The 133186-nt window shown below is 40.6% G+C and overlaps 1 protein-coding gene and 1 long non-coding RNA gene across 4 annotated transcripts; one reads left to right on the top strand and one right to left on the bottom strand.

Annotated features, from left to right (window-relative positions):
* Positions 1-56127: 56127 nt before the first annotated feature.
* Positions 56128-58773, top strand: LOC122994358. The gene is made up of 3 exons (XR_006406578.1): positions 56128-56505; positions 57228-57283; positions 58542-58773. It is a non-coding gene; the product is annotated as an uncharacterized LOC122994358 (long non-coding RNA).
* A 1408-nt stretch (positions 58774-60181) lies between these two features.
* LOC122994397 (zinc finger E-box-binding homeobox 1-like) lies at positions 60182-132239 on the bottom strand. 3 transcript variants are annotated; one of them, XM_044369077.1, is made up of 8 exons: positions 132102-132239; positions 86100-86279; positions 74502-74690; positions 73732-73934; positions 73011-73113; positions 66970-68786; positions 64335-64512; positions 60182-62864 (listed from the first exon to the last, which is right to left on the bottom strand). In XM_044369077.1, exons 1-8 carry the CDS (start codon positions 132157-132159, stop codon positions 62143-62145), a joined length of 3450 nt encoding a protein of 1149 aa, XP_044225012.1. In that variant the 5' UTR covers positions 132160-132239; the 3' UTR covers positions 60182-62142. The 3 variants fall into 3 exon arrangements, with proteins under 3 accessions (XP_044225012.1, XP_044225013.1, XP_044225014.1); XM_044369078.1 differs by lacking the exon at positions 132102-132239 and adding an exon at positions 130511-130635; XM_044369079.1 differs by lacking the exons at positions 73011-73113; positions 73732-73934; positions 74502-74690; positions 86100-86279; positions 132102-132239 and adding an exon at positions 71037-71269.
* Positions 132240-133186: the final 947 nt, after the last annotated feature.

Raw genomic sequence — 133186 nt, 5'->3', positions numbered from 1 at the left:
TTCTCTGCCTGTTTAAACATTCACACGCTGGAGGTTACAAGCTGATTCAACTGCCTAAGATCAGTGAACCCTGCTCAATTCATTTAAATCTCCTCTTATTGGTTGTGATCAGAAACAAGATGCGAAGCTGATGACTGACATCCTTGGTATCATTAATGATATCAAAGACTCCTTGAAGAAACCTCAAACATTATAAGGATCATCTAATCTCTCCTGCCAACTATGATAAATGTGATAAATGCTCTCTCATCTTTAGGCAGTGCAGTATACAATTAAAATGTTTGATTAGGATGAGAAATACCACAGGGATACAGCACAGTCTCTTGCACTCTGCTGCCAGCTGATTTAAAGCGTTGAGTTGTGGAAACAGAATTCACACTGTTGTTTTACTTGGTTTCACCATTTGTACTCTTAAGGTGGCTTGAAAAGTTTGTAGTTTCAATATTCATCACAAAAAGCCACTGGCTGGCATTTACTGAAGTCGGTTGGACTCCAATTGTGACATGTCCTCACAGAGGACAATTCTTCATATTTATCTAATAAGATGCAATGCGTTAAAGTTTGTGAAGCACTGTCCAGTAATATTACGTGTACAATGGGTGTTCCACAAGGGTCAGAGTTAGGTCCCTTGTTATTTAGCCTATATATTAATGATCTCCCTAAACAGTGTTATGATGTAGAACTGCAAAATATATTAAAATGACACTATTGTATACACACAAAAAACAGCTGAGCTAGCAGCTGCTAAGCTAACAACTGGACTGGAAAGGGATCACACATTGGCTTGATCAATCACATCCGTGTCTAAATTTAAACAAGACAAAAAGTAGATTTTTTTCTAAAACCATGGTAAACCTTAACACTGATACTCTCATCAAAGGTGAAAGGATTGATATAGTTACTGATTTTAAATATCTTGGTGTGGTACAACATCCACATTTAAACTTTAAGAAACATGTTTAAAAAAATGGTTAAAACCAGTGAATTTCAGACATATTAAAAACTGTCTATCTCTGGATGCAGCCAAGATATTTATGCATGCTATAATTCTTTCCCATATGTTTTATTGCATTACATGTTGGGGGCACTAATAGCCGTAAGATCGATTGAGTCGTTATACAAACAAACTTTAAACAAAAAGCCAATGCATTTCCATCACTGTAGGATACTGGAGAAATACAGTTTACTAAGCTTTGAGAATTTTGGATTATTTTTTAAATTTGTGCCTGGTTTATAAAATTTTAAATGGCTTTGCCCCTCCTCCACTACGTTAATTTGTGTATATTCGCCCAGTAAATTCTATCAGATCCTCCAGAATATCCTCTATATGAGATTTTTCAATATCATTTTGCCACACTGCATTTGGGCAATCAGTTTTCTCTTTAACAGTCACAAATCAGTGGAACACCCTGCCTGATGATGTGAGGAGCTGCAGCTCTATCAGCACTTTCAAAATTTAAAAAAAGTCTGTTAAAATCTGCTCTGCTCTGTACTCACCGACCTTTGATAAGCATACATTTGTGATGTGCAACTGTGTGTAGTTTTGTATTTCTTGTGTGTTCTTTTTTGTATAACTTTGTATGTTGTTTTTGCTCTGTACAGTTTGTTATTGTGCTGTTGATTTTTTTTTTTTTTTGCTTTGACCTGCCAAGGGACTAAAGACGTGACTTAGCTTGCAGCTATTACCCAGTATGGTGTATCAAATGGTGACATTTATGTTTGAAAAAAAGGACCTTAAAGTGCCACCAATGGCTGCTAGATGCTGGCTCCAACTATTCAAAAAGTCTCAATTACTCTCTAGAAATACTAAGTCAATCATTTTTTTTCAACAACTCTCAACCGCTAAATTCAGGCCCACTAATAAGGGTGCTGGTGGTCATTTTGGAAATTATTGCTCTATTAAAGGATTTGAAGATTTCTTCACAGATGTGTTTTACAATTGGTTCACCTGCTGCTCTCCCCAGCTCCGGGACTCACACTGAGTTGGACTATTGTTGCAATATTTCAGTAAGTTTAATGTGACTTTGTTACAATAGGCTACCTGCCAAGTTAGCACATTTAGCTGAAGTACCTAACGTTAAATCAAAGTAAGATGTTCCTCGTAAGCTAACATTAGCTTCAGTCTGAGGTAGCAGGGCGTGTTTCCAGAGCTTGAAAGGCAACACCCTGCACTTCTTATCTGGAAAGTCCTGGCTCCAAACGGAAAAGATGCGCCGACCGTAAGCTGCAACTCTGGGTTTCAAACCAGCTCCAATGCAAAACAATGGGTGCTACGTCCACTTCTATGTTCTATGCTCTGGACTGACCTTGGAGCTTTGAGGGCAGTTTATTTTGCTGGGTTTTTGTTGTTTGTTTGGTTTTTTTTACACTAAATATTCCTAACTGGAGGTTCCACTCACTTTCTTCCAGAGATTTCAGCCACAACATCGTTATCATCAAGTGAGCTACTTATGGAACTTTTTAATTTTCACTAAGCACAATTAATGGACAAGTGGATGATGAAGGATTTCAGAAGTTTCTACAGACATTTAGATTTTCTGAGGTGAAAATTTGTCACCTTTGGGATTCATTGTACCACCAAATAATTTGAGTGCACTTATGGCACACACATAAGTGCAGCAATAAGTGTGGTGAAAAAAACAAGATTTGCCCCAACTGAGATTTACTCAATCCATGACAGCATTTCTTCTTTGAGAGCAGCTCCAACTCCAATCTACCAATTATGTAATGCAACATAAACAGCTGTGTTGATGCTAAATGGTAACGAATCAGAGTAAAAGGAATCTGAGCATTGGAGATGCTGGGGTCACTCTCTCCTCCCTCTGTCTTTTTGTTCCTTTGTCTCTATCTAATCCGGATCAGCTGCTCTTCTGTGCACCATCGGATGATGCAGATGTTGTTGTTTACCCAGCAGGAGGAAGTCAAGCCTCTCATCAGCAGCTCTTCATGGAGTAAACAGGAGGAGACCAGAGTTCTCCTGCTGACGGGCACCTGCTCTGCCACCTGCTTTATGAGGCTTAAAAATGAAAAAAATGAAGGTAATTTAGAGATTAGGATACTCTGTTATTTTATTCATTGAGTTGGGGGAAGGAAACAGTAAATAATTTGAATTAAACTGAATAACTCAGTGCTGTGACACTGGAATGATTCTGAAGAGCCAAGGGTTATTGCTAGTTAATGTAATAATTCTGATGCATGATGTGCTGTATCACATATTTCCCTTAAAAGTAATTTAAAGATTAAGATCTGCTGTTTTAATGTGTTTGAAGGGAAATGAACAGAACAAAAGATTATTTTCAACACTGGGATAGAGTCAGTGCTTCTGCTAGAATATGGTTTATCATGTGGAATAGGTTACATTTACTTTAAATTAAAGTGCTAATATAATTTTATTTAACAGTCTTACAGCAATTTTTTCAAGTGGCAGAATAAAGGACACCTACAGTGAGCATTACACACATGCATATATATATATATATATATATATATATATATATATATATAAATAAAATTTCAAAGACTTCAGACTTCAGTGAAATCACATTTTGATTTGAGTCCTTTCGAGCCTCAAATATTTATCAATGCCCTAATTTTCATTCTCCTACAGTTATCACCAGCTATTACCATTTCATTATAATTGCTGTGATTAAACAGTTCCACAGTGTCATGATAGGTTGTGATTATTTCTGATGCACATGTGGGGACACAGTGTGTATCTAAAAAGGTCCACTGTAGAATAATCATTAAATTTAATCTGCTGCTCAGTTCAGACTTTTGAGCTTTATAAATAAACAAACTCTCAAAATTTTAAATTATTAATAAACAGAAGGCTGGAGTAGAACAGATGACTTATCTGAATGATTAAAAGATTAGGTTGCCAATTTTCTATATTTTTCTTACTGCCAACAAATCTCATGTGCACAACCAAACCAACAATGAACTGATCCTACTGACAGGTGTGTATCCAAAGCCATAGTCTTCCATCGTTGTCTAAAAATGATTAAAAACACACATCAAGGTTGCACTGAGTGACATGTTGCTTCGCCACTAAGGCTACATTCACACTGCAAGCCTTAGTGTTCAATTTGGATTTATTGCTCAGGTCCCATTTTTTGTTTGGTTTTTCACATTACTTTTCAAATTTGGCCAATATCAAATTCTAGCATGAACTGGTCAAGGTCCTGAACTGACCCGCATGCAAGAACAATAACAAAGACATCACATGCAGCACGCTGTCTTACAGAAGTAAACATGGAGGCCACTGAAGTCAGAGTTTACGGTTTCATTCATAAATTGATGTGCAGTGGAAGCCAGCGAATTCGTGAGCAGATGATAATGAGGACGAGGATGAGGAAAAAGAAAGCAAAATTTTTAATTATGTGTTTTTTTGGAGCAATGGCTACTACTTCTGTACAGAGGTGTGTGTGGATGCGAGAGTTGGAGCCAGGAGTGGTGAGATCACGACATGAATGGCTTCACAGAAACAGATTTAATCCAAAGTTTCAGGATGTCAAGGGCTACTTTTAACTACATCTGTCAGGGCCTCTCCACAAGACTCTCAAGGCAAGACACTCAGTTCAGGTGACCCATCTCCCTGAGAAAGAACGTAGGTGTTGGGTTGTATTGGCTGGAGTGACATTAAGTCGCATGAATTCCAATATGACTGTTTAGACTGAGGTCGCATTGCAAAAAATCAGATCTGTATTTGATTTAGGACCACATATGAAAACACATATGACCAGGACCACATATGGCCCAAATCAGAAATGAAAAGATCAGATTCCACGTGATTTGTGCTGTTCACACTATCATGAAAAACAAACAGATCTAAGTCACATCAGAGCAAAAAAAAAAAAGAGATTTGGGCCACTTTTGCCTGCAGTCTGAACGTAGCCCAAGAGTTTGGGCACGTTAGTTTGTTTAATGCAAGTAGGTTGTAATAGGTTGTTTAATGCAAGTAGGTTGTATCATTACATCCTGCCTACAATGCTAATAGTAATTTTTGGCAAAACTGTGTAAAAAAAAGTAATTGACTCTGCACTGGATCTATTATAGTCATCCAGAAGGTCAAGGTGACATTTAACAAAGCTTAGACTTCTTTAGAGAGACTGTTCAAAAGGCATCGAACACCCTACCACCACTACCCAACAGCCATCCAGCGTTGTTAGAGATGAGCCACTGTAGGAGGTTGTACACCGCATGTCCAAAATGCCAGGGACACTTGCTCTTTTCATGACATGGACTGATAAGGTTAATCTAGGTAAAAGCCGTTTCCCCTTATTGATTTCTCTTATCAAGTCCATACCTATCACAAAGGGGAAGAAGTAAACAGAAGCAGATGGGTTAGCAAGGGTTTTTTACAGGTTTTGAGATAATTGATAGGTGGATTACACATATAGTCTGCAGTGTAATATCAGAAAAGTTTGAGTTGTAAAAGTTTTCTTGTGTGGATACCGTCTCTGTTCTGCCCTCACCATGCATGTGGGTGGACAGTTCTGCGTCGAGCTAAACACACTTCCAAAAAAGGTTGATGACAAAAGTTGGCCTTTGAAATAGGGGGGTGCCCATACACAAATATGTTATTTGGTAAAGCACAAATAGTGGGTTTTTTATGAATATTTGTTTCATACAAATATTTTAAAAATTATTTGTTTTCAGGAAAAAAAAAAAAACATGTCAAATAGAGCGCAAGTCGGTTACATTGCTATTTCAGTCTTTGTCCTCTGCTCCGCTGTTACTTCTATCAGCAGGTCTCAACGAAGGGAGTCACATCCACGTGCTACATGATGCACATTTCCTAATTTTGACATCACTCCCAGAGTTGGGGGTGTTCCCCAGAGAGAAAGCTGAGCTACTGACACACACAAAGTGCTCCCAAGGGACTCTCTATAACCTGTTATTCCTCTTTCCACAAAGTTAGGTTGTAAAAAAATAAGCAATAAATGAAAAGTGCAAAGCAATAAACGCCCTACACATTACTACACGCTGTGCTGTCTCTGTGTTATGAGTGTATAAATAGGTAGTCTATGATCTGGGAGAGTGTGGGGACCTCCTTCGTAAGGTAGTTTATGCATGAACACTTATTGTAACACTTTAATTTTCTAAAATTAAAAGCGTAATAAAAACAAAAACATTTTTAAGCCTCTTTTAACTTTTATTTGAATACAAATAATTTTGCTGCCTCAACAAATACAGATACAAATACACATACCAGGCCCTCTGCATACTCCTACTTTGAAATCTTAACTGGAAGCAACTGTGGGACTGAAAACAGTAGTGAAATCCAATCATAGTGATAACAAGCCCAAAGATGACATACCATAAACAAGAGTTTAAACAAAGATATTGTAAAAAAAAAAATAGTACTGGAAGGAAACTGGTTTCACAAAAATATAGACTTGTGATTTTTCTAGATTTTAGACAAAGCTAGACAAAAGACACCTTGTAATTTCGAGCCAGTGTACTTCTACAACTGTCAACGTTGTAAAAATCATCCAAGTTGAGTGTGAACATTCATTCTTGACCTTGTAATTAGTAGTTTGACAAAATTATTATCACTTAAAAGGTCCAGTATGTAGAATTTAGTGGCATCTAGCGGAACGCACTTGGCAGAAATGGATTATAATATTCATAAGTTTATTTTAATCAGTGTGTAATCATCTGTAAATAAGAATTGTTGTGTTTTCATTACCTTAGAGCCCTTTATATCTACATAGAGAGTGGGTCCCCTTCCACGGAGGCCGCCATGTTGCACCTCCATGTTTCTACAGTAGCCCAGAACAGACAAACTAAACACCAGCTCTAGAGAGGGCCTTTCACGTTTCTCGCAAGTTTTGTAGCCATCGTAGATTCTCCTACACGCTTGGAAAGGGAGGGGGAGAGGGAGGGGTATTCAGTTGGTTGCAATCTGCACCCTCAACACTAGATCCACTAAATCCTTCACACCAACTTACAAGCTTTTTAGGAAGCTTGCTCAAACCCCAAAGTAAACCCCCAAAGTATATGCAAAAACAAAAGGCAGTGCCCGGTCAACCCAGCACAATCGTGTTGAACATACTCAACGTGCACTCTTGTGGTGGAGGTGATCGATGTCAATCCTCAACAAGGTGATGAAGACTAGTTACAGCTAATCTGAATGTTTCCATGACCACAGTGGTAAACAAATATTGTGTCTGTGGAGGAATCAGACGTAGAAGTAGCAAGGTGTGACATCACCCCTTGGTTTGCATTGGATCCAGTTTGAAGCTCAGAGTTGCAGTTTAGGCGCTTTAAACAAGGACGAAGGATTCCTGTTTGAAGAATTCACAAACTTCAGTTAGAGCTTCATCAAACTGGCCACAATGATTGTTTTAAGCGGAAGTGTGAACCCAAACGAGAAGGGTCAACTTTCTCTTGTTTCATTGTAGTAACCCTAGCTGCAAATCTCAGACTGGGACTCATGCTTGCATTGCATTAAGATGGGATTTAATTTCCTGTTTTGCTGTGGTTGTCGGGGGAGATGGGGACACCGGTGGGGTGACTGAAGATCTTGTCTCATTAAACAGCAGTCAGATGAACAGTGGAGTTTCTCTCTGCTTCAGCTTAAAGCCCTCAATGTTTAGTTATGATGCTTTGCTGGAGAGAAAAGATCTCTTCTCTCATAGCAGGCTGCTGGTAATTATCCAGCCCACCTACAGTTCATAATCTGAGAGGCTGGAGATGTTTCTCACTGTGGAGTTTGGATTCAATCAGATGAGTAATTAGATGGCAGAGTTTGTCCAGCTAATTACCAGCCCACCTACAGCATGTGGGAGAGAGTAGAGCCAGTCCACTATCATTCCTCATTTCTCTTATATAACAAATGATCTAATAAACTCTTCATTTCATTCATGTGTGGGTGTGTTAAAGCAGAACATCTGTTGAATTTGGTACCCAACTCGACTGAACAGCTCATTAAAATCTATTAACATTTAAGAATTTGATGTCTGTGACCCTGAAAATATTGAGTACTAATCCTAAAGTATGAAAGCAAAAAATCAGATTGCAGTGCACTTTGTAAGTTGATACAGTTGAGGAAGAGCAACCATTCAGATACTCAACTCTACTCAGTTGGTTGTGTTTCTCCAGAGAGTAAACACTGCTAATTGACTGTGTTTCTTGTTTGAGGGTGTATCTGTGTGTTAAAAGTATTATTTTCTTGTGTGGAAGGTTTCCATATCCCCCCTTTTCAGTAACTCCCAACTTTGTTTCCTCTTGTTTTGGGCCCACTTCTTTTATCATTTTTGATAGAATTAGTGGGTGACCGTGTGGAGTTATTTTTCTTCAGCCACCTTTCCAGATCCCAAGGGATCCATTTTTGCAGTGTTTTCTATTAATTTCCTAACCAGCAACCCCTACCGGGTTTTGCATTCAGGGAAACGTAACAAATGAAGTTAAAGATGCTTTAAAACAGGCTATAGTCACTGTTTTATTGGAGAAACATATCTTCACTGAGGATTCTGAGGCTAAATTAGAGTGTGGGTGAAGAGGGTGACAGGAAACATGATACCGAAGTGAGGCTAAAAAAACTGGATGTGAAGCTCAGGCTAGACCAAATAAAGTTTAAGCAGATGAGAATGTAGTTGGCTCACCAGGAAAGTGAAAAGGAGCGGGCCATTCATTTGAAAGAGCTTGAAGAGCTCCGTATGAAGTCAACAGTCTATGACTAAAGAGTTCAATTTAGCTCAGAACAGCTGACTGGTGCCACCATTTAATGTAAAGGAGGTGGATCAGTATTTCATACTTTGAGCAAGTTGCTGATGCTTTGAAATGGCCAGAGGAGTTCAGGCCACTGTTACTTCAAAGTGTGTTGGTAGGAAGAGCTCAGTGTTTATGCATCCTTATCCATTGCTCTGATTACAAGACTGTAATCATCCTTTCCTATGAGTTGGTGCCAGAAGCACATCGGCAGCAGTTCCGCAAACTGAAAGAACAATTGTCAGACTTATGGAGTTTGCAAGAGAGCACCAGGGTTTGTTTTAGCGTTTGGTGTAAGACGCATGAAGCTAAAGCTACATAATGGAATGAGCGCAGAACTAATTCTGGAAAAAGCTGTTCTGGCTGACAGGTTTTCACTCACATGTCAAGCTTTTCAAAGTCAAACATCTCATCAAAACCCTTAATTGCCTTCAAACTAGGGTTTTCACCATCTTTCCCCAAAACCAATCATTAGCTAATGTAGTTAGCCAGCCCCCAGTAGCTGGTGCAGGCCAACCTATCGTAGCTCTTTCTCTGCTGGTAGTTCCCAAGCAGCTTTGAAGCCAGGGTGGCTGGGTGACAGTCCAAAGGAAGCATAGCCCTAAGCAGAAGCCCAAGGTACACCACCAACTAGTTCACATTTCTAACTGGTTCTCCCCACTCAGTCACACTCCGGCTGAGAAACCAACTCTGATTATTGGCAGCTCCATAGTGAGAAACGTGAAGTTAGCGACACCGGCGACCATAGTCAAATGCATTCCTGGGGCCAGAGCAGGCGACGCTGAATGAAATTTTTAAAACTGCTGGTTAAGAATCAGTATTGAATTCCCCAACATGTTGAGTGCTATTTCACACAGTGCGTTAAAGTCTGAGCTTGCATTGGCCACAATAACCCTTCGCGCTCCTTGTAGATTTATGTAACAACTCCAGAGCCAGATTCCTCTGCATGCACGACGACATTGTCACCCTCTCTGCTATTTCGGAATATATTCACATGGAAGATCTGATAGCAAGTTTGTTCTGAGTCTTAAATTAGGTGTCTAGCTTTATAATCAATGAGGAGATAACCGTAAATGGGGTAGGTGGCATCATTAAACACCTAAAATATATTGTTACCAGGAAACTATCTATCCAATAACCTGATACTTATCTCTGGGGTTTTTAAACAAAACCAGGTAGTTGGTAATTAAACTAATAGTTCGACTGGCTTTACCTTGAATAAACTTTGTAATAGATATATACAGCTAAGATTACAATGGTGTATGCATTTAGTATGAACATTCTGTACTGTTACTTGCGCCATTCATTAAATCATCTGAGAGTAGATTGTTGTCTGGAGGAAGTAGTACATCGTAACACATTCAGGTGAGCTGTTCACAAAATCTCTTATCTTAAGGAGTTGATCATATAAAGGCTGCCAACGTGAGTAAATGTATACATTATCAACCCCATATGAAATAGCCATCGACATATTTTTAATAACTCTTGACAAAGTCAATTTGAAGGACTGCTCAGGAATCTATAAGGCAGGGTGGTATAATCAGACAACATGCGCTGCTTGTTGTACACAACTCGAACTCTTTTCAAAACTGTCTCATTTTTGAGGTGGAACTACTTTTTAATCACTATTTACTTTTTATTGACTGACTACTGCAGCATTTTTAACATTTAATGTTACCCCTTTGCATTTGACCTGTGTTTTTACCTAGTTGCGTGTCAGGCATAGCACTTAGGATCCCCCCCGATACAAACTCTGTGATGTCTTCCTCGGAAGCTGCACACATCTCCGTCATTTTTCATGCATTAAATCACCCAAGTATGAACCCAGGGGTGGGACCCAATCACTGGCTTTCGATGTAAAAACCACACTGTCACAATACAACACCCACTCCTGCAATTTATCCAGCAAGTCAAAGCATGAGCATGCATGGGCAGTTGTCATGGCCCCTGTGAAGACATTCACATCTCTAATTCTTGAGCCCTTACTTGTCTGTATGACTCCATTGCACCATCACCACATTCAGATGAAACAGAACTGCCGCACATCATAATGATGACTAAACATCAGCTGTGTGAACCAGTCCGGCTCTGATCAACTCGTACAATGGCATATTACTCTTCATGCTGAATCTCCCCCACAAGGGGTTTAGGAGTAGTTTTGTCGCAACTCTTGACCGCCTTGTTGACACATCTTAGCAGGATCTAGCTTAATACCCTCCTTCTCAAAATAATCAATGTACTTCTGATCAGCTGGTGTTTTGACATGCCCAGATTGCCAGACACCTCTTGCTTACACTTCAGAAATGTTTTAACATAATCCTTGAACAATGTATCTGTCTTGTTGGGGAAAATGCTACACTTCAATGATCACAATCTGGTATCCCTTTAACAGCTTTTTGTAGCTCAAACGACACCCACACACCTGACAGTAGTTTGTCACTGTCACCATGCATACATTCACCCTTTTGGTTCATGTCTTCAGCACACTTCCTGCACAACGGGAACATGAGCTTGTTGTGACATTTGTAGGGAAGGACAGAATGGAACAAGCGTTTTGGTGGGAACACAGTACATTTCACAAACCCAAAATCCCTATGAACAATCTGAAGATGGCCAACTAGGTACTGTTTCTTCACTGGAACAATAGAATACAGACTGAAGTCAGTGTGTTTTTTTTGTTTTTTTTTCCATCATTTTCAGCCTTGATACAGCTTCATGGTATTTGTATGACCACCAAAGAGCCTGTCGAGGGTCAAGGTGCTCCGGTTTTTTGTAACCGGCCAGAAATGCTTCAACTAGGTCTGAGTTTGCTAGCGACGCCCATTCACACTCCCTCATCACCACAACCCAAACACCATAGTGTTTCTAAGGCAGCTTTTTTTTTTCCCCTGAACATGTGATACATCTCACCATAGGAGACACCTGTGACAGGATTTACAGTCGCCTGAACATGACACAGCCATGACAAAAGCAACCCGCAGATTCAAACACCTGTATGAATTGTACCTGTCCACAAAGAATGGCCTGAATTGCTGTTCACCATGATTGAGTGCATGTTTGTCAATGCCCTTTGTGTGAGCCTAGCATTCGAGCCATTGCATAGACACTTTAGAAGACATCTTCTCTAATCTCTGCTTGAAAAATCAGACATATTCACGCACTGTTATACCACCTCAAAAAGACCACTCTCTCACTCGTTGTCAAATCCATAGGAGAGATCGGGGTATTTACCAATGTAATGTTCATTCTCTAGTATTGAACAAAGCCTAAGGCAGCAGGTGTTTTTGCCAGACGCATGGGAAGAAAGCTGAACACCCATCGCTGGCGGTATACACTGTCATACATCAAAATGACCCTGCTACCCCTCATCATCACCACAGGGGTGATACCCTGCTCAACAAAGTATTCTAGCAGAATGTAGTTGTCAAATCCGGATGCATTATGGACTATGAATGTGTACCCACGGTATTTTGGCTGCCTGTAACGCTTCACAAAAGCACCCACACATTGCTGTGTTGAAACAAAACTTGTTTCCATGAATGTCATGCCTCACAGTATTTTACCCCGGAGTATGGTATGATAGTGTTTAGCATCTAGCAACTTGTGTTGCTCAAAACAGTGTCTAGACTTGCAGATGCGTTTACAATCAGGGCATTTTAGACTATTGCCAGGCTGACTATGACACGGCGTAAAACAGACGTTGCAACACTGCTTACAATTGTGATACAGAGGTGTTTCATACGTATTATAGCAATACGTACAGGTGTTTGAGCCACCTAGAAAACCAGTCTGATTTTCAATCAGGTAGTTGTGCTCTACATGCAAATACAGCTAAACTTTTTAGTGCTTTGTAGGTGTGGTGTATCATGGGTCTGGAAACACTGCAGGCATTTGCATCCAACGCTGTGGTGGAAGACTATAATTTTTACATCTAAGTGTTGTTCGAATCTACCCACATCAGAGAACGAGACTTTGTGCATGTAATCAAAACCAACGGCACTGTGCAACTGCTTCCAATTTTTCAGCCTCGGATATGCATGCATTAGTAAAATGTGCAAGGCAGAGAAACACAGATTGTTGTCTCCCCTATTGCCAGGACTATGCAGAAACTAGCCTTTTTTGGATGAAATCTCATCATAAGGGACAGACCCCGGCCTTAATCACACACCTACATTTATCAAAGCTATGTTCTGAGTACTGGACGATGCCACTTCACCACCACTTACACACGCCCTTGAGCCATTAGCATCAGCAGCAGCAGTAGCAATACACTTAGCCCATTTTTCTCACCTTTTTTGTAAGCCCACGTATTTTTGTTTTTTAACCAGCCGTCTCAATGCAACAATCATATTCCATGTTAGACCCACATGGTGTATCAACATCATTATTTTGATTGTTGCACGCATCACATCATACCTCAGGGTCATATCTGAATTTTTTGGCAGGAGGGGGGGACATGTTACAGGCCTGATAGATGACCACTATTATACAACTATTATGACAAACTGTACATAGGTCAAAGCAGCGTCACTCTTGAATGGAAAAAAACGAAACACTATTTTGACTCTGATATCGTTTTCACAAGGCGGGTAAGACGCCTGGCTATATTACAATGCCACTCGTGGAAAGCTGCTATATTTTTCTGCAGTTTCCGAGTGTCAGCAGTGTGGATTTGTCTATACAGGGCAGCAGATTTCCTTTGGGCTTTAACTGTGTTTAATAATATATTGTTGCTTCGCTGTAATTCGTCAATTTTTCTACTTGTAGAACTCTCAAATTCCTTAATATAATCCTGTAATTCAGAGATCTTGCTATCCACAGCGCATCCCAATTGATCAAAGCGTGTATTAACACTGTTACACAGAGCCTCTACCCCATCAAATTTGTTATTTACCACACCATTACCAACAACGACATCACAGGCTATTTGTTGACTGCACTGCCGGCACTATATCACTTCTGTTACAAAGATCATAAAGTTCGCTCAAATTCCAACTGTTCTGCTATAAGCCCTTGTAAGCTATTCCCCTGCCACACACAATCAGGTAATGCCTCGAAAATGTCTACGGGTGTGTCGGTGAAGTCTATGTTATCAACTAAACAGAACCAATCACCAAGCTGCAAAATAGGCAATGTATCGGGTGTACATGCCCTGGCGTCCACACACGCACTTTGCAAAGACTCTGCTTGTTGGATATCGAGCTGCGGGCTTGCCTCTCACTCGTCTCTGAGGAGCACTTCGACGGCACGGCTTGCCTCATCCTCCTCCGCCACTGGTTACACAAAGAAAGTCTCCTTGTAAGGGATGGTTATCTGCAACCTGCAATCTGCGGTCCTGTTGCATTAAAAAAAAAAAAAAAGAAATATATCAATACCAGCAGTATATAAAAAGGACAGAACTCCACATGCACAGCCAGTATTTTCAGACAGGTGCTGGTCGGTCGCAGGAACATATAAGGTGAAAATCAGAATATACCACTGCACACTGTAATGACTTTACTGTGACTCACAGTAAAGTCATTACAGTGTGCGGTGGTATATTCTGATTTTCATATCAATACCAGCTTTTAAAACAAAATCTTACATTCAGATAACGATGCAAGTTGTATGAGAAATATCTTGTATGGCCTCCTCACACTTTTCGCTTGGCTGCTTCGCGAGCACCTTGGCCGCTTTTGACCTTATATATTTAAATCCACGTACACATTTGTTTTTAAAAAGGTATGATAAATAGACATTAAGTATCAAATCACTATTTCACACAGATTACTGGCATGTACATGCTGCTCACCATTTGTATGCGGATTTAGAGACTGCAAAATCTCCCTATTCTGCAAAAGTGTTTCCACACCAGGGGGAGACGGTACTACTAGTTAAAAAACAAAAAACAAACAAAAAAAAAAAACAATATCAGTCAAGAAAATACCTTTTTTATTGAAGATAAAAATAGGAAATATATATATGCACATTTTCACATGCACGCACAAAAGTGGGGGTCTTATACTACTTTCATCCCAGCTTTGCCGTAGTTAATGTTACTTCAAAAGTCCTCTTTTCCTCCTTCCAAAACTAGGTTGATTTGGATCTTGCAAATATCAAAGGTTTTAAATTAAATATAGCTATTTATCCAAGTCCAAAGTCATTAGTCAACCTACATTTTAATACTGGCAACACATTAACTTGATAATTTGGAATTAGAAATGCCTTGTTATACTGTGTTGAACAAAATAGGTTCCGTCTGTTTCCAACAATATGCAGATGCTTCAGTCTGAAATGTGTTGAAAATCATAACCTGAATCTCTTTTTCATCCTCTTGTTCTTAGTGAATTGTTTTACACCTTCATGGATGACGGCTGTCACCTGTTGCCTGAATTTTTAAGTAAAGAGAGCACACAAGAAGAGAAGACAAGACAAGCAAATGAGAATTAAGAGATTTATCGTGCAACAGATCAAGCTGATGTTGAGTACGTCTGCAGTAAACAGTTATCCGATTGCTCCACAGTCTAACAGCCGTAGTTTAAGAGCACCTTGACTCTTTCCCACCTTTCCTTCTTAATAGAAGATAACAGAGGTCTAATCTCTAATGGAAAAATAAATGTCCCTGGAGAAACAGAGCTAATCTGTGACAGAGAATTAACATCAGTGGAGGACAACTTTTTAAACATGGCTGCCTGCAGACGATGGGTACTTTTAAAAGGATTATCCTCACACTAATCGCCTTCCCTCTTCAAAAAATTTCCAGCTTCTCCTCTCTGTCTGCCTCCACACAGAAGTCAGTGTTCATCCTGATACGTATCAGTTATCACAGCCGAGCCACCTTACAGCCTCGCTACCCAATTATAAATTGATTTTCTACAAACATTTTTCAGGTTCACCTCAGTCTGCTCTTATCAGGCAGTTGGAGAGCTGTGAGGAAGAGGTGCAGGCCTTCAACACAGTAGAATCCAGACAGCCACAACTATTCAGATCTTCTTCCATCTGATAGAGAGTAGGGACATAAACCATTTGGATTTGATCTGTTTATTAAATCTTCAGCATTATGCAGATGAGGCTCCATAAATACATAAAGTCTGAACACACTTGATTTATTTTAAATGTACAAACAGTTGAGGGATTTTTGTTTCCTTTTGTATGGTCATTCTTTAGCCCTATTTTAGCTTTTAATGTAATGGGTCAGTGTGACTATGGGCTTTAGATCAACACGTTACCCTGCAGAATGGGTTGGTGAAAAAAATCACTTTCTTCTTTAAAACAGAAGTTCTGAAAGTCCAACACAGCGTGAGTCCCAGAGCCTGAGAGAACAGCAGGTGAGCGAACTCATATCAATCAACACCCACACAGCAGACATTAAAGTCTACTGTAAGTCTGTAAGCCATAATTTCCAAAATGACCACCAACACACTTAACCATGACTTGTTGGAAAAAAAACATAGTATTTCTAGAGAGAAACTGACACTTTGAATGGGAGTCAACTGGAGTCAGGGAGTTTTTGAAGCCAGCATCTAATGGCTGCCGGTGGCATAACAAAAAGCTTTTTGTAATTCTCCATTTTTATACTGTTATGATGTCTAACTTTAAACATGGTTAAAGTTCCAAAACTTGAGTTGAACGTGTGTAAAAGGCTTCAACTGCTCTAAATGCTCCATTTGCAAAGTTATCTCTATTTTCTTATTGAATTATCAGATTGTTCATGTATGCCCATAAACAGCCGTCCATTCCATAGCCTTTGTTGCTAAAGTTGTTCGCGTTGTCAGCATTTCAGATTGGTTGATATTGAGTAAAAAAGATGATTATTATGTAGCCTCAGGAGCTGGCAGAAGTCTGCCTGAGGGGTGTAATTTAAAAAAAAAAAAAGATGCTGCGCAGTAGCATTATGGGAAATGTAGGATGCCCACTAGTTACTAAAAGTCTGGATATCTTGGCCTCTTTTGCGAGTCACCTTATTGCATGGATGTGCCATACTTAATAGGTGGTGTGTTGTCTTAATATTCAATTAGTCAAGCAACAGATTTGAAAACATTTGTTAGTCATTCATCAACTCAGTCAATCAACTTTTCTAAGTTCTCCATATCTATGGGTTTTGGACTATTAGACAAAACAAGCAGTTTAAAGACCTTGGGATATATACACCAAACAGTCAGGACTGATAATAAGAATAAAGTTAGATGATCTACCTCTTATTTAACTGAACATGAAGCAGAAAGAAATGTATAAATATCTCCACCGTGCAGCTTGACTTCTGGCCATATCAGCTAGTTGTCACCAGTAGGTTTCTTCACCTACAAGACATCATTACAAAACATACTGTACAAGTGAAAACCATTTTGTTTTATTCTGAAAGAAATCCAAGACATTTTTAATTTGCGGAGGGTAGCTGTGTGTTGGGCAGACGTCACTGAGCATGCTCGGGGACATGATTGAGTTTCTGTGTACAGTGCTGAGGGGAATAAATTATAGTTGTCAAGTTTCCTAATGAAGGAATATATCAGCCAAATGCAGCAGTATGACTCTTTTGTGTTTAATAGTTTTTGGACAACAGTGGAAATCTGCGGCACAAAGCCATAAGTTGTGTCAGACTTTGACTACATAGACAATACTTGTTAGATAATTATTTGTTGGTTTTAGTCTTCATGTCATTTGTTGATGAAGCTATAAAGATAACAGCTTGGGCTCCCTGTGCCGACGCTTGCTGCTAGAACGTACATTAATAAGAACAATCTGTGATTTTAGAAAGATGAAATTCATCTAAGACTTCTGTTTTCAGTTATACACATTAAGCTTCTCCATCAGTATCTTGAGACATTCACTTGCTAAAGTCTCATTTACCCCACTGCTTGTCTCCCATTACATACACCTACATCCTGACATTTACACTGGAGTCCTATTTTACCTTGCACATAGATACAATAGAGTTATTTTCAGCTCAGCAGGCGCCTCCTTTCCATGTGCAGTTTACTCTTAATTTTTATCCTCTTAGGTTAGCTGGCATTGTTTTTTCCAACTTGTTTATTTCTTATTGTCTGCTTTTCCTCCTGTTTCTGCCTCTAATCTGCAATAGTTTTTTTTCCCCCCATAATTTCCAACAAACTGAATACTGATCAATTTTCCTTGCCTGTTTAGTTAAGATAAAATGCTTGGAGACTCTGCATTCTGAATTGAGATGTAGTAAACACATACTTTTCTAGTCGCTGCTGGTGTCTGATATTCTTAACTAGATGAATACACACCACTACACTAACATATGTCCCATGTTGTGTTTTTGGTGGCAGCTACGATATTAAGAAAACAGTTTGAAGCGGTTCTGTAAATTTGAACAGATTTAGTCCACAGCAGCAAACAGTTTTCTGTTGTGATGTGGATAACCTATAGTGCATTTCTGTCTCATTTCTAATGTTGGTGTGAACCATTAAGGATCACACAACATCCAATTTAGTAGATACGGTGTGTGCAATCTACTGATATCTAACAACAAGTCTAATGCCTTGCATTGAACTTTTATAGCCGATATCCTGGTCTGCAAATGTGAAACACATTTAAGCAAAGTATCAACGGTATAGACATCTTTTCTTCCCAGTGAATCCTGTAAAAACGAGCTGTTGCAACAATTTGCAATGAGTTAGTGTCAGCATTGGGGGGGGGGGGGGTTAGGCAAAGTTGTATCCTGCACACAATTGAGAAACTTGGACAAATAGCTGCTGTAAAGGGTGCCAGGGTGATGTCAGTCGTTCATTAGTGCTGATGCCATATTTAACAGTCAACTATCAGGAAAAAAACAACAGTTTTGCCACAGACTGACACTTGTAGTGCCTACTATTCATCCTAATTTGGTAACCTCTAGTAAGATGGTGCTGGAGGAATCATAGTGCCATTCAGGGCAAGCAGTGTGAGTGGACACAACGTCTAAAAAAACACACACAACATATCTCACAATTTATTCTCTCAGCTTTGAGGCAAGAGAAATGTCTCCAAGTAATGAATTAAACATAGCAGCAGGTAAAAATATATTAGTGCTTTCCGAGGGAACATGAATAATGTATTTGCAAATGGATCTATTTAAACCAAGATAGGTTTTCTCTGCTTGTTTGTGTGTTCACACAGGGAGCGGCACAGTTGAGGTGGAGCTGGCAGCTACAGTTTAATTTCCCCACCGGGCAGATTTGGCCCCATTGGAATGAGGGTTTTAGAAAGTATTCCCATCTCTGCAGGATATATATATATAGCATGTGTAAAGAAAATGTTGAGCTGAAAGAACGACACATTAGCACAGGTGTCTGTTAGTGACAATAGTCAATTTAATAACATACTGTAAATCTTTCCAAAAAAAAAAAAAAAAAACCTGCCATGTCAATATTTTCTAATGCATAAAGGTGCCAAACACTATGAGTATCAGCAGCAGGGAGCAGCTGAATGGTTGTGAAAGTGATGGATGCAATTTAATTTAAACATCAGGTAGATTTGGTCCCCTCAACATGACGCTGTTGGAGCGCATTTCTAATCCTGTTATATATATAGCAGACATTCCTAACCCACAGGCCTTGGAACGTATTCCACAATGAAATGACAGGAGTTGGCAAAACAAGCTTTAAAAAAGATTTACGGCTATAATTATTACAGTGTCCTGCGTTTTTTTGTCAGCACTCCTTGTCACAACTCTGACCACAGGAATGTTTGTTTGGGTTGGTCATCTGTATACGTGGTAACCAGTCTATCATCACCACCTTTCAGCATTCACCAGTTCATGAAATCTTATGGAGGACACTACTTTTATTTGGTAGGAAACCACATTAAAATTCACAGCAAACACTGTTTTTGTTTTTGGTTTGTCTACTTTACCTTCAGGTGTGCGTACTGATATGGAGGTTCGGCCGGTTCACAATATCAATATAAACACTGTCTGCAGTGCAAAAATGTTGGGAATCGATGATATATAACAGCCCCTCTGGCAGCCATCTTGGGAGGTCCTCAGCTGTTGGACAAAAAACAGGAATTGATTTTAATTTCAGGATCATACAATAAGATATTAACCCGATAATGGCTCAAATTCGACAGATGTGGTGCACAAAGGAGAACAAAGAGCATCAAGCTGCATAGTTTAAAAAAAAGTACTTTTGTCCCAAAATGTGGACGACAACAAATTCTGTATCTTAAATGTCTCATGGTGTCTGTATGCTTGAAATAAAGTTGTGGGATTGTCGAACAGCATCTGAAACCTTCTGCCCTCACCTTTTTCCACATTGGAATTTTGGGTGGTGGCCGACGTCTGACAATTTCTCTAACCTCTAACCTCTCTAACCTTCTCTAACCTTTACAAAACCGACAATCAGGCTTACGTTATGCAGCAATTGGTTAGGTGAGGTGGAGGTGACTGGAACGATTGAGTGCTACACACCATAAATGCCTTCAAGGAGAGACTGTCAGTTAATAAGTACTGTTATCCCCATTTTACACCTAGTCTCTAGTCAAGGTCAGACAACATGTTTAACTAGGTCCTTTGAAGCATACCAAGTACTTCACAAGGCCTCCTGACAGACTTTTTTTGCCCCTTCCTTCCTGGATTGACAACATCTATAAACATGCTTGAAGTTGGTGTTCAGCTTATATTCTAGACCATGAACACCTAATCTGATATTGTGACCATCTAGAAAGACGATGTTGTGTAGTCTGATCCTTGCATTAGTTTCTCTGAACCCGGCATAAGGCAGCTCTAGAAGGTAAGGAAGCACAAGTGTTAACTGCTGCCGCCTGATTTGAGAGTTGTTCAGCTTTTCTAACTGGCTACTCTGTGTGGCCATGGCAACCACAAGAACATTTTGGAGGAAACAATTAGGAGCTTTTTTTAACTGGTATCTAAGAGCAACTGCTAACATGACATCTCCTCTGCATAGAGCAACATCTAAAGTTGGATCATTTATTACTTAAGGTCCAACAGTGTTTAATATTTGTTAGCTAATATTGGTGTATATGAAATATCATTATGCATCAGTTTCAAGCTTCTACAGGGTTTTCCGGATTTTTAAAGCCAACATCGTGAGAGTGAAAAGTCATGAGGCAGCATGATTTTTAGTGTGTCAAGAAGCTTTAAGGCCATAAAGGTTTTTTAGGTTGTGAGTTCAAGTCTGAGAAAAACTGTTGGCGAAGCCAGAAGGCTGAAAAGTTTAAGGAATAATACACTGATGCAGCACAATTTAAGGGCTGAGTACTTTATGGGCGGAGGAATCCACCTTCTAGGAACAAACCTGAATCAGTTTAAGACCCTTTAAGACAAAAATATACATATTTTTTAAAAACCTGTTGAAATAGAATTGACCTCAAAGTGCTTGAGGCCTTCATGTTACAGCCTTTTTGTTTTTTTATAGGTTCAAGCTTGAGTAAATCAGAACACTTTAAGCCTTTCTTACAGATAGTAGAGATATAACAACAGGAAATGAGAGAAATGAAGTCCCCATGCTCACTCAAACCAGGGCTGTTCATGGTCGGCACACCCCAGATGAGATTATATTCATTGTTTATCATCACTCATTATAAAATTATAGAAATGCAAGATTACATCAAACACATTTAAAGAATTAGAGAATGCAGCATGGGTTTATTTTTAACAGTATATTTTAATACTGTGTGTATTTCACCAAGTATTTGTTCTCTTCCTGTCTTCAAAAGTCTTAGGAAAAAGAGGATATATTATACGCTCTCTTCGAAAAATCAGTTAACCAAAACTGACCCAAGGGAAGCCAGACAGTTCTGGGGAACAGACCACAAGAGCACATTTACCTACAGTTTGAATTAAAACAATTTTGCAGAGATGCAGCAGAAATTTAAGAATTTGTCATATTTGTCTGTTACAAATTATACATAGAGGAGGCAGGTTACAGCATTCTGGTATGGCTCAAACAACAAATTGTAAAAGGAAATGTGGGAAAGGGAAAAAAAAGTTTTCTACTTTCAACAAAAGTCGGATTATCTTGCCAATGTCAGGCAGGATGGCATTTGAAGGTACATCAGATTCCCACACTGTGGGTGACAAAAATCCGACGTCAAAACACAATTTGCAGCAATTTCCGGTTTTCCAGTCAAGTCAGAGAAATTGACTGCACACATTAAAAAAAAAGGCATCTCATGGTGATGAATTTGTATATGTAAGCATTTTCATTTTGCCATTATGAAAATCCTTTGTGATGCACAAGCGTTGTGATAAAAGTAGTGGCTAAATGGCCATAACTCATTTCTACTTTCTCAAAAGCGGCAAAGGCAGAAAACTACAAGCTGATGGATGGCTTCTTGTTAAGTTAAATTAGCATGTAACACATGACAAATGTGTGATCATAAATAACTACAAACATTTTATGAGTGATCATTGTACCTCAGAAGCATCTATTCTCATGTTGTGTCCTGGTTTCATTATTGTTTTATCAATTGATCAGTATGTAAACCATCTGTTTCACTGTGTTTCAGCTTCACTGTCACCACCCACACTGCTCTTACATATAAAAATCAGATTTGTCATCATAATTATATTCGCCACATACAGAATACACCGTCTTCCAACACATTAAACCCTCTCCTTTCACTGGGTTTTATAATCAGAGTTGTAATCGCATCCATATTCCTACTCGTCTATATTGACCAGGAGACCAGGTGTTAAAAAGGTCATCCACTGCTCTGTGCCATTACTCACTGTATCCCTGTAACACAGTGTTGTGGTTTATGCCCCAAAGTCAGAGTGCAGTGATGGATTATTCGTTTTACAAGACAGATTTCAGTAAACCAGGGAATGGCTGATTTCTTTGGGGATCTTTCACACTAAAAACTCAAGAGTGGTTGAATGAAAAATATCCTCTGTGTTTTCATGAGTGGGATGATGAAGCACAATCAGAATCACTTTGTGTTATTATGTTATTATGGATCAAATTAAAGTCAGGAAGAGTCTGTCTGTCAGCAAGAAGCAGTTTAATGGAGGAAATAACATCATAAAAAAAAAATCTTTCTAATAAATGAAGAAAGTTGTTTATGGTTCTTTTGTTGATCAGACCGACAATTAACAGATTTTTAACTATATGATGAATCATAAAACATAAAACTTGGGAATGATACACTTAAATTTAATCTGTAATCTGTCTCCACTTCGGTGTGAAACTGCAGTGATGTATCAGATCAGTCTGATCAGCTGCAGCGTCCAATCAATAACTGATATCCAATAAAGGGGCGTGTCGGCTGGTGAAAGACTTCCGTGAAGGCTGCCCTCGTGTTTCCTCGCTCCTCGCTCCTCAGAAATCCCTCCTCGCTCCTCGGAGCAGAATAAGAGACTTGGGCCGCCTGTCAAAATAGTGCATCAGGAACAACTTCCGGTTCAGGTGAGGAGCGAGGAGACATAAATTAAGAGATGTACCCTTTGTCTTGGCTTGCTTTGTTGAATCTTGTATTTTTCAGGGAACTTTCCATTCCTGCCATTCACCTCCTGACCACCAGGTGACCTCACCTGATTCCCACACTAACCTGCTCACCTGTGTCTCATTTCCCAATAACCCACTACCTGCCTCTGTCGCCACCTGATCGTCACCTGCCAGCACACCTACCACTCATTCCCCCCAATCACTCAGTCGTGTGCCCACTTACCACTGTCCTCTGCCAGACCAATGTTACTGTGTCACATGTTCTGTTTGCACGGAGGAAGGTCCATGGGATCGATACATTGGTCCCCTTAACAAATGTTTATTTTTTACATTTTGCAATAACAATTGATGTTGTTGATTTATGAATTGATAGAAGCCATAGTTCACAACTACATGACTGTTTACCACTGCAACAAAGCGATAAATAACATGTAGGCTATGAAGAGTAAATCTAATTTCATTCATGTTTCATAGCAATTCGTTTGCTTTGTTCTAGAAACTCTAGAGCAGCGATGCATCTCCACACTGATTCAACTTTGTTTTACCTTTTGTCACCACTTAATTTTAAATCATTATCTAACAATCAATTTTGAGTCTTTGTTTATGCCGCTCTTTGCTCTTGACTACACAATCATCTGCTCAGTGTTGTTTCGCTTGAAAAGTGGGAAAGGAGATCTCTGGGGATTCACCTGGGGAAGGAAAACAACAACCCAGGTTTTGCTGTGGGCTTTTCATGTTCAGTCACGGTTCAGCTGACTACACACCTACACAGTAAAGCAGCTTGTTACATCAACCTCCACCACTGTGTCTCCTTGATTAACGGCCCTGCTGAGGTTTCATTGTTTTCAGCTCCAGTCTCTGAGGTTTTGATAACAGTTGGCACAGCTCAATGCTCCTCAGGGGCTTTAACATCTCTAAAAAACTATTGTATATGAACAAATGACTGTAAGATCAGAAAGATTTAGTTTCTAGAAAGTTCTGTGTATGAAAACCATGAGGTATTTTAACTTGTCTCAAAGGAAAATTCTTTACAGGATAGAGAAACTCAATTCTTAAGTCATCCAATATGAAAATCCAGACTCTCTTCTTTCTATGTCTTTCTACCACACACATATTTTTTAATAGAGAGCATCCTCTCTGAGCAATTGGTTTTCTGTTTTAAAAGATAGGTTCACAGTTTTTCAAGTCTTAAAATAAGTCAGGTGCCCATATGAACACTGAAACAGGTTTTTCTCTCTGTTATCATTCCTACTGTTCATACTGAACATTAGAATAAATGTGCTAACAATGTAACTGTGTTCAGACAGAACATGAAGCAAATTTCAGATGCAATGAGGTCGATAGAAAGACGCAAGTAGACACAAATTCGCCCTGGACAGCACAAACTGATGTGAAGACGCATCTACATAACTTAAATGTTTCAACTTAAGTCCATGCATATCTCAGGGCCAACATCCTCATAATTTAACGACCACATAGGTCGATAGCACAGTGCCAGCACTCACGAACAACCCACGGGAGCATTTTCTAATATGCCACCTCTATCAGTGCTTTCCATAACTGTATAATTATTTTATGGTGAAACAACGCTGTGGTTAAGGTCTGGTTAGGTTTAGGCACAAACCCACTTGGTTAGGGTTAGGGAAAGATCATGGTTTGGGTTAAAATGATCACTTGAAACATGGTGTGGGTTAAAGTTACTACTTCCTTAGAATTAGGCAACCTTCATCATCATGGCAACAGTAAACACCACGAAAATTGTAGCTGTCCCAACTCGCAGTTGGAAACATGACACTCGCGGTTGGAAACTGGAAGCCAACAGTGGTCTCGTGCAGCTAAGTCCACTTTTTGCCATCTACCCAATCCACCTCCCCCTAATTTAGACATTTGTCACATTATATATACGTCATCTGAACTGTGTCGCTTCTCCGGGTCATAATTACAATGGACGCTAGATGGCGTCTGTCACTCAAACGTAACTAAAGATTGTTTTTGATGGCTGAATTTTCAACCTATACAGTCATTTTACTTGTGAGGACAGGCTGCCTACAGCTTTAAGAATCTGCTTCATAAATGTACAGAGACAAGAGGAAAAAGGAGAGTGACTGGAGGAATAACAGAAAGAACCAGAGTTTCTGGTGAACTGTGGTGAGTTCAGTCAAAGGCTGAACTGAACATAAACACACCAGCACACTCCCACAGTACATTGCTAGCAAGCTTACAGTTAACTTATAGTCAGTATTTTGGCTGTTTGGGGCAAATAAACACACAACCGTCCAGGGGTCAAACTCATGTAAATGATGCCTGGCAAAAGTTCCCTTTGCTTTCTTTCTGAACACACAGTAAGTGATGAGGGACAAAATCCATAGTCCTTTTGAGTTCTGAGCAAAAATGTATTTTTATTTCAGTTTATCTGAAGATAATATGAGGCTTCAGCCTTCTGAGTTAGATAAATAAAGTGGATATCTTCCAAAAACTTTCCCTCTTTGTGTCTTGTATAGTAGGCCCTCCGCCCACAAACTCAGTTTCCCACATTCTCAGGTTTTCACACCTCCACGTGAACTCAACCCACACCACTGGATTCGCTCAACACAGTTCAGTGGAAAAAGACGAATAAAACACACATCTTACCACTTACTAGAGAAATAATCAAGTAAGGCTGATATCTGAGCAGAGTTAGTGATGAAATTGTGTCTTATTAGATGCTTAACGCTTATGTTTTGACTGTATGCTTTGTCTGACTTATATTTGTGAAGCATTTGTGTTTTCTTTTGATCCAACCTTTGAATGAATTTTCTACTCACTGTAGTGTTTTTCACTCAGATTCGACCTTCCCTCTCTCTCCCTTTCTTCTCTATCGTACACACACATCCCCGCATTGGTATTCTGACCCTAGCATTAAGCGGGAGTGAAAAAGACAAAAGTTCCTTTTTAGATTCAGGTCGATTTCAAATTCTTCCTCCTAGTCACCATTTCCTTTTGTCTCCTCACTTCCACACATACACAGTCTCATCCCTGCTTTCTTGGGTCCAAGCCGCCATTTTGGATCCAAGTTCGCCATTTCCCTTATTCTACATCCTTTCACACACACATAATGTCTCATCCTTGCCATTTTGCGTCCAAGCCCACCATTTTCCTTATTGCCTCCCCCTTTTTACATGCACATACACACACCCATCACTTACATTGAAAGAGCATTATGAAGGGATCCTCTAATGGCCAATATGAACAGGAGGAATGATCACAGCAAGAAAAGCATGTTTCAGTGTTCATTTGGGCACATGAACATTGTTTTAAGACAGACTTGAGAAACTCTGAACCTAGCCTTTAGGTTGCAATAAAGTTTGCTCCAAAATGAGAATTAACTGACAGTCTAGAGAGGAATTCATTATTTCCTCAAATGACAAATGGAAACACACATGCACACGCAGACTTATCAACAGTATTTTTCAGCCATTGGTTCATTTCTGCCTCCTCTGATCCATTAAAACCAGTGAAGCCACCAGAGCAGATGGCAGAGATCTGGACGAACATCATTTCGTAATCACATTCAGCAGGAATACCAGCTGATGGATACCAAACCACTTTCTCTGCCCAGATGAAAAGTGTCATGTATTTAACACCTCGTTGGATTCTCCTCTCATCACACACATGGCTGTGGGCATCATGGTTGCTCAGTGATTAGCACTGCTGCCTCACAGTCCTGGGGTTGAACACCGGCCTTCACAAGATCTTTCTGTATGGAGTTTGCATGTTTTCCAGTTTCCGCCGGTTGCTCCGGTTTCCTCCCACCATCAAAAGACATTTATATTAGGGTTAATACTCCTATCAGTGCCTCTGACCATTGGCACTGGCAACTGGAGTTGGTCCCCAGGTCCCACTGCAGCTGCCCACTGCTCCTAGTGTATAGGGTGGGTCAAATGCAGAGGGTCAGTTTCATTTCAATATATGTGAATGCTGAGAAATGACTAAAAAGAAATCTTAATCTCTTAATTTAATTAGAGGAAATAAATTCATGCACAGTGGAAAGAAAACACCTGTAGTCATAATGAGATCCAATTCATATTCATTTCAACATCATTTGGATGTTTATTCCCACTCGCTGCAGTCAGAGACTGGCTGTTTGTGTGAAGAGTCATTCCATTACGTTTATATTAGATCTGAGCCGGCCTGCTGTCTATAGAAGCCACTTAACTCTGACACAGTCTCAGGCACAAACCTCCGTGTTCTGACACTTGATTTACTCATTTTAATATCTTGTCCAGCAGGTTGCATGATGGTCATTCAGCTCATGTGCTGCTGGCAATCCTCACTGTGTTAGGATGGTTATTTCATTATATTTATAGATCCAGAGCATCACATCGCTCCAGTATGACCTCTGCTGGGACATTTTACTTCTTTTTTTAGCCATGACTGTGACATTGCTCTATGGGATGGCAATTAACAACTATTGTATGTTTTGTCATGAAATTGTTGACATTCATGTTCCCCAGAGGATTAATCCTACTGACTTGGTGATCCTTTGACTCTTACTCCAGCACCACCATCAAGTTGACATTTGTGGCAGAGAGTGAAATAGCTTGACATTTGCTACAGATATGAAAGGTCCCTTGAAGAAAACGTCTAGTGACTTTAGGGATTGTCTGACTATTCTTGCAGTTCTACCACTCAAACTTTTCATATATTCAGTGAAATATCTCAAAATCTACTTGATGGATTGTAAAGATATTCATGGTTCCCAGACAACGTATTCCTTTGATTTCAGTGATCCTCTGACATTTCCACTAGCACCACCATGAGGTTGACATTTCTGTTTTTTATTGAAATATAGCCTATTGGATAAATTTGGTGTGCAATCTGGTACAGATACTCATGGTTCCCAGATCATGACTTGTAAAAATGTTGAATACATAACTTTTCATCTAGTCATAGTCTTGTTCAGTTTATATCCATCACTCTGCTCTTTAACACCCAACATATGGCTGAGCAAATGGTTCCCTCTGTGTCTCAGTCTATTCAGCTCTCTAAGGCAACAGAGCAGTTATAGTCCGACACACACTGTATAACACCGCTGGTAGATCTTTACAACTCACTTAAATCCTCCTCACTCAGATGCATCTGTGTTTGTCCACGCTGTCACTGGCTCATTTTTCCATCTGATCCAGACAGCCAGATGAAAGGCAATTGCTCTGCGGGCCGGCAGTCTGTGTTTTGAGGTGAGAAGGTTTCATTATGATGATTTCCCAGGAGCCTCACATCTCTTCACTTCACTCCTTGTTGGGTCATTTCTGTTCAGCTTCTCAGACCTTCTCATTACTCTGCAGCTCAACACCAAAACATATGGATCAACAAATGATTGTGCAGCACCATTTATTTCTCTAACAACACTCCTATAATACCTGTTATTTTTCTGCTCTAACACTTTTCTGCTTTGCTGTAAAACCTCATCTATGGTATCATTTGCTTTTATATTCCTCCACTGCTGTAAAACCACCAGCAGCCATTAATCATGAGTCTGAACGTTCAGAGTGTTTGTTTCTCATTCAGCCTGCAGTCTGTCATGGCCTCTTTTTCCCAGAAGGCCGCTGGCTCACAGCTTGTTACCGTGTCATCTTGCTGACCACCCACAACTCCGTCTGTATATCTCAGCCTGGCCCCTGAAGGCTCATGGGTAATCTTTCATCCACTGAGTAAACAGTAAAAATTGTCATCCATCGTTTGATATGCCGGCCTTTCTGGCCAAGACCCCAAATCCTCTCCCACTCAGTCTTAATTAACTGCAAACACTTACTCCTGATATAATTAGTTCTCTATTTGGATAAATGGTTTTTAACAAGCTATTTCCAGGCCTGAAAGCTAGTAAGTGATTAAAGTGTGTGCAGCTTGGGCACTGTGTGCAACAAATCCATTGATACTGATCTAAAAATACATGGATTATAGTTTTACCTATCCACTTATGCATCACTAGAGAGTGGTTTCTCCACCTTGTCCTCTCTTTTCCCTCAGTCGTCTCTTTGCTGGACCATCGGCCATTTCCAGAGGTTTTGGATCTGGATGTTCATCTTCCAGGAAAGGAGCTTCACCTCTTGTCTCTCTCCCTCCCCTGTGTGAATGATATCCTTGTCTCTCTCTCTCTCTCATGTGTGTGGTTTCTCTCCTTCCTCTGTGTGTGTGTGTGTGTGTGTATAGTGTGATGTGAGTTTTCCCCAGTGTGTATGTATAATCTGTCCTCTTTCCAGGTCTCCATGATGATGGAGGTCACGTGGTTCAGGTCCCATCTCTGTTTGGCAGCAACTGAAAGTTGCTCAACATCCTCCTGATCAGATTCTTCATATATGATATCAATTTATCTATAATTTTGTCATCCTGTTTTTCCATGCTGTACTTCTGTAATGTTGTTATCTTGGTCTATTCTGTACACACAACATCTATTGCACATCTGTCCGCCCTGGTAGATCCTTCCTCTGTTGCTCTTCCTGAGGTTTTATTCCATTTATTTTCCCTGTTAAAGGGTTGAATTGCTGTACAGACCGGAAAGTCCCCTGTGGCAATTTTTTTGATTTGTGATGTTGGGCCACATAAATAAAATTGACTTGACTTGAAGGACGAAAGGAGGAAAAACACCTGGTCAAGATCAAGAGTGATTGAACCCTGCATGACACTCTGATGCTGCTGTGGTTCAACAGGAGAAAGATTACAATATACACCAGTTGGACAAAAGTCTTGGGACTTATTTACCAAACCAAGCGCTCAATCCCACACATAGAATTAGGGAAATCCGCTTCTTGTGTGTGTATATTTAGAACCGCTCCTGACCATGCACATGAACAAACCCAAGTGGTAGGGAAATGTAAAACCAGTTCTCAAATTACAGACACATGATATACACCATGAGTGACCAAAAATTAAACAACAAAATGTTTGCAATTGCCTCCAGAACATCACAAGTGTTTTCTGACACAAGTACTAAAATAACAATTATGGTCATAGTTAAAAGACAACAGAGTGAATCTTTTCATTGTGCTGCTACACCAGGTTTAAATGATCAACAACACATACGTAGATAAAGCACATTGTGTTGAGATCTGCTTCATTTTGAGGCAAAACCCTGGAAAACACATCTTAAAATGATCTGATCTTAAAATTCCAAAATGCACATTAAATTTCAAGAGAATCTAATGACCACTCTCCAATCTCCTGAGCTTGATGTTTATGTTGGCTGCAGAAAACAGGAAGATTGGGTCTTTGTACTGCTATGAGTGCAAATGAATCTGAGCAGCCTGAAGTGATCCTAATCAATTCAGCCAAGTGTTTTCCTGCAAAACACACTCTGTCATCAGTGCAGAATATGGATCAACTAGTACAGATAACATGATAACATTGGTTTTCCTGTGACAACAATAAAATCTATGATTCCTGGAAGAAATATAACATGTCAGCACCGATAATAAATCAACAAATTAAAAATCAAAATTAAAATCAGAGAGACTAAACTGACCTTCTACTGTCAGCTGAAATGACAGAAACAAATCAACGTGTCGTCAACATAAATGGTGAAGGCATCTTACAGTAAGTTGCAAACTGTTCTTCCAGAAGCAGAGAAATCGAATCTGCGTTATCAACTGTGAAATCATGTTTGACAAAAGCACAAATGGGTAAACACAATTCATCCCTTTCTTGTTTTAGTTCAAGGGTGACAAAAACAAAAGCTAGTTAGAAGTTTGAAACTAGTTTCACAACAGCATGAGCTCAAATAACTATTAAAGACACATCAGAACAGCTCTGTGTAAAAGGCAATGTGTTTGTAGCCACAAAGGCTCAAAAAGTCAAGAAATATTGGATCAGTTCGGTCAAAGGCTGCCGGCAATGTTTCAGTTGCTCTGTCCCCCCTGTTCACAAGCCTCACCTCCTCCTGACAGAAAACACATCATTTACTTTACCTTACTCTACTCACCTTAAATCTGCCTTTTAAGGTGTGTATCTACAAGTATGATTCGTGACATCACAACTAGTTTTGATCCAGTCATGGTCCAGTATGCAACTTATAAACGTGTGATGTGGAAACTTGAAGTAGAGGACTGCATTGGGATTGGGATCTAGCGGGGGACAAATCTCACGGGAGTGGGCGGTTTTAACTTTGCTGCAGGTGGTCAAAAAATAAACTGTGGGACCCGGTATTTAACAACTAACAAGAAGGATGGAGTCAACGAAATTAGGAGCGCTACTCCTGATCAGTGTGTTAGAAGACACCGGGAAAAACAAAACAAAATAGAACAACTTCAGCAAAACAAACAACCACAGTCAACAACACGCTCTAAAATAATAAGTAAAATAAATAAATACAATGTAATTGTACAATAGGTCTACTTATTGCACTAGATTAACTATAATTATTGCACTAGGATGAATGTAATTATGCAATAGAACGTAATTTTGCTTTGTTATTACCAACAGGTATGCATCTCTTATTAATACTACACAGTAAAATCATGTGTTTTCCCTGCGAGTCAGGAGAAGTGTGAATGGTTAGGGTGTTTGCGGGTGCGGGCGGGAGTGGACATACACACTGCAGGACTGGGTGGTAATGGTCAGAAATCCAGCAGGAGTGGGATTAAGAAAACAGTCCCGTGCAGGGCTCTAACTTGAAGCCTCCAGTGAAGTAAGAACTTGAAACAAAAACCCTTTGTATCACCATAGGTCATAGATATTCATATATTTTTCATATAGATTGTAGAGTAGATGTATTTCTTTAGGCATCATTTTTAGCTTTTTCTCAATGCAACGGGATCTCATTTACTGTAAACTGTGCTGAACAATGACTTTTTCCAACTTTAGGATGTGTGGTGGCATAAAATGTTCCTCCTCATTTCTATAAATTAAGGTGTTTTGCGACAAATATCAGTGAAAACATAGTTTATGAAGAACTACAGAGGTATACAGCACAGAAGAATGAGATAAATCAGGCTTTGGATACACAGACAACACTTGTAAGTAGGAAGAGTTCATTGTTGGTTTGCACATGAGATTTGTTGACAATAAGGAAAATATAGAAAATCACCAGCCTTATCCTGTAACTACAGTGTCAAAATCCATTATCCTACAGGTTTCATTTAATTCCTTTATTGTTTTGTATGTAGAATATATCTTTTAATTTTACTAATGTCTTCCACGCAGTGAACTGGTAAATAAACATGCATGCTGTTATGGAAACACTAATCATTCACTGGCATCTTGACCCTTACATAATTATACAGTACATGCCAATAATCCAGTTATTTATTGCTTTTGTTCGTCGTTTCTAATATTTAAATTTTTACATCATCTTTAACCAGATAAATGCTCTGTTGAATGTTTTCCTACTAAACATTTTGGTCACTACAACATCAGAGATGTTTATTGTTTCCAAGAAGACATTTTCACATGTTTTCATTTTTACACACTAACATCAAATTGATATTTTGCCCTTTAGATTATTGTGCGTCTGTGCTGTGAAAAGTGTCTGAGAGTTTAGATGAATTTAGAGATGTATTTAGAATATGTATTCATGCTCACACCATCTATGCTGATTTAGTGTGTGTGTGCACGCGTGACTAGACTCACAAAATGGATCCATTTTAATATATTTCAATCTGCATAATGAACTTTTATCCCAGAAACCAAAGTTTTTTTTTCTTTTGCATTCTTTGCCTTCTCCCTCTTGTCTGTGACTTCCTTTCACTATCTCTCCTTTTTTTTCCCTTTCCCATAGCAGTCTGCAGACGGCTGATAGCAGGCCTTCAGCCAGAGAGAACGGAGCTGTGATGTTTCTATCAGCAGACAGACGAATGAACGAACTCACCACTGTGTCTCTGAGCCTCTGAAGCCAAATCAGCCTTCCTCCTCCTCCTCTTCATCACTGTGCCCTCTCACCTTCTCATCCCTTCTTCTGTCAGCCCTTCCCTTTATCTAGTATTGTCTTCTCATCTCACTCTGCTGCTCCTTCGTGCTCTTATATTAACTGTCGTCACTCACAGAATGTTTCTTTCTGTGACTTTCTCGTTATGCGTTTACGGAGCTGTGAAACATTTCCATGTGAAAACAGCAGCATCATATCAATCACCGCAGAGTCGATCATCCTGTTCAGGTATCAGTTCTTTAACAGCTGATGAGGTTTGGATTTTGGTGGTGTTTGGGTGGCTCGTTTCTACTCAGTGGGAGTTCATCCAGAGAAGCTGCTGTTCAACAGCCTGAAATGTAAAGCTAATGTCTCATCATTAGCTTTACTGCACATACATAACGTTGCCAGTCAATAAACTTTTTTTTAAGCATTTTGGTTAAATCTCAAGCAATATGTAATCCAATTTAAGAGAATTTAATAGGTATAAGTGAACAGTATCTGTGACTTACAGTTAAATTTGAATCTGATAGCTTCTTCATAAACAGGTCCCTCAGTATTTGTAATGAGGGACTTGGTATTCTCACCACAGGATGCTCAGCGGTCATCAGGGGAAATATGTCAGCTAACAACTGAGAAAAAGGGCAAACTATGAAGTAGAGGTATTTAAAAGTGTCTGAAATAGAAATGGTCGAAAACTGGAGGTATTTTGATCACTGCGGCTTAAACTATTGCAAGGAATCTAGAAATCTAGTAAAAGTACATCTGGCAGAGCCCTCTACAACAAACAAACAATATAAGTCAGACATCAATAAAAATGATGATGATGATGATGATGATTATTGTTGTTATTATTATTATTATAAGGTAAGATAAATAAGATTTTATTGTCCTCGAGGGAAATTTGTCTTGGACACGCAATGCTGCTGCTGTACAGTAACAAATAATTCAACAGTAATACACATTGTAGATCTCACAAACACCTGGATAAAAAGTTGCTGTACAGTAAATTACTCAGAATAAATACCAAAAATTAGTACTAGTGTGCAGTGTGATCATGCCCATAGATTTATAAACACAGATGTCATTTATTTGACTCTAGACCTCAACGAGTTCACATTAAAGCACCTATTAGACTGTGTGACAGCAACAATCCTGTACGTTTTATTTGCATGTCACACTGTGTGAGACACCTATAATACAATCTTGGTCACAATCTGTGACAGACTGTACGATATCAATTTTGAGGCTTGTCAGATTGTGCGCTGAATGCATAGTGATCTGTAGTGTAATGATGTAAATAGACAAAATTACTGAATATGAAAGCAGAGGCGCATCATCAGCTTGCATCATCCATCTGTGCCGCTCTTATGTTTTGAAAATGCAACAAAGCAGAGAAGGTTTTCTCCTTTGCCACAAATAGTTCCTCAAAATTCTTTTTTGCTCTGCCTTAATTGGTTTGGTTTATGAGTGCATATTTGTGTTTTTTTTACCCCCTAAAATTCATTTAGCTATGATGCTCATCAAATTTCGTGTCGGCCTGTGTATTCTGCTTCATTTGATGTCGTATTCTGATTGCAGACATAGGTCGTAGCACTGGCCACATTTGAGAATTTGGTCTTAAATTGTCTTCAGTCGCCAAAACTGCAAATCAGCCGCTTGTGGACAAGTCTCACAGTGAGATCTAGGACCAACACTTTGGATTGACGACCAAAGATGTTTCTTCTAAGACTAAGCCCAAAATCCAAACATTGAGCTAAGCAGGCTGCAAACATTCAATATTCAGCTCGCACATATGCAGAGCATGACAGTTTCAGCAGACTAAATCAAACTGTGATTGAAAAAATAAACCTGAGAAATGAACTGAGATAAGATGCAGTCACAGCAATTAAGGATGTGATGGATTTTCAAAAATGTAAGAATATTTAAAATTAAATTATAACAATCTACATTCATTAATCAGTAAGAAAATTTGAATATCTCCAACAGTGCCACTTCAAAACACACAATGTACAATGTACATTATAGGATTTTGCACAGTCTTCTCTGTTAGTCCTGGCAGGGCAGCTGAGAGGACACATGAAGAAGAGAAGAGAAAACACAGAGAAATTGTTTGATGTGAGAGTGGATGACAAGATTACAGATAAAGGAAAGAAAGGAACTAATGGTGAGAAAGCCAGTGAATGGTACTCAAGGTGAAATGATTTTAACTCATACTTTGTCTACCTGAAGTATCTCTGCATCCATCTCACCTTCACTTTCCCAACTTTTGATTTTTCTCCAATTTGTGCAACTTTTGTTTTATGCCCAAGGACTCAAAAGTACTTGTACTTATCTCTTTTTTTGTGCCTTATAATAACATCTCACCTTTCATCTTTCTTTTTCTTCTGGCTATTCTATTTTTTTTTTTTTTTTTTTTTTTTTGGTCATTTCACTCACTTGATATACAATGTCATCAGAGTGCCCACTCTGCAGATGTACAAAAACATCCTCTTCAGACTGACAAAAACTCTCTCTGAATGGGAAACAGGTTAAAGAAAAGATGGAAATAAATAATATAAAGTCCAAGCCTCATAATTTTGTCATTTAAGGGTTTTATGCACAATCCATTTGTTTGTGTAGGCGTCAATAGTTATAGACAGTGGATATCTCATTATAAATACTCTCTGAATCCCCTCAGGGCTTCTCTTAGACTTTTGTAATTTTAAAGATTTAATGAAACACTGACAGAGATTTAAGTTAATTACTTCCTTTCCCAACAATAAGAGGAGTGTTGACAAAATAATTCAAAGAAGAAAACAATACTGTCATACTAACTTATTGGAGATAAAATACATTGTCACATTTCTTTGCCAGTTAAAACATTTTCCACAAACTCTTCCATGCCAAATGGAATCAAAAGTGGAAGCTTGTTTACAAAATGCTACAGAGCTGAATGTCTCATCAGAGAACAATGAAACACATTTCATATGCAAATAAAACAGCCACATGCTGTTAAAGGCAATTAACAGTTTCAAAAGGGTCATTTGTGTCTGGTCTCATCTCAATTTAGGAAGCTCACATAAACTCTGTTGGTAATTTCGCTGTGATTCTTACATCCTCTCTGGGATTTCTTCAGTGTGAAAAGTTAAGTCAGAATATGCAAAAAAAAACTGCTCTCAGGGTGACGATGAACCACATCAGAGAATCCAAACAGCTCCTCTGGAAACACAAACAAGGACGAACACGATCTGATTTGGACAGTCGGGGGACAAATGAATCACAGCAACACTGAGGTTTCCTGCAGCGTCTGCTCTCTGCCTGACCTGCGCTGACACGGATCAATGAACGAGATTGTTTTGTGGTCAAAGGGAGAAGAAAATTAAAACAGAGTTTGAAAACTTGAGGAGCAGCTCTGCGGCCGACTGTCTGAGACACTGATTGGTTTTGCAGCCTGAGGTGAAAAACAGAGCGACCGGTCTGCTGGATCCATGGCTGCTGCTGCTGCTGCTGCAGGTGATTGACAGTTTGGGGGTAAGAGAAGGAGCTCAGACTGAAGCAGGAGGCCGGGGAGAAGGTGAGGACCGGTGAGGAGGTTTGTTTGGTGACCAGGAAGGTGAAGGGGTCTGAGGCTAGGGATCAGGCCTGAAGGGTGGGTCAGAGGGCTGGATCTGGAGCCAGGAACTAACTGAGGTCTCTCAGTTAGTCCAAATTACTCTCAGGTGTCTGAGTCACTGATGAGTTTTTATCTCAGCTCTGATTTGGCTCTGGAGAAGTTAACTAAATTAACTTTTTTTTCTCATTTGATCTGATTTAGAGGCCCTTTGATCATTTTCAACTACACTAGTTTTAAACTATGAAATAATACGTCCACACAATATTTTTTCTGAATAACAACTTATTGGAGAAGCCAATATTTTGGGTAATACAATTATTCACTTTCTCGCTGAGAGTTAGATGAGAAGGTCGATCATATCTCTGTTAAATATGAAGCTAAAGCCAGCAGCCGGTTAGCTAAAAGACTGGAAACAGAGCACAGCAGCTCCTTTTTTTTTTTTTTTTTTACAGACGACAGTGGTATCAATCTTCTCATATAAGTCTCTGCAAGAAAGCATGTTTCCCAAAATGTAGAACTATTCTTTGAACACACAGTCTGTTTTTTTTTTGCTTTTACCTTTTTCTCACACAGAGCCATACGGAGGAGAATAGTACATTTTCACTCGGTGTCCCTGACAGTCCAACTTTCACCTCAAAGCTGATTCTCTATTACCGCAGCCACTTTTTGTTAACACAACTGTGTGCGGTACGTTTCATCACTGCTTCAGGCTGCGTATGTTTTCTGACCAAACTCTGGCCCATTTTTCACACCTAGATTGCAAAGTCTGAAAATATTATGTCCGTCACAGTTCTCATAAATCATACACAACATCCCACTGGGTGCAGAGGCAACATTTATGCAAAAATATTTGAGTGCATGACAAAAAAATGTGTGTAAAGGATCAAAATGCCAATTATGTACTTTAATTACCAGAGGCATTTTATCTCCAAGGTCATTTTTTACTCCACAGCCTGTTAATTTGCAACCCTTAGAGTGCGGCTCGCAATCAGTCATGTTTGGCATGATGACATTGGGGACTAGATGAGAACACTGACACTGATGAGTGAAGGGGGACTGGATAGAGGCTATAGCCTGGAGCTGGACGGAAAGGTCAGAAGACAAATATATCCCCGGGCTGAGAACAGTTTGAAGGAATCCAAAGAAAACAACTTTAAATCCACTGCACTTCCTCAACTATTAGAATGACCTTCAGCTTGTCTGAGGATTTTCACTTTTCCACTGTGTTTGACCTGCTGAAGGACTTTCTGTCATCTTCCTGTTTAAACTGTAGAAGAGTCTGAACTAGTGGAGTGCTGTAAGCTCTGCCTGCTCTTCTTCAAGCTTCAGCAGCTTCGTAGATTTTCTAGCTTTCTGCTGGAAGGGGTCGAAGAACGGCAGCCGCTGTGAACTGAAACATGTTGGCGGTATAATAAACAGGGTCTCCCTGGATGAAGAACAGGGGTCCAATTCCCTAAGAGGGGAGAGCTTTTCTGTCCACAAACCAATTCTGGACCCACTATGGTGCTTTTATACAGAAACTGACTAATTCTTCTGTTTTTAGCGACGGCGATGTTTGGTCAGTCATCGCTTTGATCCAGACTGAATTATCTCAACGACTCGATGGATTGCGATGACATTTTGAACAAACAGTCATGGTCCCCGGAGGATGAAGCCTAATCTCTTGGTGTTCCCCTGACATGTCATATAGCACCATCATGAGCTTGACATTTGTAATTCACGATGAAATGTACTGACAATATTTGGATGGATTATCATGTAACTTGGTGCACACATTTATAGTGCTACTTTGCATTGATACAAACGCTGATGTTTAAATTGCACAAAAATTACAACCAGTGTCATACATATTCTAAATAGCTCATAATGGTAGGTTGTTTTTGTTTTAATATCTTTTTTTTCATTTTTCACATCTTTGTTTACCCAACACTTACATATGATGTCATAAAATCTCGAAAGAGACTTAAACATGGTAACCTTTCTACTTATACCGTCCACATACAAGTAAACTATGTAATATTTCCACACACACTGTAAAAAACTTACTGTGAAGTTCACAGTAATTAACTGGCAGCCATTGACAAGTAACTTACTGTATAAACAATCACAGTAATTAACTGCAGAAACACAGTAAATTACTGTAGAAAGTCACAGTAATATTGATACTACAGTATTACTGTGATTTTCTACAGTAACATAATAGTTACTGTGATTTTCTACAGTAACATAATAGTTACTGTGATTTTCTACAGTAGTGTGTTCACTACTGTGATCTCTACAGTAACATCTTGATTACTGTGTTTTTAGGCCTCATACACAGTACTATACTGTGAAAACATTCACAGTAATTTACTGTGCGGAAACACAGTAAATTACTGTGGATTTCACAGCCATTTTTTACAGTGCACATCTCCCATAAAAATATGTATGTACACATATTTGCCTTCTTGCTGAGATTTGAATAAGAAGATTGATAGTCTTTTGTTTAAAAAGTCTTATTTACTTGTTTTGGTTTTTGTACAGATTAAACACACATATGATGTGTTGTTATTTAGTGAGCTTTAAAGGTGCTGTTTCACCATGCTTCCAGTTTTACTGTTAAGCTAAGCTAACCACTGTAGGTTCATATTTCACGTACAGACATGAGAGTGGCATCAATCTTCTTAACTAACTTTTGGCAAAGAAGCAAATACAGTATGTACTTCTTTAAATCGTAAATGATTTCTTTAACACTTCTGATATAGGTTGCAAAAAACCTTTATTGTGGCACCATCCTCTGGCCAATTATTACATCTACTTCACCACGACCTCTTAAGATCCACAACAAATAAGCGTTTATCTAACAGTTTGGTTTCATTTACAGTGTTGCTGTTACTATTTATTAAGAATCTGAAACCAAAACTACGGAAGATAATTGTCAGGCATCACCAATATCTCCCCCTGCATCCCCCCTCAAACACATGCAATCTTATACAACAGAGGAAAATGATAAATTGGCAAATGTATAAAAATGGGTCATACTCATATAAGATGCATTTGTTAAAAGACCACCAAAAGCCCAACACGTTTCATTATCACAGTATTCAGCTAGAAAACATGGAGGGATAGCTTGTACTCATCTATTTCTTTCAATTAAACCATCATTGCTGCTGTTTGGTCACATCAGTTTCTCTCACCACAGGCTGTGTTGTTAACGCACTTTTTCTAAAATCCAATCTTTGGTAGGATACGACACTTCTAGCCTTCCAACAAGCAAAAAATCTTAACCTTCAATTACAAGACAAGTTGACAAAGTGAACATTCAAATACTGAAGTCACCCTCCATCGAAACAGAGTTCAAACTGAGACACTGACATTTATATTTCTTCCTCTCCTGACTCATCACTCCATTTACAAGACAGATTGAGACAGCAAACACTTATTTAACTCCTCTTCAACAAAAAAATTAACTTTTTTCCCTGGTTATAAGACAAACTGTAGCAGCAAACACTGTGAGCAGAGATTAGACTGTGGCACCCAGCTGCTTCACAGGACTGACTTACTGCCTGAAGACTGCAGGATGTGAAAAAAAAAAAAAATGAGATGGTGTAGAGCCAACTCATCATCATTCTGTTGGAGAAAATACAAGACTCCCATCACAGAGGAAAGGATGAAGGGAGGAAGGAAGAAAGTGATGGAGGGAGGAGATGATAGAGGGTTAAAGTAAAGGATTGTCTGATGAAGAATGGTTAGAGGGAGGCGGTTGAGGATTTAAAAAGAGGTTTGAAGGGATGGAGAGAGTCAAGGAGAAAGGGGGCGGAGGCTAATGAGCTGCAGTGTCACAGCAGACGGCAGGATGCTGTTTATTCTATTCACTCTGCTAATGACTTCTACTAAAAGAATGACATGGGAAGTTTTTAAAAGCCGCAACTTTCACTAAAGGTTTCCATTAATGACTCTCACCAAAGACCCACGGACATTTACTAACGACTTCTGTGAGAACTTTTTACTACAGAATTTTACTGACTCTCACTAATTACTTTTTAATGATGTTTACACAACAGAATTCAAGTATCTCTATACAGTAAGTCCAAACACGATGCAGTTCGACTATTTTACACAGTTCTGAACAGCTGCCTCAGAGTCGTGCCAAAAGTATGACGGTTTAAAAATATTTTCCCTCAAATAACTTGAAAATAATCCACAACTAAAATTTCTTGTGCACTATTTAGGACTTGTTAAAAAACATCTCTTATGTAACTGTTTAAAACAACACAATTAAGAACATCAAAACTTATAAAATAATAATGTCACCTCCTCTGTGTCCCATATTTATCTTATCAATACCAATAAAAGAAAAGTCCAACATGTTTGGCTACTGGGTGTTTTATGTCATAGCAATAATTATTTACTTACTTTGGTGAACCCTGATTAACTTCTGTTAACAAAAACAACATGGAGGAATGCTCTGTCTTAACATCTTGGTTATTCGTTGAATAGAGGAGACATATCAAAATCAGCAAGTGCTCATAAGCAGCTCAAAAACATGCTTACATGTGTTTCTTTCCCGTTGTACCTGAATTGAAGCTTGTCGACATGTTCGGTGTCATCAGTCTCTGGGGGTTTGAAACCTGTCAAAATGTTGGTGTGACATTTACAAGTACAACAGGAGTCATATATTTTTATTCTGAGGCTCTACTGGAGTATCTTTGCATGACTTACAGTTCAAAAAAGTCTTTATTTATATTATTCTAGCTCTTTATGCAGCTCAGTTCAGCCTCTGTCTGAGAGGCTCCTGTCCCTTTAAGTCCCCCCAACGCCATTCCCCATGAGTCCAATCTGTTCTGATTGGTTAGCTTAAGGAAGCTGCCCCCCCTGACAGCTGTCTCCGGATGCTACATAAACAAACAGCAATAGTAAGATTTCACTTCTTTTTCTCATTATTTACTCAAAATGTCAACTTCTCAAATACATACATACATGTTTGATCTGAAATCCGACCAGAAATATGCGAGTGGGCAATGAAAACAAACCAGGGAATAAAACTTGGACATTTGTGGGCAAACATGAACAGTAGTGATAAAATTGTCCTGTTTTTTGACTTTCAAGTAGCATTTTTTTTTACATACATTCACCTCAAGTTTTGGACCTTTGGCCATGTTTAACATAGACATCCAACATCATAACAGTATATAAATGACAGAAAATCACAAAAAGCATGTTATGTCCCCTTCAAGCAAAAAATACTAGTAGCTGTGTTTCCACCACAAAACAAAATGAACATGAAATCCTCACGTATATTGATTAAGATAGAGTTGTCATAATATGATCTGTAAACCGGGCCTCTCCTCTCTGGGGAAATAAAGTTCAAAGTATCCCTTCACCATGTCTAATGACACAAGCTGTTAAACCGCTCTCTTCCTTTGTTTCACTGGACCACTGGACCAAAACGAAAAACGTGTTCTCTTTAATTATATGTCTCTACTCGACTCTCCGGGGTGTCGGAATATTTCACTGCTCTCGGTTGTGTCTGCATAATGTATCATGAACACACGAGGCTCATCCACCTGACTTGTAGATGAAGATTGATTCTGCCTGATTTGTTAAGGCTTGCAGGTTCTCTCTTTTTCTCTCTCATTCTCTCTTTGAGACTTTATTTTCAGCCTTTGATTCTTCATTGGTCTATATGTCTATTTCTCTCTTGACAGGAGTGAAGTCATCAAGCTTTACAGGATCAATAACGCTACTCTAATCTCTTACAATCTGCACAAACATGTTGTTATCAGATACTGGGCTTGACTTGTTACCTCACCTTGCTCTTGGTGCTATAAGCATTATTTTAACTTTCAATGGATCACACATACACAGTAAATATCTCACCAAAACCTACATTTGCTAGTTTCCTGCCACCTGAGCTAATCAGTCCTCGTGTTTATGAATATTCAAATGATCTTAAAGCATGAAACCTCAGGAATCCACATCCTTTCAGCTGATATATTCACCATATTGGCTCAAAGATGTTTTAGACACCTCGTCAAGGACAAAATACACAAACCTACGATTTTTATTTGGCCAAACAGATGATTTTCTGCAAATTTTGACTGTGACTCCATCAAGGAATGTTGTAATAAAACACAGTTTTTGGTTATGAGACAGACACATCTTTGTCTTGGACGTGTTCTGCTAAAATGCGCATCTTCTTAAAATGTGTGTTTCTTCTGTTGCCATTGTCTTTGCGTTGTTCGTGTTGCACAGTCGTAGATTTGTCCCAGAAAATAAATGATCCTCTCATGCATTTATGGCCAAGTTAAACAACTCCTGATCTTATTTTTATCATTTTGTATGTACTTTAACGATCATTACACTGCCCCCCTTTAGAACAATCAATACCAAATTTTGTGTCTGAGTTAAAAGAAGAAGTCATTTAAAGCTGCATTATTTATTTTATTCTATTTCATTTTATTTTTTTATTTGGCCTCATGGATCCACAGGACCTCCAGAACAAACTGAGAAACACTCCTGACATATATCACATTTATAAAGTTGTTATGGCCCAACTCCTAAATGCCTCACCGCCTTGTCTCTACCTTTTTGTCTGCGTCTCTCTAAAAATATATTGACTGTTAAAGCTTTAAGAGTCATAAGAATCGGCGGTAAAAGACAGACAAACACACAAAGAGGCAGACAGAAAGGCAGTTACATAAGCTTCATACTAAAGCACACAGCGTCCCAGATCTCATCTATAAACAAAATGACCATTTCATTGGAAATACATGTGAGACGAGGCGCACCGCAACAATCTCACATCAGCACCTCATTGCTGCAGCTCAGGGATTATCCAGAGAGATGGATGGAAATAAACAGGTTTAATATAGACTGTCCTGTCAGACAATGATCCATATATATACTGTAAATGAAATGTCTGGAGAGCTGGGAGGTTCTGATAAAGACTCATAGCACACACATTCAGACAGATAATACTCTGACACTCACATCATGCTCATACCAATATGCACCGTATCACCGGCTCTGGGCAGCCCTAAGTGTTGATACCGCTTTTCTACCATCTTTCCATTTATAATAATAACAAAAAACAACAATACAAAGCACTGTCATTGGTTTTCATGAGGAGTGGGAGGGGAGTTTAAGAGCCTAAATTTCTCAGTTGACTGGTGTCATTCATTAATTTTTAAAATCCTTTCTAAAGACACTCTCTTTGTCCTGTTTGTCTCTTCATCTAGCAGAATCCATCCATTCAGCCCTCCTTTCAGTGGGCTCTGGATACTCCTGAGACTTAACAGAATGCATATTAGCTCACTATATGCTGTCCAAGTGTGAATAATCCAGGTTTAAGCTATCAGCCCTGAATGTGAAATTTAAAATGGTTTTAATTTTTTTTTAAATGCACATTTGGATAAATCCAGTGTGCCTTAGTTGTTCCTCTTAACCAGAAAGATCTGTTGTCACAATATTAATGTGGGAGGTGATGAAATGATTTATGGAATGTATAAGCAGTTTCTTACATCCACATTTATATTACACACATAATCTTGCTGAGAAACACATTTTGTTTGTTGAAGTAACAAGGAGTCACAAAGCTTGCTTCCGAGCCGTTGCACTAGTGAGGCAACAACAAAAAAAGAAAAGGATAACATATTGTTTTGTTTTTGCTCTCCCTGCCCTGTTAGTTGCTTGCTTGGAGATTTATTTAACATCTCTGTTTTACTGTTCCACTTGAGTGAGTTGCTCTGCATAAGAGCATCGATTAGATACCTAGAGTTAAATGTAGAGATGCAGCAGGGAGGGATTCAGAGGCAGACAGAATGAGCCGGAGGAAAGCTGAACTCTGCGCAGCCACAGAGGGGCTCGTGAGAGACACACTTCAAGTATCTACAAACAAGTCCAGTTACCCTCGATTCAACCCTCCTCGGATAAGAGACGCGATGTTTCTCCCTGCTTGGCTGCTTTAACGACAGGCAGCAAACTCATTCAGCAGGACAAACAAATCACTGGGACAAACCTCAGCAGGCATCTGCCATCGCATACACGCTACCACTGCTCCCTGCTGGAAAATCTATAACTCTGCTAGGGTCTTTAAATGGAGGAGAAAAAAAACCTACACACATAAAAACTGAAGGGTTCATCTGTGCAGAGGCAGGAAAAAAACTGCTTCTTAGAGTTGTGAATGCTCACAATAAAGGCATATAAAGAGGTAGGACACAAACACACCCACAGAAAAGATAGAAAGTTAGCTTATATCTTGTTTTTCCCCCTTTGATGTCCATCCAGTCAATACACCTTTCAGGTATCTCACTCAGGGATGAAATTCAGCTTTTATGGTTTATTGGACTGAATGAGTTTTTCTCCAACAAATCGAATGAAGCCCCACGGCAGGAACAATAAAGACAGCCAACCCTACTAACATGCGGTCTGTACAAATGTACTTTTATATCCTCTGCCTTTCATAACATTGATGTTATTTTGCTGGCAGACCCTTCAGACCTCAATAATTCTGTATAAATCATTTGTCCCCCTAAATTAATTCCAGCAGGCGACAATCTCACCCCTCCTCGAATTAATTAACTATTCTGTGTGAGAGCTGATTTAGCTCAACAATCCCTGATAGCTCAGCCAGTAACAAAGCAGGCTGGATAACAGAGAGGTTGTTGGTTATAAATAATAATTAAACACTGCCCTTTGTACCGTCTCTGCCTGCTACACGCATTTAAAAATCAACCCAAATGAGATGGAGGATGGGGGGAGCAAGGCCAGTTCAGTAGCACCAACAGTTAGCTTTCTAACGCTATGGAGAGGCAGGGCGGCTTTATTGCTGACGACATTTATTGTGAACAGCTAAAAAAAAAAAAAACATTTTTGTGAGTTTAATTTCTTTCTGGATAGTTGAATATGTAATTTGTCTCTTGTACAAAAAAACTGCATCCCAAACAAGAAACATCCCACCAGAAAGTAGAAAATTTCAATCATATCGATTTACTATGTTCAGCAGCAGCTAATTTACATCCAGATTCATTCTGAACACAACTCATATCCCAGAACTTATATTTATATACGACTAAATTGCAACAGCAAATACATTTTGCTAGAAATGTGATGTTGTCTGAATTATGTTTTCTTCCATGTAATGACAAAATATTTGGCAAGTTGCAAAAATTATACTGAACGTACAAGTGAAATGTTTAGTGTCAACGTAGCTCTTTTTTTCCCACCAAAATATCCAATCTTGCAGGGAAATATCTGCTAGTAATAACTATAACAATATTGAACTTTTTATAGTCATTTCTAGGCACTGGCAGCTCTTGGTTAAAGGAAAGATCATGATCTTGGTTTAAATATAGAAAAAAAGTTTGACTGGAAACACATAGTGTTTATCAATATTCACAATCTTTCACTAACCTTAATCAAAGTGCTTTTCTTGTCTAAACCTAAACACATGTGGGACTCAGGGTGCAAACCAAGTCTCTGGTGTCAGAGTCCTGCATCTTGTAGACCCCCATCCACCCTGACCTCCTCCCTCCGACTTCAGTGCGATATATTAATGTGTGGCTTAATTCATTTGAAAAAACCTTACCTGTGAGCAAAATCCAGGCAACAATTATGTTTGCCAAAGCAACATGTTTGGGAGAACAATTTAGTAGTATATGAACATAATTTCTAGGAAAAAAACAATCTCACCTCAAGGTCCATTTAATAGATGATCATATCGCATGATCTTCATCAGCAGATGGAGTTTGCCCATTTGTTGTGGAAGTGTAGCTCAAGAATGAACCTTAACTTTTAACCCAACATGGAAGAGAATCCCTTAAAGTTCCATGAGGATGATGTCATATGATTGAAAGTTCTAGAATCTACTTTATGGAACTTGAGGTGACATCATTTAATAATTATTTAGGGGTTTTATTTAAATGACATATGACCACTATACTACTGTGCAAACCAGAATTAAAGCTAGCATGCTTATATGCAGTTTATGAATATTCTCTCATTACTAACACTTAACATTTGTTGGTAAAGATAATTGTGGTTTGAGCAGTTACTCAGGAAACGTCTCCCCCAAAAGATGAAATGAGAATAAGACCTTTCAAACACTGAGCTGACAGTCTTTGTTTTACATAAATGATCACCAACATCTATGTAAATTCCATGTTTCATTTTGTTCTTCGTGTGTCCCACCGTGAGCAGCGGGGATGGTGGAGGATCTGAGGGTCTCTGGCTGACGGATGACGACGCATTGAGTTTGACACATGAAGAGCTTTCATTCACCTCTGATGGATTCGGCTCCATCTGTCTGTCTGATGTCAGACAGTTATCACTACCGTCACCTCCAGAGACTGAAATGGCATCTGCATCCATCACCAAGAATGATTTCAGAAATTTAAAGCAGCTCATTTCATCATTACGCAGGGTGATCAGTCACGTTTCACTATGCGTGCTTCTGTGAGTCATGAGATATGTTTTGCAGATAGTGGTACAAAAGTTTGACATCAGAAAAAGTCTTCTCTTTGAAGCATTAATTGCTTTAATTGGGAGAAAATTCTACTTCAAAGAGTTCAAAAGCGGCTTTTTTCGAATCCTAAAACATTCATTACTATATGCTAAACCTGTTGTCTCATATTTGTAAGTGACCGTTGTGATTTATGATACCAGTTGACGCAATAATAACCGGTGAATGTTTATATCGAGATGAAGATATGGAATGAAATAGTATTCATTTAAACATAATTTGTTTCAGAACAACGCTCAGTACTTTTCATTTCATTATGGATGTGAGATTATTTAAAATCATTTCACTCCAGTTTATATGTGGAAACTGGCTCACTGCCATTTTATCTCTTGCTGGATGGAAACATGACTTCACCACATTAGGTTAAAGGGGCAGTATGCGCCTTAACCATTAGGCCACTAGGGCGTCCTCCATTACCATTTTAAATGCACTGCCCAAGACGGACCATCTCCGAAGTCGGATTAAAGCACATCCGCCTTCAAGCTGGTTGCGGTGACATCAGATGGGCTTCGTCATCATTCGGTGATGATTCAGCAACAATGGTAGCTTCCTCTTCTAGGTCCATTTTGTCATCCTGCCTTAATTGATGCCAAACAAAATTGCCTGAAAATCCTTGATGACAAGTAGCTGGCCACCAACAACTGTTGCACAGTGCAATATAGAACCGCACTAAAGAGAGCACTGCTTTTAAACATCATCGACTCAAGACAAGCACATCATCAGTTAAAAACACACCTTCAGCCCTGTTGCAATGGAGATGCAGATCCCTGCCATGCTGGGCTGACATGCCGAGTCAAGCCAAGCCAGCACATGTGTATGGAAAAGGGCCATGACTGTGAAAGGACCAAAAAATCCTGCACACTATTGATTCAGTCCTCAGACCTTCATTAGGCGAGAGTCATGAATCAAGATTAAGAAAGTGATTGACAGTGTGCAGGATCCTTTCACAGTCCCAATTTCAACTCCCAAAATAAAAGTCTAAATGCTGTTTCAAATCTTCCACATTACCAGAAATCTAATACTGGGAGGAAATTCTGAAGCCTTTGTTTATAATTTTTTCCATCTAAAAGTAATCAATTTTAAACATATCAACTAAAAGTACTAAAAAACCCACAAATTCACCCTGTGTCCCCAAATGACCCCGGTCGCTGTCACATGTAAGTCTGAATTTGCTGATCAGTCATGAGTCATTTTGCAGACTACACCGCCAGTTATGAAAATCTGTCAACCACAGAGTTTATGAACACTTTATTCTAATGACCACAGTCAATATTCTCAGGCTTTACTCTCTGTTAATAGTGCAGGGAAAGTGCAGAAACTAATGTCAGCTCCTGTCCAAATTAAGAAACAACAACAAACCAAAAGATAAAATATGCTTCCCCTGCAAAGGCCCATTACCCTGAACTCATTTCGGCGGCTCAGCCTTCGTCAGCATCGGTGTTGCTGATCAGCACGGTCAGAAAGGTTGTGCGTTGATTGACAGGTGTGATGTGCGTCTGAGCATCCCAACTAATTTTGACAAATAGCTCCGTGTGTGCAGCAGCACAAACTGCAGCGGCGTGAAATGAGCTTTAATTACCCACAGTTATTACAGCTCTGACGTTGTTTGTGCTTTGTTTCGCTCCAGCAGACACCGACTCGTTTGGTTTGTAGATGAGCTGAATATGTTGCTGTTGTTGTCGTTGAAGGTGAGCAGGTCCAAACATCTGTGTAGGAATAGATGCATCACTTACTGTATAATAAACGCTCCAAGGCATGTTTGACCATCTGTGCTCTTTATTACTTCATGTATAGATTACAGAGTTGACTAATCTACAGATGGAAGACACCAGACAAGCTTGTCATTATTAGATTCAGATATCTATTGTGTGAATTCAGAGGCTTTAATTGGACATGTTTATTGTGAAATACTTCTTTGTGATGGTCTAATAGTTGCTAATTCATACCCCTATACACACTTTGAAATCATACACGCACTTTTCAAGGGAATAAAAGTCCTTGAGCTCAATCAAAACATAAGTCACCCAACAAACTTTTATGTTTAGAAAGAGGGGGAAAAAACACCAAAACTGCAGTGATGTGGAGGCAGTGATGATAGACATGATCTTCCATGGTTCACAAATTAAAGAAAAAACTAATGAAGTGTTTTTGTAATATGATGTTCCACCAACTGCTTCAATGCTCATTGGCTTAGATTCTGTAAGACGCTTAAACTTTACTCCGTGTGTTGATGATGACGGTGATGGCGAAGCGTGCTGTCGAACACATCAATCCAAAATCTCCCAGAGGTGTTCAGCTGAGTTCAAGATTTGGTGATTGTGAAGGTCAAAGCATATGATTGACACCGTTTTTATACTTATCAAATTGTTCAAAGGCCCACTTTGTCCTATACGGGAGCATCTGCATTTGTTATTTCTCCATTTATTTATTCAGGTTGTTCCCTTAATTTGTCACTTGTCTGTACATGCTTCATATAAACTCAGAGAATATGCTTTATTGTAAAGGTAGACAGAGGATTTCTCAAAGGAGTCTCAATGCGGACTGGAAATGGACCACCATTACTGTCAGTCTGTCTCTCTCACTGTCTTTATGAATTTGGTAAAAAAAAAATATCAGACTGTAGTGATTTGTCCTTGTGCAGCATGATGCATGTAATGTTTAGTTAATCACATCTAATAGATTTATTTAAGCCCTCAAGACTTTGTCAATGTCATGAAAGTCAAACTCTCTCAATCTGACAAGAGATTGAACATTAACACAGATTCAGGTTCATGAGATGTGTGTTAGTAAGAAAAAAAATCAATATGTATTGTCATCCTGTAATCAGTATTTGTCTTTAATACTTTAATTGGTTTTGACACATTTATGAACCTCACTTTTGTTGGAAAATTATTTTTACTTAAGTTGAGTAGATGAATCTTTGGTGCCCTCCATTGGTATTATCACTGTGGGACAGTGAACACAACACGACTACTAAAAACTTTAAAATACTACAAAAATACTTTCACCAAATACTTATACTATATTACAAATACTATACTATACTTATATTCTGGAGCTCTACTGTAATATCTTGCATGATTTACAGTTCAGAAAACTCTTTATTTATCTTATACTAGCCCTTTATACAGCCCCTCAGTTCAGCCTCTGTCTGAAACAGGTTGTTTTAGCTCCTGTCTCTTTAAGGCCCGCCTCCTGATGAGCCCTCTCTATTCTGATTGGCCCGCTTCCAGAAGAAGCCCCTCTGCAGACTTCTGCCAGGTCCTGAGGCTACATAATCAAACAGGATTTCACTTCTTTTTCTCATTTTTTTCTCACAAAATCGAAACATCTCAAATACATTGATACATATTCAAGCCCAAATCCAATCCGAGTGGACAACGTGAACAACCTCAGCAACTAAGGCTACAAAACGGACTGTAACAATTTGAGGTCAGTTTGATTGGAAAGTAGACGTAACTTTGCTAATGAGGCCTTCAGATCAGGCTGAAGCCTTGGCTTTTGACTTGAAGGCAACATTTTTACATACCTCATGTTTCGGAACATTGATTATGTTAAACATAGTCATTCAACATTATAACAGTATATAAATGACAGAAAATCACAAAAAGCATGATATGTCCCCTTTAACATTGAACACACGTTTTCCAGTGAAAACGTAACACTGAACCATCAACATCGACCCTCACTATACAAAGAAATGAATTTTTTTATTATGTACAATTCATTGCCAATATTTCATGTTTTAACTAAAGCATCATTTTTGATTGAAGGACATTGACTGCTCTTGCAGGAATATTCCATTAAGTTTAAAATATTTGAGCACTTCTTCCAGACCCCACAAACCTGCAGCTAACAAACCTATAATGAAGTCAAGCTCACAGATCAGACCTCCATTGCCACCTACTGGATGTATTTGTACCAACAGTTTAACTCCCATTCAATTCCTGCTTTAAAGGGTAAATAAACACTGAAACTGTCAGGCTTGAGATGTCACAGCAGGTGTTTTTACCTTTTGACAGTGAATACAAAACATCTTCTGTGGCATCACTGATTGGGAAGTAGCCAGAAGTTCATTTTTTAAGGTTTCACTTGATCAGTGCAGCAGCAGTTCTCTGCAGTTTTTTTTAAGTGATTCAGAGATATGAAAGGTGTTATATTAACCCCTAATGGTTGGACTGACTCCTTCAGGAAAACATTTGACAGTAATGTACACAAATATTACAAATCCCCTCACAGACAAGGCAACAGAGGTAGTACAATTAAGTAAAAGTCCACAGTGAGAAGGTCACAGTTCAGTGTTTTTCTCAGTGCTTTGACCAAAAGAACACACTGGCTATTGAAGGCATTAAACCTGCAGTCTCTCTTCAGACTCCTCAACATAAACACAGAAGTTCTCTATCCACAGGTACTGGATTTATGTCTTTACTTTGCTCTGAATACACACACAGCAGTTGGCCCACAGCAAACAAAACATCAGCATCAGGTGCATCATGAATATTCATCACAACTATATTAAGTCCATTTACACTGAAACCACTCACACTACAAATTCATAGGTTTATTGTGCTGCAGTTTGCTTTGAGTAAAACTGCATAATAAGCATACATTTTCATAAACTGGAGTTTTCTCCCATTAAAAAAGCCATTTATGCTCTTTCTAACCACCTCAGGGAATAGTCAAACAAATGAAAAAGTAACTTTTTTATTCTCTGGGACCTCTAAGATGCTGTTAAAAATCGCTGCTTGTCGCTTTGTCTGTCCCCCACCCTCGCTATCATATCACTGATTTTTCCTCTAATTGCACATAACTTTTGTGCACAGAAATCAGCCATGCAGATAATCTGCCATTTGCCCAAGGGAGAAGAAAATGATGGTTAGATTTCATGGATTTATATTGGGATAAAGCTCGAAATCTCCCCAGTACTCAGAGGACGCTGTCTTAAATTAATAATCATGGCTCATAACTCAATTATTTATGAGTGATTACTGCTGATTTCTGCTCGCATGGCTCACTGTGGTCTGCAGGCTTCATGTCTTACTGGAACTGTAAAGCTGTGTCGGATGGTCTTCTAGCACCATCTAGTGATATATCTTTATTTTACTTTTAGGCACAATATGGACTTTGTTTTTTTTTCTTTTTTTCCAGTTTGAAGTTTTCTACTCATCAGAACAAATGTGATTCAAGCTGCTGTATCTCTACATCAGTAACACACAGTAATAGACTTGTTTGACCAGTGTTACCAGATGGGATTGTCAAAAAGTAACCCAATCAAAGCCTAGAACAAAATGTCATTCTTTTTTTTTTTGTTAAGTTCTGTTAAATTAAATGTTAAAAGTTTTAAAGCGCTTTGTATTAGAGCTAGGACAGAATAATAGTTGGAATAGGAAAAACATTTCAGTTCATTTGTAATAAAGTGACATTTGGTTTTGATGGCTATCAGTTCTTAAGAGAGGATGAACCGATTTATTGGGAGAAAAACTGGAAACACTGATCTAAAAGCTTCTCCGCTGTTAAAACCAGTGAAGAACATATAAAGTTAAAACTGAGTCAGACTGTGATTTACCCATAATTCAGTTTGCTACGCTTGGATCAGAGTTGTTAAGTTTTTTTCAAGTCCAGAGTCATGTAAAAGAAGGTCTTGTTTGTTTTGTTTGTTTTTTTACAGAGATGAGACCAAGTTCTTCTTCATGAGCCTCTTAATTAAATACTTATATTTTATATTTAAGGTTTGCGTCTTCCAGGATTCCAAGAGGGTCAAAACTTGAGACTTAAATGTTTTTGCTTTCAAGTCTCAAGAGTCATCTGTCATGTGACTCAGGTTTGCACAAACATCTTCACATGTCATCAAAGAAAAAGCACAGGTGTGAATATTAAACGGCTGCATTCCATTTGCAGGTTTGAGGCCCTGATATTGTGTGAGCTGGCTCACTGGCTTCTGGGACACATAAATCAAATCAAAATGTCTGCTATGGTGCCTTTGTTGCACGCCATCCCGCCTCAATTCCTGACAGCTCTCCTTCTATCATAAAAGCAGAAGTGCCCAAACGTACACTTCAAATGAGTAAGTCACATCCAACTCATTTTTGTGACTAAAGTCTGAGCTCTGGCTTGGACTTGTTGGTTATCAGATGTCACATTTGCCTCTATTATAGTGAGAGAATCACAAAAAAGTGGATTGTTGCAACAAATTGTTTTGATTTGTAATAGAGTAATGCATATTCATGAATATGATTTCACATCATTTCATTCAGGCATGCTATCTCTCCCTTGCCATATATAAACATAACAATCACATATGCACACACATACACAAATTCAAGCACCCCTATACATGCATACAAACACACACATTTTCTCTCTTTCTCTCTCACACTCACACACACACACACACACACACACACACAAACACACACAGGAAAATTAATGAGCTCTCATTCATAATCCAGGATAGAGAGCCATATTCACCCTTGGATGGTTTAATGACTGATTTCATTTATTTGTGTGGAATAAATAGGAGGTAAACATTGGCTCCCTCTCACATTTTCTGCGACACACTCGCTGCTCAGCATTCTGGGAGAAATGATCCTGCCAACAGCAGGGTCACTGATTGGCTACCTCATCAGTGTGTGACAAATTCCCCAACGAGAAATAGGTTACCCACTTCCACAAACTAATTAACCTGGGTGACAGTGAAACAAATTATTACATTTATGTAATATTTCACATCTGTCGCCAGACTATGAAAATGTTTATCCGCACGTTTCCCCGAACCCCGATCGCTTCTTCTCTGTGATTATAAACACATACAGACATCATTAAACTCTACGCATGTATGCATCTGTGGCATAGTACATGTAGCACTTTAAAAATAAACTGAAATGTCTTGATATTGGAAAAATGTAAGTTAACAAGCACTTAGAGGAATGGTTTCCAACATGGGGATCAGGTCACAAGATATATCTAAGGGGTCACAAGACCATTGACAAGAAAAGAAGCGAGAAAAATGAAATATTTCTGCAACACTTTCTGACTTTTTTACAATTAATTGCTGTTTTGCCTTGAAATAAAGTTTTACTTGTGGAGGAAGCTTGTCATGGAAGGTGATAAGAGACAGACTCAGAGACTTGTTGAATGACTAAAAAAGGTGATTTATTCTGACCAGCATAGCTTACATTGTTGTAAAGTTACCAGCCAACTTGAAATTAAGTTCTTAATACCACTGCATCTGTCTGAAGCAGGCTGCAGAAACAATCCTCCTGGTCCAAGTCCTACATTACCCATGAACACTATGTTGTGATGAGGCTGTAGTGGAGGCTAAATGCACATAAACGCTGATAACCCATCACTCAAATTCTGAAATAGTGTTTATAACAAACCTTCACCATCACTTTACAGTTGTCAGTGTGCTCATACTGGCTTCCTATAAGTATTTGGAATCTAATAGGATATTATAGACTCCAAATATAATAGCAATAGGAAATGTGCTCATACTGTTAGTATGCTCCAAGAATTTTATAAAGAAATCTGATTGTATTGCCTACTATTTATCTAAGATGTAAATCTAAGATGTATTTTCCTCTTCTGACCAGCAGAGGGAAGCATTTCCTTAAATACAACAGTACATTGTTATATCTTGTGTGTTTGGATGCTCATACAGCCCCGTGTCCTTCATGTGTAAAACTTTTTTACTTACTTAAAAGTAGCTGACTACTAATAAGTTAAGGAGTCATGAAAACTAAACCAAAACAGAATTAGAGTCTAAAACATTAGAATTACAGACCCTGTAACAGATATTGAACAAAAGCTACCAATATATATTTTACAAATTAATAAATGTGATGGGTCTATATCTTGTTTTGTGGGTCACTTTTGACTATAACACACATTCTTGTGTTTATGGATTTTGAATTTTTTTAAAGTAGCCTTGGCCGTGCCCTGCTGGACATCCCATTTATAATCTAGTTCAACAACAACTACTGTTTGAAAATGAAACGTTTTCATCTACTGATCACATTTTCTTTGTAAAATGATTCCCAACATATTCACAAGTAATTGCATGTGTGTGAAACAGAGAAGAAGTTATATTTATATTATAAATATATTATATTTGAATTTATATTATTTTCTTTCTTTCTTCACAATGTGTGTATTGCTCTTACTGAACAAGAGATTCAACCAGAATGAGCTTTTAGATTGTTATTCTTTACATTGAAATTCCTAGAATTTAGAAAATATATATATATTTTTCACCTTTTTAATCATTTAAATCAATAAGAAGTCAATCCTCTGACATGATTGATGCATCAGACTCAATAAAGGAGCAGTCCAGACTGTGTTTAGTCTGGTCTGAAACAGGTTTTATCAGCTGCTGGTTTGATGTTGGAGAACTTTTACACTAAATTTTGACTCTGCTCATTCTTTAATGTGACTTTGACTGTATTTTGCTTTCTTATATTGTTGTATGTTGTCTGTCTGTGACTTTTATGTTTGGCTTGATGCTGCTTTCTGGAGCAGATCTGCCTGGACAGAAGATATTCTCAATCTTATTGGGAATAATATGGTTGTAGCCTGGATCTTATAACAAAACATAACAATGAATACAGCTACATCTCGTTGTAAATAAACACAGCAGTCAAAATAACCAGTTCAAAAGCTGTTACAAGCATTTTTCTGATGTCATAAAATTAATTAAACTCTTGTCTGCTGGTCCTCTGAAATGATGAAGTGTTGACATTTTATATACAAAAGGTTAAAGGACAACTTCACTGTGTCATCATAATGTTCTGGAAAAAACACTTTTCTGGCCATTAATCAACACCATAACTCAGGAACAGAAGGGCAGATTGTGACCATATTTCACATTTGGTCAGATACTGAATTGGTGACACCTTGAAACGGTGGTCATTGTGTAGAATATTGTATGAAGTATCCACATTTTAGCTTCTTTGCAGCAACATCTATATCTGAAGCTTTGTCTACTGTCATGGCTACAACTTTCTGCTCTGTGAGTATCAGCTTTATTGGCCAAACATGTGAACACATACAAGGAATTTGACTCTGTTTTTTGTTTCTCTCAGTGAACTTACCCACTAATAGACATACAGACGAACAAGAACAACAACATAGCTGAGGAATGACATAGCTGAGGAAAGACAATGAATAACAAGCTAGACAACAACAAAGGGAACACTTTTCCAAATGCACTTGCATTGGGGAGGTTTGTTTACCACCGTAGCTGAAAAAAAAACATTTTACAATGACTGGGTGAAGAGCTAGGGCTGAAATACCAGAGAGGTGATGAGCTGATTGAAGACAGGTGTTGTATGGGTTAAGTCACTTTGTCACTGTAGTGGGAAGCAGGACAAGGGGCCTCCTGTTCCTCAGGGTAGTCCGCCACAAGCTCATTGGTTTTGCTGATATTGAGCCTCAGGTGATTATCGTTGCACCATGTGACGAAGTTCCCTATCAGTCATCTGTACTCCTTAGTAAAAATAGTCTCTAAGTGAAAACAGCATGTGTCTCACTGGAAATTATTCAATGGAATCATACATGTCAATATAGTGATAACTTCCATTTCGCCAAAAAAATACACTTTTTATTAAATTCCTTCAAAGTCTTCACTACAATGGACCTGCGTGGCTGTGCCCTATAGGGCGGTAGGGCTCTTCAAGGCTGCCCTTCAGCAGCAGGTAGTCCTTGGCCTCGGAGATGAGCCTCTGGCAGCCCTGGTTCTCCTTCACCACATCCTGAGACTTGATCACATAGTTGAGGTAGTAAGGGCTGATGAGAGGCAGACGGATATGCTTGAGGACCTTCAGGGTGAACATGAGAGGAGAGAAATCTCATCACTACTCCTTTGAAAAATTACAGGGCTTAATCAGTATCTGCTGACCTGATATTTATTTCCATGATATTTTTGTTAGTTTTCCCCGACAACAGCTGCACACCATGTACTTAGAGCAGACTAAAATAAGCCTACATTGAAATTAGTAAGGTAATTATAAAATATCTAGAGTTCACAACAGCTCTGCTTGAACATTTAGTGCTCTACTATTTTGTATGATACTGTGTCAGTGTGGATCTGCTGTTTGGACCAGATTTAGATTCAGTCTTCATCTCCAAACTGAGGAAAATTGTTTTCACCTACAACAGAAAAAGAAAATAAAAAGGCAAAAATGCAGCAGCGCCGGGTGGGAGTGCTCCAGGAGGTAAGAGGGGGTCCTTTTACATGTCTAACAGTAGTAATCCTTCATTTATGGACGTCTTAAAGACTAACAGCTGCTGAGTTGAGGTCCCTTTACATTACGTCATCAACCCCTTACCCGTGCATGTATATATGGGACAAATGGCAATCACAATTTCTAAAGCCCTGGGTAATGTTCTCAGATTGCTTGTTTGTCAGACCAACAGTCTAAACTCCCAAATACTTAAATTTATCATAAAAGACAAAGATAAGCAGAAAATCTCACAACTGAGAAGCTATAACGAGGGAATGTTTGCGTAAGAGAAACTGATGACAATTAATTGATTTATCAAAATAGTTGCTGATTCATTTTCCTGCAATCAACTTATCATTTCAGCTCTATGTAAAATGTGCATTTCCTGTTTTCAGCCTGATGTTGGAAATGCATGTCAGTGTGAAATACTTGATTGCTCCTGTTGTAGTTTCTACAAGAGATGTTTCAGTCTCTGATAATGATTGTTAATGCCTTTGAAAAGCAAAACTGTTTCTGAAACAAGAGAGAAACTGTAAGTTTAAGGAACTGGAGGAACCACCTGCAGTTTGTATCGGAGTCAATGAGAACCGGATAGTGTTCTCCCTATTAATTAAAGATTAGATCTCAATAACTATAACTCTATGGGAAATATATTTACATTTTGAGAGAGAGGAGGCTTGTGGCAACGTTTTGAGGTATGATATGAGCTTGGAGAATTAAAACTGTGGGAGTGAGACTTGTTTACAAATTTTTTTCGGGTCTAAAAGAATTTCTACTCTACACTGTGTCTGAGCACATGACACACTGATGAGGTCTGAAAACTGCTATAAAAGCCTTCATTATGGACTTAAATTGCTCCAAAAGAACAAAATGTATCACAACACAAAATACAAAATTTTTGTGAATGTTTTAAAGTTTGAATGAGATCTGTAGGATAAGGGATGACTGAGCCGTTGAGTTTCAAAGTGACTCAGTTGGATCATTTCTCCAATAGACTGCCAGTATAAATTTTGATGTTTAAAAAATTAATAGAAAGTCACTGGAATAAACAGAAAATAGCAGCACATCTGCTAAATGAGCTGCACAGTTTGACATTTGAATGGCTTTTATAGCACAAAGTATGCAGCAGTTGAAAAGGTCCAAACACTGTACAGAATGTGAAATAATAAAGAGAAAAACAAAGAGTGTGAGCTAATCATCCTGTTGCTGTCAAAACTTTTAAAAATGTCCCTCTCTCTGCTGCTGTCAGCCATCATTTCAGTGTCGGAACGACGCAACCATCTCCTCCATCCCACAACACCTCCAGTGTTCATCAGATCCAGGGTCCATGGGTCCTTCCACTGAGCTCATCACAGTCCTGCTCCACATCTCATCCATCCAGATCTTCAGCTCAGGACACGATCTCCCCCTGAAAATGTCATGATGGGGTCTAATCGCCAAACACTTCTCACATATTCAGGGATTAAAGCAAGAAAACATTTGTGAGCATTTGTGTATTTAATTAAGTATTATATTAATTTAAAGCTGCTCTATGGCGTCTCTGTGAGCTTTAAGCCCTGCAGATTTTCTTCAACCTTCCCTACTGTGCACATTACATCAAATAAATGCAATTACTCTCTAAGACTTTCCTTCAATTGAGTCTCTCCTGATTGAAATAAAATTGCATACAAACTGACTGAAGGTCAAATCTATATCCTTCTTTATTTTGGATGGTCTAACTGCCAAACCAACTCGCAAAAAAGTCCTAAATACATCTACCGTACATCCTCAGAGATTTTTAATCCCACTTGATTGATGCAGCAGGAAGATTAAAAAGTCAAACTCATCACTCATAAATGCTGTCTTATATTTTATTGTGATGGGGAGTCATAAAAATGGATCAAAACTAAAAATAAAAACAATACAAAAAGACAGTGGATTTACAAAGGGCGTGTAGAGGACAAACAATATGCAGCCTTCGACAGTACAATGGAACAAGTTGGCACAGAACAGAAAACGGGGGGTTTTGCGAGACAACGATCTAAATTTGGCTTTTTCGAAATAAGAAGGGAGGAGTAACTCTTCATAACAAGGATCCTTCATTAAAACGGCGACGACTCATGCTTTTAAAATCACAGAGTTTTAGAATTCAGTAGCTTCATAACGACGCAAAGAGCGGATGCACATGTAACAGTTTCTATTTCTCACTTCATTCTTTTTTTTTCTTTTAGCTTAAAACAGAAGTCATGTTTACAGAATACATGTTTTATTCTTTTTTATGATTTTTTTTTTTTTTTTTTTTTTTTTTTTTTTGTCAAAACAAACCTCTGCTCCCAGAACCACATTTTGGGATTTTTTTTTTTTTGTTGTTTGTCTCAAGATTATTTTTCATACTAAAATATATTATTGTATCAATTCAAACTACAGTAATGTACACTACAATGTGTAATAAATAACCATAAAAGAAAATATAAAAATAAGACACATAAATATAAAAAAGTCTGCTAAAAACTAACAGGTACATTTTTTTTTTTTTAAATCTGTGAACAGGGTTCTAATACTGCCATTGTTGAAAAAACATACAGAGGACACACATAAAACAAACAGAATTAAAACAGACTAATAAAATAAACACTGTTTGGTAAAAACCAACTGAAAACACTTCAACCGAGACCACATTCACTAACGTTTGTTACCTGAAGTGCGGGACAGCTCGCCACTATTTTTCTTTCTTTTTTTAAACAATCTGAAAACAAGTGCACAAGTCTGACAAAATTCATCATGTTAGTGTCAAGTCCTCGAAACTTATTTTAAACTATTTTTTATTCTAAATATAGTTTTGATTTCTTGAACTAATCCGGTGGAGAGAGTTGGAGACATAACTTTCCCTGTATGTTCAGGGATGTTTTAAGCATCAAATAACTGTTAACAGAACATTTTCTGTTTTTAAGCACTTGTGTAAACATTTTTCAAACTTTGAGACTTATGGCATTAAGTCCGACTATTAATATTTGATTTTTAAGTATTTCAAACATCAGATTGAAACTGATCATTTCAAGGTTAGAAGGCATTTTATATCCACAGGTAAGCTCAGTGTGCAATGTATTTCTGATCGGGTCCCACACGTATCTTTTGAGTGGGTTTTGTTGGCAACTCTATCAACTCTTCTGTAACTGAAAATTATTGTTCAACAGTAAATATCAAAAAATAAAATTATGAGTGTAAAGACCCAAAAGCCTTATTTTATATAGATAAACTGTAAAAGGCTGAATTCATTAGTTGACAAACAGCAAAATAATCCGCAACCATTTTTAAGTTGATTGATCAGTTCAGTCATTTATAAGAAAGAAATCACAATAATTCTCTGGTTTCAGTTTCTTCTGTTTTATATGATTGTAAACAGAATATTTTTTATGTTTTGGACAATTGGGCAGGTAAAAAATAAAAAAATAAAAAAATGAAAATGTTGAGCTCTGGAATATTATCACAGGCATTTTTCACTGCTTTCTGACATTTTTTAGACAAAACTATTAGTTGAATATTGGAAAATAGGAGATTAATTGCAGCAGATTAATTGATAAATACAGTAATTGTTAGTTGCAGCCCTAATCCTGTAACTTGTGACGTGTGGCTCAAATACTTTAAAAGGCCTCAAACGTATTCTGATTAATATCTCATGACGGATCTTTTAATAATCGTGGCGTAAAGCTGCTGTTCTGAGCAAGTCAACAAACATTAGTCAATATGGGTCTTGTGTAAGTAACAGAGGGACATAATACTGGCTACATGTGTGAAGAAATGATAACACTGTTCAATGGCACTTTTAACAGCACACAGGTCTTGCATAAGGCTGGAGGCATTGGGGTGGAGCAGGTAACAGCCCTGTTCCTTCATGTATGACTTCATATGTTAAGCTGATAAACACTGAAACACTGACCAAGAACTTAAAAAAAAAAAAAAATCAACCAAAAAGAAGGAGAAGCTCGGTAAGAACAGGCGCGTGTGTTTCGTAGCCGCGGCTGAGCCGGGCGGGCGGAGCTTTCACCTGGAGGCGCCGTCCGTCGGGGCTACGCCGGGTCGCGAAACATCAGCGCCCCGATGCTGGCTTTGAGGTTGTGACTTTACCTTCCCTGATAGGACAAATTTGGTTATGGCGTACAGAAGCCACGTTTCTCATCCCGGACTCCCCATCCCGCCCACAACCCTTCCCCAAGAATACTTTGTTTTCCTTAAGGCTAACAGTCAAACTGAAAACAAAACATAAAAATGCTAGCTAGCAAAGACTAACTTAACACTAACACAGACAACATCTCGCTAGCTAGTGTATGTATATAACACTGAAGGGCATACGATGCATGAGGCATGTATCCATAGGTAAACCAGGAATACTGTAGTGCAGAGGTTTTTGTTCGTAGAACTCAATAAAATACTGATTTAGGAAACTTCATTGGCAATAAAAAGGTATAGAAATCTTTCTCATCTTTACAGGTTAAAATGTTTTCAAACAAGAACAAGATTAGTAACACTGATCAAATGAAAACAGACAGACAAACAAACAATAAAACAACCTGGGATGTCTCAGTAACAAGTCTAACAAGTTGGTGGGAGAGTTCGGCTTTAAAATCTGTACTTCTATAAACAATTTTTAACACTGATATTTTCCACAAGAAAAAAAGTCACTGTTTTGTATTTTTTTTTTCTTCTTTTTTTCAAGTTCAGGCACACCTGGGTTTTTGTACACAGTAGTGGACCGTTAAGATCAGGCAACCGCCATGACTTCCTTCTGATGGCAAGATGCGGTTTTGTCTTCATTAAGTCGACGCAGATGACCCAACAGTTTCGAACTGTCCCGAAGAAGTTTTCCTTTCCTTTTATTTGGCGTCTGTCACCACTTCCTCTGCGGGTTCGCCGCCGTCTGCGCCCTCCCTGATGCTTTTGTCCGTATCCGCTTCACAGTCTGCCATCTCCTCCGTCTCCGCACTTGCCGCTTCCTCCTTTTCTTCGGTTATCTCCTCCATCTCTTCGTCCTCCGGGTGATCGTTCCTCAGCTCCACCGTGACCACCTCGGAGACGACTTCTTCCTCCATCTCCTCTCTCTCTTCCTCTTCTTCTTCTTCTTCTTCTCCTCCTGTCGGCTCTTCCTCCTCCGCCACCACCTCCTCTTCTTCGACGAAATCGTCGAAATTACCCTCGTAGATCTCGCACTCGCCGTCGTCCACCTGCACCACCCGGATGTCGTCCATGCACATGGCCTCGTCGTCGTCGTCCTCTTCCTCGCTCTCCCTCTCGTCTGAGTCCAGTTGGGAGGGCGGGGTCGTGGTCCGGCTGTCCGACTGCACGCCGGCGCCGGGACTGCCGAGCTCCGACTGGAACATGCTGGGACCCGAGCCGGAGCCCGAGTTCGGCCCGTCCTTCTTGCAGTAGGAGTAACGGTGGTTCATGTGCTGGGAGTAAGAGCCCGAGTGAGAGAAACGCTTCCCGCACTTGTCGCACTGGTAGGGTTTCTCACCCGAGTGCAGCCTCGAGTGTTCGATCAGGTGATGCTTGTGTTTGAAGGCCTTCTTGCAGACGCCGCACTCGTGAGGGCGTTTTCCTGCAGATGATGAAACACAAACAACGAGTCAGAGATGGAACTAATACTGCATTTACCTGCCGAGTAACTGCGGCTGAGAGATGAATGTAGTAGAGGCAGACGTTACAAGTTGTGGCACAATTTAGGTATTAAAAAGCAGTTGACATTCACTCCAAAGAGCCACTTAATAGCAGCTCCGAAGCCTTGGATTTTATCACAACATCAATATCAATATCAAGGTTGTGTGATATGATTGAAAGCTCCGACTAAACAGATCTTGGGGTGAAATTGTTTTGACAAATGTTAAGGCAGCGGTTTCCAACCCGGGGGTCTGATTCCACCCACTGAGTCACAGAAAACACAAAATTATCAAAACTGCAACGATCAGTCAATCGACAGAAAATTAATCATCATCAATTTTGATAATCGATTAGTCATTTTGCATCAATTTTTAATTAAAAATGCCAGAATTCTCTCACTCCAGCTTCTTAAATGTGGATATTTTGTTTTTTCTTTAGTCCTCTATGGTAGTAAATTGAATATTTTTGGGTTATGGACTATTGATCAGGACAAAAGAAGACATTTCAGGTTGCACCTTGGCCTTTTGGGTAACAGTGATGTTTTATAGATCAAACGACTAATTGATTAATTGAGAAAATAACGGACAGATTATGGATTATGGACATATTCAGCAGATAAAAAGTGTGACAAGTAGGTACTGCTTTGTTTTAAGAGGTCATAAGCCATAAAGTTTGGGAGCCACTGCTGTAAGGTAATGATGTCATATTCTTATAATAAAATATAATGTGAAATAAGCACTATTCTCCATATTTACTCTGTTGTAAAAGGTATGAGAAGTTGTTCACAGTGGAGTTTTGACATTTAGAGATCTATTCACCTACCCAACTCATTGCTGACTAATCATAATTAAATCAGCAGCCTATAAACTCAGAGAAATGGTATGTTGTGTGTCTGTGTGTGTGTGTGTGTGTGTGTGTGTGTAGGTGGATGATGTCGCGGCTGAACCGACCTGTGCACAGTAGTTCAGTGCACACATTGTTAACAGACTTTATGGCTACCTTCCAATCTGAGGGTAGCTGGAGCTTCAGGGAAAATATTCACTTAATTCACCTCAAGAATCTCATCTCTATGAATACTGATGTCGACTGCCTCGGAGCTGCTACATTTACAGGCCAGGTGTCCTATAAACGTTACAATCACACCAAGTATAACACGTTTAACGAGGTATGATGTCATATGTAAAAATCACAGCCTTGAAAACTAGAACCTCGCTCCGGGCTACACAGAGGAAAAAAAAAAAAAAACACGAATGCTGCTGGATAAAATAAAACAGATTTATTAAAACAATCTTTGTCTAATGCAATGAAACAAACAAATTAACGCATTAGTGTTAGCACAGCACATAAAAGATGTGAGATCATGTTTTTCCTGAACGCGTGCTGTCATGTTTGTTCGTCCTAAAAATCATACCTGTGTGTTCGTATTTGTGCCTGAGCAGGGAGCTGCCCTTCTGGAAGACCTTGGAGCAAAGATCACAGGGGTAAACGCCGTTTTCCAGCCGCCGCCTCTTGATCACTGCGAAATCCGCGTCGTTCTGCTCCTCCGCCACCGAAATGCTATCAGAGCTGCTGTCCAGTCTCTTCTCCGTCTGTAATTGTAAATATAAGTGGAGGCAATGACTAAAAAGGTGAAGAGAATTAGCTTTTAATCAAATGATCACTAGTTTGAATGCTCTTATTGTCTGAGAAAGTCTGTCCGGTGAATGTTAATGTATGAATCTCTTCCTTTGATTGATTTTTCCTTAAACATTACACCTCAGCTGCTGCAGTGGAGCTGCTCAGCAACTCAGTGAGGATAAAAAGCAGAGTGCTCTTAAAAAAATATGATTTCATTCTTTGCAGGAAAGTGGTTGCTTTTGATTTAAAGTTTCTTTTGAAACATTTAAATGTAGCGAGTCCAAGAAACCAGAAGTTGAAATATGTGCTGATCTGTTATCTGAGAAAACACAATCAGGTGGAGGACTGCCAAATGTTTCAGACACATATTCTCATGATGAGATTCACTCAGAGGGGGTTTTATATTTGTCTGCATCACTCTCAGATTGATATCCGGGAGAATATCCAACTCTCATCTACTGACGTAATGGCTGCTGCGGTTTGGCGTGCTGACGGTTTGGCAGCCTCACCTACATCATCCCAGACAAAGTCACTGCAAGAAGGGCAACATTCATTCTTTGAGGTACATGGGTAGAGGGTCTTTTATACAGTGTACAAGAAAACTGAATACACCCAGTGCAATATCACTATCACAATAACTGTAGTGTTTTTCAGGTGAAGTGTAGGGTATTTGATCTTATTTGTAATTAAATCAAATAGGTTAGATAGACTAAATTGAAAACACAGGCCTCAAAGTACCTCAATACAACAATAATGATTACACCTGTGACTTCCAATTTAGACAAATTGCCTGAACAAGGTCATAAAAGAACTTGCGAACACCACGACTATCTCAATTTTGGTCTGAGTTGTGTCGAATGCAACATGGCTCCACATGGTAAGGAACTTCATAAAGATGGGAGAGGGAAGAAGATCATCATTAGGCTACTGAACAGAGGCCAAAACACAGCTGCAGCAGTGGTTAGGAGGTATAGGAGGACCCATACTGCCAATAACAGAAGGTGCAGTGGCCGTCCTCAAAAAACGACAGCACGCACAATTCACTATTTATACAACATTGCACTAAAAAAAAAAACAGATGGGCAAGTGCTTCTGACTCAGCACAAGGATTATCAGTGGAAATTGGTGTATCAGTGACTGTTCAGACAGCGAAGGACATTGCATGAAGTCAACGACTATGGATGATGTCCAAAAAGAAAACCGTTGCTCACAAAACTGCAAGTTGCCAGAGAAGATGACACGCAGGTTTGTATATCTAAATACTGAATGAAAAGACGACTAACAGTCTCAAGAAGGTTGGCAGGAGGGGAATTATCCAACATAATGAACCCAAACACACCGCAAAAATCACTTAAGAGTTTTTAAAGGAGAAAAAAGTGAAAGCTATGACCTCGCCAAGTATGTCCCCTGACCAATATAACACCTTTAGAGTATTTTAAAGAGGAAGGTAGAGCAACAAAACCCCTCCAGCAAAGAGCAGCTGAGAAGAATCATCTGTGAAGAATGAGAACATCTCTCCACAGAGATACCAAGACTGGTATCATCTATACCCAGGAGGATGTAATCTGTCATCAAAAATAAAAGGCAGACATAAAAAAATAGAAAAGAATAAAAGAATTGAGAGTCACTAATGAACGGTGTGCTGACTTTTGTTGCAGTTCATTCTTAAATATGGACCTTTCATTATAGTTTAATTAATCAAACATTCTGTTTTTCAAGTGAATTGGCTTAAGCCTTCTTGATTATTGTCTAAAAACAAATAAAACTATTAAATGGAAAGGATTTGTAAGTACTTAACATTTTAGTGATACTGACCAGGGGTGTTCTCAATTATGTTATACTGTAGGCTTGAACCAAATATGCATAAACAGTATATAACACTATTTAAACCCAACCGAGTATTTTACACAATAATGACATGTACACATCTTTACATCCATCCCCAACACCCAAAACTTCCTCATATCACTAAACCTTTGATCGCATACTGTTGTAACATGGTCCTTCCTTATTACTATCAGTTTAAATGAAATATCTTTGGTTTTTGTTTGGACTGTCAGACAAAAGTAGCAATTTTAAGATACATTATTTATCAAAAATAAGATGGAATAGATGAACAGATATTTATTATTTGGCTGTATAACTGCTGTCGACTAACTTAGCTGTTTATGGGACTGGAGAGTCTGAAACATAAGAGCAGTTTACAGCTGAATACTTGGATAAAGTTAAATACATTACTATGAATAAATACAACATGTTTTTTCTTACCTCTTACAGCATGGCATGCATTCAAAAGCATCTACAACTTTCACTGTTTCCAGATTATCTACTGCATATTTTTTGAGTAGTTTTGGAGAAAACAAATCAAAATGTCTAAAACCCTGCAGAGGAAATATTGTTTGGGAAACATAATGTTCCGGACCACCAACCTTATGTCCGTTGAGTACAACAGTCTTTGCTCCGGTGGCGCTGCCGGCCGTAGTGGCGTAGGTGTAGGTGAGCTGGGGGATGAGGATGGTTCGCTTCGTTGTGGTGTTGATGGCGCTGAGACAGCCCACCGTGCCCTGACTAGCGATGGCCACCAACGTGGGCAGCTGCGCGGCGGTGACGATGTTGACAGGTCTTCCGGTCTGAGGCGTGTTGACGTAGATGGTTTGACCCTCGAGCTGCTCCTTCCTCAGGCAGGTCAGGTTCAGAGGATGTTCCTGTTGTTTGATGGGAGGCGTTGTCGTTTTGGTTTCCAACGCTGCTGCAAGATGTTTAGGAAGGGAGAGGTCCAGGGGCTCAGCCTGGGAGTCCGGGGCCTCCGGGTCTTCTGGCTCGCTTTTAACGATGACGAGGTCACCGGTGTTGAGGCTTAGTGGCGAGGAAGGGGAAGCGCTTCCGGATTCTGTTGAGGCTTTGGCGGACGCTTCCGGTTTGATCTCTTCCTCGGTCTCTCCGTTCTGATTTGAGACATCCTCTGAATTGGAATTTGTGGTTTCAGTCTTTTTGGAAACCGCTGTGTCATTGCAGGATTTGCCCACATTTTTCCCAGAGTTCATCTTGATAAACCACTTTCTGACCACGTCCACGGGAATACTGACAGACTCCGAGATCTTTCTCAGCTCCTCCTGGCTGGGATTGGCATTGGAGGCGAAGTAGGTCTTGAGGAGTGAGAGGAGGTCGTCCACAGGTGGTTCTTCCAGCGTCACCCCTGCCTCGCTTAGCAGAGCAGCGAACGAGGGGTCAAGGGCGGCGGAGTCTACAGCCTCCCCGTTGGCTGCTTTGCGGTGCTGGAGCAGGTGCAACGCCTCCAGGTTGTCGGGACAGTCGTCACATAGTAAACATGTACTGGGGCTGCTGGGTTTTGGCATCTGAGCTTTTTCAGTGTGTGAAGTCTTAACAGTTCCTTTTTCTGTCTGTGCGGCCGCCACCGTCTCCGTGTCTGTGACGGGTGCTGATTCTGGCTCTGCCTTGACGATGGTGAGGTCGGTCACCTCTGGGGTTGAGGGTCTATCTGTTTTGGTGGGGGTGGGGGTTGCAGCGGTGGTAACCGTAGGAGCGGGGAGAGGATTATTTTTAACAATAAACGGTGCAGGCTGGGTAGTGGCAGTGGTGGCGGCTGCAGGGCTGATGCTGTAGTTGATGATGATCTTTGTGGTGCCGTCGTGATCTACGAAGGCCGGCAGGCTGATGATCTGCTGCTGTGGCTGCTGGACTACAATTCCCTGCTTCCCCTGCGTCACCACCCTGTTGGCTGTACCCAACACCTGCCTGAGCACATTTCCATCCATGGCAACCTTCAGCACGTTCTGCAAGTCATTCAGATTGATGCTAATGGGCGACATTAAGCCGACCGTGGGTACGACCATAGCCACGCCCTGAGGCAGCGCTGCAGCCTGGACCGTCGTCGACGTCGTCGTCGTCGTCCCTCCGTTCACTACTCCGTTGGCACCAGTTGATGTCGCCGGTGCTGCCGTCACGGGCTTGCACTCGTATTCCACAGGTTCAGATTTGATCTGGGTGACGGGGAGCTGCTCTTGGAGGGGTTTGCTTTCAGTCTTCTCTTTCAAAATCATGCGGGCTGGAGCGATCATGACAGGTGTGGTCGTGGTGGTGGGAGGGGACTTGATCTTGATCGATGTCCGGGTGACACCGTTCGGGGGTGCTGCACTCACACACTTCTTACTACTGATGTGGGAGCTGTAGGAGCCTGAGTGGGAGAATCGCTTCTTGCAGTTTGAGCATTCATATGGTTTCTCACCTAAAAGGGGAACACAGAGAAATTGCAAAAAAAAAAGTTAAAAAAAAAAGAGAAGCTCTGTTGCATTTTAAATTAGGTTGATTTTAATTTACTGTTTTTTTTTTTTCTTTTAAGGCTCTGATATGATCAAATAGTTCCTGGTTTAAATCAAAATTTTGCAAACTATTTTATTAAACTGTAGAGATCATGAATCGTTTTATGTAGAGCATTTAGATTGAATTTGGCTATCAGAAATAATTAGTAATTATCAGAAACAATTAATAATTATATTAAATAATAGGATTTAATTTATCAGGAAACCACTATTAAAGACAGGGAAAATTGATAGCTAATTAATTTATTCAGTCTCATTAAAAACACTAACCGTCAATCTGGAACTCTGATTAATAATTAACTTAATAACTACAACCAAAATTACCATATTGATAGCCAATAAATGTTGAAGGATTTTGGAGTTCTTTGCAGTGCAGGGGTTTGCAGTATTCACTTTTGTACAACATTAAATAGACAGTGTGTTTATTCAAAAGCATTTTATTAAAAGTAGATAAAAGTAAAACACAATATATAATCTGTCTGAATGTATCAAACTAGAAAGGGGCAAAACACACAATATGCAGTCTAAGTAAAGAGGCTATATACAAGTGAGTGTGTGTGAACTGCAACAAGGAAAAACAAGATGGTTGCCTCAGACCATGGATATATCTCAAGTCTCTTGTTTGATCTTTCCTCACTCTTCACTCAAACCAGAAGTCGTTCTGGTCCACCATCTTGAAGGCAGTCTCAAAGCTCTTATTTCTGCTCTAAAGGAGCGAGGAGTGGTCTCTGAGGAGCCATGAGCGAGGATACATGAGAACAGCCTTCATGGAAGTCTTTTACCGGCTGACACGCCCCCTTATAGGATATTAGTTAAGATTGGATGTTGCAGCTGATCAGACTGATCTGATAAATAACAACATAACTGAGTGGAGACAGATTGCAGATTAAACTCAAGTGTATCACTCCTAAGTTTTATATTTTATTAATTTTATGATTAACCATCTAGTTAAAAATCTGAAATAAATTTGATCAAATGAACCATAAACAACTTTCTACATTTATTTGATTTTCTTAAGATTTCTCCAGATTTTCTTTTCATGATCTGTTATTTCCCCCTTAACTTTTATTATGGATGAAATTAAAGTTAGCGAGAGTCTGTCTGTCAGCAAGAAACACTTTAAACACATTTAAATTTTACGTCATTTGTCGTCATTTCTATTCAGTCACATGTGAGGCTGAAAATTCTTGAGCATAATTTCAATTCTCCCTGAAACATTTAGCCTGATAAATATTCTCCACTGTTCAAAAGGCAACCTAATCATATTCTGGGTTATGAAACAATGAATTCACAATCAGATTATCAATAAATACAGACTAGGGGTGTAACGGTGCGTGTGTTTGTCCCGAATCATCACGGTACGGATGTTACGATTCGGTGCATGCAGTCATACGAAAAATACGCTCCCTGATCCGAACAATTACTATCAAAATAGTTTAATAATCCATTTAGTCGGACGTGCGGAACAATAATTCTAAAGCGCGAGTTCCAACCGGAACGTTTTAGCAGCGCACAACTTAGCTGTAGCATGGATGTATGCTAGCCTGCTAGGCAGCTTAACCAAAATAACCTGGTTACCCTGATTACACTGTTGTATCGCTGCCCCCAGATTGACAAACGAGGGACCTGCAAAACCGACCGAGTGCAACAATATTATGAAAATATGTTCCGTTATGTCACGTGTCTTCGTCCCTCCCCTCTGTGATGGTCAGCGTATCACTCCGCCTACGAGTCGAGCCTTTCAGATCAACGATAAAAACATTTGATTTCTGACGTGATCAGAGAACAAGTCGTAGGGACCAGTTCTGACAGAAAAATATGGTTAAAGTATTGCACTTAGAGTAATGGTTTGGTCCCCCTGACTGATATATTATTATATACGACATTATTAATATGAAGCATCAGTGTTAGAGCAGCATGTTACTGTTGTAGCTGCTGGAGGTGGAGCTAGTTTGAACTACTTGGTATACATTTAGACCATAAATCAGCATAAAACAGCTGTCAGCCGGTGTCCTGACTCCCTGCAAGAAACAAAAAGGTTGTTTTCCTTTTCCTTTTCCACTGCACAACAAATGAACTGTTTCAGTGATAGTAATGTATAATGTTACAGCCAATGAGCCACTGTTGCATGGCCAAAATGTTATTTCCTACCTTACCTTTTGCATGCTGTACCGAAATTGCACCAAACCAAGTCAAGGATACGTGGATGAAATTAAGAGATTTGACATGTACCTCATGTGCTGGCTGAGACAAAGGAAAACTACATAGATGGACACCAGGACCACATGGCATGAGAAGGGTCTCTCTGCAGACCCACGCGACACGCCCACTTTACTACAGGACACGCCCACTTTACTACACGACCTCTCCTCCATTGTTGTCACCTTAACAGCTTGTTACACAACACCCCCACCCCCCTTGACATGTAACCCTAACCCTCTCCCTGCTCATGCTTAAACCTGACCAAGTGGGTGTGTCATGTAGGTGCTGTGAGTCTGCAGACGGACCTACATGCCTTGCATGAGAGGGGACAAAGGAAAAGAGTGTCTTCTTTGCTCTTCTTCTGTGCATTTGAGTATGCACACATGTGTTAGGTCAAAAACAAAAAGAGTGTGTAAATGTGTGAGCTTTTGAGTTTCCTCTCTGCATGTATGTCTGTTAAAGCCAATTTGTGTAAGAAAGGTGCCACTTTAGGAAAAAGGAAAGGTAGTTTGCATGCAAGTCTAAGTATGTGTGTGAAGCTTGATAACATCAACTTAATCCAATTATCTGACTAAGAACGGTCATCATAACAATAGAGCTCAATGATCAACATTAAACCAGATCAATACATGTACACTGATTAAGTTAAACAGTCTTGTTTAGCTGCGTGCTACTATGCAATGTTACACCCAGTACATTACCAAATCAATGGGAAGAGAGGTTTTTGGCTGATGAGTCAGGTTGGAAGAGCTGTGCAGGCTTTACTGGACAGTCAGTGATCCAGTTGTGCAGGCCGGAGGGCCCAGGTCGCTCCTTTGTTTAGTCCTTGCAGAGTTAGCAGTGAGCTAACTCTGCTTTGTGGCTCCTTTGCTTGTAAAAATCAGCTGGCAGACTTGTGTTGTAGCTGCTGGTGCTAGATAACTTGTTTACTGAATCTTGATTAATCTTAAGCAGGCCCTCATGTCCTGCCGTTAAGAACAGGGTTTGGTGTGTGTGTGTGTGTGTGCTCTGTTAGCAGGCCACACTGAGGGGAGAGGGAGAGCCTAGCTCAGCTGCATGCTGCAGCACAGCTGCAGTCCAGGAGAAGAGAGCTCTTTCTGTTGCTTCCTGCAGCAGTGGTGAGGAGAAAAAAGGAGGAGCAGAGGTGGAGTTCTGGTTTTGTTTACCTGGTGACATCATGAGTCACACTGACCAATGGTGATTGGGGGAGGGTCCGGGGATAGAGTTCATGTATAGGTGTGAAAACCTGGGGACTCTGGGAAATTGAGTTCATTCGTGGGCAAAGCTCGGTTTCAATCACACAAATTAACAAATTGATCTGTGGAGTTCTAGCGGTACTTACAGAACTGTTTTATGTAAACTTTTATGTAAAGTTTTTGTACAGCTGTGAGTTTTAAAACAATAAGTATCATTTGAGATATTTGGCTTCTTCTGCTAAATAGAAAAGGGGTTTAGTAAAAAAATCGGCACTAGTATCAACCTGGCTGTCAGTGTCTGTGATGTTCACTGGCCAGTAACTTGTTTGTTTCTTTTGTTTACTTTTTACAGTCATTTATTTTATATTTTTAAATGAGATTTTCAACCTCTTGTCTCTTTTTTTTATGGTTTTTATGTTCGGATGAGTATGATTTCTGAATTCCACAAATCAAACAAAAGGCCACACATGTATATTAAAAAACCTGAAAATAAATGAATGAATAATTAAAATCCTCATATCAAAATTAACAGAGCTAACAAAAACAGATTAATTAATAATCAACTTCTACTAGAGAAGACGTGAGTGGTCTGGAGTTTTGAACAGCAGCTTCTGTTTGTGTCCGGCTGTGTGTGTGTGTGTGTGTGTGTGTGTGTGTGTGTGTGTGTGTGTGTGTGTGTGTGTTTGTTTGAGTGAAAGACAGAAAGTGATGGTTGCCGCAGCAACAGCTCACCGCTGTGAATGCGCAGGTGCTCCTTCAGGTGGTGCTTGTATTTGAAGGCCTTGGAACATTCAGTACACTTGAATTTACGGGTTCCACCTGTTCCTCCCGTCGTCTGGGAAACGTGATGATTAGACAAAAAAAAAAAAAAAACAAAATAAAAAGAACAAGATGAGGAAGGTGATGAGAAGCTGCTGCAAGAGATGTGTCAACAAGTGTCCACATGATAGAAGTGAAAAGCTTTTATTCTCTTGTTTCTATGACTTGATTAGTATTCATAGGGGTCAATACAAGCTTTAACCTTTTAACCAACACACTGCAGTTTCTACTGCAGTTTTACACTTGGTCAAAGGTTTAAAAGGAACATTGATAATTTATGCAGAGGTTTTTGTTTTTGCTTGGATCTGCAGACTGTGAAGGTGCATGTTAATTTTGAAGGAAGGAATAATAAATCACAGCGCATGAAAGGAAAAACCAAAGGTCAATGAATTCACTTACAAAACCAAAAGACCTGTAAGCAAAAAAAAAAAAGCAAAGATAAAAAGCTGCCAAAAATAACCAGATACAGTTTAAAAAGAGCAACTATGAAATAAGCAACAGGGAATTAACTCCTGTGTTGTTCGCCTTTATATATGTATTTCGTACAGCAGATAGAAGACTTACATTAAATAAAGATATTCCCCTACAGTGCATCAGCCCACTCGTGTCATGCACTTTGAGACTCTGTTGTTACCTGCTCCCTGGTGCCCCTGTGGTGGCTCATGTGCCTTTCCAGCTGCGAGCGGTACGTGAAGGTGTAGCTGCAGTGCGAGCAGCTGTAGTTGTCCTCGCTGGTCTCGTGGCGATACTTGATGTGCTCCTTCAGCGAGGCGTTGCGCTTGTAGCCCCGGGAGCAGTAGGGGCAAGTGTGCAACTGGGAGAAGGAATCTGGGGTGCCTGGAGATAAAAAAAAAAGGTACATGCATGGTGACCATCATGTGATATATAAATATATATATATATATATATATACAGTATCCTGCATGTGGTGCTGCTTGAATCTTCCTGGGAGTCATATGTAGTCACAGCTGCTTTTAATGTTTTGTTTTTTGTCTAACGCAGCATTTGTCTCTTTCTTATCCTTCAGAATGAAGCCTCATGTAGCCTCTGGGGGAGCCTGTTCAGTCTCTACTTCCATGTTTAACTGGAGTCAGAGATCTTAGAAAGAAGTGGTTAGTATTTCATGAGACTGTTTTTCATCAGTCTCCATGCAGCTGAAGTGAACGGCAAGAAAAACTGTTTCCATCACTTTATTTATGGCTGTTAAGAGTCCAAATCAAGCGTTCTCCTTTAGTTTGTACTTGTACTGTGGGCAAATAATGCAATTTGTACACTTCATGATTAAGACTAATATAATGTTTTTATTTCTACATTCAAATCTTGTCTAGTGCAGCTCTTAATACAAATGGAGCGGGCGTGGAACAGCACTGTAGTATGTGTGCAGTGGTGTGTTCTGTGTGTTACCGTTTTCATCTGCGCCTCCCGTCTCTGCTGGACTCTGCTCGTCCTCGGGGGCTTCGGGATAGATGATGGCTGTGTCTCCCTGCTGGAGAATCTCCTCCACTAGGGCATCTTTCACCACCTCCTCTTCTTCTTCTTCTCCTTCTACTTCTTCTTCTTCTTCTTCTTCTTCTGACACGCACTCTTCCTTCACTGAAAGACAAACATACAACCAGAGTTAAGGATCGTGTTAGCAGGTGGAGAGTGGATGTATACAGGGTGATAAGTGGAGTTTGTCCTTTGAACAAGTAGCCATCCTACTGATAATGTTGATATTTTAACCCTCTGAAGACTTAATAAACTCTTACTATACTGTAATGACTGAATAATCAGTTGCATGTGATGTTATTTTGTAGCGCCACCACTAGGGGGCGCCACAAGGCTTCCCAAAACCAAACGGCTCAAATCTGTAAATTCACTCCAAACTCACTGCTGATGCTCTGAAAGCTCAGAGCTGCTCAGAGTTAAGAGTGAAACCTGTTAAGGCCAAAAGTCAGTGGACAGAATAAAGAGAGCTTTATCATCAAAACTGGAATCAGAAGCTGAGAGCGAGACATCGGGCAAACATTTGAAACTCTTCACACCTTCGAGAGAGGCTGAAATCTTTATAATAGGCACTAAACTTTCTCAAATCCGAAGACGAGAAAAACCAAGCCGGCACCAACTGATAGCACTCAAAATGTGACTCTTTGACTTGCAAGAATATATCCCTTTAAAAATCACAGCTTGTTCTACTGACCTTCAAGTACAAAAATGACTTAGCAGGCGAAGGTTAACAGAAAAACACCAACACTGCGGTTCATGCATCAGCTGTACTGTGCAGGAAGCTAACGTCCTGCGGGACAACATTCACTAAAAAAACCTTCCTTCCGACCTCTCGAAGCAACAACCGGCACTGAGACCTGCTGATATTACACAATGTCACATCTTCTTAGCAATAAAAACATCTTCAATTTATAACTTGTAGAAAGTTACGACCAGCTTATATAATAACATGGCAGCAGCTGAACCGTCCTGATGAAATCTGTCAATGATGGAACTTGGAACAAAGTGGTTTTCTGTGAAAAGAGAAAACATGTGTTTCCCTGTAACCGTACTGAGCTTTATGAGGAACAATTAAACCGATGGGCTTAATTCTAATGTGACCTGGGGATGTAACGGTGGTATGATACTGCACATCCATCCAGCACTTCTAGCAAAAACACCAAGCATCCACTAGATCACTAAACATACTATACATGTGGTTTGACGGTGGGGTTATGTGTTGGACTGTTTCTCGTCTGGGAGCGGTGACGTCTCAGAGTTATGGACGGTTGCGAGGAAGTAATTGAGTTGGACGGAATCAAGCTGACTAACTCTCGGCAAGAATGTTACATATTTTCCAAAAGTCAGACCAGGCTGCATAATCACATTGGATACGTTTACATGGTTCCTAATATTCCGCTAATAATCACAATAATAGCCCAATCAGGATAAAAATACCTCATGTAACCACCTCAATCTGGAGAGACTGGGCCCGGTACGGCCTGATCGGAAGGAATTTTCCATCAGGTTAGGAGGGGTGGTGTAAACCTTTGATTATCTGTTCAATAGGAAAATATTAGCAGCTAATAACCATGTAAATGCTCAATCTGATTGTTTCTCTCTGGCATGAGGTTAGCAGTATATCTGTGAACGTAGCAGTGCAGGGTGTGTACAGTTTAGACCCAAGCCAACTTCCTGCATCCTGTTTGCCACCTGCTTATTAGAGTGAAGGGGGGTTAGCCCCGAAGTTAGCGACGATGGGTTAGCCTAACCTGACCAGTTCACTGAAGGTGGACGAGCTATGATCATGTAGTGACGACCTCAGCTGCTCCCAGAGAACGGAGAAACGTATGGCTCAGCCCAAAATGTTTAAAACCTGACCCTGTTTATAACTTCTTGTAACTTTATTTTGAAATATACCGTATAACAATACACTTGCTTCCATTTCTTATCATTAGTGACGGAGTAACTCGTTGGTCTAGACAGGATTTCATCATTCTCGGTGGGTGACTGATGCCTTGTTAAGATCCGGTGAAGTGTTGTAATCTCTTTAACAACAGTAAAGGAACTGCGGCAGAGAAGTTATTTCACTTTCTGTCTGTAAAAAGATTACTAAGAACGAGCAGCGAGATGAAACTGTTAACCCCCCGTCGCCATGGAGATCGAGCATTTTAAACGGAGGCAGGGCCCGGTGCCAAAAGGCCACGCCTCTTCCTGCTGAGCCTTGTCAGGGACAGGTGCAGCTATGTGTGTGTGTGTGTGTGTGTGTCTTCATAAAGAAGAGGCGGGCCCAGGCTGAGCCCCCGTTAAGCCTCCTTTTAAACACACAGATCTCTGCTTCCCATGATCTCACCCAAAAGCTTTCCAAATCTCTCTCTCTCCCCCCCCCCCCCCGCTGCTGAAAAACACTCCTCCTCCTCTACCTTGCATGTTTCTTTCTGCACCTTTCCCTTCACTTGTCCCTTTTCTTTTCTTCCTTATCTGCCGCTTCTCCTCCTGTCGTTCTTTCTCTTTTTATCCTCACTTTTCTGTTTCTCTCATGTCTTTCTCTCCAGCTCTTCATTCCTGTCTGACACCATATCCCCCCCTCCCCCTCCCCCTCTCTTTCTCTCCTGCTCTATAATCTTAAAATTTGAAAACAGATCTTATTCTCTCTCCGTTTTGGCCCCTTCGTCCACCCTTTGACACCTGAAATCACAGCTTTTCCGACAGCTGATTAATCTGAAAATGGAGCTTTTCAAAAACAACGAAGCTCGGTCACCGCCTGTGTGGCAGTAAAGCTAAGCGGACAACTTTATGTCCACTATAACCTTCTCTGTAATTACTCCTTTTTAAACGTCAGTATAGCTCATGACACGCTACAGGTGTAGTCGTCAGCCTGCGTTTTGTCAGACAACTTAAGAGATCATAAAGCTGACAGATTGAGGCGCACCAGTTATTGTTCTCCGGGTTTAAAAAAGTAGAACTCATGAGCCGCCATCAGATCTATTTTTACGCTTGTTCGCTTGTCTGACAACAGACACACGAGCCGGTAAACGAGCCGGTGCGTTGGGCTGTATTTAAAGACGGTACAGGTGAACGGAGGTTTAACCAGCTGAGACTGTCTCAGCTGAGTAACCAGACAGTCTGTCATACTCCGTGCCAGATGTTGGCTGCGAGGCACGAGGTTTTTGTTGAAACTGGATGAAGAGGTTTCGCTGTTTTCCGATTGCGCAGGCATTTTGATGAGGATGGAGGACGGAGAAACTGCAAATGCAATGGTTTTCCCCGGAGTTAACAATGTTTTCTAAATAGCTCTCCTCCCTATCTCTTTCACATCTCTCTCTTTCCATCTTAACATTTGAATTCTCCATCCATCCATCAACCCAACAGGTCAAGGCAGATGGCCGCCCACCTAGAGCCTGGTTCTTTTCGAGGTTTCTTCCCGTTAAAGGGGAGTGTTTCCTTGCTGCCAAGTGCTTGCTCATGGGGGGGAATGTTGGTTCTAGACCTGCTCTATGTAAAAAAAAAAAGTGCCCTGAGATAACTTCTGTTGTGATTCGGCGCTACATAAATAAAACAGACTTGACTTCTCTTTGTTTCTCCCTCTCTCTCTCTCTCTCTCCTTCACATGCTTGCTTTATTCCCCCTCCATCACTCCTTCGTCTGACCCTCCTCCTCCCCCCTCCCCCCCTCCCTTGCCGATACACCTCTCCGCATATTTTCCCACCATACTCTACAATTACACTTAATGCTTCACAAAAAAGCCACGCCGTAATGACGACCAGAACCTTGCAACACACAGATGTGGAATATCAGAATGGAATGAAAACAGGAAATCATGTGGTGCGCACACAGATACACACACACACACACACCGGCATACTTATTCACAAGCACCCACTTGTGCACACACACACACACACACACACACACAGAGAGGTAGCGCCGCACTCGTATACCTTGCCAGAACCTGTCACTCTTGAGTCGGTGGTGAATTTATAAGTCAGGATGGATTGGAGCTGCAGTGCGGCCCAGACTGCAGGGGGAGTAGCAGACACTAATCTCTCACCAGAGGACCAATTCAACACCAGCTGCTCTCCCTGTTTTCTCCTCTCACCTCAGACGGGGGGGGAGAGAGTAAAGACAGGAGTGAAAGTCAGACAATTCCAAAAATATCACACCGAGCCTTTGAAGGATTCCCACTGTGGCTCTGCAGCTCTGCAACAATTCATGATGTTTTCCATGACTTCCCTCCAACGCAGCCGGAGCGCTTCCATACACACTAAAAAAAACGTTCCTCCTTCCTGGTTTGTTAATGTTTTTCTAAACGGAGTGAGCGGGCTGGGTTCGGAGGCAGGTTCAGGAGAAAAAAACACCAGGTAAAGCTATGAAGCCATGACTCAAGTCAAAAAACATTAACGGCACCCTCCTTTACTCAGATCATATTATTAAATCACCACAAAGAACTAATCAGATTCCCTGACTTTCCCCGTCCACACAACAGTTATAAATCCAGTATTATTCCACAAACATGTCAAACCAAGAACAAACATTTGTAGCATATTAGGCATGTGAGGCATTTTAGTTAGTCACTAAAATGAGTGTATAATAAGTTCATGGTTCTACATGATAACAATGGAAATCAGCTGACAGTACAGGTCAAGGGTCGTAAACATTGCACACATTTCTCTCAGCACAACGCTGCATCCTCCTCTCAAACTCTTAACACTTCTAAATGTTACAAGCAACAAGCAATAAACAGTAAAAAGCCAATGCAGCTTTCAAAAAGAACTGCTTTGTTATAAGAACCACATTGACCTACTCCAAACCTCATGCTGAAGCTAGCTAACCCAGAGACACTTGAATGATGGGATGAATATAGGAATTGGAAAATCATGGACACATCTCTGGCAGGTTTAACAGTAATATGTAATAACATTGCATTTAAATATAAATAAATAAGCTCACTAAGTGGAGCAGAGATCCAAATGACATCTATAATGATGATGTCATGATGCACTGCCACAATTTAAAAAAAAAAAAAAACTGTCATAACATCAAACATGTTGCAGTAGTGAGTCACTCAGCAGCAGTATTTCATCCTGGAAACCTCTTTATCTGTTAACATATTTACTGAATGAAGAAGTCTCGTGTTTTTATCAACAGAGTTGACAGGTTTGTCTTTATGTGCTTCAGGATGTTGAGCTGGTGGATGATGTTAACATTGTGAATTTTTAGACCAGGTCTCATGAATCAATGATTATGACGATATAGTATGTAAGGCACTTCAACTTATCTTTAGAATTAAAAAAGGTGCTATAAAGAAAGAATATCAAATGTTTTAGGTCCATACAAATACTGATCACAATGAACACTTTTGATAATGATCCATTAAATTTTGTTATTAAAGAATTGTGGCCAAGATGTGTACTGAGTGAGATGTTGTATGTTCTGTACTGTAATTTCTTGGTATTCGACGGCCAACAAATATGCCTTTACCGATACATCTGATCTGAAACTAAATCTGGATGATAATATGAGCTATGTGAATGTATTCTGGGATACTAGGATGAGCATTTTTTTTTACTAAAAAATGAATCAAGGAGGCCTAAAACTGTTTGAAAAGTAAGTTCGTCCGAAAGAGTCAAATATACGACGCTAACGTGGAGTTTCCCCGAACAACAACAAGCTCAATAAACCTTCCATGGATAATTAACAGCTAATAATATCCAAAGTGGGAGCACCACCTATCACTTCAAACACTGAGGAGAAGCTTTCATATGATATCTGTGGTTGGATTCTTAGCAGAAGAAGACACAGGGAGAAAAAGGAAAAGGGGAAAAAAAAAGGGAGGAAACAAATGCAAAGTAGACAAGAGGCGAGAATACAAAGAGATGAAAAGGGATCACTGACTGTAGGAAAATAAAAAGGTATACAGAGGAAACAGGAGAGAGAGAGAGAGAGAGAGCTCAGAGAGAGAGAGAGGGAGAGAGAGAAACAAAGTGAAAGAGAGTGAGCAGGCAGAGCACTGCTCACACCATGTAAGGCTTTATTCAGCAACAATGAAACAAGCCTTGAGAGCAATATCTCTGAGTGTCACATTCTCGCCGTCTCCATGGTTTTAGTATTTCCTGCTTGGCTGCAACTTGCTGCTGTTGAGATGAAGTCAGATGCTTGCGTAGGCTGAGCTGTTTGCAGGGAATCAAGGATTAAAAGGGACATTGAGAAGCGGTGTAAAAGACAAGCCAATCAACCTCTGCTGCTGAATGGAGACTCGGTTTCTCCCTGTGCTTATTAAATCTTGTGGTACTTTTTTTTGTGCTGTTTTGTTTGTATGCTAAAAGTGTGTCATGTTTTTTAACAACGTCTGCTTGTATGGGTAAGCGCTGATCCTGCAGACTTACTTTTGGGTATCTGGGGGTTTAAATTTGTGGAGTTCTAAAGAGCTTTCAAGCTGTCTGGAAGTGAAACGAAAAAACCAATTTAAGAACAAAACAAAGACGCAAAGCTTCCAAAAGCTCTTTTTTTTTTTTTTTTTACTGAAGCTAGTGAAACTTCTGAAAGTAAAAACGGGTAGAATAAGAGGGAGGACAGCAGAAAATTGATTGATAAGCGACACAAGGTTCAACCGTCTTTCAAAAAAAAAAAAAAAAAAAAAGCAGATATGATCCACCCTGCATGACTAAACCTGTTCTGTATTTATCTACCAGTGCAGTGTGAAGAAACCTGCCTGCACAGATAAACAAGAAGCAGTTTGGCTGACTCAAGTCCCCGTAGTCACACACAGTCTCGGCAGTGCTAATGAGGGAACCCATTAAAACCAGAAGTTCACTAATATCTCAGTCAACAGTCTTGTCTTTGCGTGGTACATAGGTGGTATAATAATAAAAAAACAATCAAAAGTAGAGCTGATTGAATCAATGTTTCAAGTCGTTTTCTCTTGTTTCAGCTTCTCGGTTGTGAAGATTTGATGATTTTCTTTCTTATATGATAGTAAACTGAATATCTTTGGGTTTTGGACAGTTGTTCAGATGAATCAAGACATCTGAAGTCATCATCTCAGGTTTTAGGAAGCTGTGACGGTCACTTTTCTAACATTTATAGACCAAATAATGAATTGATAAGTTAAGAAAGTGCTTGGCAGATTGAGCAATTGTGAAAATAATAAGTTAGTTGCAAGGTATGACTCTGTTTTTCATCACTAATATGTAAATTCATGCATCAAACAACTTCAAAATCTAGAGTGAATACAGTGTAGCAGCTTTAAAACAGCTTTTAGGCTATTATCATGAGGTAATGTAAAATTGTTTCATACTTAGCATCCTGATAGTTTGGCAGCCATTGTTTTTTTTTTGGGAGAAGCGAGTCATTCATTTTTAACAGAGAAGCAGCCTGACAGCAGTGTGAGGACAGAGATCACAGGGAATGATGATGAAGCTTGTCGCTATGTTTGATCAGAGAGAGAGAGAGAGAGATGACTGAACAGAGGGAGGCTCGGCGGTTCCGGGGGAGGAGAGAACACGTGTGTGTGTGTGTGTGTGTGTGTGTGTGTGTGTTGCGAGCAGGTTAGCCTTTAGGATGCAGTGTTATACGGGCGAGTCAGAGATGAGGCGAGAGAGAGAGAGAGCAAAACATCTGGCCTCTCAGGCGAGTGGGTGTTCCCCGAGGCTGAGAGGAGGATGGAAGAAGTAATCTGATCAAAGAGAGCAGGTAGATATACACAGAAACACTCTGATGCTTACATGCCGGGCTCTAATTCATCAACGGTGATGCCGAATGGATCTAATAAAAGCTCGGCTGCGACCTGCGTCACACTGTACAGTCTCAGTTTTTAAGGGATGTCAAGATTGTGCGATAAATATCTAATTCAAGCACCGAGATGTTCATCCAGCCGGTGTATCCTGCATTATTTCATGCTAGATTCTGATTGGTTGTTTGGGTACACATGGGTCGTAGCAGTAATTATATGGTAAAAATTTCCGCCACTGTCAGAATTTTGCAGCACGCTGTCGTTGGTCGCCTACAGTTGGCTGTTGGTGAACATCAGTGGATGTTGTTTTGCATTAAAAATTAAAGGTGTCAGTGTACGGAGGCGTTTAATCTGATGCCAGACTGTTTCCAAAGGTTATACACAGATAAACAAAAAAAAAGTTGGAGGTTGAAATAAGGTAAAAACAAATGACATCAATACTGTGCTAATAATCCAAACCATTTGACACATCACTGTCTATTCTTATTCAGACAGCAACCTATAAACTCATTTTTCTTTTGATTTAAATCTCTGACTGGAGTTTCTATTCACCAGTCATCGCTCACGTCTGAACTGCAGCTCAGTAATCTCACCTGAACATCTCTTGTATTTGCATCGTGCTGCACGCTGTGTGCCGCAAAGTAGTGCACGATTGCGTCTTATACTGCTGATTTACCGAAGATTATAAACCGGGAAACACCTAGCCAGCCACTTTGCTCTTTACTGTGGGTGGAAAAAAAGAAATCTTTAAATCTTTTTGGTCAATTATTTTCTGTCATTAACCTGTAAAAGTCGCCGTATTCACAAAGCTCAGACACTGCAGCAGCGACGAAGCTGTTAAAAACTCTTGACACCTAACAAAACAGAGTGAATGATTTCTGATTAAATTAATAAGGAAGAAACCAGACCAAAAATCACAAATGAGGAAATACACTTGTCATATTACTGGTGTGAATGGTGTCGTCAGGGAGATGAAGTATGAATAACCCTGTAAAGAATTGACCCGGGGCAGAGTGCTGTATTATTAAAAGGCATGTTAGCCTGTTAGGAAGCGTATGGGATTTATTCAAGTTTGTTGGATGAGAGAGAGCTGGAGATTATACAGGAAAACCTCTGCATGACTCCCGGCGAGATTATACATTATTTAAGACCTGCTTACTTTCCCCTTCTTCTGTCTCTTTCCGTTTTCTCTAGCTGCCTACCTCACATTTTCCATCTTTAGCGTGCTCGCGTTGCACGAATTCTCACTCTATGTTTCTCTGTTGATCTGTGTGTCAAAGTGGGTGAGACCACACCATTGGCCCCCATTGTTTGGCCGGTTTATGTAGCATTGCTCTCCCATATTATCCCAGGTTTAGCATTGTGTTACATTAACCTGCATTTACAGTTTAATTAGCTTGTGTTTCTGACCATACTCACCATGCTTTCTAGGAGACAAAAGGGGGAGTCGCTGCTTCTTCTTCTTTTGTTGTTTACTGGCAGATGGCAGCCGGCTTTCAGGTGCATTAACACCAACTACTGGATTTTATCAGTTCCACAGTATAAACTATTAACAGAGTTCACCCAAAGGGCTCCCATTCACAACACTGTCCACTGCCTGAGTTTGTGCAAATCCCTCCCTCGGTGTTACATCCAGCTCTTCTCCAGAAATGTCCACAACATTCAAGAATCTCCTGGCAGCTTCCAAAATCATTTTAATCCTTTCTGACTTCCAATGTATTTCAACAGCACCAACGATAACCGTGGCGACGGATGCCAAAAAGCCTTTCTTGTCCATGCAGATATTTTGTTCAGCTTCATTCCTTTTCTGCTCGGGTTCCTTTTGGACTTTCTTTCCATTCTCTTAACAGCTTTGGTGTAAGACAACTCCATTTCTGTTCTGATTTTACTCGCTTTTACTTATTTAGTCCTTTTTGGACAATGTGCTGACCCTGCATGGCGATTCCCCTCACAGTGCAGGCATATTGTAGTTGTCCTTCCCACATCCTCTTACTCCTCTACACACTGCAGCAACATGTCCATACTCCTGACAGCAGAAACATCTGAGAGGAGTCTTCTCATACGGCCTCACCTTAATCCAGGCACACTCTTCCCGGTACTCCTCCTTTAAAGGTCAAACATATCGATTTACTGTCATCCTTTTTTCCCCTTCTATGACTCTTCTCATTCTTCTTGCTTCAAACACATCTTCATCCTCCTCAAACGACTCAGTGTCTACAGACAGCAGCACGCCACTTACAACTCCTTTCTTCACTGTTTCCGGTCCGAGTCGGAAACATTCCACGCAACTCTGATCTTTATATGTACTAATATTCAGGGCTTTCAATCCCTGAGATACTTAATCCTTAGATACACAATCGACTTAATAGCTCCAATTTTTCCTTCAACAAACTGTCCGACCTCTTGTGGATTCTTGAAAATGCCATCTGGTCTTGTCGTATCCTCATTTTCAATTTCACTGTCCGATTCCTGTTCCGACGCCATCTCCGCCATCATTCTCGACTTCTACTAACAAGGGGGAGTCACCCGACCACTTCCTGCTTTTATACTCTCACTGACATCACCAGTGATGTCATGGGTTAAACCAAGTACGGGGGGATTTATTTTAATTGGTTAAATGTTTGGTTTATTAACATATATGATTTGTACTTATTTTGGCTTATAATGAGGATTATACTGTAAACACTGCTGACTGATACAAGTAGCATTGTTATATACCAGTTGGTATAAGGGAAAGGACACCCCTGTAAATGGTTCTTCCTAGTAGATTGAAGGACCTATTTAAGGGGAGAGATGTGGGTTTATAGAGAGCAGAAATGAGAGGATGATCATTTGATTTGCTTGTATTTATTTCTGTTTTTTGAGACACTGGTTTAGTTTTTTACTCATTCAACAAGCCTGAGTCTGCCTCCTACCACCTTCCTAGCCGCTCCGGTCAGGCTTCCTCACAGTCTGAAAATGTCACACTACACTGAGCTGTGACTGTGTTCAGCTGACTCATGCCCGCAGCGTTTCTACACACCAACACTGGCAGCAGAATGCTTAATTTATTAATGCGCCTATGTGCATGTGTACGACGCTTTTTTTTCTATCTCGGAGTCACCTTGGCATCACATTATACAATTAAGTAGCTAGGATCTTTTTAAATGCTCAGTGCTTTAGTGAGTGTATTAGACAGAATGATGAACACCCAACAGTGAACATAAGCTCGCTTCTCTTCTGGATTTGGTTCCACTTGATAACACTTGCATGGATATCTAAAGATGAGAATACAATTACACACTGAGCTGACTTGTTCCATTATTAATGCAACTTGAAAGGTTTATTTACAGCATTGGTAGAGGTGAATAGTACAGGCAAGCCATGTCACTGTCCCAAAAGCAGGCATCTGTCCAGATTTGTCTCTGCATACAGGCTGGAAAACTAACAATCTAACCTCCCTGAACTACAACTACTAAGGTACAGCTGAGTAGAAGTTGACTGATCTCCTATGTGCTGCTGCAGAGCGTTGTGGAGGCAGCTTGTGTAAACCTGTGGGTGTACTGGGAAGCTCCCAGTTGAGAATCTATATAACTGTGTGAAGGGGGTACTGCTGACAAAGAGCAAACATGCTGAGCAAACCTTGCCTTCTTAACAGATATTACAAGGATCAATCTTAAAAGTCCAGTCTGAAGCAGGAAATGGCTATTTGGCCAACATTTACTTTTACAAAACACATGCAAAGTGAACTTGTAATGAAAATCTACATTCTGACAGCCCTCCGAACTTAAACACATAATCCTCATGTTTCCACGGTGACATCTCACCTCCGTTCCAGGAGCCGTTGACTGGTAATACTGTTGCGGCGGCGTCATGGCTGTCCTTCGGTGTGGTCCCATCAGCGCCGGCGACCTCGGGCTCCTGCAGACTGTCCTCCTCCACGATGTGTAGCTTGTCCTCATCGTCGGAGTCTGAACTGGCCTCCAAGCCATTGTTGAATTCTGTCACTGCGGAGGAGAGACGGAAAGATGCGAGATGATCTAACATGTAGCACTCACTTTAAGATTCTCCGTCTGAAATTCCCAGTGCTGAGGATTGAGCGCCCTGCTGCTGTAATCAGTGTCTGGTTTACATCTGGGGCACAGAATAAAGGCAATTATCTGCAATTACTGACTGCCAGAAATGACATCAGTGTGATCAGCATCTACACTGAAAACAGGAAAAAAGCACTGCAATGCAGTTTTAATAGGCAATCGCACCCTTACATGCATCTCCTTCATACATTTTCTAGCATAGATCCATAACAACAAGGGAAATGGTAAAAAGTCTTCTACTGTACATTCACTGTAAAAAACATGTCAAATATGGCGGCCATAATGATGCTCTTATCTTTATGGTAATTTCCTCATGTGCTCTAACGTATATGTAACCCTGCTAACCTAAGAGAGAAAGGTTTATGCATGAAAAGCAGCACAGCACGGCCTCAATTAGCCCACCTTGACGGAGGTAGACTGCAGGCCACCGCGAGACCGGAAAATACACTACATCAGTTTGAATGAGACGCTGTAATTGAATCTTGTATGTTTTCATATTAAAAACAAATCAAGTTAACCGAAGTAAGAGAGGGCGAGGCAAATTGCAGTCCCGCGTAATCACAGAGAAATATTGAAAACTGCCGTACACCAGTCATGATATGTTCCCGTGCGAATATTAAGCACTTTCTTTACAAACGAAAACAAATAACCTTCGAGTTTCTAGCTTGCGATCGCTCTTTTTCAGAACAGGCAGGATATGCACATGATGGCATTTTCTCTGACCCTCGCATCTTTAATTCCATAAACTAACGTAAACCTAGTTAACTACTGCAAAACAGGGTTATCTCCTCTAGCCTGAACGCTGTAAACCGGCCTCAACATGACTCCCGAGTTCAGATCCACTCCCGTCATTTGCTCCGTACTGTGCAGAAGACCGTCACATCAATCAATACTGACTCAAGGTACACACCATTTCACCCTCCTATTCGTATATACACCGAGAGGACATAAAACAGGACAAACGGCAGCCGGGGGGGGGAAAAAATAATCACTTGTTTATCATCCTGAAAAAGTAAATCTATTTTACAGAGCGCTGCAGTGGGTGAGTTTGTCTGTGGGGTACTGCTTCTTAATGGAAGCTCAGGGTGAAAAATAGATCAACTGGACTGGTCTGAATGAGCTTAGAGGAGAAGTGTGTGTGTATGTGTGTGTGTGTGACCTCTGTGTGTTAAGCTTAAAAGTTGTATATAAGGGTATATAAGGATGTAAGTGATGATCAGCGCTATACTTGAAGTGTTTAATTGCTTTTTCACAGTCAGCATGTGTGCACTTATGACTGTGAGTCAACACAAATGAGTGTATGTGAATGAACAGAAGTGTGTGTGTGTGTGTGTGTGTGTGTGTGCTCTCTGTAGGGGAGCTGTATGTCCTGGTGGAGGTGCTGAAGACGCCTAATGAGGAGGAGAGCTCTGGCTGTTTGTTCACAGGTGACAGGTGCACACACACACACACATGCACGCACACATACACACACACACACAGGTCCCAAACCACAAAACAAGCTCTCAGAGTGTGCTGTAGCTCTGCACTTCTACATGAAATAGTAGTAGTGCCGTTAACCGCTCACACACCGCCGCATGCGAACACCTAACTCATTTCATCTATGAGCGCACACACACGCACACACACACACACACCCTCTACACATGTGGGGTTACTGCTACTTCACCTCTGCAGGAGTGACGCTCTGCTTTCCGGAGATGATTGTGTCACTGCTCCAGACAGAGGAGTGGAGCTGAGAATGCAAAGATGTGTGTGTGTGTGTGTGTGTGTGCGTGTGTGCGCGGGGGGTGAGATCGATGCACGTCTGGATCGATGTGAGGACTCTGGGCGAGTCGTGGAGCAAAAAAAAGAGAGGAGCACGACGCGTATGTATGCAGGAGCTCTGGTTTGTGATGTTATATAAGCCGGATGACGGACAGAAATATGACATGTGCACAACTATTGCCATTTCAAATCCTCGGACGTGACAAGATTACGCCGTGGCTCTCTGTGCTCGGCACAGAAATTTTTGTGTGTAATATCACATAGATAGTGATAACTGTCAGAGATAGCGGGAGCAGGGGGAACAAAATGATATCCTACTGTGACGGAACTGCAGTCGATCACAGTCAATCAAAATGAGAACATCCAACTGCATCTTCGCTCTGCACCGCGAGCTCAGTTTGTCCTGCGAATGATCAACTAGACAAGTTATAATATAGAGAGTGACATGACCGAACAGCTCCCGTTCATCTGGGATGTGTAATGAACTGTATTTACGCCAGGACTCTTGTGAAAAAACGGATCCTAGTCCTGGAATCCATCCTAGATAAATAGAAGCAAAAATACTATAAGATGACAAAATGGATATGTTGAACAGAGCTGAAGAGTATTTTTGAAGAGCCTCTTGACTATTATCTGCTGCCAAGCATGACCCTGAGCCAGACTCTGACTATGTTTAACACTTGATGGTATACTGAGCATCTTCAAGTACAGTGTGAACAAAACCCGAGCGGTAAATTGAATGAATCGCTGCGGTTCACGCTGATGATGCAGGCACCACCTACCGCAGGCGGCGAGTTCCTCAAAAACCAACAAACTGGTGTCTCTCTTCATTCAGACAAAAACACACATTATTAAGCAGACGGGCTCGTGGTGATTCCGATAATAGAAAAGGTCTATACTTTCAGATGAACAGCCTGCGTCTGTCCGTACACACCAGAGGCTGCCTGATGCAAACTGGTGGAGTTATTTTAACAGTTGCTGGCTGGAGGGCAACGACAACCAGCTGAGCTCCAGATAACCTCCGGAATACTGGAGAAAGCAGGGAAATAAAAAAGCTTAGGCATCGTACAACTGCTCTGAGCGAGATTTGAAAGTACAACCCGCCCTGTCAGCCTAAATCACAAAGCAGATGTGAGGTATAACAGATGTGGGTGTCTCATCCCGAGCCGTTTATATTCTGTAAGTTCTCAGTGTTTGTGTCAGGTACGCACATCACGCCTACTTGCAAACAGCAGGTGACGAGACAAACGCTAAAAAATGAGAAATAAACTGTATTACACAAAGGCAAGTCAGCAATCTCTCCTCAGAAAACTAAATTCAGCAGCACGAGATCTTTATCCTCTCTTGTTAGTTTGATTACAGGCTGGCTGGAATAGTTGAGATGCTTTATGGCTTCACATATCACAGTTTTTTTAAGAATTATTTTAAGTCTAGTTAATACACACGTAGGTATTTGAATGATACCGGATAAACAAACATGATGAGAGCAGCACATCCTTGCAAATGTTCCTGAGGTTTGTGATTCTTGCCAACTCTGTGCTTCCTCTGCTCTGACAGGAAGAGCGCAGTTACCATAACAACAGACAGGTGGAAGCACTGAGCGAATTAGGGGAAAGACAAAAAGACAACAACATCTTTCCCCAATCACACGTGATGTGCACAGAACTATGCACACATCCTACAAGCCCTTTTTCTCCTGTGTGTGTGTGTGTGTGTGTTTTGAGTTAGAGAGAAAGGTATTGTTAAAGAGAGACAGAGAAAGAGAGAGAGAGACCTGTCCACATCATCATAACAATGTGTCAAGTGAAGTGTTAATTCTCCATCTGGAGGTCTGTAAAAAAAAAAAAAAAAAAAAAAAAAAAAAAAAAAAAGGGGGAGTCCAGCTACGAGAGGAAGAGGGAAGTCTAGACGATAGCATTCCTCCCTTCCTGCCATCCATCTCTTTGATTAGGACTCTGGGTGCTTTTCATTACACTAACTTTATGCTTCCTCGCGTCCTCTCTCTCCTCCGTCCCCCCCCCCCCCCCCCCGGCCATGACCCGGAAACCATCATCGAGGATCTTCCAAAACCCTTACGTGCACCTCAGAGGAGACGAGGAGCGAATAGAGAGAGGAACCACAGGTGTATCTTCTGCGGAAGTTTTTTTTTTTTTTACCAGACAGCAACACCCCCTTTGATGTGTGAATGTGTTTATTGATTGGTCAGCTGATCTGATGGGACAGTAAACAGTCAGGCTGTTGTCTTCTTTCAGTACATAACAGATTTAAATTGCATCTGTGTGTCTAATTCAGATATAGATAATCAAATAATGAAAAAATCGGAGCAGTTATCAGGTGTTTTCCTCCCAACTATCAGTAGAAATGATTAAGTTCAGAGTTTAAACTGTCACTTAATCATTTCTACATATTGACAGCTGACAGTTGAGCCGCTGCGCGTCACGAGCGGTCGTCGTCTCCTCTAAAATAACGCCGGGGCGAGCGAGGACGTCGTCCCGTTCGATGAATTAAATTCACCCGTCCCGTCGTCTCTCTCTCTCTCTCTCTCTCGCATCCTCGCCGGGAGGAGCTGAGACACGAGGGAGAGACACGAGTGATTGAAGCGATGAGACGCGTCAGCTTAATGAAAAGCGTCCTCTATTTCATTACAGCCTCCTTCATTATGACTCCCGACTATTCAGATTTTTCTTCTCCCCGATCGTTGCAGGTTTGAAACCCGTCCAACATCATCTCCTGTTTGTTGAGTGAAACCATGTTTCATTATTTCACTAAACTCTCAGCTGGATGTTGGCTCAGCATCTCATGTTATTGAGAAAAAAACAACAACAAAGTATTAATAAACTTGATTTATATTGCACTTCTAAAATCAGAAGCTACAAAAGAAGCAATAAAACAGCAAAGGAGTAATGAACACAATACTTCCAAAACTCCTTGTACGCACTTGAATACTAATCCAAGTACACCTGTGTACTTAGATATTAGGGTTTTATACTGGAAAATACTTACATTTACAGTTGACTTTAACTACATCTAGCCAGTTACCCAGTAATATAAAGCATACACCACCGAATAATAAAACTGTGATTCAATTGCAAGGTGCGCTGCCAAAAGCACTTTGCTAGAAGGGTGAAATTCCCCTCTAACTTATCTCTTAATTAAAACAAGAGGAACATTACGGGGAGGGTGAGAGCAATAAGATCGAGGATGGAATTCACAATATCCTGTTTGCCTCATCCTGCTTTGTTTGATCTAACCTTTCTTTAATCAGGTAGTCCCACTGAAATTTTAAATACATGGCCTGAACAAAAAGTAGCACTGATGACCCAAATAAAAATATCACTGCTGTAAATGAGCACTAAACCTCAATGCATCCCCTCTGCATCTATCCTGTATCCACTGATTTGCTCCTTCTCTGTGTTCTTCATGTTACCTTTCAGAGGCTGAAAAGGGAGAAAAAAATGACTAATTTCTCCCAAATGTTTCCTCTCAGGAATACAGAGAGAATAAAACAGCAACAGTTCACTGAGCGAGCAGCGGCAGCAGCAGCAGCAGCAGCATCTGACTTCCTCAGTGTTGGCATCGGTCAGCCATACCCACATGGAGACACGTGACCCTGGAGGGGGAAATCATGTGTGTCTGACACACCACAACACTGACTGACTGACTGACTGGACCACATGGCCTGGTATCTGGGTCAAAGGTCAGCTGTTGTGCAGTGAGGTGTGGGGAAGGAAGATAAAGTGTGTGTGTGTGAGTGTGTGTGTGTGTGTGTGTTGTCTACTATCAGTCTGCAGTTACAGTGTACCAGGACTGTACTGGCCTTAATAATAAGATTAAGATTATAAGGTATTGCAAGCCGCTCTGTGAGGCTGTACTATAGCATGCTTGGCAGGTATACTGTTTACCATGAACACCACTTTAGATTAGCGTGTTAGCATCCTTATACTTGCCACTGAGGCTGTCATTAGTTTTGCTGGTATTTGATCATAAAAGAAACTATTGGACAAATTAAAAGAATTTGACCTTGATTAGAGGCAAAAGTTAAATCCATCCGATACTATAGTTGCGGGGAAAACCTCATGGTGGCGCTAGAGGAAAAGTCAGGAAAGTCATTGGGATTCATCATCAAGTTGTTAGTCATGTCTGTGCCAAATTTGAATCCAGTCCATCCAACAGTTGTTGAAATATTTCAGTCTGAACCAAAGTGGTGGACCAACTGGAGAGCTATTTGCTAGCATGGCTAGAAACAAGTTAGCTTTACACATTTTTAACCATACAAGATAACTAATTAAGAGTGGATAACTCAACACCATCATCAAGAAGAGGCTACCAGTGACGACTTAATCAGAGAAAAGTCATAAACGGGCAGTTGACAGTTTGTAGGTCGGATCGTGTTCGGGCGGTTGATTAACGCGTATTTCTGCGGATTGGCTTTTTTTTGGCTCTCATAACGGGTCATGTGGGTGCGGGTATTGAAAAACCCAGACCCGCGCATCACTAACAGATAGTTTGTGTGTTGACTTGTGTGTGTATGTGTGTGTGTGTGTGTGTGTGTGTGTGTGTGTGTGTGTGTGTATTGACCCAGTGCAGCTGTGCAGCACGGGATGCCTGCCAAGCCTCTAACAGACAATTACCCCACTGTGTATGTGTGTGGTTGTGTGTGTGTGTGTGTGTGTGTGTGTGTGTGTGTGTGTGTTTGAGTGTGTGTGTGTGTGTGGGGGTGTGTGTGTTTGAGTGTGTGTGTGGGGGGTGTGTGTGTGTGTGTGACAGCCAAACAGAGGAGTGTACATCACTAAAGCTGTCTGTCTGCTACTAGATGTGACCAGACTTTAACATGGTGAGCAGCTGCAGAGAGTTGGCCCACTTAAAGGGACAGTCACACATTTTATAGTCTAATACAGGAATTGAAGGGTTTCTTAAAGGTGCCATGTCCATTCCACGTTACAAATATATTAACTACAGTTGCAACTAGAGCTGCAATTTTCATTAACTGATTAGACAATTGGCAGAAACTTAATCACCTACTATTTTGATAAATGATTGTTTTGAGTCATTTTTTAAGAAAAAATGCTGAAATTCTCTGGTTCCAGCTTCATAAATGTGAATATTTTCTGGTTTCTTTAATCTTCTATGACAGTAAATTGATGTGTGGACTATTGGTCCAGACAGAACAAGACATTTTAGGTTGCATCTTGGGCTTTGGAAGAGGGTGATAGACTTTTTTTCACCAAACAATTAATGGATTAACCGAGAAAAATAATTAGTTGCAACCAAAGATTATTTTCATGTTTAGTCTTTTTTTCAATTAATCAAAATCTTTAATCCATAAAATCTCAGAAAATGCTGATAAATAACATCTTCAAATCTCTTTTTCTGAGCCCAACAGTCCAAACTCCCCAAATATTCAATTTGCAACAATATAAAACAGGAAATATTCACATTTGAGAATCTAGAACCTGCAAACATTTGGCATGAATCCTTTATAACTTTTCAGCCAGTTGATTAAATTAGAAATAATACTGATATTTAAATGTGACACCTCCACCCACTGTAAACAAATTACATCACAATTGAGAGAAACAGTCTAAAGCCGGTGCTTGCAATCTCTTAAGTTTCCCATAAATCACATCGCTTCCTACAGCAAAGGGATTGTTGTTACTTCCCTTATTTCCTGATTTTAACTTATTCCACCACAGCATCTGAATGTTTTAGATATAGTAACAGTGGAGGAAGAGCATCCTGTGTCTGCTCTGTGCTGTAAAGCAATAAATCATCAAATTGACCGAATGTAAAACGCAGCACAGTCATGGTAAAAATGCTACGTGCCTTTGAGTGTGACGTTAAAAAAAAAAAAAAACGGCTACATCGGAAGAAAAGCTGCCCTCGTCGCAGGACTGAAAGCTGTTAACTTATGAAGCACTGAGTGTCTCTTAAAAGCCAACATCATGAGGTAAGGCCGAGGCTATGTCATCCACACAGACAGGAGAGAGGAGGGGTGTGGTCGCTTATTTCTCTCTGGCACACCGCACCGGGTTTCCATGCCCACCTTGCCTTTTAAACAACCGACAACCTCTGGACGAACACACACTGCAGAGCTATAAATGCACAAGCTCCACACACACACACACAGGAAAGCCCCTCTAGTTGCAGCCAGCAATGTAAGCCAGAGGCCAGGGACTCCCCCCCCCCTCTCCTCCTCCTCCTCCTCCTCCTCCTCGTCCTCCTCCTCCTCCTCCCTAAGAGACAGAGCATCTGCCACGTGTGTGTTCATATATATATGTGTGTGTTACAGTGAGACAACCCTCTATGTGCATGTGTGTGATTAATAACTGTGTCGTGAATCTTTAATAATTCACCCTGGGAAGTCACTGAAGCCTAACATGTTTCAGGAATTACGTGTGTGTCATTGTGTGTGTCTGTGTGTGTGTCTTTGTGTGTGTGTGTGTCCACAGAGTAATCAGGACTCTCCAGCTGCTTCCTGCTCAGCCCAGGTGCTCAATCAGACCTCATCAGACCTTTCTCTCACTCTCTGTTTGCCGGGACTAGTGCAGTGCCTGTTCAAAACATGCCTGCTTGCAACGAGCCTATCGCTCGGCCTCCGGTGTTGCTGCTTCAACGCGTAGAAAAATTAATAATGTCGATGTGAGGTGTGAATGAGTATATACACCAACAACATGAAAGAAACTAACAATCTATTATACACAGATAAGTACTGACACAGCGAATCTATTCTTATTTCAAGTATAATGAGGGCTGCAATAATGTGCATCCTAAAATAAAGTGGAATGATCATATTGGCCTCTTTGATTGTTTATTTTCTGTGGCTTTAGTTCGGATCATTTGAGCGGGTATATTTGCTCAAAAGATTTGTGCTTATGTGAGACATACTGGTTTTGAACTGCCTGTGGGAAGTAGCCTAAAAGTCTGTCCATTCTTGATTAAAAGCTGTCTACTTTTCTCTTTTTAGAGCACGCCATGTGAAAAAAACTTTTCTCTGACTGGCTGTACGGCTCTGATCGCCGGCTGTGCTCATGATTATGGTTTTATTATTATGGAGTACAAAGAATCAGAGCTCATGCTTATGGTTTTATTATTATGGAGTACAAAATAAAATCAGAAATATAAATATTTTTTGGTTAAAACAAGTCATGCAAGGACTTGAGGGTTTACTGAACACTCGAACTCAATATTTTCAGTAGCTTTTTCATTATTTGACTATTATGCATGTAATTTAGCCATTTCCGGTTAGTTAGTTTCCCTGTGCAATTTGCAAATCATTAAATTTTATCATGAGTAAGAATATCCACTCACACTAATCCAAATTCATTTCCAGATTCAGAGAAATGCTTCACTCCAGCAGTGGAGGATGGTAACAATTTCCAACACCCAGGCTCTTTTTACTCCTAGACAACCGACTCTGACACAGAGCCGAGCGGCTCACTGTTCACTTGTTTATTCACGGTTTATTAATATCAAACATGTCGCTTGTCCAAGCACGCTGTGTGAAAATACTTTTCTCTGACTCGCTGTTCAGCATTGAGCTCCGGCTGTGCTCATGGCATGCAGTTGCAGAGCTTTGAGGCCCCACCAGCACTGAGCGCTGTTCGCCTGTTTATTCAAAGTTTAACAATATTGAATCGTGTCCAAATTGCACTAAATTCGACACTGCACGTCCTTGAGTCCCCAGTAATACACCTGCCAAGTGTGAAGTAGATTGGATGAATGGTTCTCAAGATATGCAAAGGACATACATACAGACAGACAGGGAGTCTTTGCTTTATAGTGAGATGGCCCCTTAGCAGAGAATAGTTGGAACTATAGAAAATCTGAAGGGCCTCACCATTCTGCACGAAAAGAGGGTTTAAATTGGGATGTGGGCTGGGCTAGACCTTAAAGGGTCTGTCATGCAGCTTAAAGCGTTTTTTGCTTAAGTTAAATGAGAAGATTGATACCACTAAATATGAGGCTAGAGCCAGCAGGCGATTAGCTTAGCTTAGCATAGACATTTTTTTTACCTTGCTGTTGCTTCCCCCTGCTTCCAGTATTTATACTATGCTAAGCTAAGCTAGGTGGAGAGAGTATCTTTCTTTTGTTTTGTTTGTAGAGACAAAAATGCAAAATCAATTCCAATTGTTAGAATGAAGTATACAATTTACATGATAAAGATAAAAAAACATATGAACACAAAAGCCAGTATAAGGAACAAGCTCCTAATTGGCCTCGTCACTCTATACAAAGCCGTCTGATTGGTTAATTAGGTGAGCGCTGGCTGCTAAAAACAGAAAATTAAAGACAAACCCAAAAAAATAACCTATTTAAAGTTAAAATCAATATATCAATAAATGTACTGTAATCTTTGTACTGAATATTTTACACAATATCTGGTCATATAAAACCAACAGCTAAATGGTTGCATGAAAAAAAAAACAGCGCTATAATCTTGGCATTTCATCTATTATTTACCTTTTCCCAGCTTGGCAGGTTACCAAAGGGGTTAATTTGAGACAGACTGCCTACCTGCTCTCCTGACTTCAAGTGATTCTGAGAGAGAATAACGGTGAATCTAGGTTAGTCCCACTGAGATCAAGGATCTTCTCCTACAGAGTAAACCTTTTAGCACACTGCCATGAGTGTGAAGTGTGAGCGATTGATTTTAAAAGTTTCATTTGCTTTCGGAGGGGAAACAGGAAAAGCTACCTGAAATTCACATTTCAACGTCACCACAGAGGTCTGTTTAGTTTTCATAATTTTCACTTTAAATACACTTATATGATGACACTCCTGATTGTGTATTTAAGAATAATGTATTTAAATCAGGTGAACTGAGGGTGGAGGTTTCAGTCACATACTGAAAATGTGCATGATAGACAGATTTTAGTAATAGTTTACAGAGGGGAGATACGGGCAGTACAAACCTTACTCGACATTACCAAACATATAAAAATGGTGGGGCTAATAAAAAAAAGTATGCTCCCTCAAGACCAGTAAACTTTCCATTGGTCACTGACATCCATTAGCCTCTAGACAAAACTAATTACATTTACCTGAGAATACAGCTTCGGACAGTATTTTGAGGGGAAACACAGTGTCTAATATATCAGGTGAAATAACACCACCACCAGTTTTATTTTGTAATATTTGAAAAAGCAATAATTTTAAAGTCAACCACTCAAAAACAAAATCAAATTTTAATGTCTATATTAAACATACAAGAGACAGAGAGGAATACGCCGCAATATAACAGGGTCTCTTTTAAAATGATTCATTACTTTAATAGTCACCATAAACATGTTTTTTTTTTTCTGTGCCCGCAATCATTTTCTCACAACATATTTTTTAAGTATCTAAAGGAGGGATATATTTATATAGCACACTTCAGCAACTAGGCGATTCAAAGTGCTTTACATAAAACATTAAAAGCATCGTGCAAAAGAAACACACCATAAAAGGATATTTTAAATACATTAAAAAACAGCCATTAAAGAGCTAAGAGAATAGAAAACAAAAATAAGCTAAAATAGAACAAAATACAAGAATAAACCTTACAGTGCAGTGTAAGAAATGAATAATTATTTGATTTAATCAAAGGCAGTGGTAAACAGAAACGTCCTCAGCCTTGATTTAAAACAACTGAGAGTTGCAGCAGACCTGCAGTTTTCTGGAAGTTTGTTCCAGACATGTGGTGCATAAAAGCTGAACGCTTCTTCTCCATGTTTAGTTTGGACTCTGGGGACAGAAAGCAGACCTGTCACGGACGACCTGAGAGGTCTGGACGGTTCACAACGTAGCAGCGGATCAGAAATGTGTTTTGGCCCTAAAACCATTCAGAGCTTTAAAAAAACCAAGAGTAGTATTGTGAAATCAATTCTTTGACAGACAGGAAGCAAGAATAAAGATCTGAGAAGTGGAGTGATATGATCCACTGTTTTTGGTCTTAGTGAGGCCGCAAGCCTGTAAGTTCCCAGACGTTATCAGCTGACTTACAGGTGATAGGTGGTACGACGCTGTTGCTGATGTCATTTAGTCAATGCTCTCATTTACTAGAACTTTAGCTGACAGTGCTATGACTCACTGAGCAACACTATACCTGACAAACCACTGACATCACTGCTAGAGTCTGTGTGTGTGTGTGTGCGAGTGTGTTAAGAGAGTGATCTTTCCACGGAAGTGTGGTTTAAGTGTTAAAATGCATTGTGGAGGTCTTAAACTGCCACAGTGCACAATGTATTTACTACTTCAATAACAAACTAGCGATAATCTCTATACTGCAATGCGTAGGATGCTTTCTGTCTATTGGGGTTTGATCTCTTAACTCGTTTCCCTTCAGCTGTCAACAAAACAGCAACGATGTACAAATCTCGCAATGATTTTCTGACAAAACAAACATTTGACTGACATCTTCTCTGTAAGATCAAGTCCATTTTAAGGGAGATAATATGCATCAAGTTAATGCCATACACGCTGGTACAAGCTGTGTTTGTGCATATGTGTGTGTGTGTGTAATGAGTCATTCTCTACAGGGGGTGGCAGTACGCAGGGGCATTACATAACATTCTCAGCTCTGATCTCAGTCCTGTTACAGCTGCCGGGAAAAACCACTGATTTGACTGCACCTCTAATCAACTGGAGTTCATCAGTGAGTCACAGAAACACTAATGGGTAAGGAGGTATGGCTTGAAGACGCCCTAAGCAGGATTTTCATATAAAACTCCACCAGTCTCGTTAGTCTCCTTAAAGTAGGGTTTCAAGAAGAAGAGGTAACACTAACTGAAAGGCTCTTTTTCTGGGTGTTTCTCTATGAAAACCTTTCATAAAACATGAAGAAAGAAATCAAAAGTGTCTCCTAAGCAGCAGCAGCAGCAGCAGCAGTGAGTGCTCCGAGAAGGACGGACTAGCCAGCGCTAAATCATTTCCTCTCTTGTCCTTTTAATAGAAAGCTTCACAGATCAGCCAGAATGGGGAACATCATTAGAAAAAAAAAAAAAACACATAATGTGCAAAAAGACTCATGATGCAGCTTTGATTAAACAGCCTCAGATGAACTACGGTAGATATTAAAATGAGGAAACAGAAATGATAATCAGCTGAGAAACAATAAAAAATAAGCCAAAGGCGTAACAAGATATTACATAATTGCGCTGCTTCACTCTGATAGGTGGTTGAAGCAGTGGACAAACACAGAAGAGCAAAACATTTGCCTCTATAGTGTCAACTAAAGACGGAAATACAAATACACAAAGTCTCTATTTGGGCTAAAGATTTCAGATCTGATTCTTACTGTGAACTGTATGTCTTGTAAAAAAAGATACAAATGCTTCACACTTAAACTACCAGCTGTTTCCCTGCAAAACAAATCCTCCTTAATACACCAGATGGAGTTCAATACTCCAGGTATAAATGTGAAGTACTGCAAATGGCTGGAAACAGGTAAAACTCACTGGACTTACAGTTTATATATACGCTGCAGGTAAAGAAATAGTGTTTCTGTTCACCTGAGCATTTCGGTTTCCATTTAATGTAACGGTGAGTCAAACTGAAACCTCTCTGTACAACACATTTCCAGAAAGCTGTTATTTCTCAGATGTGCATCAGCAGCATAAAAGACAGCAGGAACCCCCCCCTCCTCTCCCTCCTCTCCTCTCCCCCTCCCCACCCAAAAGACGTGACAATGAGCAAAGTTTTTTCAGCACTGAGTATCTGTAGATTTCAGAGAATTTAAACTGACTCTTTCTGTTTGAAGTCCATGAAACCCATTTGTTTTTTCGTAACGTGGGTAAGATGCATGCTGTTCTCGTAATACTGTCGCGTATCAAAGCAAAGCTGAAGACGCTTAATGGAATCGGTCGATCGAAAGAAAAATAATCAGCATCTATTTTGAGAATCAATTAATTGAGTCGGTGATTTTTCAGGCAAAAAAAACATGTTTTTCCAGCTTTTAAAATATGATGATGTTATATTTTTCTCTGTTTTATATCATTATAAACTGAATATCTCTTTGAGTTTTGGACTGTTTTATACAAAACAGATATCTTATCTAAGATATTATCTTGGGTTCTGGGAACTTATGGACAGTTTTTCATTACTGTTATCAGCAATGAAAGTAATTGTGAGTTGCAGGCTTATATTAGAGTGAGTGACCAGGTCACATGCAGCAGCCCAGCACTTGTTAGTGACAATAACAATGTTTTATATGCATATTTAAAGGTGTAATCCGAGTTGCAACTGAAATAATACTATTGCTGCTGCCTCCTGTTGCAGTGCATTTCTCTACATGCCCCTCGTCCTGCAGCCTGACCTTTGACCCCGTGGTGGTGGTGGCTGTGGCGGTGGGAGGAGGGAGGCAAGACAAAAGAAACCGTGCTTTTGTGAACGGAGCTCCATAGTGAGAAGCAGGAGTTGGATTCTGCAGTCCCACTGATCCGGTGTCGGTAAAAAAGCGATCTGCCGACTAGATGCATCTCCTGCCACACTGACTTTCCGCTACCTACCTGACAAAACACACACACACACACACATACTTCACTGTGTGTGTGTGTGTGTGTGTGTGTGTGTGTGACAACTGTAGGATCAGCAGGATTTAACTCTCTCTGACAGCAACTGGGTCACACGCAAACACGGTGCTGTTAAGAATTTACCCCCCACGCACATATATACACACACACACACACATAAAGTATAAACATAGCTTTGACCTACATATCATCATATCACAGGCAACCTTGTCATGTATAATAAAACATGTCAGATCTCTCTCTTCATGACATGTCACACACACACACCGGCGGTCCTCTAACGAGGCTGACAAATGTGACCCGGACACCCTTCGGTAAGCAGAGGTCCACATACAGGAAGTGACATATGGGGAAGTGAGGGGTTAAAGTGGTCAGTGGTCACTTCCTGTTTACCTTCGCACCTTCTTCCCTCCTCCTATCTTCCTCTCTTAAGGCTGACCTTCAGTCTCAGCTCTACTCCGGCTTAAAGAAACTTCACTGGAAATAGCAGCTTAAAGGAATTTACAGAACCCGGTCTCCATATTTTTAAATCAGCTGATATTCTGACGTTATGATAATTCGATCTGCGGTGAAGATTACACTTAAAAGCTGTGTGTTGTAAGAAGGCCTGACATTCTGATTTAATGTTGACGCTGCGGGTAATGACTGGATATAATTTCTAAATTTTACACGGCATCAACATTCAAGTAAAACTGACTGAAACTGCTGTGAATATATCATCAACGTAGCTGTCAATGTTGCATAGTTGACGGGAATGAAAGGAAAAATACACTGATGAGATGCATTTTACAACATGAAAAGATGCTGTTCCTTTCAGTTACATTTAACCGGAGGCAGCTGGCAAATATAGCAAACTTATGGACGACAGTCATGAAACTTTCTCCTTCCATCTTTTAATTCAAAATGTGAGCACACGTCTGTGTTGATATTAACACACTGTGGTGACAAGCATAGTTCCTTCAAGTGTTGTCCAAATTCCACCAGTGATTTTAAAGATCTTTTTTTTTTTTTTGGCATTTTTGCCTTTATTGGATAGTGAGCAGAGAGAGATGGGTATGATGAGGAATCAAACCAGGGACGTTGCAGTTATGTGGCGTTCACTGTAGGTACCAGTCAGCTACCGGGGCGATCCTCTGTCTGTCTGTGATTTTAGAGCTATATAAATGAGTAATCTGTTAAAAAATGATCCACAAACAAAAGCTAAACTTGACCCATTGTGAAAAACAACATGGATTAACATCGGGTCTGGATGCTGAACCTCAATAACACCGAGTACGGAAATCTGTAACGAACGTTGGCATCAAAAGTCACATTTTGAGTCTTACTCTCTTATCCTCTGATCAGATGGTTGCTGATTCAAAAATAAAAGACTAAAAATGTCAATCACTGTTACCCAAAGACCAAAACCCCAAAGACATTCAGATTATAATCACACAGGACTAAAAAAAACAAAACAGAAAATATTCACATTAAAGAAGCAGGAACCAGAGAAGCTTGGCGTCATTTCTACAAAAATGACTCACTGGGTAATATGACTCATGTTATCAAAATAGTTGATAGCCGATTCATTTTCCATCGAGCAATTAATCGATAAATCATTGCAGCTAAATTTAAACAAAGTTCTTATATGTATGAAGTATGTTTGAGAGCGTCGTGCTGTAGGTGTACAACACAGCTACTAAGTGTCAATGAGGAGATAAACAACCTCTATTTGTGTCACTTCTTATCAGGTCGTGGCTTCACGGATGAACTTGCCAAGACTGAGTATTACAAAGAGAAACACAAACAGAGCTGCGGCTGGTAGGTCTAGAACTGTTTTTCTGGCCTAATTCACCGATTCCTTTCTCGTTTGTCACCCGCTCACTTCTGATTCCCGTCCGCAGTAGGAAACGAAAAAAAAAAAAAGAACATCACTAATAGCACCGGGGGCTGCTGGTGGAAACTCCCCTGCTGCCAGTCCAGTTCTTTTAAATGCACGAGAGGAGAAACAGAAGTACTCACTTCAAAACAATGAGTACCTAACAGCCTGCAGCCTGTGAGTATATATATGTGTGTGTGTGTGTGTGTGTGTGTGTGTGAGAGAGAGAAAGAAAGAAAAAAAAGAGAGGTGAGAGTGTGAGAGGTGTGTGAAGGATGAGGTGAGCGAGCAGTTGATCACATAACCTGCATCGTCATACTCGCTCATAAACTCTCTCTCTCACACTCACATACACACGCACGCACACACACACACACACACACACTCGTCCTCACTTGTGCAACCGCTCCGGTAGGGCGTTTCCCCCCCGTGGCTGCAGAGGACAACACATAACTGAAGCTTAAATCTAATTTAATACTACAGAACATATATTAATCTGCCGCATCAGGAGGCGTACACACACACTAATCTTCTCTGTCAAAAAAAGGGCCATCCATACCGGCTCTACACCTGGATTAAAGGGTTTTATACGGTAATCTATCGAGGATGATTTATTGTGTACAGCTACTGTTTGTACACCGGATACCGGGCTTTACCTCCCGCGTGTGTCGATTAAGTTAGTGATCGGCTGTACACAAAGGCTGACAAGGTCACAGTTGATGAGGTGGCTGCAGACGGCATCACATTTATTCTCTTATAGAGAGCATCAGTCTGTCAATAATCTAAGTATTTAAAGTTATTTTTTTCAATTAATCTATTATTTTTTTAGTCCACAAAACAATAAAAAATGCCCATCATGTTTTCAAAGAGCTACGGGAGACAACCAACACTGCAAAATGCAAAGATATTCAGTTTACAAAGTGAAGTAGATATGAAATACTGAGATCTGCTAAACTTATCATGGTTATAGCAAAGAGATTATCTTACAGGTTACAACTGACAGCATCAGAAAAACAAGGGCCAGCCAGAAAACATGGGGTAAAGGCAAGTTCAAGTTTCACCTCGTTTATTATATATCTTTTATGAAAAATACAATATACAGCTGCAAAAAAATGATTATTTTCATGATCAGCGATTCTGCGGATTATTTTCTCAACTAATCAATGAATTGTTTTGTTAATAAAATGTCACAAAATAGTGAAAAATGCCTCAAATGTGTTGTTGACCAACAGTCCAAAATCCAAAGATACTCACATTTGAGAAGCTGCAACCAGCAAATATTTGGCAGCTCTAATACCATACAAATATCATATACAGTATGCATGTGTATGTGCATGTGTTTGTATTATATATATACAGTACTGTGCAAATGTTTTAAGCACTTAAAGTGAGGATGCTTTCAAAAAATAATGCCATGAATAGTTTTTATGTATAAATGAACTTCAAACAAAGTAAACAGAAGAAACTTAAATCAAATCAATATTTGCTGTGAGCAGAGCTTTGCAGTTCTCCTCGGTTCACCTGCACACAGTTTTTCAGGTACTCGGCAGGTCGGTTGTTCCTGCATCTTGATGAAGTTGTCACAGTTGTTCTGTGGATTTCGGCGTCTCAGTTGCTTCTGTCTCTTCATGTAATCCCAGACTGACTGCATGATGTTGAGATCGGGGCTCTGTGGGGGCCAAACCATCTGTTTCAGGTCTCCTTGTCTTCTTGTAAAAGTGAAGATGGTTCTTTATGACTCTGGCTGTATGTTTGTCACGCTGCAGAATAAATTTGGGACCAATCAGACGTTTCCCTGATGGTGTTATATTATGGAGAAGAATCTAAACATCTAAAGTGCCTAAAACTTTTGCACAATACTGTATATATATATATATATATATCTAGCATAGTGCAGCTCTATCTCATGACATAGAGAGGGAATAGGGAGGGATCTTCTGTCTTTATCTGTCTCTATCTGTTTACATTTTGTGTTTCTTGATAATAAATAATAAAATTTCATGAAAAAAATGGAGGAAAAACACTAAATCCTCACATCTCAGAGGATAAAACCAGTGAGTTTGTGTCCCACTTTCCCTCAACCTGTCTCTCTAACTTCTACTTCAATTAGTGATTTCCTGCACCAGAATTATTTTTTAATGAGCCAAAGGCGGCGGGTGTATGAACAGAGTATACTTAGTTAAGGATGGGATACTGGGATACTCGTCTCAATGGCTTGATCTACTCAGTCCATCATTAATGATGTATAGAAACTGCTCTTTCTGGATTTGCTTCCTTCTTTGCAGGAGACATTTTGACTTGCACAGGTGTTGCTGTTCACAATAGCTCGGTGCTATTCAAATGTGCCATAACAGTGTGACAGTGAAGCAGCATGCACAAAATCAGAGCCAAAGCTGCTAAATTGAACTATCATTAATTTCATTATTTACACCGGTGCTTTTCCTACTGTGACATGTCAAAACGTCCTCTGTGAAAAAGGCCTTTTGTTAACCACCGGTGAAAAAAGACATATCAAGAGAGAAGCCGTTACTCTTTGATTCAGAGGAGCCGACAGTGAAACCATGTTTGTAGTTACCTGAGGCATTTTCTGCTATTTTAACTTGTACATAACATTTTATCTGCCTTGAGCCACACACAGCATAAAGAAAACAAACATACGTCCAAACCAAAAAAAAAAAGGCTCAGGACACTATTTTAAATGTTTTAGATGGGAAGTTTTCCTCTAAAAAGGATTCTGATTCAACAGAAAAAAAGATACATTTAAGGCTGCAACTAACAATTATCTTCATTATCATTTAATCTGCCGATTATCTTCTTGATTAACCGATTATTCATGTGCTTCATAAAATCAGAAGATTGTGAAGAAAGTCCATCCAAGCTCTCAAAATGTCTTTTTTTGTCCAAAACTCAAAGATAATCAGTTTATTATCATGGAAGAGTATGAAAACCAGAAAATAGTCACATTTACGTAGCTGGAACCAGTGAATTTCTGCCATTTCTGCTCAAAAAACGAACGATCAACAAAATTATTGCCAATTATTTTCTGTCAGTCGACTAATAGATTAATTGACCAATCATTGCAGCTTTAGGCACATTTATCAGCACTCACAAACAATGCGAAAGGTCCTCTCTAGAGCCAGTGTTTGGTTTGTCCGTTCTGGGCTACTGTAGAAACATGGCGGCCTCTGTGGAAGAGGATCTGCTCTATATGTAGATATAAAGGGCTCATTCTAAGGTAACGAAAACAGGATTCTTATTTTCAGGTGATTATACACTAATTAAAACATACTAGATGCCACTAAATTCAACACGCTGCACCTTTAAAAGACACAGAGGCGTTATTATAGGCCCTTCCCATCACTGATGCTGTGTTTAAATCCCAGGACAACCTTTAAAATACTGTTTTGGACAAACGGTGTAGCTGATGGGCTCTCTGCTGGTGTAATGTCAGTCACCCATGAGTAAGAGGCTAGCAGTCTGATCACAGTGATGTAGTCTGCCTGCCTGTCTGACCCGCCTCCCTGTGGTTTGACAAACAGCCTGGGGAACAAGAGGCTGGATTTTGGTGAAATATCTCTTTAATAGCCTTCTGAGTCTGAAGGCTTAGATGGAGGACAGGTTTGAGGGCAGGACCTGAAGTCAGGCAGAAAATAGCTCAAGGAGATATGTGTGTGTGTGTGTGTGTGTGTGTGTGTGTGTGTGTGTGTGTGTGTGTGTGTGTGTGTGTGCTGTCTCAACGCCGCCTCGCCAAGAAGAAGAAGCGATTAAGAGGAGCTGGACTGACCCCGTTTTTCTACTAGTCTCAGAAGCAGACCCGTGGGGGATAAAAGACTACAGAGGTTACATAAGCTTTACTCCCAGAAGGCACTCACATATACAGTATAACATCCACTGTCATAGTCACGCAGACACTGACTGACAGACCGCACTACACACACTAGTGGTGACAGAATTCATGCATAAGCCAAGTGAGATAAATCAAACACGGGGGGGGGGGGGGGAGGACATGGTGATAAGCCTACTCCGGTGGGTCCAGCAGGCAGCAGCCCAGTAACCCAGGGGCTCCCTAGGCTTTCAACTCAGCTGGATCCAGTCGACTACTCAGACCATCCTTGAAACACCGGGCGGAACAAGAGGAGGGGAGGCCGACCGCGCTAGAGAGAGCGAAAATCAATCTGATAGCTTGAGTTTCCATGCCAGGGGGCCGCACAAGAACCTGACCGACCGGGGAGCGACTGATTCAATTTACCTAAGAAGCTCCAGCTATTACTCTGAGGGAGGGAGAGAGAGACTGAGCATGTGTGTGTGTGTGTGTGCACCAAGGAAAAACTGCCATACAAGCACTTTTCTTTCTTCTTTCTTTATTTTTGTAATTCCATTTTTATGTAGGTCTCCACTTTGGCAGACATGAGATCCGAGACATTAAATCTTGTTGCCTTGTTAAATGACTGTTTGTGTGTATGTGTGTGTGTGTGTGTGTGTGTGTGTGTGTGCGCGCTTAGTCGTTGGGTGTTTAGGCTCATAACAGGGTTTATATATTATCCATACATCACCTGCATGTGACTCTTTTGATTTCATTATGTGCACAAATAGACTGCAGTGCATACGCAGCATGACCTGCAGTAAACAGGTTGCTTTCAGAAAGCTGCTCAACACTCATTTCCTTGTTTCCCCCCCCCTCCGCTTCTTGCTATAATATCAGTATTACAGCTCGCTGCATGTAGGTCAGTCTCTGCAGCCCTCGAGGTCTAGTGCAATGTAGTTTAGCTTTTAGACACACCTTGCCTTCTACGAGGCGTTACACAGCTCGTAACTTCTTTTCGCTTGTCTATAATAAACGTCCCGTCGTGAATTTTGACACCACTTTCAACCTTTGTTGAGCTCATTTTATACAACGATGTCCTGTTCTAGAAGACTGCAGTAAAAACAGTGTTTGCAGAGATGAAATAGATGATAAATGCATTAAATCATATGACAAATGTGTGTTTTTTTTTGCTAATTTGTCATGCAAAAAATGAGTGAAATGATGTTGTGAAGGTGTCAATTTGAAGTGTGATTAAAATGTCTTTGACCCTAGCTTTCAGGATAAATAGTAGGTTTTTTTTTTTTTGCAGGATGACCTGTGCCAGGAAGTAATGTGACAATATTTATACTTTTTTCTGATTTCTGCCGCCTGCTCTTTCACATTCATTCTATCCCCTGGAGAGCAGCTGTGAGTCTGACCTCTCCCGGCTTCTCTACTCGCAGCAGTGCCCCGAGTTTACAGGAAAACCTGACTCACCCGGACGACAACTGCACCTCTGAAATACACAAGCGAGGCCAGTAAACAGACAGATGCTAGGATGCACACACACACACACACACACACACACACAGCAGTCACACAGATAACAGTGCAGGGACTGTAGACTCAGATATCCGTGTTTAACAGTTCGCAGAGTTCGCCCCGCAGTTGTCGTACAGTTAAAACTGCTCTCTCCGGACTGGAGGTCCCCCCTTTCCACGAGTTTACTGAAAACACTGTTTCAGAGCTCAGGCTAATTGTGCTTCAGATCAGATGAGATCTGGCACTCGGAGCGGGAGAGGGTCAGGGAATACAGAGTTCTCATAGGCTTAGAGTGAGTCCGGTGCACCGTGCTGCCACCCGACATCTGTTTTATGCTGCTTCCACAACTTAAATGGTGCAGAGAAAAGCCCTGTTCAGAAAAAAACATTAGTACTGGATGAGATCTGGAGGTAGGATGTAGGTTTTTACTGGAGTGAATCAGCAATTTAAATCCAGTTCAGGTTCTGGTGTTTGCTTAGTGATTTATTTTCTTGAAGACGTTTACGCTAACGCCGGTAACATCAGATCGATACATGTGATTAATGAGGTCGGACCTTCTGTTTTCTGTTCTGCACTCACAAGACCTTCTTTTTAGGGAATTAGGTCAATTCTTTCCAAAAAACTTCACCGTCTCCAAAGGTTTTGTCTACAGGAGTGAAGAATATAAAAAAAAATGTAAGTTTCCATCCAGATCTTACAGTATGTATCAGCCTAGATTTCTGAAATTAGAGCAGACACACAGACTGATTCCAGTGTTTTGATGCATTTTTCTAGCAGTATTAAAATAGTTCTATTTGTGCCTCAGCAATTTTTGTTCATAATAATCACATAATCTATATGTATTCATGTGTATCATCTACATTATTTGTTGCAGGTAGTTCTTAAGCCATCAGACTCACAATCAAGCGTATTGCAAAGCAGGTTTGCACATACAAGGAGTCTGCTCTGCTGTTGTGATGCATAACAATCAAAATATACAAGAGGAAATACCACGAGCCAAGTAATATTTTCCAATACAAATAGACAGAATATATTTTAAGCTAGGTAGCTCAACTTTTGTGGCTTGAGTTTTAAAATTAAAGCAAGTTTTGCTAATACCTCCTATAAAATGTGACTTGAAACTGATAATTAATGCACATCTAAGCTGACTCACTTGACAGTAGACGAGTATATGATGTGCAGATGGCGTCCACCGTGCTGATGGTTACCAACAGCCTCCGCCAACCCCCGGTGAGCAGACATGTTTCAGTGTAAGACCAGAGGCCAGAAAGGAGGAGAAGCCCGAGCCAAGAGCCACGCCGCGCCGAGCAGCGCTAAAGAGGTCGCGAAGGTCGCTAGCAAGCCACCGGCGCCCACTGACTGGGAACGAGCAGCGACGAGCATTGAGAGGCCACTGCATGAGGGGAGGAGGAAGACGGGTCGCTGTGCTGAAGGGGGGGGGGGACTCTGAGCACATTCTTCTATCTTGACCACATGACAAACCAGAGGAGAGGAGAAAGGAAGGCAGCTAGTTTGTGGTTGAAATGCAACAATGCAAACAGAGCCGGAGCTGCTCCTGAATACATTTATTTGAATATAAACAGTTTATCTACCGACTGATTCAGGGGGGAATCTTCTCTGGTGACATCAGTGCAGAGACAATTCACACAGTAACGTTATATGAGATTTTGTTTTACAGCACGAGAAGCAAAGTTGTGTAGTAAAATATGACAGAAAACTCTCCCAAACACTGTCTCAAAAGTTTTGAAGCAACAAATGAAAGTATAATTTTGAGATCAGGGGGTTTTCTTCACACGTTTAACACCCACCGAAATAGGCACGCTCCCCAGTATACCAGTGATTCGACAGTATTGGTGTTGCTCAACTGCAGCTTCCTGAGGGCATGATGCTGCTGGTTTACTGCACCCACCGCACAGAGACCACAATTCATCCTAACAACCACCTTATGAGTCAGCAAGCATAAGTGCTTCAAAAACAAAGCAAATTCAGTAAATGATCCTTACTGGGCTGTAATGGCCTGATCATAGCCTTTGATGGAACATCAACCAATTTTACACAACAAAGTAATACGTGCACTGTAAAGCATCGAGGATACCTCACATCTTGTAGGGCATAAACCCTCACATGCAACATGTACCTCACTCTTAATCTCTATGTAGAAACCATTTTTTGACTTTATGTGCAGAAACACTGTATATATATTCCTGTGACTATCTGTCTTTATGTTTCAGCTGGGGTTGGATTGATATGTCTGTCTTCTATTTAAAAACCAGATATCAGCTTGTTTTCTATGCATAATTCATTTTGTATTAATGGAATTGATCTATGTCATTTTGGTTGTGCTTCGTCATTGAACGGTCTAATTTAATTTAGTTACCTTGTCAATAATTTATCGAGTAGGTCAAAACTTGCCTTAAATGGGAAACGAGCATATATTTTACACATCAAAGTGTTTTTGCAGGTGTTGTGGCTCCAGAGGGCGCTGTGCAAAGTCTGATGAGTTGCTTTAAGTGATGTCAGCGTCGGTTGGGGATGAAGACTTGGAGTTAGAAAATGAAAAGTGTCTGTGGGAGTCGGAAAACATGAGTTTACAAGACGTCTGCAGGCTGCTGCTCATCATTGCTTGAGGCTAACAGATCGAGGTTACGATTGAACTGTCAGCGGTTGAGTTGCATTTTGGGTGACGTAGGCACTCGGTTTTGACAAGGAATAAGAATGCATTGAAAAAAAAGATGAAATCTCTGGTTCTGCTGCATTGATTTTGATACTCTTGTGACTCCGACAATGTAATAGAATTGCAATGCTAAATCGGTGGAGAGTCTTTTAATATAAAATAAAATCAATAAATAATTTCTTTAACCCTCCCTGCCAATACTATCTGGAGAAAACACTGATTTTGCAATAAAAATGATCAGATGCAAAGACATCAAATAATATCTGTATCACTGCTGGGCTGTACAATACACTTTCTGTTCAATCCCTCTTATCTGTGTACGACGGGGGAAAGTGTTGTGCACCAATAACAAATCCAGCTGTGGACAGGAGAACGCCTTTGTCTCCCATCAGAGAAAAAGTCCATGTAGGTTTGTTCTACTTTCCAAATTAATTCTGTTCCTCGCCGGGCCGTTTTCTATATTTGTTGATTCATGAATACGGATTTATTCTGCTCTTTTAACTTTAACCCAAATCAATCAGGATGTGAACGTTAGCTAAATGTTTAACATGCCAACATAAAAAAACACACACACACACACACACACAGCTCCTGAGTCTCTGTTGTATGTCAGACCTGGTGCACATCTGGAACAGGAAGTCTTCTAACCAGCTTATTATCCAGTCCCGGATTCCTGTCAAATGTGCCTACTCGACACTTTCCCTGTCACACGCAGACACTGCGCCCCGTGTGCCTTATGATCAACAAAACAAACAAACAGGCAGACACGCAGCGGGATGACACTTTTATAAAAACGCAGGAGGTACTGGGGGGATTTGTTATTTATTTTACCGCCCTCTTCGGATCCTCTGTTGTTCTGCTGGATGTGACAGCTATCGGTAGGTGTAAATCTAGGTCATGGCTGTGTTTTGGATGCTCAGCATTAGTATTTGACCCAGTAGTGTCACAGCACGGTGGTTTCCCCAAATTTCATGGGATCTGAGAGTCTTCCTCCTCCTGCGTTCACATTCCCAACAACGGGTTCAACAAAGTCGTCTCTCTTACAAAAAAAAAAAAAAAGGGTTGTTATGTGGAACTTTTTCAGTCACCGGCTGTCAACAGGTAATCACATTTCACCGCTTCCTTCTTCCCTTAGCGGTGAGATTTCATATCAAACATACAAAGGAAGAACATTCAAAGGGTAGGTCGTTATTGAAGCGGATGGCGAGTTTTCAATCTGATTATAATATCTGGGACCGCATGAAAGAAAAATACAGGATTCACCTGTAGCTCTGGACCACTACACAGATAAACAGATGACATAGTTTGATATTTTACATTTTTCTACATCGCTTCCAAGCTTCCAAAAATAATCCAAAATGCCTTCCTCTAAGCAAGAAATACACTTCTCTCAAGTTTCTCCGATGAGTGGAAAAAGCTGTGATTATACTGGTTCGTTTCCAGGTCTGAATGTGTCCATATGTATAAACGTGAGCTGGGTTGTATCTGCTGAGCTTATGTGCTGAGTAAACGTTCCTAGGATTTAAAGAAACGTGACGCAATACCTCGTGGTTGTGTAATAATGATGAGAAAAACAAATGTAATTTAGATGGTGAATATTACATCCGGGCTCCACGGAAAACCGATGCACTCCTTTTTCCAGAATCACCGCCACGTTTTTTTAAATTACAGGTATTTTCTGTTCATGGGATACTGTTATCTTTGTACTAAGGTAGCTCGCACCGTGTCAGCTGTGAATACACATCTAGTGTCTCCCGGACTTATTACTTTCCAACTTATTGTTCTTAGTGATTCAAGTGATTGTGATTCTGATAACGATGCGGCTGAAACGCGGCAGACGAGCTCATGTCTGCATTGTCAGACACTATTAAGCATCATAAGCAACCCTGAGAAAGAAAAGATGACACATTTTTTTACATGTTTTCAGTAAAGCTGGGATGATAACTTCATTAATTGAACAGTTGATGGAAATAATCCAACATTTTTGCTTATCAGTTGATTTTTTTAAGCAAAAAAAGCTCCTCAAATGCAATGATTTTGTTTTTCTTCGTCTTCTGTAACAGTTAACTGAACATCTTTGGGTTTAGGACTGTTGGTCAGACAAAAACAAACATTTAAATATGTCAAGTCATGTCCTGTGATGAAAATTTGTTACTATTTTCTGACATCTTATAAACCAAATGCTCAGAAGAAGATGGCTGGAGAGGCTACCATGACGGTTGGACTCCTCTCCTCTCTTCTGGTTCTGCTGGCTTCCTCCTCTGACGTGTCAATCAAGTTCACCTATTAAGTCTTTAATCACACATAACGCTCCGTCCACCCCCCCTTGAGCTTCACCCCGCTCGCCACGGCCTTCGAAAACCATTTATAACATAATGATTATCATAAAATTTAATGTGAGGGACGGGGCTTCGTATCTAGAGTGCAGAGCGGAGAGGACTCTTACCTCCGACGCGTCTCGTGTTTCAATCCACACCCTGATTTTTTTCCAGACTGGTTGCGACACATGATGTATTTTCAGTTGGTACAAAGACTTAATGTAATATCCATTAGGGCCCTGCGTTCTCTTTCACTGATGCCAAATGAAGGATATCCTCTAAGCAATCGGGTAATGTAGAAGCATTCGGCTAATCATACAGCCGATCAATAAAGTACAGTCAGTGAATCTGGCACCTTATCTTTCCCTGTGGAGTTTCCTTAATGCCAGAATGTTTTAACAGTCTCCCGGCATGACTGACGTGTCGATGTGTAGATTTCTAAAACGTCTCCCTTCCACTTTTTTTTGGGGGGGGGGGGGGGGAGAAAAGTATTTCCCAGATGTTCACAGTTCCTCATTCCTCTTCATTTTCTAACTTAAATATATTCAAGTTTTGGTTTTACTTTTTAGACGGCAACTAGTTCTCCTCACTCTCAAAATGAATTTCTCCTCCTATCTTGAGTCGCCCCTCCTACGCCGTGTGTTTCGACAGGAAAAAAAACACTTCCACCTTATCAATAATAATCTCTGTGAGGCTGATTTATGCCCCAGCAGGTCCTGTTGCACTACTGTGGTCATGATCTTATAACTCACTACCGGCTTCTCCCTACATTTTCCTCCTATTCTCACCTGCTCAGTATTCAGCTCACACACGTGCGTCTCTCTTTCTGGCAGAAAACTCCTTGGGAAATAGGTCGGAGAACTGTAGACTTCCGCTCGGTGACAAAGAGCTGCTTAGCATTAGTGAGAGCTGTACGTTGTGATGTGCAAAACATCACGTCTGTGTGTTTAAGTCTGCGACACGAGCTAGTCTGTTGGGTGAAGCGTGTGTGTTTGCCGTGAGCGGTTTGTGTATCCGTGCTATGCTTCGCTAGGCTACGTTAAACTAAGAGCTTAGCGTACCGCTCGGCCAGGCAAACCTCACGTGTGTGTGTGTGTGTGTGTCTGCCTTTAGCTTTAGGATAAACATGCCAGAGCGCACATAGGATGTCATGTCAGGATAGGATGCTGATGGATGACGCCGCTGACCTCCACTGTCTCAGCAGACTGAGGTCAACGTAAGGTAACGTCAGTCTAAACTGATGACTCGCAGTTAAAGTACAGAAATCACAGCCTACGCACAAAAATGATGCTCAATTACCTGCTTCTTATTCTGTGTCTGTGCTTTAATTATTGTGTCCAAAAAAACAAGCAGATTTTAAGAATTTATCTACCAAATTCTTTTACTTTTCTCAAATCAAATAGGATTACGAGGACCAGCTAATCCCTCCCATGATATAAAACTGCACTTCAGTAGATTATGGGTTGATTGCTAGCGGAGCGACATCATGCTAACTTTCAAATCTCTGAACGATTCACTTTAATCCATCTCAGAATTAAATCAATGCCTTTTGCTCTTCTCTCAGAAAACAGTCACATTACAGAAGAAAAAGATGCTCTAACTGACACATCTTTAACGTAGCAGCAGTTGTGATTGTTTACTTACATGAGCGAGATATTTAAGAAACCAGACCACTCTTTACTTCAAATACATACAGATGGAACTGAATTTAACTTTCCATTAATCTACTTTCACATAAAAAATATCATAAACGATATAAATCTACTTCTAAATACAACTAAATCCAAATACTACATTAAAATGGAATTACTACAACATTACAGCATTAATCCACCTGTATAACCGCAAATCCCGACTTCTTCACGGCTGCACATTTACATCATAATGATGTTAATTAACTGTGTGTTTTCCCTGATAAATAAACAAATAAATAAGTTTTCCCCCCCCTAACAACACGAGCGCACACAACTCACCACAGGTTAAGCCTTTATGAATGGCTCTGTGTATCCAGTCATCAGCCTTATTATTTCATAATCCCAACACAGATGGAGAACGGACAGCGCCGCGGCTTCCCCCCCCCTTCCCCTTCCCCGCCGGCGATATATATATCTCCATCTCCGAATCCAGCAGGCTACTTCACACCATCCCACCATCTTACATCATATTACTTAATCAGACCGCTGTATTTTTTGGCACTGCCGGCGCAAAAAAAAAAAAAACCACCCGTCTACTGTATGTCAAGAGTTGGCAGCGGCCACGGCGAGCTCTGCGGGGCAGATCTCTGGCGCGGAGCCTCGGTTGGCACGGCGCTTCTTGTCCTCGCTAAATGAAGACCGACCGCGCGCTGCCGTCTGGACGTCGGACGTCTAGCTAGCTCGCTTTGAACGGGCTGTCGGCGAGGGGGGGGAGAGCGTCAAGCTGTGGAGATGAGAGGCTTCACGTTTGAGCGGCGCTGAACCAGAACGGCGGGACGGCGTCTCCATATGCTCGCAGCCGTTGGATTACAACTTGAACTGAACCTCTGGGGTGGTTTGGAACAGAATTTAACCTTGCGACACGACGACGGCGTGTCGTGTGAATTCAAAAGGGTTCGGTCCTCCGAGTATTATCTGGGGAAAGTGTCTTAGATGATCTTTAGTCTACTAACCTTTTATCCTCTAAGCACATAGATCAAACGACCCTATTTGGTGCATTAAAACGCTTGTTGCAGCTCTTTATGTTTTACTGCAGCCAGACCCTGGGAACAGGAAAGACAACGCAGGTAAAGTAAAAACCATCCGTGTACAGACTGTAAAAACACCGGCCTGTTTAGAGAGGATAATGAAACACTAGCCTACTTTTCCTTTACAGGTGTGTTTAGGGGAAACATCAAAAATAAACAACTCAAGGCCATTCTGTGTGCGTGGTAGGCAATAAAGACAAAGGCATAATCCTAAGCCTGCAGGCATACAAAGCAAACTCCCCAGATGTATAGGCAGCCTGTGAGGATATACACACACACGCGTATGTGTGCGTGCGTGTGTGTGTGTGTGTGTGTGTGTGTGTGTGTGTCTGTTTACCCAGTCACACAATACAGGGAGGAGGGGAAGGAAAACACAGGGACAGGCAGGACCTTCCGAACGCAGTTTAGCAAAATGTCAAGCACATTCAGATCGCCAGTCGAGTGAAATGTCATCCAGGCGAGGCGGCGAAGAGGCTAAAGTGGAAAACACCGCTGAGGTCTGTCTGTACAAAAGTGAATGCCACACAAATATTTATAATTATAACACCTTCTGGCCACAAATGTGCCCAATTTGCCATAACAGTTATAGGATACAGAGGAATTACATTTTTTTTTTCACTACTTTTGTCCCATTAAGCGCCATTAAATTTGATGTACACTTAATGCTTCCGAAAGTAGGCGTGTGCTAGAGTGACTGTGTGTGTGTGTGTGTGTTTTGGCCGAGGTTAAAGTCTCAAATGAATACGTGGGGCAATTACATATTATAGCGTTGGAGAAGGATCCTCTTTAAAAAAAAAAAAACTAAAAACTGAATAGTAGCCAGCTAGGATCAAGTGAAGAGCTTTTAAGAAAACAGGTTTAATACATAGAAATTAAAACAGCTGAGATTTATAGTCATAAGGCGCGGTATGATAGAAAGTATGTGTGCTCGGGGGGGGGGGGGGGTTGGGGGGTGGGTGGGTATAGCTTTCCTCCCCCTGAAGTGTGGTATAATATAATTGTGCTGAAGGGCTGCATGCTCACGCCACGGGAGGAGAGTTTTATATCGAAGCCTGCCTGCTGTAACGGTGTCAGGTGGTATTTATGAGACTTGTAATGGGGCTGAAGCCCAGACACACCTGCTACACTGTGAAGGGTATATACACACCCACACACACACACACACATACACACACACACCTCTCCCATCCACACACACATTAATGCTGGTATACTAATAGCGAATCCTAGATTTTGCTTGTTTTCAGCTGTTGTTATAAATGTATTAAAAGTGCTGTGTTGCTAGACGGATCTGATCAGGGTAACAACATAAATAAACCGGACTTGTCTAGACATGGACTGAGAGAGAGAGAGAGAGAGAGACAGAGAGAGAGAGAGGGAGGCTGCCAGTAGCAGTTAGACTCAACATTTTTTTCCAAGAAAGAACTTAAACTTGAGGAAAAAGATGGGAAGAAAATTCTAGGTCATATACCATAAACATATTTCCTATCCTATTTGGATTAACACGTTTCATATATGCACCTTTTTTCCCGATTTTCAAGAGCACATTAACACAAAAGTGTGCAGGAATTAGCTTCTGTGACACTTGTGCAGAAGCATATAGTTAACCAGCTATATATGGAAGAACAACAAGTAAAAAATAGTGCAGACAGAATAAATATTTAGGATCTTTCGGCTGTAAAAAAAAAAAAAAAAAAAAAAAACGGCCCCTTCTGTTGACCTCTAACAGCTCTAACAGCTACAGTCAAACACACTGTTGACTAGCAACTCCTGAGCCTCCACCACACCGTCTCGCTACAAATTGGTAGAGATTAACTGATCTCTGAGCTCACATTAAGATGCCTGGTGCATGAGACTAGAGGGGAAAACAAACAGCCGTGATGAAACCCAGTCGAGCTGCACCTGTGCCAATTCTCTTACACCGATAACCCAAAAAGGAAAACTGCAGCGTAGCCAGACTTCTGCCTTAGGTTTCATACTTGATGAAGGCAGGAAATTAAAACTTTTTGGGTCTCGCCGGTTGATGGGCTTTCCAAAAGTCAACAGTTAATTTGAAGTAACTTTCCAATTAAAGGCTGCTACCGACGTTTTAAGTTAATGATTTGCCATAATTTGATCTAAACAGTGTATTATTTTACTGCCAGAAGTAGGTATCTACCTTTATTTTCCAAACAGACCTGTGAAAACTTCAAAATGAGTTACCTGGACTCGCCACCCACAGACCACGCTTCAGTTTGTCGCCGTGGATGGTGTCAGTTTTCTATCCTGTCAATAAAACCGTAAAGATCAACTGTAATTTATCCAGGCTGGTCGTGTGGTTTGACATCTGATGTTTACACTTACACAGCGCGGAGCGGAGATGACGGTTTACCTAGGCAGGTGTACAGATAACACAGAGATTCCCCCCGACACGGGCTCCGCAGCGCTGCAGCAGCAGCGAGGATAATGCGACGTTATGACATTCAGATAGTTGGAAGATTAAGTACATAAACTGAGCAAACTGACCACGAGGGCCCCGCACGATGACCTCAGCCAACACTTGCTGCGACACAATAACAGAGGAAACCCTGTAAGGACACACAGTCAAACCACGTCACTCACATCCTGCCATGACAGACGCAGCTCCTTCACAGCAAACGAGCTACACGGTCGCACGCTTACGCTCACGTAACTGTTTGTGGTTGATGATTTCAGTCTCGTAGCGAGGCTTCACACCTATAGACGAGCGCGAGGAGGACGCGTACGGCTTGACCGACGGAAGCTTCCTGGTGTATAAAAAAAGAAATGTACACATACAGACACGCTCACAAACACAGACGAGGGTGCTCGGGCCTTTGCCCCACAGGTTTTCCTCGGTGAAGGTAGAGGGAGCCAAAATCCCACGCTAAAATCTATCAAAGTGAATAAGCGTGCTGGCGTTCTCGGTGGCGGCGGAGAAGAGAGAGTAGTGTGTCCTGTATTCTGAACCCTCAGCAGAAAAAAAGAAAGACAGTTACAGAGGGCAAAGTTTCATGAGTGTTTGTACCATACAAGACAAGACGCGAGGACCCGATGAGGTACACAAAAACAACAAAAAAAATGTGTGTTTATTTACTTAAAATCCTGCAAAAATCTACCAATGCCGCATGGAAAGTATTCAGGGAAATATTATATGAAACTGAACACGGCAGAGCTCCATCGACTCCCAGCAAACTGTCATGACTCAACAAAAAAAAAAAAAGTCTGAACCGTAGACTGGGGAAGCTGAAATCCAAGTCCATGATTACAAGACTGTCCTGTCTTATTGAAATACCAGACAGTCACAGAGCATGGACGCTATGGTAACATCTTTATTCTGTCTCTGTAGGTGGTGCTCTTTTCTTCTTTGTGGCTTTTTTTACAGCTGCAAATAATGAACAATTAACCTACCATCAATCAATTACTGGTTTGATCCAGCGGTGCTCACTTCTATGTATTTGAGAGCTCCATCTTTGCATGTTTAGTTTTCTTTTCAGCTGGATCATGTGTGTGTTAATCAGATGTGGCCAGAGTGGCAATGATTATCAAACAGGCTGCAACTGCTATGACAGTAAACATAAAACACTTTCTCTCTCTCTCTTGTTGCGAATGTTCCCTGAAGTCTGACGTCACGGGCCGGCTATACGCTGAGTCACTATTGTGTCACGTAATCAGTGATATTAACATAAACACGTATAAAAAGCCGGTGCGGTATGATTTTCAGGGCCCTGCCGACACCCTGCTAGGAACCACGGTAGGGGGGGTGGTGATGCAGGTTATTGTCACAGCTCTGGCTCAAACGTGTTTCTTCTTGCCTACAGCTCATCAAAAACCCAGCACTCTTCTCGCTCGGCAGCCGCTTCAATTACAGCAGCATCACCCCCCCCCCCCCCCCCCCCCCCCCTCTACCCCACCCCTCCCGGCTCCGTCATCCCTCCATCCATCCAGCCTGGGTGTAATTCATCAGGGCTGGGTGGCCTCCATTAGCGCTCCTCCGCAGGGACAGGACGGCCTCTAAAGCACAGCACTCAGGGAGCGCGCTGGGGCCCCGCACTTTACCCTAACAGCTTCATCAAGTCTGCATCCCTAGAGCCAGACACACACACACACACACACACACTCACACAAACACACACACACACAATCTCTGGAGGGCCCAATTAGCAGCCATCACCTGTAATTCAATAACAACACTGCCTTTCTTTCAGCCTCTCCAGCTCTCTCTTTCACTCCGCTGTGAATTCGCTGGCATGATTTTAAAAAAAAAAGGAGGATTCTTAATGCTCTCCTCTATCGACGGATAAATCTAAATCTACACCGACAGTTTATTAAGAGATTTGAATAGAGCTGCATATTTTTTTGTTTTTTGCGAGCGAGAGGTGTGTTCCGCCTCCTCCTCCTTTCTTTCTTCCTCCACTTTTACAGCGTCGTATATCATCCCACGTGCTCCTTCGCGCTGCAAATCAAGCCCACAGGACACAGGATGGAGGAGAGACACAAAGAGAGAGGATCCACATTGCACATCTCTACTCAGCTTCTAATCAAATCCTCTGTTCCATCCCGTCGTGTTCGCTCGCCATCCATCCTGCGTGATGGGAGAAGGGAAACAGAGAGAGAGAGAGACGCCTGCTCGGACTCCGTCCATGTAAGGAATATGTTTGTACAGTGAAATGTCACCATATAAATAACACGACGGCCCAAGTTTGTATTAAAAAACACAAGAAACACAAGAAAAAAAAAAAGCAAATCCTGACATCTGAGACCCTGGAACCTGGAGTCTGTGAGGCGTCTTTTGCTTCATAAATGACAATGAATTGATCGTCATTTGAGAGAAATTCAACTAGGGCTGTGACTAACAATTATTTTCTTTATTAATTAGCCTGCAGATTATTGTCTAAATGAATGAATGAATCGTTTCTAATTGTTTATATCGCCTATAAAATGGTAATTAATAGTGGAAAATCGCCTGTTGTAATTTTCCACAACCCAAGATGACGTCTTCAAATGTCTTGTTTGGTCTGACCAACAATCCAAAACCCCAAAGTATTCAAAAAAAAAAAAACACAGAAAAGCAGCAAATCTTTGCATTTAAGAAGCTGAAATCAGCTAATTTTGGGGCATTTGTGCTTGAAGATCGACTAAAACAATTAATCATTTGTCAAAATAGCTGATTGTTTTTCTGTCGATCAACCAATTCGATTAATCGACGAATCATTGCAGCTCTACAATCGACTAATTGTTTCAGCCCTTACCTAGAAAGCACAGAACATAAGCAGATCCACTATAGTAGCATGATGTTTATGAACATATTAAAGGCAGACGGGTTGACAAGATACGTAAAAATGATGATCAAATACCGATAAATACCAAATGTGTGGAAACTCCTCGATCTGGAGGTGAACTACTTTGTCTCGCGCAGGTACAACGGCGGCAAAAGCAGAAGATAACTGCCCAATCAGAGCTGAGTATGTAATTTACTTGCAAGCTTTCAGGCTTATTCTAGACAAGAGGGGAACCTGCAACTTTTTCGTCCGCACGGTACGTGTGAACAGGAAGAGTGATGAGCACAGACGTTTTTCCCAGAATGCAACAGCACCTCAGAGAGGTGGCATTAACACAGCTGATTTTGCTAGCCAATTATTTTTTTTGGCATGGCGAGGTGTGTGATCGCTATTATGCCATTTCACTTACAGTTCCAATACTCTTCTGTAGAGTTTTTCCGCATCCAAATTTTTGCCATTTCTCTTCGGATGTGCTCATTTGAATCACTAAACAACATGAGATGAAAAAAAAAAAAAGACCTGAACGGGAAGCAAACTAACAGCGTGGAAGAGAAGAAATAAATCACTCTACAGTGCTTCTAATCTAATTCTCTATTCCACTCCCACCTATCCTGCTGCTGCTGCTGCTGCTGCTGCTGCTGCTGTACTCTTTGAGGTCTCCGGGGTGTCTTTAGTGAGCTCAGACCCCTCCTAACCCACCTGTCCACCGCTTATGATTTATGTCTCCCGAGACCACTGAGGCTGCCGGTAGGTCGTCTCTCCCGCTCCAAGGTTTTATATTTTTTTTTTTCCCCTTTTTAAAGCTTTATTTAATCAGGTACTTTGAAATAAGTTGAAATAAGTCATTGGTTACGGTGGTGGTTTTATATAGCTTTTTTTTTTTTTTTTTTTTTCTTACAGTAATAAAAATTTGGAATCAGAATGAATAACCCGCTGTGGTTCCTACAGTTCATTTTAATGCATAATGTTCCTATGAAAATCATCTGGTTCCTATGAGGAAGCATTTGAGCATGGTAAAAACCTTTAAAAAAAAAAAAGGAGATATGCCATGTTACATTCCTTAAAGGAAATTTTTCCATTACTCTATACTGTTTGACTTTAGAAGGCGTGCGGCGCTGTAAAAAGCTTTTCCAACAGCGGCCTGGTCCAGAAAACAAAGAGCAATAAAACCTTCTTCCTAAAAGAGGAGATCAGTAATTACTATGACTCGTGCTAAAAAAAGTCGCCAAAAGTGACTCAAATCATCTGTGAGGTCGTCTGTCTTTTTTGATGCAGATTTATTCAACTTCCCTTTAAAAAGTAAATCACCAGCATTAGAAATAAGATGAATTTTCTCATCCTTAGAGGGTAAAATTAGATTCTATAACTTTCACTGAAGAAAAACATTGCGGAGGTCATTATCTGATATCAATCTGGGGCTTTAACATTGTACTGTTTTACTGTTTTTCCGCTTTATTTATTCATTTCATTACTCTCTCCATCTCTCCTCGTGTGCAGTTTTCCCTACACAGGTTTCTTTTTGGGGGGGGTTTACCTATGAGATGTGTCCCAATTTAAATGGAAGCGAATCAAAGCGAGCGGCCCCTATCACAGACGAGCCTGTATCCCACTTCAATGACCGACATGCGCGGGATTACGGTTTCGACTTAGTCCCTACTGTACGGCGCCCTCCTCGCCTGTGGCTCTTGTGTTGTGCCTGGAGGCAGGCAGGCAGGCGGCGGCGGCGGCGGCAGCAGCTTCGGGCTTTGAGTTTTCACTGATTTCCTCTGAGCTCCGGGAGCCGACGGCCTCTCTGTTCTGCTTCTCAGGCGGCAGGAGAGGAGAAAAAACAAAAAAAAAAAAAAGAGAGAGAGAGAGAATGGAGGATGGCAGGATATGCAAATTCTACCACCACCAAAAGAGAGGGAGAGGAGTTTCCCACCGGGTGAGTGTGAAAGGCTGCTCCCCCCCCTCTCCCCCTCTCTCACACACACACACACACACACACACACACACACACACACAAGCAAAGACTTTGAATGGGACTCTTTCTTTTGATACACACTGGCCTGCATGCACACTTTAGCCCCGAATATACTCCCGAGCGGACGCGTACACGGACAGCTGAGGACACCACGGACGCCTGGTAGTTCTGTTTATATTACTACTAAGTCCACTCGGAGGACGCTTTCCACGCACGCGCAGTAGATCGGCGTCTATCGCACGGTCACAAACAAACCGGAGGTACAGGGGATGTCTGCACAGAGCCAGCTTCACACCGTCTTTAACCCACACGATCACACAAACTCACGTGTGTATGAACTCAAACCACATGTATAGACTCATTTAACACTCAATGCAATGGCACGTATGCCCTCATATGTGGGCGTTGAAACACACAAACACACACTTGCACGGTTTGTGGTGGGATGCTGGTCAGCAGCAGCAGCAGCAGCAGCAGCAGCAGCAGCAGCAGCAGCAGCAGAAGAAGAAGAAAAAATTGTGTCCCTTCACCACAGGCGGTCTTTCACAGCTCAGCCACTGTTAGCGCCGCCACAGTACAGATTAAAGTTTTAGCTGTTTAGCTGCCGGTCGAGCCTCCTGAATACATGAATGTTCGGGTGTTTTGAACGGTACGGACGGAGAGAAAAGCATCAGCAAAGCAGGCCACCTTTAAGAAAAAGTGCTAAGACGAGTTCAGCGTTTCCTCTGTGATTTTATGCACCGGTGGGGCTCGGAGGTTGAATTTCAGTTCTGGTTTCACATTTTGCATTTAATGTAGGAGGTGCATCAATTTTTAAATGGCATTGTAAGTTTAGAGAAGGACTCGGCTCGACTGTAATCTTAATTCAATTTAACACTCCGGACTTAGAACAGAAAAAACAAAAACAAATGTCTTGTACCTCTTCAACCTCAGCACTGCACTATCACTTCCTGTTAAGTTTGTCTTAAATGACATCATAGCCACACAGACTATATATTTTGGGCAACATTTTTTTAAAATATTATCCAGAAAGAACATCTTGAATGTTGAATTACAAGTGCCGTTTATCCTTTAATTGAGTCAGGGGTTAATGACCTGCTACTCTGCTAACAAATGTACAAAAAAGGGACATATATATATATATATATATATATATATATATATATATATATATATATATATATATTCACTCTGACACATCCAGTGATGGTCTGATAAGTGACACTGGTGCACAACAGTGAAGAAGTTAGCTTTACTATTACATGTATTCAGTGTTTTGTAGTGATTTGATTCCCAAAAATTGTGTATGTTTCTGTAATCCGAACGCAGCGCAGAGCTAAAACACGCCAAACACTGAAACTTAGTGAGCATCCACGTTCTGTTTTCACACGATCATTGACATCACCGGGCTACTAATGATTTTCACTCGCACACCGTATGAGCACGATGACACCCTATGTAATCGTGAAATCGACTAGTGGCGAGGTCACTGACAGTTGAACCGTGGTCCGGGTCCGCAGCCAGACGCCGTCCTATCCGGATCCAGACCTATAACTGATAAATTATTGAGGATTATTAAATATTGATGGATCATTTTTTTTATCTTAAGTCTTTTACAACACTGGTTTAGCAGCCCAGGAAACTCACAGACCGCTTGCATGCATTGTAAATCATGTCACGTGACGCTACTCGGCCAATCGAACAAGTGCGTTCCGATAAGCGTCGCGGCTCGAGTCGGAGAAATAAGTGAGTCAGGGAGAAGTAATTTCACATGTCGTGCTCTAGAAAGAGAAAAGTAGAGCTTTTAATCAAGAATGGACAGACTCTTACATGTTCATTCTTCCCTTGAGCTGCTCAAAACCAGTATGTCTCATATGTCTCCCTCCGCCACCCTCCCCTTCCCCCTCATGTGTTCTGTGATGTAACACAGCTCCGAGGCTGCTAGATTGACCTCTGACCTCTCTGTGGAGGAACCGGGTGGGTGGGTGGGTGCGTCTGTGAGTGGTGGTGGTGGTGGTGGTGGTGGGTTCTCTTCTAAAAATCGGTGTTGTCAACGCTGGAGAGATAGACGACTTTCAGACACCTAGATCTTGAGTTTCAAACGCCACACAATTAGTTTGCTCTCAGTTTCGTATTCAATCAGAGGGCAGAGCATCATTTCCCTTTCACCTCAACTAAAAATAAGTCTCATGTGAGCGTTCCACCTGCATTGCAATAAGCACTGCGTTAGTCATTTGTCATGTGATTTGAGGTTACTTTCGCAATATGTGATTTTGCATTTCAGGGGTTCGGAAATGCCGGAGTAATGTGGACGCTACACATAAACATAGCAACAGTTATGCTAAACAAAAATGTGTTGAATGTAGCTATAGTCTAACTCTCCAACTTTCCCAAACACATCCTGAACATTAACAATGGATATCGCTGCTGCCTTTGGCTTATGACTCCATTAAAAAAACCATCAGATTAACCACAAAAAGTTGATATTTTGGAGGTTTAAGCTTTTCACTGGAAGGAAATTAGTTGTTAAGTGACTATTTATACCAGCCATGCTATTCTGTTTTGTTGCCTCTCTACTGAATCAGTATCACATCCATGTTTGCTTTACGCTTCAGTCGTCATACGATGCATAAAACGATCAGAGCTCTGGATTCTTTTATCTGTTTGAACCTGCTTTAAACGCTCTATAAGTCAGATGTGAGGGCGTATACAGTTTAAACCAGATGTGTATGTATTTCTTTGCCGGTATGATGAGTCATCTGCCTTCATTTCACCACGCCTGATCTGTCAAGGTGCCTTTATCAGCCGCTGTCATCTAATTGAAACGCAACAGCATCAGCAGGAACCGCTGCTTCTCCCTCACAGACACCGTGTTAATGCATGTAAATCCCGACGAGGAGGCCTGTGTGTTGTTATGCAAAGCCTGAAGGAAAGTAGCTGTTTCCCACCTTGATGCTAACACACACACACACACACACACATTGCTCAATTAGTCACAGCAGCAGCATCAGTGGCCCTAACGCACCTCCCCCTCTGGACCATAAAAGGCGATGGGAGGGGTTAATGCTGACTTGCTAAAGACATCCTGTAGTGCTTTGTCATTCCACAGGCCCATTTGTGTAAGGGAAAATAGCACACACACACACACACACACACACACACACAGAGCTCCAGGCTCTTTAGCACAAGGAGAAAGTAACATAAATGACCGACGATCACGGATCAATTAACAGCTACTGTCGACCACGACCACTTCTAATACCACTCAGGATCATTTCTCTCTGACGGTGCCATCTCCCACATAGAGTACAAGGATAGTACATGTCCATAAATATTCACATAAACATCAAATTGAAGGTAAAACTTTAATAATTAAAGAACAGTCCTCCATTTAAAACAGTTTGGTTGTAGCATGTGCAGACAAAAAAAAGGGCAGATTAAAGTCACAATAACAAGTTGGATTTCCTGTAATTGCATTCATTAAACGAAATTATACGACACGATAGCATCTATGACTTGATATCACACTAATCTAATGAGAGTACCCGGATAAAAACCGGGCCGATGACGAGGCACATTAGCTGCAAACAAATGCTCAGTATTACCTCGGAAGCAGCGAGCTCACATGACTCCTCTGCTCTGTAGGACAGCTGTAACTGGAGCACCTTAGGATGACTGCAAGAAAACGCTTCATTCATACATAAAAGACAAAAAGAGGCCTATAAACACGCTGCAGGGTTTTTTTTTTTTTTATATATTTAACCGTTTTTTTCCTTGAGGTGAGTGTGATTGTGTAAGAGCAACTGACTTTTTTTGAGCCTTGCCACAGTGTGTTACGGTCTAAGAAACACTGGTAAACAGAATATAGTCCTGCATTTGAAGCAATTAAGCTCAGTTTTTACGGGTCACGACCCTTATACGACGATGCACATCTGGCTTGTACGACGTGCAGTGCGGTACGGCTTTAGCATCTACAGGAGAGAGCTGGATAAATACTAGAACACACAAGAGAAAACGTTACTCATCTACACATCAAACCACAACAACAAACTGATCCGAGAGCAAATCACCAAAGAGACAGAGTGTTATCCTTTAAAACAGTGATTCAAAGCACTTTCACATCAACCAATGTCTACTTTCCTGACCTGATATGACTGATATACTACATCAGTCGGTGAAAAGAGACACCGAAAGCTGTTGAAAACACGGTTACTCGTCTGTCAAAGCAAAGAGTTATTATAAGATATGAAAATGAATAAAGCACTTCATCGGCTCAAAACAGGAAACCTCAACGTTCTCCACTCCGAAGTACCGTTTCCCCCCCAAAAAAAACTTCCAGAGGTCAGGCAGACAAGGCGCTGGTCAAGGCCCGTTCCCCTTGCTGGCTGGCTGGCTGGCTGGCTGGTACGTATGAGACGTCCAAGCCTGGGAGTAGGCCGCTGTGTTTATCCTGTCAAGGTATGTTAACACCAGGCCGCATTCCTGTAGTGCCTAAATTGCAGTGTGTTAGATTACAGTCCAGCTGAGAGCGTGCTCGTACACACACGCAGAGAAACACGCAGCACTTTGAAGCCAGCAGAGAGGCGTTGTATGACGAACCCGTGACCAAAGCGGCAGCAGCAGAAGCGGGCGGCGCACATGGAGGGCCGACACCTGCCATTTACAGGCGTTTAGCATGTGCGCCGGAGCTAAAAACAAGTTTGTTAAGGCTGCAGTTAAGCTGAAGGGGAAAAACTCTCTGCGCTTATTTCTGTACAAGGATGTAAATTCCAGCGTACAATGTAACAGAAAAATAAGTGCAAAGAGGGAAAAGTGAAGGTTGTCGGGGGGTCTCCGCAGGTCTATAGCTATAGATTACACCTGTTTCTTGATCTGCTTTTATACAGCAGCAAGTCATTTCTGCAGAGAAGAAGAGCAAGGCCGACTTTAAACTACTTTAACAAGAGGCGGATCTGGATCTGTGTTTACTCTTTAGTTCAGTTTTCTTGTATAGATGAGCAGAATACCATCTGAACTTTGGTGACACATTAGCAAAGCACCAGCACACCTTAAAATGAGTATTAAACAAACTCCAATGTGGCTCATTATGAATAAGACTATAACTAAAGGAACTTATTTCATCATATTAAGTTTTATGAGTATGAAGAGATGAGACTGACCCACAGGTTTTTGCTTATGCATAAAAAACTGAATCAAGGACAAACCGAAGTCTGAAATATCACATTCAGCTTTTTCTTTCATGTCTTCAACAGAGCAAAGACAGTGTTCAGTTTAAGTTACAGAGACTTGGATCAGATTTGTCTCTGACCAGCAGGGACGACAGGCTACCAAACCAATCAAGTATCACTTTGGTTAACGAGTTCTTGTTGACTTGCAGTACAGCCGGGCGATGTGAGAGTAAAACCACAAAAAATGCAACATGCCAACTTTTATACTACGGTTTGGTCCGAAAGGAAACCGACAGCGGGTGTGAATGTAACCTTAACACGTATTGTTTTAAGATGCAAAGCTGTTATTGACCATGTACATCACGCTCTTTCATAATTTAGTATCCTGTGGCTAATATGATGTGATTTGGAGACAGAAATGTGTGATATCTGTCATGTGCTGCCTCATGATGTCCTCTGACTGTATTCATCCAGCAAAATCTTTAAGAAAGTAAAGAAAGAGGATGTTAAAGCTGGAGGAGGCAACTTTGGAGACACCAGCAGGAGTAAGATAGATTCTGAAAGTATCCCAGCCCCTCCCTTCAGGCCTCCACCCAAAACTGAACCCCCAAAAACACTTCTACTTTCATTTTTTTTTTTAAATGAGCCTGGAAGCCGACAACAAAGTCTAACTTAACTTGTTATCATGTTATATGTCACTTGTTATACGGTAACTATCAAACATAGAGAAATGTCCTCCCCTCGTCCGAGTAACGTCTTTGTACCCCCTCATGGAAGTGTTTGAACAGCTGTTCTTCCCATCGGTGTCTAAACGCCGGTTTACGTGATTGGCCACGAGTGCACAAGTAGACAAGCACGTAGGCTATCCAGTCATTTCATGAGGGCCAAATGAAATGATTGGACGGGCTTATTACAGGCCTGCGACAGCCACAAATACCAGATTTTTTTTTTTTGTCAGAGCATTTGATTTATTGATTGTTGTTAGGATGTGAAGAGAATTTGAACAAATATAACAAAAAGTGCTTCTAAAATAAATTGCCTACCCTAGCTTTAAGAGTACAACTACCATGATAAATCAATTTATGAATTACTTGTTTTCAATATCAATTAATTGTTAAAGTAATAAGTTAAATCATTCTTTGGTTCCAGCTTCTTAAATGTGAAGATTTGCTTCTGTACTGTGGTTCAGACAAAACATGAATGATTTGAATATGTTGCCTTGGGCTGAGTTCATACAATACTACAATTACTAATACGATACTAATACAGTTATTTTTTGACATTTTTTAGACAAACTAATGGATTAATAGAGAAAATAAGTGGCAGATCATTCATGAAAGTAACGATGAAAGACTTGCCTCTATAATAACTGAAACATGAAAGTGTTTAAAGTCAATCTACAGTCACCTGAGTAATATCAGTTATTATCAGTATAAACCAGGATGGGATACAGTTTCAGGTAAACCAACTGACTTCTGATATATATATATATATATAGGAGAGTTCATCCCCCATTAGGCTGGCATTCACACTGAAGCCAGTACAGTACCAAATGATGTGAACATATGAACTGTTTAAGGACATTGCAAGCACATAATTAAAGCTTTTGTGACAGTATAGTTGATTGTATCTGCAGCTGTGTGCCTCATCGCGGTGATGACAGGCTGGAGGTCATGGTACATTAGCACCAGCTAAAATGTTTGGCTCATCAGCTCTTTTTGAAATTCACAAAGCTGTGAAGCTGAAGCTGTTTCATGTGGATGAAACTCATAAAAAAAAAAAAAATACGCCTTTTGCTGATGCAAGGTGAATATAATGAAAACGAGACGAAAACGAGAAGCATGTGAGTTTCACCTGCAACAGATCAAAGCGGTGCGCACTGAAATCACAGCACCTTTTGCCATCTTGATTGTGCGCCCCGTTACACGGACCAGGATGCGCTCCTTGCACATTATAGGGGCATTTAACGTTATATTTTTGGTAAGTAAACTAAATGAGACGCTCAGGGAATATTTCCATTCAGTGTTTGTGCCATTCACGCCGAGAATATCACCGGGAAATCGGTTAAAATACACCTTTAAAGGTGTTGCATCACCTTGCGTACCTGGCTGTCTCCGGTCCAGAAAAAAAACAGCAACCCCGCCTTCACTGCAGTAATGGTACTGACCGCCATTCCCTTCCGCACACCGCTCAGGAAATTGTATAACGAATTACCGCAACACAATAGATGGAAACGAGAGGTTTGACTGTGAGTCGTAAGCACTGATAATACACACGGTGGGGGAATAACTAGAGGAATAACCACCTTATGCACCGCTCATTTTCCGCGCACACAGACACACACACACAGCTGCAAGCTGCACTCGACCAAAACCAACCAACCGGTGCACAAAAATACACGAAAAAGGGAAGATAAAACATGCACAAGTGGGTCAGAAATGCGTGTCGATGAGAGAGATAAATCCCGCGAGAATGAAGGGAAGGCGAGCATCCATGCGAAGCTGGCATGGCACACGGTGAAAAACTACAAAAAAAAAAAAAAAAAAAATATCATCTCTACCTGCACAAGTTGACATTTGGAGCGGTTTTTCCTGGCTCCTCATGAGACGCAGAGCCTTTAGGAAACGGCGAGCGGATCCGGATCCGTCAACGGTGGAGAGCCGCAGGTGTTATTTCTGTCTATTTCTAGGCCATTTGTCAGCCCCCGTTATCCGCGTTCAGGTAAACATGATGATGATGATGGTGATGATGATGATGGCTCCTGTACGGACGCACCGAGTCACCGTCGTGTCGTCAGCAGGAGGAAAAAAAAGGTGCTTTCCAGCCCCTCGGCTCACACACATCAAGCCTCATAACGGTGACCAAAAAGAATATATTCATGGTTTTACTTTTTTTATTGGCTGATACGATGTAACAGGGGGAGAGTACAGGTGAGAAACCGTCCAATGAGGGACGCTGACACCTAAGGGTTGTCTAAATTTAAAGTTAAACCAACAACCTAGATTTATACTCTACTTTTATAGTATTTAATTCATAACTTTGACTTATTTTTATATTGACATCATAAAGATAAACTCTCTTTGGGTGATTACAGCATTATTACAGATACAAACATCACTAAGTAAACAATGACAACCACAGATACACTTTAAGTCCATATTAGGTACCAAAACCGAATATAAAGGTGCAAAAAGCAATGGTCGAAATTGTGCAAGAGGAGCAATTTGCTGGATAATCAACATAAAACACGCTCAATTAATTAAAAAGCTTAATTAATGATGCCAAGCTGGTGCAGGCAATGAGGAAACGCATGCATTCAGATAAAAAAGTAAAATGCCACATCCACTTCTGGAGAATCAATAATTTTCACTCTTACCTTAAACAAGGAAACATGTGCTGTTGCAGTTGTAGCAGGGAGGGGTGAGGTGGAGATAAAATAAACATCCCATGTCTTTACCATCACCGGAGCAGCATTGCATTGACCAGACCAAAGCCCATGCAAAAAAAAAAAAAAAAAAAAAAAAAAAAAAAAAAACCCGCATGCATTCACCGCAACAGCGCTATTCACCATCCGGACGTCAAAACAAGCAGCTAAAGTTGAATTATTCTGAAAGGCAATGAGAAACTGTGTCGTCCGGGGCCGAGAGAGCAGCAAGTTAGCACGAAACTAACCCCGCAACCTCGCCCTAAAAAAAAAAAAAAAAAAAAAAAAAAACCTACACAGTCAACTACAAACTGCGCTCAACGGGCCACGTTGTTATGTGAAAGCAGCGCAACCTGCCGCCAAGTGTTGCTGCGGGTGGAAAAGTGGCAGACAAGTAGAGAAACATGAAGAAAGGAAAGTGTAAGAAACTAAAAACAAAAAATGCGCACTTAAGTATGAAGCGTTACCCGAGTTATTATAGCAGCCGGATAACGGTGCACTCGGCCGGGCGGCCCCGTGCACCGCTAGGCGGAGAGAGAGAGGAGCCAGCCAGGTATAACGGTACACCACCACACTGGGATATGAACACACTAACACTCCCAAAAACTCCCTCAAACGTGGTCCAACTCACTCCCAAGAAGTCTCCAGAAGGAGTTTACCGAGTGAAAAGCTCCCCTGCAGCCCGCCCGGAGCGCTCAGCGGCGGTCGCGGAGGAGTTTGGACTTACCGCTGCTCCTCTTCGGGTTCGCCTGTTTTCTGCGCTTACACCTGGGGCCATCCGCCATGATCCTCTCGCTGAGTCTGAAACGCAGCCGCTCGCGAGTCACCTCCTCCCTCCTCCCTCCTGTCTCTCCTCCTCCTCCTCCTCCTCCGCCTCACCCCTCCTCCCCTCTCCCCCGCAAAACACCTGGTTTGCGACACACTGGCCGCTTTTACGGCATCACCTACTCAAACACCTCAGCACATGGCCCCTCCTACTGGCCGCACATGGGTGTGTGAGTGTGTGTGTGTGCTCGGAGAGATGTTTCCAAGCGGTGGTCCTGCAGCTCTGCCCGGGTCGGCCCGAGACTCTCTCTGCTGCTCCTGACTGCTGAAAAAAAGAAAAATATAACCGCAAGGTGGTCCTCCACAGGTGAATGTAGAGCTGTAGTTAAAGAGCAGAACTAAAAGGAAATAAATGAGTGATAAGCAGTGGGAGAGGAGGTTATTCACTCACTTTATTTGCGTAAATAGCAATACTACAAGGAAAAATACTATATTACAAGTGAAAGGTCTGCATGAAAAGACATAGTACATAAGTATTAGTAGCAAAATGTAGTGAAAGTATTAAAAGTAGTTAGTCCCTCTGACCAGTGGTGGAAGACGTACTCAGATCTTTTACTTAAGTAAAAGTACCAATACAACAATATAAAAATACTCTATTACAAGTAAAATTCCCGATTGAAAAATCATATTTAAGTAAAAGTACATAAGTATTAGCAGCAAAATGTTGTTAAAGTATTGCAGTAAAAGTAGTGGTTTGGTCCCTCTGACTGATATATTATTATATATGACATCATTAGATTATTAATACTGAAACATCAGTGTTAGAGCAGCATGTTACTGTTGTAGCTGCTGGAGGTGGAGCTAGTTTCAACCACTTTATATACAGTCAGCTAGTTTAGTCCAGTGGTTCCCAACCTAGGGGTCGGGCCCCTCCAAAGGGGTCACCAGATAAATCTGAGGGGTCATGAGATGATTAATGGGAGAGGAAAAAAGAAAAAACAAAGTTCTGATACACAAATCTGTTTTTAGCTGTTGGACTTTTTCTCT

Source organism: Thunnus albacares, chromosome 12 (genome assembly GCF_914725855.1).
Source record: "Thunnus albacares chromosome 12, fThuAlb1.1, whole genome shotgun sequence".
Lineage (NCBI taxonomy): Eukaryota > Metazoa > Chordata > Actinopteri > Scombriformes > Scombridae > Thunnus > Thunnus albacares.
The sequence above is the reverse complement of the archived record's forward strand: the minus strand, read 5'-3'. Positions and strand labels throughout refer to the sequence as shown.

Coding starts and splice junctions, on each gene's coding strand:
- LOC122994397 (XM_044369077.1), bottom strand. CDS start 132,159: ATGGCGGATGGCCCCAGGTGTAAGCGCAGAAAACAGGCGAACCCGAAG. Junction 73,935..74,501: donor GGGAGGCGCAGATGAAAACG/GTAACACACAGA, acceptor TTTTATCTCCAG/GCACCCCAGATTCCTTCTCC. Junction 73,114..73,731: donor ACAGGGGCACCAGGGAGCAG/GTAACAACAGAG, acceptor CACGTTTCCCAG/ACGACGGGAGGAACAGGTGG.